Source organism: Centruroides vittatus, unplaced genomic scaffold, assembly GCF_030686945.1.
Source record: "Centruroides vittatus isolate TY-2023 unplaced genomic scaffold, ASM3068694v2 contig_7, whole genome shotgun sequence".
Lineage (NCBI taxonomy): Eukaryota > Metazoa > Arthropoda > Arachnida > Scorpiones > Buthidae > Centruroides > Centruroides vittatus.
In genome coordinates this window covers 2342211-2461043 of record NW_027122442.1, presented here as the reverse complement: position 1 = coordinate 2461043, position 118833 = coordinate 2342211, and the positions used below count along the sequence as shown (strand labels likewise).

At 28.8% G+C, this 118833-nt stretch overlaps 1 protein-coding gene across 4 annotated transcripts; it reads left to right on the top strand.

The window, feature by feature from the left end:
- The first annotated feature begins 3278 nt into the window (after positions 1-3278).
- Positions 3279-76788, top strand: Start1 (Steroidogenic acute regulatory protein-like). 4 transcript variants are annotated; one of them, XM_067276642.1, is made up of 14 exons: positions 3279-3488; positions 19753-20021; positions 26267-26341; positions 29096-29173; positions 31999-32052; positions 34442-34568; positions 38593-38679; positions 48475-48581; positions 70860-71009; positions 71104-71203; positions 71274-71349; positions 75671-75775; positions 75877-75970; positions 76091-76785. In XM_067276642.1, exons 2-14 carry the CDS (start codon positions 19782-19784, stop codon positions 76196-76198), a joined length of 1401 nt encoding a protein of 466 aa, XP_067132743.1. In that variant the 5' UTR covers positions 3279-3488; positions 19753-19781; the 3' UTR covers positions 76199-76785. The 4 variants fall into 4 exon arrangements, with proteins under 4 accessions (XP_067132743.1, XP_067132742.1, XP_067132741.1 ...); XM_067276641.1 differs by having other exon boundaries at positions 3279-3492; XM_067276640.1 differs by lacking the exon at positions 3279-3488 and adding an exon at positions 3575-3679 and having other exon boundaries at positions 71104-71199; positions 71270-71349; positions 76091-76788.
- The last annotated feature ends 42045 nt before the right edge of the window (positions 76789-118833 follow it).

Below are 118833 nucleotides of genomic sequence, written 5' to 3'. Positions count from 1 at the left end.
ATACATACCCCTTAACGACGGCCGGATGACCGAGAGATAAGGTTTGGGAACCCGAGATCGAATCCTGACATGTCGAAAAACCCCAAGAATTTTTGGGGGATAGTCTGTACCAGACATGTCGTGCGGCGTCTCTCATTACCTAGACCCTGTTGCATAAACGTTATAAGCTATATGACAGTTGTAGCGAGTACTTTAGCTTGTTACTAATTATAACTTTATTGATTGCATAAATTAATCAAAATTGCTCACACCTAGTAGGTAGTAAAAATCACGTAGCTTTCAATTTGTTACAAAGCTTTCTATTTAATATATTTTTGCTCGTAATCGGTAACTTGTAAAACTTGTAAAGCTTAGTGTCATATGGCGGAAAACATCAAAAATTAAAAAGATATTAAAACGTATAGAATGTGCAGATTAATATAGCATTTTTTAACCTTTGATTATATAAGAAAAATATATATTTACGTCAATAAAACATTTTAAATATAAATCTTACTGCTATTAATCTGATTATAACATTGACTAATCTAGAAATACATCGTAAATTTAGAGAACTAAAAACGTATTTTTCAAAACCCGACGTGAGCAGCCACATTTCTATTGACTGACAAGGACTAAGTAGATGAGAATATTATCCAAAATATTTTATTACCACTCTTAAAGGTCTTCCTTTTCTTTGCACACTTTTACACAATTTTTTTTTTTTTTTTTTTTAACTTTTTCTGCCTTGTGGGCACTAAGAGGGCCTCTTTTAGAAGGCCCATTATGGATTCGGCCAGGCCCACAATGGGGCGACCGGGTGGTGAGGGACGAGGCTCAACATATCCGAACGGACCACCCCCGAAAAATTCCTGGGGATTATTCGACCCGTTCGGATTCGATCCCGGGTTTCCCAGAGCGGTGATGGCGGACGTGTATTCAATTTTCTTTAAACATGACGTCGCTATAGCCACTCTATGGGTTCGTTTGGAGATTCTAACCGGTAATACCGAGATAGTGGTGATTGACGTCATCGGTCATAGCAAGTTATTCCGGGAGTTAGCACATTTTTAATCACGCTGGTTATTTTGGGTGTTTAACATGGCGGAAAGTCGACTATCATTAATTTTGTCATTGCTCTCGAATATCGATTCAGAATCATATGACGATCAAGATTCAATTAGTACATCAAAAGATGAAAATAAACTTGTAGAATTTTTTGGACAAGTATCGGAGAAATTTATCTTTGATTAGTTTATACTGTGAAAGCAATAATTTCGTAGCATTTGCTGGCCATTGACCATGTCGCCCCATCTGAAATTTGGGACGACAGGGCTTTCCTATCTTGGTCGCTTTGTACCACAGAAACAATATGTTTTATTTCCTCTAAATTTTTAAAATCACGGTCACATTCGTCACACGATACAATGTGTCCGTTATCTTGTAATTCAATAGAACAGCTGTAACCGCTTTGTCACCGTGGTTACATCGGTAAGTACCGCAGAACAACCGGTGACATCATAACCGTTTAATAATACAGAATATTTATGTTGTTATTTTTAAATAATAAAATTAAAGTATTATCATAAGAATTGCTAAAGTATAAAGAAATTAACAAAATATTATATATATATTTTACAGAATTTAAAGATTTAAGAGTGCATCGGATTATAGAAGTGAAATAAAAATGTTTACTTCAATGACATTCGTGTTGAAGAACTGGACATTGTGCTGACACAATTTATTTTAAAGGCAAGAAAACACATTTGCAAAGCCCGAAAGATATGTACCAGTTTATAAAAAATAACATTGCATCTTCTTTTCCTAATACCGAAATATTGTTAAGAATTTACTTAACTATGAATGTAAGTAATGCAACAGGAGAGAGATCTTTTCTCTGTTTTAAAACGAATTAAAAATTATTCAAGAAATTTAATAGGACAAAAAGGCTAAGGTCTTTAGCAATGCTTGCTATAGAAGATACTCTCAAATGGCTAGATTGCGAAGATATTATTGATCAATTTTCTGAAATGAAGATCTGAAAACGAAACGTTTAAATTTTTAAAGGCTATAATTATATTTCTTCTTCTTATATATTTTTCGTAATACCAGAAACTCTTTTATTATACAATACAATTGCATTAGTGTTTGTATTCTCTATTATTAATAAAACTTTTAAGTGACATTATTTAATATTTCTTAAGAAGCAATTTATTTAATTGGGGCCCAATTCTAATTTTGTCTAGGCCCCACTAGAAGCTTAATCTGGCACTGACTCTGAAGACCCTGAATCGAATCTGGATAGATTGAGGAATTTTAGGAATTTTTCGGGGGATATTCTGTCTGGGATATGTCGGGCACCATCCTTCACCACCCGGCGGACCTGGTTTGTTTAGTGACCACAAAGTAGAGAGAGTTAAAAAAAATCATTTAGGTATGAAACAAAAAAAAAAAAAAAAACAAAAATTAAATAATAAAATAGTGTGATATGTGAGGGAAAGAGAAAAAGAATCCATACCTAAATTATATATCACTATTTAATTTAATATTTTAGTAAACTGAATAAAGCATAGCTTAAAATTTTGCGCTCTTTCATGGCTTACGCCCTAGGCGGTTGCCTATTTTGACTAAATGATAGCGACAACCCTGTGTATAATACATTCTGGGAGATCAGAATTCGAGTCTGGTCGGATCCTCAGAAATTCTCGTGGGTTTTTAATCCAGATGTGTCCTGTTTCTCACCACTTACTTGTTAGTCGTCCCATAATAATCGAACTCATAACGAACGAGATAAAGTCCCTTTTAATGTCCGCAAGATGGAAAGAAAAAAAAAATGAAAATTTGATAGTATAATTTATTGGGCTGCAATTTGAAAACAATTGTAGATCTATAAATTCCCACTTCCGTCCGTCTTTCCTTAATCTCGAGAACGGAGTTAGATACATGAAAGTCAAGACCAGATATAGAAAGCTTAGTGGTAAGAGGCCTCGATTAACTATATAAGAATTTCCGATACATCGAAAGTCATGTTATTTTAATTCAAATCTTTCCCCATGGGAAGCGGTTAATAGATCACCGACACGACTGTATTGTTAAAAGTATGATGTACAGAGCCAAGACACTACTAATTTGAAGTGGAAAGCATATATTTTAAATGAAATAAATTAAAAATATAATTAAAATAGTAAATTAGTAAAGTAGTAAATTTAGTAAATTATATCCAGTAATGATATAAATTTTAAAACAAATTAAAATTTTATTTTTACTTCAAGACTGGCAACACTTCTCTTAGGAAAATGCAAATCTGCGGCGTGTTTATGAATGTTGACTTTTATCAGCGGAAGATTGTAATCTGATTACACTCATTTTGTCTACTAAAACGAAAATGATAAAAAATACGTTAAAGATACATATTTTAAATTAAAATATAATTGCTCAATATACGATGAATTCGTAAATCGAATAAAAGATAAAACAGTAGCAATTAATAAAGCAAGAAGGCAATAATTAATTGTAAGTTCTGTTTCATTATCAGTTTTGCTGTATGAGGTTTAATAATAACGAACTATTCGGAATAATACGCTTGTAGAATCAATTTAAATTATCTTAATTGATAAATACGTAACTCTTATCTGTTAATATTGCTGTATCTAATAAATATTAACTAAAATGCAATTTATTCGTGCTATAAAAAGTGCAGGTAAGTTAGTTATAGACAATAATTTTATTTAGTTGAATAAAAAAAACAGCATTAGTTTTTGTTAATAATAGTATTTAAAAAATTAATTTTGGCTGTTTTTTTCTTTTTTTAATTTTTCTCTGTTTTGTGGGTAGTAAGACAGCCTTTTAAATTATAGCTTACTCATAGGGCCTGTTCAGAAATGCTTGTCAGTAGCAATGAATGAATGATGTCGTTGATATCTGGTAACAACAGGGCCATGTTCAGTAACGCAGAATTCTTGCTAAGTCTAGTTATGCTGCAATGTTGAACTCATTTCTAACTACTGCTTGACTCCTCCCACCACTAGCTTCTTTATATCTATTCTTAGCTCTGCTCACTAAGCCATTCAGAATTCTAACTTAGATGTTCTGGGTTACTGAACACGGCCCTGGTATTTCACCAGAAACTTTATATGTAGTGTTTTCAAATGATGACTGATTTTGGAGATTGAATCGGGAAGCATTTCCGTATGGATTTGAAGTATATCGGTGGCAGTTTCGACTTGATTCCTAATGAGGACAGTGAAGGACAGGGTCCACAGATCTGAGATGAACCACCCATAAAAAATTCCTGGGGTTGCTTGCCTAGTTTTGATCTCTGGTCTCCCAGAGCAGTTAGTGATGCTTTAACCACTGTATCATCCAGCCAAAAATACTAGCCTAACTGGATGTGATTTTGTAGTTTTTGAAAATAACATGATTAGAAATTTTACATCCAAATATAGATTGGTGATTAACCACAATCCTTTTCTGGATGTCGGGATACAAGTGAACTTCCTAAGCTTCTGGTGGGGTGCATGCAATGTTTCTTATGGAATTGCGGGCTTTAAGCTTGCTGAGTACTGACATAATCTAGTAATATATAGTTTATTCTCATCTTTTTACTGGTCTAGTTTATTTTTAATGTTCTTTGTCATGAATATCAGTTTGAATAGAGTTGCATAATGGCATGAGATATAAAACAGGAAAATAAAATTACATTGCCAAACTCTAGAGCAGGGATGGCCAATCTGTGGCCTGCATTAATATTTTTTGCAGCTTGCATCACATAAAATATGAATAAATATATCAATTCCCAGCTTAAGGAAGTATTCAGCAAAAATTCAAATGTTATTTTCTACAATTTAATCTATGTGAATAGTTTTTTCCTGCAATGAATTTAATAAAAATTAAAACAAGAAATTGGCTATCAGACTCACATCAAACTAATTTAAAACTAGCAGTGATTAACATTTAACCAAATATTTCTGATATATTATGTTTTCATCAGTTCCAGAAGCTAAATTAAGTATACCTATGCTAATTTATAATTATATATGAATAAATGATTGCGATTTATGAGCTTTTTTTTTTCCTCTTGTATGCAGCCTGTGTCAGTTCAAAAGTTTTGATATGCAATGCTTACATAGAGAAAGGTTGCCCATCCTGCTCTAGAGCAGGGGTTCTCAAACTTTTTTGATCCACTGCCCCCTTTGTTCCATAAAGTTATACCCAACGTCCCCTAACCCGTCAGTGACCCCAACTTTTGCCTTTGGTCACTGTTCAGTACCCTGCCTCCAGCGCCCCCTAGATTTACTCACCGCCCACAGGGGGGTGGTAACGCCCACTTTGAGAACCCCTGCTCTAGAGGGTTGTATATTAGGACCTCAAAGGCTGCAGGTTGTTCAATGCTATAGATCAGGGGTGGCCAACTTTTGTGTACATAAGATCTACTTTTTATCTTAAAAATGTGTCGCGATCGACTTGTTGTCATAGGCATAGTCTAAGTGGAAAGGGGGAGGTGTGAAATACATACTATGTTTATACACTGTGTTTCAGTACGAGGTGCACTGCTTATGAGTCGAATCATAACTGCATGCATACTGTTGCGTTCGGTTAAAAATATAATACATTAAGTCACGACATCGTGAGCAATTGACCAAAATTGACTTATTGGCCACCCCTGCTATAGATGGTAGACAGAGAATATTATGAAATATCAAAAAAAAATGAAACTAAATGAATTACCATATTTTACGGACTATAAGATGCTATGGACTATAAGACGCATCTTAATTTTTAAACAATCTTTTAAAAAAATACCTATAAGATGCTACGGACTATAAGACGCATTTGAATTTTGGAGTCATTTTTTCGAAGAAAAAAGTGCGTCTTATAGTCCGTAAAATACGGTATTATTAAAAATGAGATTATTACTATCATAAATTATCTTACAATAGTACAGTGGAACCTCGGTATACGTCTGCTTTAGAATACGTCCAATTTGGAATACGTCCTGTTCGGATGAAACAAATTTTGCTCGGTATACGACTTAACTCAATTATACGCGCCATCTATGAACAAGTAGCACTATCGGTATACTAGACCAGACTAGACATTCCTGGTCCCGTGGTTTATAACTTTGTTAAATTTTTTCTAATTTTAATTTGTAAGTAAAATTTTATTATTTTTATTAATTATGAATTACAAAAAGGCAAATGAAAAGCAACAGAAAACTAAAAAAATGACTAGAACCACAATGGACTGAAAAAAGAGATTGTTGAGAAATATGAACGTGGCATGGGTGTTCGAGATTTAACTGTTGCATACCGTATTCCGAGAACAACGATATCGACAATCGTGAAAAATAAAGACGTTATTAAATCTGCTAACGTTGTGAAAGGGGTTTAATCAATTTCTAAACAGATTATTAGAATTAAGGAGAGTTTGGTTTGATTTGATTTTGATTTAATGATTTAAATAATATAATACAATATACTGTAATAACTTTAAAAATCTATAATAAAATTTATTTTTTTATTAATGTGCTCAAACAGTGTTTAAATTATTTTACAACCCCATTAATATATCATATCAAGAGGGTTTTTTCTTAGATGAGAACGGATTAATCATTTTTACATTACTTCTTATGGGAAAGGTTGGTTTGGTATACATCCTGTTCGGTATAAGTCCAAACATCAGGAACGGATTAAGGTTGTATACTGAAGTTCCATCGTAATAATTTAGAATAAAAGAAATTTGATTATTTTACTTTATCTGTTATTAACTAATTTTTTTAATTAAAATTTATTATTAAACTTTGTTTTATTATTGTTTATAGTTTAGCATCAGAAGACAGTTTATTTTGTTTACATTTGAATACATTGTTTGGTTTATTCTTAATACATTGTTTGGTTAACAAAATTAAATGATTGTTTTATGACAAAAGAATAATAATATGTTTTTTGTTTGTTAATGAACTAGCTAGTTGAAAGGCCGGTCACAATAGGAAAAAGATGCTAATATTTAGTTTGCATTTATAATTTTTTCATTGTATAGTAGTAACTCAGTAATAATCTTGTATTGATTAGCTCCACATGATTAAAATCATTATTGTAAGTTTTATCTAAGAAACAAAAATTAGCTAAAATATCTGAAATCTAAACCTGACCATTATTTTAAAAATGATTTTCTGATTATGTATTTTATTATACACAAGTATGTTTTTTTATTAAATACTTGAAATTATATGAAGGTAAGGCAAAGAGATTTTTTTTTATTAAAAAAATTGTGAAAAATTTCTAATTACAGATATATATCTTGTATCTATTCTCTGTATTGAAATTACTACTGCAATTAATCATAATCTTTAGTATTCATCATGATATCCAAATCAAATAGTAACAGTACTGTGAATTTCTTTAAAGTGCATTTGTGAAAAATTCAAAAGTAACACTAGTAAAGCCGTGGTCACACCATTCGATTTCTAGCTGCGTAGACAACTGCAACTCCTACAGCTGTTCTCGTTAACTAGTAAACCCCCTTCGGAAACTGGCGTGAGTAGAAATGAAAAGTTTGTTCTACTTGTGCCGATTGCAAACATGCATCCAATCATCAAATGTCTATGTGCCACGTCTTATGGTGGCAACATTGAAAATACTATAGTTCATCATCATGGTGGAAAGAAAGACAATGGATAGTTTAACAAAATTGAGATTATTAAAGCTAATTCGGTCTCACGAATGCTTGTGGGATTTTAATTCTTCGTTTTATCGAAGAAAGGATAAAAGAGCACAGGCATGGCATGAGATAAGTGAAAGTCTCAGCATTGATTGTAAGTACCATTTTTTGATTTCTCGATATAAAGTTTTGATTGTTTTTAGTTTGGTAACGACAATATTGTTTGAAATATAGCTGAAAAACTAGGTAAAAAGTTCCATCATCTGAGAACGATGTTTCTTCAAATAAAAAAAATAGTAAATAACAGCAGGCAAAGTGGATGTGGTGAAAACGAAATACAATTTTCATTTCGCCAAGATTTAACCCAGCATGAAAGTTTTCTCTTATTTTTCTCTTTGTGTATTCTCTCCAACTCTAACAAAATTATCGCCTTTTTTCTTTTATTCATTACAGAAAAGGAACTGCTTGCCATTTTAATAATAAAAGTGGCTAAAATTCCATAAATATTCTGAAGTAGAACATAAAATGTCGGTAAACTCACAAAAGTAGTCAAAAACAAGCTACTGTAATTTTATTGGTTTATTATAGGGTCACATGTTTCCGAGTTGCAATGCCAGCTAACAATGTGTGACCATGAGAAGATGCGTGTGATTCACTCTTGTTGCGGTTGCCTGCATGGCTGGAAATCACATGGTGTGACCATGGCTTAAAAGTGAAGAGAAGTTAAGAACACTTCCTACATCTGTTTTTGTTTGTTTCATTGGCATTGTATCGGTGTTGTATGTATACAGTAATTTTTATCATAAAATTTCAGTGCAATCTTATGAATTTATGAAAAACAGACTGTTTTATTTGACATGACGTTCCATAAAAAACTAATTTGTTTGTACTGTATTTTATGTAATACAGATACCGTACTTATCTGAAAGCATTGTACTAAACATATTTTATATTGCTATTTTTACAGGTTGTGTTCAATGGAAATGGAAGATAATTTTGCAAATCTTCAGTTAATTAAATCAATTTTATGCTTGTTAAAACATGTTTGATATTTTCGGAGATGGAGAGATTTTTTTATAGCCAAAAATATGACCAAAAATGTAAAGTTATTTTAATTAATTTCAAATTGTGTCAGTTGATTCTAATTGATATGTATAGGTGTTAAACAATGTTTGAAATTAACCATAGTATTTGAAATATTTGTAAAGTAATATTTAAAATTAAATGATTGAATAGATCTATAAGTGAACTGATTTCTTATTGACAAGTCCACTTCTATCCATTTTCACCATTTTGTATTATACAAATGTGCCAAATGATGTCAATTTATATTTTTATTAAAGTATGTAAAACATTGAAATTGAAAAAGAGTATCTAAAATTAATGCATTCTATTTTTTAAAGTGTAAACAAGACACAAAATAACACACCAAGCTTTAACTCTTTGCACACGCAATTAGCCAAAATCGGCCTTATCCATTAAAAATGAAATTGGTCGATTGTAAAGTTGTTAGGCTAGTTTTGCATACCAGTTCTCATAGCCTGAGGGGTAAAACAATTTAGGCATTAGCAACAGAGATGAAGTAAGTTTTCAGAGCTTAGAGTTAAATGAAGCAAAAAACAAAATAAATACTAATTCCCAAGCTTTTTTGCATGACTCTAGCCCATCATTAGAAGATAAGAGAATGCTTATGATTTATTTATATAATGAAACATATTACAACTACTGCAGGATTAAAATATGAAATAAAGCAAAAAAACTTCCAAGTCTTTTTACTAACTTTTTCTTTTCAAAAATCATTTTAAATGCTTAAAATTTTTTTATAATTTTTAAACTTTCATATTTAATATGTTCCTACACTCATTTCTTTTTAAAGTTTTAAATATAATTAGAACTAAATATTTTTATTTATATTCAAAATTTTAAAAAGTAAATGTTTGAAATTTGAAGTATTTTATGTAGACTTTGAAAAAAGGTAAAAATAAATTGATTGTCCTTGAAAACTTTCTACGTCATGAATTTTCTATTTAAATTTAATTTCCTATTATTATTGTTTTCTTATTTAATTTTTTAAAATTTTATTTAATTTAATTTTTATTTCATTTGGTTTATTTGAAGGTCTGGTGGTGATAAACTATGAAATTTTAAAGTATTTTGTTTAAAGAAATGTATGAGGCAAAGAAATAGTTAAATTTTTATATGAAAAACTGTTAGAGAGTATCTGATAACATAGCAAAAATGTCATTGAATAAATGAAATTACTAGAATTGTATCTAGTAATTTCATCTTCATGCAATATATATAATTGTCAGCTTTGATATATGGTTTTTTCTCCCCTCCCATGGATTCAATTACCACTGCAATCAGTATCTGTTTTGGACAAGTGACAGTTATCAAAAAAAAGATTTTATTTCTTATAGAACAGAAATAATGAATGCATATTCAGTAGTTTCAACTTGTTTCTCAATTAACCTATGAGATTTATTATCATGTGTCTTTTCCATTTTATCAATTGCATTAAATAGTATTATAATTGTTTTTTTATGAATGTTGACTCAAGCTTCAAGTTTTTAAATAGTTTCTTTTGAATTTTCTTTCACATGATATTTCAAAATTACAAAAATGTCGGGCCTACTTGAATTTAATTCTATACAGTAATACCCCGCTTAACGCAAGGGAGGCATTCTTAGACGACAAAGTGCTAAGCGAAACAGCATTAAATGAGGGGTCATTTTAACATAGAGTAAATAGGGATACGTGAACATGTGACCAAAACTAAACAGATTTTACTTTAATTTTAGGTTATTTTTATATTAATTTTCATAATATATATTAAATAACACATTAACATATTCACACAGAAATGTAAAGTTCATTTTTTGTGACGAAGGTCCTGACTCTTCTGAAATTCTTGAGATCGCATCCAAAACACCTGGTTTTTCTTTTGCACTCATTTCAAAATCCGAATCATTCACTACAATTTGATCAACGATTTCGGTTATCGTTACCAAACTTTACTAAGGAAATCTGCAGAGAAATTCTTTGGGTTCGTTGTTTTCAGAATCTCTGTTTTCCACTTCTACACTTTTTTGCCACCTTTTGCTGATTGGTTTGTGTTCGTAAATAATCGTATTATGTACAAATCAATGAAATGCTGCAAAAATTAAAATCAGCGTAAATTTTGAGCTTTTTTTTAGGTTTCGAGCAGACTGCATTATATCAAATCAGTGCTAAGCGAAGCAGCATTAAGCGGGGTCTTACGTATCTCTAAAATGAAATTTTGGAATTACTATTGTACTATTTGTTCATTTATAATAGTTTCTTCAAATATTGATTGATGCAAATAGTTGCAGTAGAACTATTTCTTAGTTCTAACTTGTACAAAAAGTAATTCTACTTTTAACTAGAGTTCAAGTTAAAGATTTTAAATACAAAATAAAAGGTGGAATGCAGTCATAACATCAAATATTCGAATATTATATAAAGTTTGAAAATTAAAATCAGTTTGAAAGAAATACCTTATTCATAGCATAAGTATTGATTGTACATATCATCATCCTACACACCGGGGTGTATAAAATATAAATCGAACTCACTTGTGCCTATTGACCGGTGTGAAATAAATAACTTCAATTCAACGAACGTTTTCTGGACGCCTTCCGTGTCCTTCTTCAGGTTAACTGCTGGATTCTATTATTTTTAAAAAACTGCGTTCCGATCTTTTAAGAACAAATTCAAATGAAGATAGTTCGAAAGCGCGATGACCATCGCGCATGCGCTATATCTGTCGTGCTCCTTGTCGTACTGTATCATATTCTTTTTAATCTTTGTATTCTTTTTTATCTTTGGGTCACATGATTTCATGTGTTATCGGACCCAAATAAATCTTTATGCATCCTCTTGTAATAAAGTTTGCCAAGCAAGCGAAAGAGTTATCTCGTCGCGTGAATTAATGCATGTTGTTTTAGTTTGCGCTTTATGTATCTCTATCGCTTCCAGCCATTTGAGGTGTTCCATCCGAGTCGTTTTAGTTATTAGCGTGGCCCCCGCGAAGTCCACATTAATGCCCGGTTCAGAAGCGTACACTGCAAGCGACGTGGTAGCTCTGTTGTATCTTATATCCGCCTCGTGTTCTTTAACCCTGACTTCCATAGAGCGTTTCGTTGATCCTATGTAGATCAGATCCCTATTAAATCTCTCGTCCTTTATCGGGATTCGGTATACGCCTGCCATTCTATTCGGGTCCGATGGGTCCTTTCCGTTACGTAACAAAGTGTAAATGGTTGGGCCTCTCCTATAAGCAACGGTGACCTTACGTCTCCTTGCGATAGACGCGTATACGGATTTCAAGGTCGGGTTATATGTGATGGGTATTCTCTCCACCTCCGTATTTTGGTTGTTACTTTGTGCCACTGCAGGTGCGTTTTGGCTCATTCGTGCTCTTTGGCGTTCCGCCATTCTTGGAATAATGTTGCGGTAGCCGTGTATATCCGCAATCTTCTCAATATGTTTCAACTCTTTCTTAAGCGCTTGTTGAGTGGAAGAGTGCGTGTATGCCCGTCTGACCAATGATCTAAATGCTGCTATTTTGTATTGGATCGGGTCGCATGAGTCACTCGGGATGTATGTGGGGCTTGCACATTGTTTGCGATACACAGAGGTATGGATGTTGTGCGAGTCAATCCTGATATCCACATCCAAAAAATGCACATTGGTATCACTATGTTGCTCAACTTCGATTGACAGACCATACGTGTTATCATTCATCTTTTCTACGAATTGCGCCAAGTTCGGTGTTGTCTTCCATACGATGATGACGTCATCTATATAACGTCTGTATAGTAGGATATCGTTGGTGAATCCCGGGAGTGTTTTGGATTCGAGTTGTCTCACCACCAACTCACACAAGTCCCCTGACAGTGGACTTCCCATCGGGACACCCCGCGATTGTGTGTATGTTACATTTTTTAAATTGAAACACCGACCCGTAACACATGAGGTGCGCTAATTCCAACACATTCTGGTGGAGGGCTGTGTCATTTACTTTCGTAAACAGGAAGTCTCGAAGTGCGCAAAAGCACGGTGGTATCTTGATGGAAGGATACAACGATTTAAAATCCAGCACCGTTATGTAAGCTGGGGAGGTGATCTGTTTCAACTGAATGATTAATTCTTCCGGATTAGAGATGGTGAACTGATATCCGCTCATGTGTGGAACAATTATGTTGTGAATCGCTTTTTCCAACTTACGGGTGGGAGCCTTGGTTTTATCCACAACCGGACGAAACTGTTGGCCTTCTTTGTGCGTTTTCGCGAACGCAAATAATTTGGGTACGTCCGGGGTATCCATTGTGATGTTCTTTAGTTCTAGCTTCTTGGCCAATTTCGAGCACGACAATCTCTTAACTCGTGAATGTAGTTTTTCTACCCAGTTACTTCCAACCTGATTGCATTGAGTTGCGTCTATGTATTCCTTTAGCCCTTTCTCGTATGTTTCCCTTTTCATGATTACTATGTTCTTGGTTTTGTCTGCTCTGGTGATCGTGACCTTGTTCAGACGTGCCCACCTAACCGTGCGTTTGATATTTTCTCTCAGAACTAGAAGTTCCTTGGAACTCCTGTTGTTTTTAATTTTGAGTGTGGCTACCCATCTGTAGTATTCTTTCTGCGTGTCGGTGAGGCCTCTTATCAATAGCTCTAAATCCGGTATCGTGGATGTGAAAGTTTCTGCATTAGGACGTGTCGGTGCGAATGTTGGCCCAAACTTGAGAATATCCTTGACAAATCCAGGGATTTGTAAATTATCCCACACAACGTACGGGCATTGATGTTGTCTTTGGTCTTTAGGGATTTGGAACCTTAAAATCCAATTCAGTTTCTTGCTGTACCGCTTTCTTAGATTCATTCGAAGTCTATCGGCCATGTTTATGATTCTATTATTTTCCATCTCCAAAAGGCGGGGGTCCTGTTGGAATAATATGTTTTCAACTTGTATTAGTTTCGCTAGACTGGAAAATACTAATTTTTTGGTCGTCTTTATGGCCCTGTTCAAACACATCCATCTGACTTTCTTCTTTATGCTCTCATTGCCTGGCGGTAGGTGGATGCGAAATATTGTCATTGGGAACACTCCGTTTCTCTTGCATGTGTTCAGGAAATCCAGCCTTTCTCTTGCCTTAGTTAGGCCTACTACTATCTTCCGGTAATCGTTAGTCGGCATCACGTGAGTTAACGATATCATCATCCTACACACCGGTGTGTAGGATGATGATATGTTAATCAGTGATGCCGACTAACGATTACCGGAAGATAGTAGTAGGCCTAACTAAGGCAAGAGAAAGGCTGGATTTCCTGAACACATGCAAGAGAAACGGAGTGTTCCCAATGACAATATTTCGCATCCACCTACCGCCAGGCAATGAGAGCATAAAGAAGAAAGTCAGATGGATGTGTTTGAACAGGGCCATAAAGACGACCAAAAAATTAGTATTTTCCAGTCTAGCGAAACTAATACAAGTTGAAAACATATTATTCCAACAGGACCCCCGCCTTTTGGAGATGGAAAATAATAGAATCATAAACATGGCCGATAGACTTCGAATGAATCTAAGAAAGCGGTACAGCAAGAAACTGAATTGGATTTTAAGGTTCCAAATCCCTAAAGACCAAAGACAACATCAATGCCCGTACGTTGTGTGGGATAATTTACAAATCCCTGGATTTGTCAAGGATATTCTCAAGTTTGGGCCAACATTCGCACCGACACGTCCTAATGCAGAAACTTTCACATCCACGATACCGGATTTAGAGCTATTGATAAGAGGCCTCACCGACACGCAGAAAGAATACTACAGATGGGTAGCCACACTCAAAATTAAAAACAACAGGAGTTCCAAGGAACTTCTAGTTCTGAGAGAAAATATCAAACGCACGGTTAGGTGGGCACGTCTGAACAAGGTCACGATCACCAGAGCAGACAAAACCAAGAACATAGTAATCATGAAAAGGGAAACATACGAGAAAGGGCTAAAGGAATACATAGACGCAACTCAATGCAATCAGGTTGGAAGTAACTGGGTAGAAAAACTACATTCACGAGTTAAGAGATTGTCGTGCTCGAAATTGGCCAAGAAGCTAGAACTAAAGAACATCACAATGGATACCCCGGACGTACCCAAATTATTTGCGTTCGCGAAAACGCACAAAGAAGGCCAACAGTTTCGTCCGGTTGTGGATAAAACCAAGGCTCCCACCCGTAAGTTGGAAAAAGCGATTCACAACATAATTGTTCCACACATGAGCGGATATCAGTTCACCATCTCTAATCCGGAAGAATTAATCATTCAGTTGAAACAGATCACCTCCCCAGCTTACATAACGGTGCTGGATTTTAAATCGTTGTATCCTTCCATCAAGATACCACCGTGCTTTTGCGCACTTCGAGACTTCCTGTTTACGAAAGTAAATGACACAGCCCTCCACCAGAATGTGTTGGAATTAGCGCACCTCATGTGTTACGGGTCGGTGTTTCAATTTAAAAATGTAACATACACACAATCGCGGGGTGTCCCGATGGGAAGTCCACTGTCAGGGGACTTGTGTGAGTTGGTGGTGAGACAACTCGAATCCAAAACACTCCCGGGATTCACCAACGATATCCTACTATACAGACGTTATATAGATGACGTCATCATCGTATGGAAGACAACACCGAACTTGGCGCAATTCGTAGAAAAGATGAATGATAACACGTATGGTCTGTCAATCGAAGTTGAGCAACATAGTGATACCAATGTGCATTTTTTGGATGTGGATATCAGGATTGACTCGCACAACATCCATACCTCTGTGTATCGCAAACAATGTGCAAGCCCCACATACATCCCGAGTGACTCATGCGACCCGATCCAATACAAAATAGCAGCATTTAGATCATTGGTCAGACGGGCATACACGCACTCTTCCACTCAACAAGCGCTTAAGAAAGAGTTGAAACATATTGAGAAGATTGCGGATATACACGGCTACCGCAACATTATTCCAAGAATGGCGGAACGCCAAAGAGCACGAATGAGCCAAAACGCACCTGCAGTGGCACAAAGTAACAACCAAAATACGGAGGTGGAGAGAATACCCATCACATATAACCCGACCTTGAAATCCGTATACGCGTCTATCGCAAGGAGACGTAAGGTCACCGTTGCTTATAGGAGAGGCCCAACCATTTACACTTTGTTACGTAACGGAAAGGACCCATCGGACCCGAATAGAATGGCAGGCGTATACCGAATCCCGATAAAGGACGAGAGATTTAATAGGGATCTGATCTACATAGGATCAACGAAACGCTCTATGGAAGTCAGGGTTAAAGAACACGAGGCGGATATAAGATACAACAGAGCTACCACGTCGCTTGCAGTGTACGCTTCTGAACCGGGCATTAATGTGGACTTCGCGGGGGCCACGCTAATAACTAAAACGACTCGGATGGAACACCTCAAATGGCTGGAAGCGATAGAGATACATAAAGCGCAAACTAAAACAACATGCATTAATTCACGCGACGAGATAACTCTTTCGCTTGCTTGGCAAACTTTATTACAAGAGGATGCATAAAGATTTATTTGGGTCCGATAACACATGAAATCATGTGACCCAAAGATAAAAAAGAATACAAAGATTAAAAAGAATATGATACAGTACGACAAGGAGCACGACAGATATAGCGCATGCGCGATGGTCATCGCGCTTTCGAACTATCTTCATTTGAATTTGTTCTTAAAAGATCGGAACGCAGTTTTTTAAAAATAATAGAATCCAGCAGTTAACCTGAAGAAGGACACGGAAGGCGTCCAGAAAACGTTCGTTGAATTGAAGTTATTTATTTCACACCGGTCAATAGGCACAAGTGAGTTCGATTTATATTTTATTGATTGTACAGTTGTCATAAATGGTAATAAAAGCAGAATTGTTTGCAGTTTTGTAAGAAAAACTTTTACTAGACATAATACTTCACTTCAGCTATGCTCTACAACAAGAACATCATTCCACTCAAAATATGAAGGTAGTAAATTTACACACACTCTCACTCTTAACCATTGCTTAGTTACACATGCTTAATTTTTGCTGCTTTGTATTAGATTCAGTCACCCTTATGCATATGAATGGCAGTATAAAGTTTGGTGCTGTCTCTGTGTTGTTCAGAACTCAAATAGTGGCAAGAAAGAAGTTAGGACTACTAGTAAGCATATCCACAAAAAATGCAATGCTACATAACTGATTTCTTAAGAATTGTTTGAATGAGTCTACCCTACTGTCAGAACATTCCTCAGATATTACAAGAAAACCATTCCACAGTGTCTTGACAGAGCAACAGTAAGCTGCCAATAATACAGCTATAAAAGATCAAATTTTATTCCATTTGTCATGAAATACAGTGTGCTAAGTTTGTTAAAATAGAAGTATTGTAGAATGGATGCATAGATCATCCTGTAACTTGACAAACTCTAGCAACAGGCTACATGACACCAGCTTACTCTTGTACAAGCCGTAATTTAAGCCCATGTTATGCCAGTTCAACATAGAAAGCGATTTTCTTGGGCCAGGGACCACTTGCCTGGATAGAAACTCAATGGCAAAGGGAAATTTGGTCTGACAAGTTGTCCTTCTTAGTCCTATGTAAAAATGTTGAATGGAGAGTTATCACACAGTCCAATGAAGGATCCACCCACCAAAACCGTCTGAAGCAAAAAGTCAGACTTTCAGCTGTAGTGCAAGTATGGGAATTTTTTTTGAATATTTTGGCATTAGTGATTTAAGTTAGTTCCATTTAATAGGACTGCTAATGTAAACACTAGCAAGTGATTTTGCATTAGTATTGTTTGTCCTCTGTCATCTGCATCATCTGCAGAAAGAGTCATTCTTCCAACATGATCTTGCTAAGCTGCATAATTTCATTCTATCACTATTTGGTTCAATAATATCTGAACCCAATCAAGGACCTGTGGCAAGTTCACAAGAAAGAAATGTGAAAACACAGACCCTGAAATAAATATCAGCTGAAGACAGTATTTAAAGATGTGAGGGACCAACATTTCACAAAATTTTTATTATGCCTTCATCACATTGATGTCTAGACAAATTGTTAATGTTTATATTAATAAGGAGGATCCATAAAATAGTAATTATATATGAATATAGGATGTGCATAAATTTACTGTTTCCATGTTTTGTGTTAAATGAGGCATACTTTAAAGTGTCTATTATAGTGTATGTACCAATTTTTGTTACAGACCATAGCTCAAGTGGAGTACTTTGTTTAGTAAAATGTTTTCTTACAAATTGTAAATAATTCTGCTTCTCTTGCTGTTCATGACAACTGTGCATCAAGTTCGTGTACATTTACTGCCCTGGGTAAGAAAATTGTCAATAATGAATACCGACAATCACCTTAAAAATGGGGCTATAAATTGGCTAATTAAATGATTGATATAAAGTAATTTGTTACTAGAGGTAGACGTTAGGCGCCATCTCTTATCTAAGTTAATAATTATAATTTAAATAAATATTAAATAAATTTAGAATCTTCTGGAATAAAAGAACTGACCTGGGTCGGGCTTGAACCCACAACCTCATTTGAGATTATTGATTTATTGGATTGGATGATAGATTTTGAGAGAGAGAATTTTTATGAATTAATATGGTGAGGGAGGAGAAAATGAAAATAGCAGTACATAGTATTAAAAAATTATTTAAAATAATTTGTAGTTTCTCCACATTATTTTCAGAGAATGATCAATTTGCATATTTATTCTATATATGTATAAAGAATAGACAATACATTCGTTAAATGATTCATAAAATATGACAATTTTGGAATTTATATCAGAATAATATAATGTACAGGATAAGATTTGTGATAATTTTAAACTTAACTATTTATTATCATATTTATGTAAGGTTATTATCTGACTCATTATCAGTTATTCTATTTAACAATAAACGTCTGTGATTTATTATTAGTCTTAATAATGCATTGTTTTTAGAATGTAAGTTTGCTACATTTAATTGTTAATGAAATGCCAACATTTAAGTTACTAAGTTATTTGAACTAAAAAATTTTAAATATCTTTTTTGAATTAATGAATTTTGTGTCATTATTTAAACAATTTTTAAAATTGAAAATTAAATTGTGTAAATATCTTTAATCAAAACACTGAAAAAATAGATTTTATATAATTTAAGCATTAAATATATTTTTGATCTATAAATATATTATTTTTTATTATACGTGGTACGATCCAAAAGTTCGGGGAATGCAGTAATCTACAACAAAAGCATGTATTTGAAGTTACAGCGTATGAAATGGATTCTACCAAACCATTTCTACGTGTTCAGGTTAATTTCACCCATGTCATGTGATTAAACCGCGAGCGCTGCTGTTTTTTTCCAGAGATAGTTACCTTTGTCCGGCGACGTAATCAAAGTGGAGTTTCAAGAACAACCTCCAACATTAAATTTTGTCAGCGTTTAGGTAAAACACCTACGGAGATTTTAAAATTGCTAAGAAAGGTGTACGGTTTGCATTTAACATTTACAAAAAATGTTCTGCATGTGATAGAATAAACCTTTATAAGATTTTTTTGAGAAAATCTGAAACCAGCATTATCGTGAATTGTAAATCAAACCGCCATAAAATGAAGACAACATATATTCTGAAATTATAAATATTTACTTTATTTGTATGTACTACAGATTTAGTGATATTAGACATGTCAGGATTCTGATGTTATGGAATGTATTTACTGACTTAAAAAGTTATATAAATAATAGTTAAACTACAGATTTATAGTTAAAACACTGTTTAAATTAGCAGTTTTTAATTTCAAGTGTATTTAGACTTTGGATCCGAAGATGAGATATTGTCTCAAAAAGTGTCTAATCTAATAATAAAAAAAAAAACAGGCTTCTTAAAACAAATAGTGTAGAATATTAAGAATTTGATTTAATTTTAAATATAGAATTTAATTAAATTTTATATATCTAGTTTTTCAAAATATAGATCAATTTTAAGATTAAATATGATTAAATCGTAATACAGTATTATTATTACAGGATCATCTATATTTTGTGTAAGAAAGAAAATGGGCAATTACGGTTCTAAGTCTTTGCAGAGTTTTCCACCTTTAAGACCTTCTATGAGAACAGACTATCAGTCTATCAATTCTGCCTATAGCACACTATATTTGAATCATTTTAATGATGAAGATTTAAAAGTAGGAACATCTTTAGCAGGACAGATGTCTCCAGTTCGAAGATTCTTTTGTTTGCTCACGACATTTGATCTACTATTTACTTTCCTTCTGTGGTTAATAAGTACAATGGTATATATTTTATTTGAATAATTATGAAATAGAATAAAATTATAAATTAAACTGATATTAGTATGTTATTAATATGTTAAAAACAGTTATGTATAAGTTATTGGCATATAAATTATATGGCATACTAAAATTTGTATAAATTTTAATATGTTGATAATTTATATGCCAATAACTTATTCATCACTTAATACATAGAATTAAATAATTTGGCTTTTAGCTGTAATAAATTTCATCTAATTTGGCTATTTAAGTGAAAACTAAATAATAAAATTTAAATTCTTGTAATTTGGCAAATAATGATCTTATGGATAGACCATTATTTAAATTATGTATACTATCAATATATTATAAAAAAAGAATAAAAGCAAAATTTAAGTTATTTCAATTTAAATGTCTTCAGTATAATCAGACACATTAATATTGAAAGTCCAAGTTTCACATATCCTGAAAAAAATAAAGCATAAAATTTCTAAATTATCCTTGTTAAAAGGCAATAATATATTGGGTTGAGTAATAAGTCATTGCAATTTTTATTGCTCAATTAAACATTTTTACAATAGCAGTCTATTTTCACAGAGAAGTGTGACTTTTGGAGTTTAAGTGTGGATATATGTTACCAGTTTGTTAAACTAATTTGAATAGTTTTAATTTTATGAACATTTTAGTTTTCAAATGGAAGCAAACAACATCCATCTGAGGCATGTTTTGCTTTTTTTGTTTTTGAAAAGGTTTAAATGCAACTAAGGTGACATCAGAAATTTGCAAAGTTTATGACACTGACACTTTAAAGGTGAGTAAAGCTCAGTTTTGGTTTGCTAAGTTTTGGAAGGGAGGTCTTAGCATGAAAGATGATGATTGCTCTAGTTGGCTGACCACTTTCAATAGTGATGATCTAAAGGCTCGGATTGAAGCCAATACAAGAACTTTGCAATAAAACTATATGTAAGCCAAAAAATTGTATACAATCATCTTAAAAGGTTTGGAAAAGTTCATAAGTTAGATGTGTGAGTTCTTTGCAAGTTAATGGAAACTGATCTCACACAACCATTAACTATTGCTAGATTATTATTCGATTGTCAAAAGAAAGATCCATTTTTGCATTGCGTAATTACTGGAGATGAAAAATGGATATTAAACATTAATATTCAATGGAAATGATTGTGGCTAAATCCAACAGAACCCTCAACATCCACACCAAAAAGTAGACTGCATCTGAAAAAGTAATGTTGTGCATATTGTGGGATATGAAGGGAATAGTATATTATGAACTATACATCCAAACCAAACCATAAATGCCAACATGTATTGTGAACAATTAGACTGTTTAAGCAAAGCATTAAGGGACAAAAGATCGGCGCAAGTAAACCACAAGGGCATTGTACTGCGGTGTTACAGTGCAAGACCATATATTGCCAAAGTAACCCTAGAAATAATAAGAGAATTGCAGTGGAAAGTTTTTTTACCTCATCCACCATATTGCGTTTCAGATTTGGTTCATGAACTATAGATGGCGCTTTAGATCTTTACAGAATTATTTAGATAGAAAAATGTTTGGTCAAACTGTTGGAGTCAAAAATGCTATTGCAGAATATATTTCCTCAAAACCTGAGGACATTTTCAGAAGAGGAATTGAGAAATTGCTAGAAAGATGACAACTAGTGATACAACTAAATGGATCATATATAATTGATTAATTGTTTGTATTTGTAAGTTAAAATGTTTAAAATGAACATAAAAAATGCAAACACTTATTACTAAACCCAGTATTATACATTACTTAGTAATAGTAGTAATAAATTAAATTTCAAATTAAAATTGAAATTCAAATAAATTTTCTTCAAAGTAAATCTTGAAACTAGATGAAATTATCCAATTAATTTGTCATTTAATATATTTTAAGATATTTATGAGAATTAATTTAAAATATATACTTTTAAAATCTGGATTAACTATTATTTAAACTAAAGTATGAAACTTTATATGAAGATCTTTTGATATTTTCTTCTTTTTATACATAAATGGCATTTAAACAGACTTGATGGATTTCTGTGATAAAATATAGGAGTAATTGATGAAAACATTCTGAATTATGCTTTCATTACAGTGGAACCTCGCTTAACGAGCACTTCTCATAACGAGTAATTTGCATAATAAGCAAAGCAAATTGTGAAAAACTGACTCGCTTAATGAGCGATGTTTTGCATAACGAGTGACAAGGATAGGGAAAGTTCCGGATTGTGTGCATGCTACAACAGTTTTTGTTTAGCACTCGTTCTGCTAGCATCTTAGTGTCGCTTATGATCACACATTTTTTCCAAACTTGTGTTCAGACATATAAACATCAACAACCATAGCCCATTATATAATAAACATGCAAAATGATCTGCCAAATTATTGGGCTATGTAAAAGCTATAATTAAATATTACAAATTACTGTACTGTATTTTGATTTTTTTTCTTGTTTGTTTTCTGCAAATCAAATTCACATTCCAGGTTGGTTCATTCTGTGCTAGAATAAAAGATGAAGATGACTTACACTTCTTAACAATGTATATTATATAATTTTCTTTGAATAAACATTATACATAAAATATTTGAGTATTTTTTTTTGGCATGGAACGCATCATCGTATTTTACATTACTTTATATGGGAAAAAATTGTTTTGCTTAACGAGTGTTTCACATGACAAGTAAGATTCTGGAACGAATTATGCTTGTTAAGCAAGGTTTCACTGTATTTCTGTAAATTGATTGATAGATAGATAAAATTTGGAACCAACTGGTAATTAATAATATACAAAACTCAATTGAAAGTAGTTGCACAACAACAATAGCAATTAGTATCAGGTTTGACTGATTATTAACTGAAATTTTACACAGGCATGATTCTGTAGAAAAACATGTTGAAAAATAGTGAATGATTTGACAAGTTTAATTAAGGAATTTGTTAAAGTAATACATTTCTAGAAATTAGGAATTTATATTTTATTTTCAAACTATTTTTAGAACTCAACAAAGTTTGTTTTAAATTATTTTTATTAAATTAAATAAAACTTTATATTACTGTTAATGCATTTAACTGATTCTTATTAATTGTAATATTTTTAAAAATAAAAAAAATAGGATATAGTCGTCTTCTGAAAGTCTTAACAGATACAGTAGTGAACCGAAAATCGGAATCAATTGGGGACTGGGGTTGTTCAGATTAGGGATTTGTTCCGATTACAGTTTATGTACGAAAAAATATATTAACCTGTCCGATGTTCAAATTTTTCTTCGTTGCGGGTCGCTTCGTGTTGAATTTTTGTCGATTTTAAGCCTAACGAAAATTTTTATAATAATAATCGAGGCTATCGTATCGTTAAAAATTATTTCTGCATTTTGTACAAACAAAATAAATATATTGAAGAATATAAAAAACATGAAAATTATACTTTAGAAGTAAATTTAGTATCAAAAACGTTCGATTCAGCACGACACAGTCCGACTGAAAATCGTTCCGATTACCGGGGCTCCGATTTACGAGTCTCTACTGTACTTTCAAGGATCCAAGCTTCTCATCTTCAGAATATAGTAAGTTTGTACAAAGTTAAGAAAGAAGAAAAACTTTTAATAATTTTATTAATTATAAGCTGATCTTTTTTATTTTTGTTTTTTTGTTTATATTTAATGTATTCTGAAGATAAAAAATTTGATTTAGATCCTTAAAAGTATTAAATAAATTAAAGTAAACCTTTTTAGAAGTGTTATTTCTTACCATTATACTTAAACTCTGGAATTATATTATTATATATATAATAACAAACTGTCATTTAGTGGCATTTTTTGATATTTTCTAACAATTTAAACTTTAATAAAATATTATTTAAGTAAAAACTTTTTAATTTGTTTTTGACAACTAAAACTAAAATCAGGCATATCATTAAAATGTGGGGTGATGAAAAAAATACAATGAATTTTGGCACACTTTGCCACCTGTCAGAAAATGGCAAAACTTCCATGCTGAATTCAAATTGTTGTTATACTCTTTGAATATCTATCAAGTATGAATTTGCTCTGCTCAATTACTGTGTTTGGCTGACAATTTGTGAAGTGTGTTGTAAACATTGCATGCAAACAACACATCATCAAATTTTGTTTTAAACTGAAGAAAAGTGTCAAACTCACAAAATGTTTGAGTTAGTTTACAAGATGTTGCAGTGACCTTGAAGATAGTTTACAAATGATTTTGAATGATTTTTCAAAAGATGTGTTGTTGAGGGTGAAGAAAGGATAAGATATAGCTCAACATCAAAGATTGTCAAAAACATTGAGAAAGTCAGTCAAATTATTCAAAGTTGATTGACTATTCAGGATATTTTTGATGACCTGGATATCTCATACAGTTTGGTTCAAAGCATTTTAACTTCAAATTTGAGCATGAGACAAATGACTGTAAAATTCATCCTATGTGTTTTGACTCCCAATAGAAGAAAAGGTGTCTTTCAATTTCAATAGTTGCATGATTGATTGCACCACTTCAGATGTGAACTTTTTGAGAAGAGTCATCACACAAGATGAGTTGTGGGTGTATGATTAGGCTCTTGAGACAAAGGTTCAGAGTTCTCTTTCAAAGTCACCCTCTTCTCCCAGGGAAATAAAGGCTTGCCAGCAAGGTCCAACATCAAAATGATATTGTTTTTTTTCAATATAAACTCTCACAAAAAAATTTTTTAAAATTGCAGCCGTATTTATTACCAGATTCAAACAGTTTTCGGTCATATTTAATGACCTTTATCAAGAATAACGAAAATCAAATTCTGCTAGATTTATATTAACGATACATTCATTTTGGAACGTTTTTAAACGCATTTATACAAAACTTTAGTGCACCATCTCTACTACTAGGTTATCAATATAATTAAATGAAACCCATAAATACTAGAACATTCAAACCTACAAAGAACAAAATAAAATAGCATGCTTATTATGAATGATATATGATATATGATGTGATGGCTCTACACATGCTTTAATGTTTTTTGCCTTACTATATTTATATATTATTTTTATTTTTATTTATTTATTTATTTTTTTGCTTTACTGTAACACTATTTTATTTTGTTCTTTGTAGGTTTGAATGTTCTAGTATTTATGAGTTTTATTTAATTATATTGATAGCTTAGTAGTAGAGATGGTGCACTAAAGTTTTGTATAAATGCATTTCAAAAGTTCCAAAATGAATTTATCGTTAATACAAATCTAGCAGAATTCAATTTTCATTATTCTTGATAAAGGTCATTAAATATGACCAAAAACATTTGAATTTGGTAATAAATACGGCTGCAATTTAAAAAAGGTTTTTTTGTGAGAGTTTATATTGTATATGAAATGCAGTCTACGGAGAGATTGTTTTTTCAATATGGAGTAAATTGTTTAAACAGAGTTTAAACAATTTATCTAAAGGAATGGTAGTGAACTCTGAAAACTGTGAGGGGTAATAGAACGTTTGTAAAATGATATATGCAGAAAATGACTGTTGAAATGGACAAAACGTTTCATTTTCTATCATGACAATGCTCCTTGTCACATATCGCTTGTTATGTGGCAATTTTTTGTCTGATAAAGAACATTACCATGTGCCTCCCATCCATTGTATTCACCAGGTTTTGCACCAAGTAACTTCTTGTTCTTTCTCAAAGTTAAGTGGATAATGAAGGGAAATTGTTTTCAGACAATTTCTGAAACCAAAGCAACCACATCAGCCCAATTAAAGGCACAGACAAACATTTTCAAGGGTGTTTTGAGAAGTAGCAAGCATACTGGAAAAAATATGTTGTAAACAGAGGAGACTACTATGAGGGGGATTAATTGCAAGTTTCATGTATTATTACTTTTTTCTTTTTCTTCTACCATTCACCATATCTTTTGATAACTCCTTGTACAAATACCAATGTATATTTATGTAGATATGAATATTTTGTTTAGAATGTTGATAAAATTTATCTTTTATAGCTAAATTAGGTTATATCAAACTTGTTGTTGTTTTTTTTTTTTTTTTTTTTTTTTTTGTGTAGTTGTTGAAATTGAACCTGTTAAGAATTTGAAAATTTTGTACTATTTTTTATTTTTAATTCTCTAATGAAATAATAACAGAATTGTTTTGTGAATTTTACTTTGTAAAAAGTCAAATCATATATTATAAAAGTATTTTTAATATGAAAATAATATTGTATAATGTTTTTATAGTATAAAAATTATTTCAGATGGAAGGACGAATTGCATCAGTTAGAGAAGAAGTTTTAAATTATACAATAAGAACTTCATATTTTGATATAGTTGTAAGTGATATTTTAACATTTTACTATAACATATTTTCAAAAGATTTTATAATTTTATTTGTGTTGCTAAAAAATATTTAAATTAAATCAATACTTAAAACAATGCTAATTATAAAAATTTAACTATGATAATTTATATGCAGTAGAATCCAGTTATTATAATTACTTCTGGACTATGTCTGTAAGTAATTAACATAAAATATAACAAATGATTGATAACATTAAGCAGAGTTAAGTAAATAAGGCTACAATAAATGGAAATTTTGGTTTTATTCAATCTTACATTAAAGCATGTGAAAACAATTTTAAAATGTGTAACTTATTAATGTATTAATTGGTTGGAAAATAATTGAAATAAGAAAAGCCATAATTTAGACTACTATATTTATTTCAAGTAAATAATAATTAAATTAAATTAATTCTTAAACATTAAGTGCTGATTAAGACTGAAAATGTGTGATCATTATTAATTGTCATTATCAACAGTCATACATTAAAGCTGACAGTACAAAAAGATAGCTTTACAATGCTGTTTACCTTAAGATAATGATAATTATAACAAAAACTCTGATTACAGCAAACAATATTTTGTTTTTGAACATGCTAATTCTGATAACATTTAACAACTGATGATAATATCTCTGGTTAAAATTAGCAGATTCTACTGTACATCAAAAATTTTATTATGAATGAACTAAGTATAAAATAATAATTGTGGTTTAAATAAAACAAAATAAATTATGAAATTTATTTTGGATTTAACTATTGTAGATTATTCTTTCTATTTTTTTAAGCATTAGAATATTTCAATATTTATTTTTAACAAATACAATAAAACCAATGTTCATTAAACTGTCTTTGATATATTATAGCAAAAAGTTTATTTATAAAGAATATTTTTATACATTTTTGTTTTGACTTTTTAAAATTTATATAAGTTTTGTAAACTACAGAAGAATTACTATTTGAATTTAATATTCCTTTCCATTATGGGATCCATACTCATGTAACTGGATTAAATATACAGGAGTTTGATGTATTGAAATGGAAGGATTTTCAAATTTGTTATCTAAATATTTAATTTAGATTATATCTTAGATGGATTAGATTTCTGCATTTCAGAAACTCTCTATCATTTGTGATAATTTTTGTAGATCTTATTCTGATGCATTTTCTCTTAGAGTTCAATTAATAGTTGATGATAATCAGTAGATGGTAAGACGATGTTTATAATTGTCTTAGAGCTGCTGCAAACTAGCACTTTGCGAGAGCAAATCAGTAGCAAACGTGTGCTAGTGCACCTGATGACATCAAAGGCCCTGCTCCTTTCTTTGTACCCACGCGGTTATCCCTTTGCTAGCACAGTGATATGAGCATACGATCATTGTTAAATTCTGTCAACAGCAAATGTACACTCGTATCACTTCACTAGCAAAGGGAAAACCACACAGGTGCGAAGAAAGGGGCAGGGCCTTTGATGTCATTGGATGTGCTAGTGCACATTTGCTAGCGTTAGAGCTGCCGAAAACTACAGGAAGTGGGAGCTAGTATATGCTCGGTTGCACTCCAAAGCCCCATCTTTTTTCCCCATGAGGCTATGAGCCATTTTTGCTAGGTAAGTTACATGGGCATAAAGCAGCCACAAACTACACAGTGTTTGCTCGCTTAAAAGAGCTGCATCGTGGGAGATTAGCAACTAATGTTGCCACCAGGCTGGTTTTCATTCAGACAAGCTTGTTTTTAAATTCATGGTCCAGATTAATTATTAATTTGTCCAGTTTTTATAGAAATTGTGAAATTATGATGAAAAAAATAAATTTATAAAAATATTTGCAAGTATTTTATTTTAATGGTTAAAGACTTTAACTTCACACCCCCACCCAAACTTATTCCCATCTTATTCCTAGGCTAAGAGTGACAGAAAATGTACTTTCAAAATTTTAACTTGTGAATATCTCTGGCAAATATTAGGTTTGTTTCAACACAAATCCCTAAATGGTTTAAAACTGGCATGTACTGTACTTTGTTCAGTTCTTGGCTGTAAAATGACATTGTGCATACTCTGCTCTCTCTTGCTAGTGTGACTGTTCTGTCTGTTGAATTCTGTCAACAGCAAGCGTCTGCTCATATCACTGCACTAGCAAAGGGATAACTGTACGGGCACAAAGAAATGGGCGGGGTCTTTGACATCATCAGGTGTGCTAGCGCACGTTTGCTAGCATTTTGCTCTCACAAAGCTGTAGTTTGCAGAGGTTTTTAAGCTACATCTTAAGTCCTAGAAACTTGTTTAAAAGCTGTTAACTAAGACTTAAAAGCAGCAACTTAAAGGTAACTATTAAAACCTCTGCTACTTATAATTTGATTTGATGAATTGTGTTTGTAACTTACGAATCATCAAATTCAAATCCAGTTTGACAAAATACTACTGTTACATTTTTATTATAATCTGAATATTGAATTCATAAATCTGAATAGCTGTTTCTTTCCATCTAAAATTTCTTATTGAATAAAATTAATAATAATGAAATTTTCTGACTAATATAGTTTTTTAAAATCTAATATTTGAAATTGAAATTTAAAATTTCAAATTGAGCATTATATTTTTGTAGAATTTATTATTTTATTCATGTTTGCAGACATCTTATTAAATATTTACAAATTTGAGAAATATACATTTGAACAGGAGTTGTTAATAAATTTTATTTTTAATGAAAAATAAATATATATTACATTTATAATTTCATTTAATTGTAGTTGTTATCTGTTTGGAGATTTATACTTCTGATATCCGCCTATGCCTTATTTAGAATATCTCATTGGTGGGTTGTTGCAGTAAGTAATTTAAATTATGTTCATAAATATAATATCTGTTAAGTTTTAAAGTAAAAATATTTCTACAAATGAAAATGTTAAGTGAAACATCTACTTTACAAAATAATGTTTGTTAGAATTTCTTTCTGGACGAAGAATATATTAAAGTCAAAATTATTTTTGGTTAATTATGAAACACAATATAAGTCTTCGTTTTTAAAATATCATGGCTACACTATCCTACATATTTGCAAATTATGTCGTGACCATTACATTATCCGGCATATTTGCCATGAACATACCTTAATTATTCTATGTTTTTTCATCCACAGCCAAATCACAGTAGAAGGGAATCTACTAAATGCAAGGCTTCCTGTTCTGTTTAAAATTTCCACTAAAATTTCAGTTATACAATCTTTGAACTGTCTAAATTATTTCTTCATATCCTGTCCGGTTCTTCCTCCTTCACATTACTTTCACTGTGGCGCTCATTAGCATATTCTCTCATCTGAGGTTAAATAATACGGAGTCGAATGTTCCGTATTTAATTTTCATAACTGTTATTGAAGATTTGGTGTATATTAATTTTTATAATATATTTTATAATATTTTAAAGCAATTGTCATTTATCTTTATACTTGGGTATTTGTTAATGCTATTCTGACTCTTAAAAATTTCCACACTTTCCTTAAACTTTCTATTGTATGTATGCTTTCGGTTCCTTATGTAGAATCTGTATGTTATTTTGATCAATGTTACAACCATTTATCGTGCAGTGATCGTGAAACACTGAATTAATTCTATGATATTTGAGGTCTGCTACGTGCTCTTTGAGTCTTATTTTCATTTGTCTTTTTGTTTCTCCAATACAAACTTTTTTGGCACTGCATGTACATGGTATTTGGTAAACTATATTTTGCATTTCCTCTATTGGTTGTGCTCTTTCTTTAACAGCTTGTCTAGCTTTGATTCTGGTTGATAACTTTTCATACTTGGGTGCTAATTTTATATTAATTTTTTGTGTTTCTTTGTTTATATCTTCATATAGCCCTCTAATGTATGGAAAACTAACATATTGGAGTTTTAAATTTTCCTTTTTACTTATAGTGATCTTCGGATTGTTAAGCCCTTTCTCCCATGTGTCAAGTAATCGTCTTGGGTAGCCACATAAGAGGAATTTTTTCTTTAGATCTGATATACTGTTTTGCACATTAGTTATTTTACTGGTTCTGCTTTCGATTTTTCTGTATTCCGTGATAAAAATGTTTCTTTTTATATGTAATGGGATATTTGAGCTGTATTTTATAGTTGTATTTATCGCGCACGATTTTTTATAAACCTCAAACTTGAGTTCAGTTTTTCTCCATTTTATAAAATATAAATCGAACTCACTTGTGCCTATTGACCGGTGTGAAATAAATAACTTCAATTCAACGAACGTTTTCTGGACGCCTTCCGTGTCCTTCTTCAGGTTAACTGCTGGATTCTATTATTTTTAAAAAATTCTATTATTCTATTAACTGCTGGATTCTATTATTTTTTAAAAATAATAGAATCCAGCAGTTAACCTGAAGAAGGACACGGAAGGCGTCCAGAAAACGTTCGTTGAATTGAAGTTATTTATTTCACACCGGTCAATAGGCACAAGTGAGTTCGATTTATATTTTATACACCCCGGTGTGTGGGATGATGATATCTCCATTTTATCGTAATAACTTAACTTGTGCTCTATGTTATCTTCTTCTTCTACTTTAAATTGTGTAGTTTCACTTATATTATTTACTAACATAATTATTTCTTCTATTTTTACCTGCGTTTCATTATATATAATCAGAATGTCGTCAACATATCTCCTGTAAAATTTTATCCCTTTTATATTATCAATCAGTTTGTCTATGTCTATCGTTATCAGCTCGGCCAGTTTAGGTCCTATAACAGACCCCATACTAATACCGACGGTTTGTGTGTAATATTTATCATTTATTTGAAAATAGTTACTACGGTAACAAAATTCTATTAAATCTATCTTTCTTTTTTTCATGTTAAGTTGTTTAAGTTTATTTTCAATTATATCCCATGTTGTCGACGAGTACATGTCCACTATATCTAAGCTGGCAATTTTGAATGCCTCTTCAATGTTCACTTTTTTCAATTCACGCAACAGTTCCTCTATGTTTTTGATGGAGTAATACGAATTTTGATATTTACAAAGCACTATATTGTGTTTCGTAATTAACCAGAATTAAGCGCGACACTGTTTCAAGTCATTAATTAATTCAAAATTATTTTTTCTAATTGCCACAGTATCAGATTTTTATCAGAAAAAATTATATTTATATTTTAATTACAGTAAGCAAGATTGTATAATTTAACAAAAGCTAATATTTAAATGACAAAATCTATATTTAATAGTTTAGATATTTTCTTATTGAAGCTTAAGTGAATAACAAACTGTGAACTTTTTAAAATTAAAATTGCTTTCTTTGTAACATTTTAATATAATTTCTATATTCTTTGCCTTATAAGACACTTTTTTGTATCTAAAATGTGATGTATCCAATATAATATTGCATGTTATAAGGTAAAAAATATAGTAATTAAAAAAATTTTTCTATAACAGTATATTTTGCTATTGAAAATATAGTATTTTTGGAGGATAGGGAGGACATGAAAGTTTTTGAGAAGAATATATTAACTTTTTAATGTAGTAAAAAAAACGTAAACTTTTTCTATTTCAAATAAGGGAAGTATTGTTAGTTCTTTAATTGATTTTAAATATCTATATTGTATTTTTTAATATTAATGAATATTTAATGCTTTATATGTATTATTATTAATAATTTCAGATAACAACTGCAGGAAGTGGTGCCTTTATTATTACTAAAGTGTTTTTATTTGATGTAAGTTTTTCATTTTTTATACGTAATAATAATAATTTTATAAAGTAAAAATTATAGATTAAATTTATTGGACTTTTGGAAATAGTCGAGTCCGCATAAGTCGACACCCCAAGGGGAAGTGGAAATGTGTCGAGTTATTCGATGTGACGACTAAAGCGAAGTCAGAGAAAAAAACCACAAAACTACAATTAGGAAAATACAGTAGTGCGTTATACAGTAGTGTAGGTTTACAATACATTGTGTCCTCCATTTACAATTACTCTGTAGATGAAAAACTGACAAATTTGTTTAGTGTTGTTTGTTTTGAGCACTTAACTGTCTCGACTTTTTTTTTCAACAATCATGAACGCCTTGAAAACATCATCTTTGCAATTGTCAATTGTTGGCAAGTAATGTCTAAGAATTCTTAATGCCTCCAGCGTGAGAAAATGCAAAATTGGATTCGGGTGTGACGTTGATGTAGGTTGTATATTTTCTTTTTGTTTATCTGTTATTATTTTATACATAAAAATACATAAAATGTTAAGGCATTTTTATTAATATATATATATATATATATATATATATATTAATAAATCAATTATTAATAAAGAAATCAACTCCCCCTCCTGAAAAAAATGAGTTTGCACCAAACATGCAGAGTGAATTCATTTTTTCAGGAGGGGGTGACAACTTATCAGAGTGTGTGGGACAGCAAAAGTATGTCGACTTATCCAGTGGTGACGAGTTTAACGTCACCACTGGATAAACCACTGTTGAGTAAACTGGAGTTTTTTAACATTAATGCCTATGTAAGTCGGCCGGGACCGTAGAAAACTGACTACTTAACCGATGATGTCGAGTTATCCGGGTGTCGACTTATGCAGACTCAACTGTATTTTATTATTTGTATTGTAAACTTGTTTGCGAATATATATATATATATATACATACAAAGAACACTTTAAAAGCAATGCATAAAATATTCTCAAAATCATTTATTTACACCTGTTTATTTTCTATATAGTCTCCTTTTCTTGTCTAAGTACAGTTGCCAGTGCTCAACTCACTTGTCATAACATGTTTTGTAGGATTTTTCAAATATATGTTATAATGACATTAAACTGAAGAAACCAAACTTAATTTTGATAAGAACTGTCTCCATTGAAAAGCTAGTTTCAATGTGTCAAACAATCAAAAGTCACTAGAAGGGAGATCAGGTGTATAGAAATGTCTAGCAGTCTTAATAACCTCGTCAATCAAAAATTCTAACAATTCATGCCTTTCTCAGTGGAGCATTTTCTTGATGGAGGGTGAAATTTCCCATCAATTCAGGTTACTTTTTCTGCAATTGTAAGCAAAAACATTTCTCTATGTTTTTATAAACTTTATCAATGATGGTAATGTCCTTTGGAGTAGCATAGAAAAGGATAACACTTTTCTGGATCCAGAAAATCATATTGAGAACTTTTAGCAGACACTGCAATTTGAAATTTTTTGGAAGGTAGTCATACTGCATGATTCCATTGTCTTTTCATTTTTGGATTGAATGTATTATCCATGTCTCATTTATCATGTTTAAATTTAAACTAACACAGCTGGAACTGAGTTCAATAAAGAAATTACTATATCTTTTTGCACTTTTCCAGCACAGTTATTCTTTTTGACAAATGTTTCCAGCTTTCTTTATAAGTTTTCTCAGATATCAGAAATTCACAACTTGAATATTCTAAATTGGAATGCTATCAGGCGTGATGGCATATGTTGAATATGTTACACTTTAAATTTAAAAAAAGATGAATACATAGTCTCGTGGAGCCTGATTACCCCATCTTTTTAAATTTAAATTTTAATATATTTGACATATGTCATCACACCTGATAGAATTTTGATTTAGAACATTCAAGTTGTGAATTCCTGACAGATCTGAGGAAAGCTGAAAACATTTGCCAAAAAGAGTAATTGTATTGGAAAAGTTCTGAAAAGTATAGTCATTCCTTTATCTATTCTGATCATCTTTTTCAAGAAGTATGTGTCTGAGTGGTGTCTTGTTAATATTTCTTCTATTCTGAGTTTTTATTCTAAACATTTATTCTTATGCTTTTTAAAATTTGTTTTTTTCTCTACTTTTCCTACATTATAAAGTAAAGTAACAAATATTGCCTTCAAAAATCAGAAATTACTTTACTAAACTGATGTTTCTTGATTTATTTATTTATTTTTAGTCTACTCAGTCTATAATTAAAATTAAATTTTATCATCATTAATTGAATTTTTGAATAACTTTAAATAAATTCTGCTGTAATTTTGTTTTTAAAAAATGTTTAATCATATTTTACATTTGATATTTCAGCTTTTGTATTATAAATTTTGATTATTTTATAATAATGAATGTTTTTAATTTTTTCAGCTATCACATTTAAATCACATAGCCTCCATTATCTTGTTAATTTGTTCTTTTATTATATCTTGGGGTGAAGCATGGTTTTTAGATTTTAAAGTTGTTCCAAGTGAAATGAATGCAAGGATTCTTTTAGGTGATTAAAAACTTTTTATTAATTCTATTAGTTTATTAATACAGGTATTACTTGTATAACACAGTAGTTACATTCCAAAAAAGTGCTGTGTTATGTGAATCCGTACTATACAAAACACAGGACTAAAACAAAACATAGTTAAATTCCAAAGTTAACAAAAGTATACTATTCTTTTTAAGAGATAATTTTTAAGTATACTGTTTTCTTTTATATCTATCTAAGAGAAATATGCTTATTAAAGAGGTCAGTAATTTAATTCTAATCAATAATTAACTAACAATCACAATTAAAAGTACTATATTATGATGTGTTAATATTAATTTTAGTTAAACAAGGGTGTTTCTTTTTACAATATAATTAGCTTTTTGTTGCTTTTGATCAGAAATATCATCATTTTTTTTTTTTTTACTTTTATTGCAAAATTTATCTGTATGACAAAATAAAATATGTTCTTAAACAAAAATTTGTTCCAGCAAGTTGCATTTGTTCATTCAAGTACTGAGTGATTTTTTTTCCAGAATTTGTGTTTGAATACTGAATTGTTTAAGTTAGGAACAGTTTGAGTACCACGATACCACTGTATTTCATCATTTTTACCAATGATTACTTACCTATGGTTAAGAAAAAAGTTTAATTACACTAACCTAAAAATGTTTAAATAAACTTTACTAAATATGAAAATTAATCTATAAAAACAAAACACAGTGATAGTCTTAAAGTCTTAAATTAATGATGATGACATTTGATTGTCAGAAAGGCTAGGTCAAGGAAGAAAAAATTGTATTATCAGTTTTCATTAAAGTAAACCTGATAAAAGACACAAAACAAATTGAAAATTTCAATATTCTAAAACCCATGGGCAAATTTGAGATAACATGCATGCTTACTTGAAGATAAACAAATTGAATAATGGGGAAGTTTTGTAAGGATTTCCCAAATTCTTGAACCACGTTAGAACAAAATTATGTTGTGGAAGTGCTGTGTTATACAATGGATACCTGTAATAGTCAATAGTCAATGAATAATATTTTATATTGTCATTACTATTATTATTATTATTATTTTTTCTTTAAATAATAAATAGATTACAAATAATTCAAACTTTTGCTGTAATTAATCAGGCTGCTATTATGCTATAATTAATAATCAGAAACTAGTAATTTGGTACTAAAGGTAGACATTAGGTGCCATCTCTTTAACCTTTAGTATCAAATTACTTAGTTTCTAATTATTAATTATAGCATAATAATAGCCCGATTAATTACAGCGAGAGTTTGGATTAGTATCAATATATTGGGCTTTGGGATATTAATGTGATTATAAATAAATACAGTATAGCTTCCGAATAGCAGACGCCATTGGGACTCAGATGTTTGTCTTTTATTTAGAGATGTTCGTTATTAGGAGGTACTATACATGCTGGTGGCTATATTGTATTTTAACATGATCATATAGTGAAGAATACAATGGATTACAAAAACATTAAATTTGCATTAGTAATGTGAATATATCTAAAAGTGTAAGTACGATATACAGTAAGTCCTCTACTTACGAACTTAATCTGTTCGTAATGGTCGTTCGCAAGTCGAAAAGTTCGTAACTCGAAGAGACTATTTTTGGCACAAAAACTCAAATACAATGTTGTTTTTACAATTATGCAATGTTTAGGCTACTTGAATAATGTTGAATTAAGATTGTTAAAGGGAAGTATAAATTCAAATCAATCACATGTACAGTACATTATTTATTAAAATTACTCATTTAAAACATCTATAAATGTAAATATGTATGTACTGTAAATGTTTTAATGTAAAACTTCAAAAATAAACTTGACTATACATAAAAAATAATCAACTGCACTTTAACCCGCCATCTGTCGGCTTTGTTCGTAACTTCGAAAGTTTGTAAGTCGAATGTTCGTAAGTAGAGGACTGCCTGTATAATTAAAATATATGTATTCATCTTTTCAGCTGTAGAAATTCATTTTAATTGAATTCTAAATAGCAAACAGATCAGACAATATACTTTAAATGGAATATAAAAATTATAACAAACAAAATATAAACGTTGATTAATTATTAATTTATCAACAATGACCTGGGTAGAAGTAATGAAAAAGAAAAACGAAACTGTTATGAACATTAGGGTGAATGAAGGTTTGTTTAGGCAGTGAGTTCAAATGTAGAGTTACAAAAGGCAGTTTGCTAGCCACTTTAATTAAGCGATGGAAATGTATTTGGTATTTTTTCATTTATAATATCATTTATGATCTAAGCCAGGAGTTTCCAATCTTTTTTATACTGCGACTCCCTTTACAAGCTGTAATTTTTTTGTGATGCCCTTCTAAAAGAAGATACTTACATGTAGCTCTAGCAGACATTAAAATTACTTTATTATTCAAAGAAAACTCCAAAGAATATAGAATCTTAATAATTATTATTTATTAGAAAACATAACAGTACAATTAATGAGAAGGATAAGCTTGCTTTTTTGAGCATAACTTCTCAAATTGGGGCTGAAGTTTTGAAATGGCTACTCTTCTTTGTACTCTTTCCTGAGTCTTCGACACGTTTTCTATTTATTTGAATAAAGTTATTCATTTTACGATGCATAAATTAAATACAACACACTTGAAATCAAAACACTGATTTATCAACACTTATAATCAACGAAAACAAAAGACTGAATGAAAGAACAAGAAAATGGAAGAGCGGGATGATGAGACGCATGCGCCGCGCACTCACTCATTATGTTACGTGCAAGCAACCTGTGGGTATCGTCTCGTGACTCCCCTAGGATAGTGCCATGACGCCCCAGGGCATTGCGATGCACAGTTTGGGAAGCCCTGATCTAAGCAACAAATAAAAGTTGATATAGTGATTTGTCTGCTTTGTAGTTAACAAGCAGATGTAACATTTTTGCTTTTTATTCAATAAATAATTTATTAAAAATTACATCCTAAGCCACCACAAAGCTGTTAAGATCATAAATATGAGAATACCAAATATTTTCCCACACTTTAAAGTGATGGCAAATCGTCTTTGTAATACGACCTTTGAACTTTTACCACAAATTCTGTTGTGGTAACTGTTTTAAGTTTATTTTCATTATTACTGTATTATGGTGTTTGTTGAATGAATGAATGAATAACTTAGGAAAAGTTATAGTTTCTACTATTTTAAAAACATTGTTTCAGAGGAAGAAGCTGTAACATTTTTTTACATCAAATTTGATTTGCTATCTTAATCATGGTAAATTTCTTAATGTTTTAGCTTTATTTAATATGGTAATGTTAAATAATTTTTGGTTATAGAAAAAAATATATGAAAATTTTTACGGTATTTTAACCTTTGCGCATTACTCATTTGAACAAATGTAGAAAAATTACTAGTACAGTAGAGTCCTGCAAACTTGACTTAATGTGGACTGAGAAGGTGATCAGTTATTGAAAATGACAATTTTTTATGGTGTAGCGATTATGCTACTCTAAGTGACTGAATTTTTGTAAAGATATTATATGTTCAAATTTGTATATATATTAACTACATACCAGACAATAATATACAATAGTGACTATTTCTATTTGTAGTTAAATTTTAATTTAAAAAATATTGACTATTCAGTTGCTACTTTAGAGTTAGTGACATTTGCATCATGGCATTTGCAGTGACATCTTGGTTAAAGGGTTAGGCTTTTTGTTAGCACATGGAATTGATGCTATTATCAAAGGAGTTGCCATTGAAGAATGATAACTTATTTTACCTAGTGTTAAATTAGAGGTAAAAATTAGGTTACGTGTATTTTTTATTTTTTTTTTCATTTTGAATGATACGAGTTTTATGGAATGTCGAGTTATCAAAAGTTGAATTTTCAGGACTCTACTGTATATGTCAATGTTTGATATTAAAATAGTTTTATATAAATAATTTATAACTGCATTAACTTACTTCTTAACTTAAAACTTAGCTAATGTTTATTAGGATGATGATAATGAACTTAATTATGTAAATTCTTTTATATTTAGCATATCATGTAAATGAAGGAATACCAAGAATACCAGACCAAAATGCTCAAAGTGATGCTGGTAGTACTTGCTTTTTTTCTCCTACAGGTAAATGAAACTTTCTAAAAGTAAATTTAAAAAACTTGTTGTTTTTTTCATATTTATAAAATACTACATATTAATAATAATACAGTAAGACCTTGCTTAACGCTGCCTCACTTAACGCTGATTCAATATAATTATAATGCAGTCTGTTTGATGCCCAAAAACCGCTCAAAATTTACACTGATTCAAAATAACTTGGTATTTCAATGATTCATATATAATATGATTATTCCCAAACACAAACCAATCAGCAAAAGGTGGCAATTCGTCGTAGCACTGTATTTCCCCTAAATATATGTTTGTTTTATGCAGTTTTGGAAAAAGTATAACATCATGGATACCATAGGAAATATCGACTTCACATGGCAAGAATTAACTGAGAAATACATGAACGAAATGTGGAAGAAGTTATGGCTGGAGGTATCCAAGAATTCTCATTGAGAAGAGCCTGTTGCTGTATCGTTAGGTTGACGAAATTGTCAACTTAATCAATACAGGAGATGTAGACGAGCAGGATGTTGGGGAGGTACTGCAGGTTTCTGGTAAGATCCTTACCAATGACGACTTTCAAGAACTGGCAGAACAAGGAATTCGTGTAGAACTGGAAAATAGAGATTCTGGAGACAAAGAACCCAAAAAATTTCTCTACAGTTTTCCTTAGTAAAAGGTTGGTAACGATAACCGAAATCGTTGATCAAATTGTAGCAAATTATTCAGAATTTGATAGGAGTGCCAAAGCAAAACAATGGGTTTTGGATGCAATCTTCTGCTGCTGACATTTGCTTAAGGAAAGAAAAAGAAAGCAACCAATGAAACTACACAACTTCATTGCAAAAAACAAGAATTTTAGAAAAGCCAGGACCTTCGTCACAAAAAATTAACTTTACATTTCTCTGCACATATGTTTATGTGTTATTTAACATATATTATTATTCAAAAATTTATATAGAAATAACTTAAAATTATAGTAAAATTGCTTATTTTTTGGTTGCGTATTTCCCTATCCCTATTTACTCAATGTTAAAATGGTCTCATTTTACACTGTTTCACTTAGCGCTTTGTCGTCTAGGAACGTATCCCCTGCGTTAGCAGGGTCTTACTGTATATAATAATAGGGTTTGTGATTATCATACAAGAGTAGATCATAAATACAAATACGGCATGTATATTTTGAAAGACACAATACTTTTTGATGATACTTTATGTACTAAACTATACAACACATCAGGTTGCAAGCTTCTATTACAGACTACTTACATCAACATAGCCAAATAGCAACTATAATAAATTAAAAGCTTGCACACCCAGGAATTGTTCTAGAAACACTCCTTAGTCAATCAATATACTGATCGATAATCTAATAAAACAGTCAGTCACAATACACTACACTTCATATTCATTGACAAAGAAAACTAAATCACATACCGTACATAGTTATAGCTGTTTCAAATACCCACAACATACAAAATGCATACACTGAAAAATTAATAAATACTCAAAACTTGCTATGAAATAAAGTGCCTATGGATAATGGATATAAGGTATTTATTGTGCTTGTGGTTTTTTCTTGCACAGGTATCATACCAGACCATATACCATATACACTACACATCTCTACATGTCTAGAAATATTAGGATTTACTTGAGCACATATTACAGAAAGCATCCATACTGAACACTTCACTTAGTCAGGAAAGTTTTAAACACAGATATGTACACAACAGTACAAAAACAAAACAGCTTTTTCTGTAGTTATTCCAGCTTTGGTGTAGTGTAACACTAGGCATTGGTTATAAAGTGAATAGGATATAATCAATAAATACCATAATATTAAGTACAGGTATCTCTTGTACAACATGATTTTGCTCTAACACTGATTGAAAATTGGAAATTCTCCCTGTACAACACAATTCAAGAATTTGGGTAATCCTTTGTACAAAATTTCACAATTTTTAAAATGCAAATTCTGTTGTTCAATATTTTTTTATTCCAGTAAACATACATGTTATTTCAAATTTTTCCATGGATTTTAGGATATTGAAATTTTCAATTTGTTTTGTGCCTTTTGTCAGGTTTACTTTAATGAAAAATGATAGTACAATTTTTTCATCCTTGTTCTAGCCTTCCTGTCAAATGTTGTCATCATTACTTTCGGACTTTGAGACTATCACTTTGTTTTATTTTTATAGATTAATCTTCATATTAAGTAAAGTTTATTTAACCTCTTAACAGTGAAGGACGAGAATAGTCGTCCAAGGCGATCGAGTGGCAGTGGTGAAGGACGACTATAGTCGTTAAAAAATTCTTATAAAATACCTGGACCATTTTGTGAAGTTGTAGAATTTTTACGAGTAGTTGGGTTCTCCAACTTTTTTAATATCCTTTAGTTCTCGAGAAATTACAATAAAAGAGAGAAAATTAAAATAAATATGAAATTTTAGACGGCCATCTATCGACATAAATCGAATTTAAATTTCCCGCTGTCATCTGATTGGTTAAAAAAATTAATATTCCTAATTGGCTCGCGTCAGAAAAAAGTAGATGTGACTTATGTAAATGACGCTATCGGGAGAGCACCGATGCAACCGGAAAAAGTAAACAGCCTACGTCATTAGTCTAACGGTCCTTGTCTGACCTACTTTTTGTAGAATCAACATTAGAGTAAGCTGTAGTAAAACGTAGTAGTTTATAGTAAAACGGTCTTCTCTAATATTCATAGTACTTTGTAAAGCTCGGATTTCAATTTAATAAGTATTATTTAGTTCAGAAACATTATAAATACATCATTAAGTAGGAGAATAACGAAAAACTTTATTTTTTAGTATAATACAATTTACAAAATCGAAAGCTCATATATCGTAATATTATAAAAAACTACATCGAAACATACGAAGTCAACTAATTTACTTAAATTTAGTTCATTATACAACTGTCGATACTCTTGCCTTCCTCAGTTTCCTCAAACAAAATTCGAAAACTTCAATTAATCCTATAAATATTTAAGCGCCATTACTATTCGAATGATATATTATTATATCAAGCTGAATTTTAGATAATTTGTAACTGTAATTACAAATATAACTGAAAAATATTTTCGACATAAACCCTAGGCCATAATTATCAAAACAAAATTCTTCAAGTATAAATTTTTCTGATCGAGTAATATGTAATAATAGTTTTATCTATTAGTCTTGCCAAATTCTACTTTCTATGTTCACATCCATTTAGTTTCATCTAATTACACTTTAAATGTAAAGAAATCTACCAACAAATTAGTTTTCTAATAAAGGGACTACTTGCTAATTAAAGTTTGTATTCTTCTTTGACGTAGTTCTACGTTTTAGCACTAAATTGGTAGACATGTCTAAATAACACGCTTATAAACACTAAATACCATAAATGTTTCGAAATTAGAACTAGATAATTATATGCAGAAATAAATTAGTAAACCTATAATACATGCCTTTATTTATATCCAAAGATCAGTTCTCGCTAATTGTCGAAAAAAAATTATTTTCAACTTTTCTTTTTGTAAAGTAGCATATTCTGAAAAACAAGCTCTAAATTCAGAGTAAAATCTCCACCTTTTATCTGTTAAAAAGAACGCAAAATGTTTGGATCCACGTAATAAAAATTTATCGCAGTGAACTTCGAAAAAATGAGAAACACAGAAACACCAAGCCGCACTGTACAAAATTCTGCTGATAACTGATTCATCCAACAAATTCTCCCGCGAAACATCAGATCACTGTTATGTCACGTGGTTTTGAAGCTTTTCTAAAAGCAAAACACTAAAAATTTTATATAATTATTTTACTAATTCAGTCAAATTTAAATAATATAAAATGTCTAGATCTGTTTAATAAAGATTAGTAATGTACTATCACTAATATGCAAATTAGATATGACAAAGATCAATGTGGGAAAATTCCCACCAGGATAAAAACAGCTTTCAGTCACGTGATCACCAAGAAATACGAAGAAATATGTCTAAAATTTAATGTTTCTGTAAAAATTAGTAAATTGTAACAAATTTCATCAAAGACAACAGAATAATTTTCAGCTTATAAAAACTCTACAATAAATGATTATTTCTTCGAAAGTAGTCGATATGCACGAATAAATAATAAATATGTAATAATGCTTTTATCCAGTTTAAGTGGATATTGTAAAAATTAAGCTATTTAATTTGTTTGGCTTTTATAATTTAGTTTCCGAATATTTTACTGTGAAATTCCATTTAGTAAACAGAAACAAAGACAAGCTATTAATTATAAACAGGGCAATAGAATAACTTTTACGTAAATTTGGTGTAAATGCAGAAAAAACGAATTATATCAAAGATGGGACGAATATGCTGACATCCCTCGAACAGAGCTCATGTACTCATTGCCATTCTCAGCCTGGTTCCCACTTCGACTGTTTTATCTTGGTAAAAAGTTAATTTTTTAAAATAAAAGTACATTGTTCTTAGTGAAGAAAGATAAAAGTATCGAAATATAATATTCAGAAATAAAAATATTGATGTATGTCCATATTAGAAATGTATATTTTTTTCGATATTTGAAATAATATCACGAGAAAAACATTAGATATATGAAATACGCCCATAAACAATTTCTTTCTGTCAAATTACGGATTAAACAGGTTTATTTAGAAAAATTCAATTGTGAATAACTGACATTAAATATACAGAGGGTACAGTATGCTTTTTATGTGATAGTATCTGCGTTTACAAATTAACAATTTTTAGTTTTTTTACACATTATTATGCTATAATCTAGGAAACTATGTTTAATACACAAGACACTACAGAAAGGGTAAGAAAGGAACGACAGTCATTGTAACTAATGTATTATTGAAAGTTTCATTCATGTAGATAATTAATTTTATCAAGATACATTTTTCCAGAAGAAAATTGCCGATATATCTCGTAAATATAAGTAAATTTTATTATAATTTAGATAAAAACACATTTTTTCCCACGCATGGCTTCTTTCCCCTCCCTCTTACTCTTATAATTGGAATATTCCATTTCATAATTTGATGTAATAATAACGTTTAAAATGATTCTAAATAAAATATTGACACTTAAACTAGGTTAATATATATTGTCATTAGTCTCAGATGTATTCATAAAAATGTAATAATCGATCCAATAACACTTTCTCACATGCTCCATGTATTAAAGTTTGCATCTGTAATTAAAGGTAATATATAACGAAACAAAATGTTTATATTATCAATAGTTCTAAAAGATATCTTATTTTCACGAAGAAAAACAAAATAAGACAGAAGAAACAGACAATCACACGATATGTCTATCCAGGACATTCTATAATTCATTTCAAATTTTTAATGTCAACATACATGAATAGTTTTGTGTGTGTGAATATTATATTTTGATACTTTTATCTTTCTTCACTAAGAACATCTTAAAATATTAACTTTTTACCAACATAAAACAGTCGAAGTAGGAACAGGCTGAAAGTAACAACGAATTATAAGCTTTGTTCTGGGGATGTAAGCTTGTTTGTCCCATCTTTGATATAATTCGTTTTTTTCTGTATTTACACTCAACTTACGTATAAATTATTGTATTGTGCTGTTTATACTTAGTAGCCTAACTTTGTTTCTGTTTACTAAATTGAATTTCACAGTAAAATACTCGGAAACTCTAAATTATAAAAGCCACACAGATTAAATGGCTTAATTTTTACAATATCAACTTAAAATGGATAAAAGCATTATTAAATAATAATTATTTATTTGTGTATATCGACTTCTTTCGAAGAAATACTCATTTATTGTACGGTTTATGTAAGCTGAAAAGTTAAATTTTAAACATATTTCTTCATATTTCTTGGTGTTAGCTTTCGGACACGTGATCAATTTGCCAGCATAATTCTTACAGTGATCTTTGTCATATCTAATTTGCGTATTAGTGATAGTACATTATTAATCTTTATTAAACAAATTTAGACATCTTATATTACTTAAATTTGACTGGATTAGTAAAATAATTATATAAAATTTTTAGTGTTTTGCTTTTAGAAAAGCTTCAAAGCCACATGACATAACAGTCATCCGATGTTTCGCGGGAGATTTTGCGCAATGATCTTTTTTATATCTAATTTGCATAATTATAATGGTAAATTATTAATCTTTATTAAACAGATTTAGTTATTGTGTATTAATTAAATTCATTGGTTTTTGTGGAAGAATTCTTTAAAACTTTTAGCGTTTATTTAGAAACTTTTTGTCACCTGATGACATTGGACAAGAGCATTTTCGTTTTGTCTATTGTATATGATCAGTTCGCGCCAGATTTCGTGGAGTGTGGTTTGATGTTTGTATTTTCTCGTTATCTTTTGAAGTTCACTGCGATAAATTTTTATTACGTGGATTGATAGATTTTGTATTGATTGTAATGGATATTCTAAGGCGTAAAGTTTACTGTGAATTAGTTCTAAGTTCAGAAAGAAAAGTTGAAAATAATTTATTTTTCGACAATTTACGAGAACTGATCTTTGGATATAATACTTGGATATAAGTGGAAGTATGTATTATTGGACTACTAATTTATTTGTGCATATAATTATGTAGTTCTAATTTCGAAACATTTGTTTTTTAGTATTTATAAGCGTGTTATTTAGACATGTGTACCAATTTAGTGCTAAAACATAGAACTACATCAAAGACCGATTAGAGGTTTTTAGAAAAACTTATCTTTTAACAATTTGATTTGAGTATTATGGTTAGTGTTCATGTGTATTGTTGTACTGTAAATTACTTCGTTTTACTATGTTAGAGAAAGTAGGTCGCACATTGGATTGAGGACTGTTCACTTTTCAGAGTGAAGCGGACCCTCTCAGTGAAGTGTGTTTTAGGGAAGTTATGCATTTTTTTTCTGATGCATGCCAATGATGAATATTGATTTCAAAATTAAATATTGGTCAATGACGATCTCATATGTAATAAATCTGAAGATGAATATAAAAATATTTCTACATTTTTTTCATTGTTTTGTTGTTTCTTAAAGTTTAATTTATTCAAATTTATTATACGTAAAGTAAGTTTATTTACCAAATGCTAATATTTTAAACTGCTTTAATATTTCAGTGTAAATTTGAACAACGAATTTTAAAATTTTAAATAAAAGATATACTGAAATTTTCTTTCATTTACAATGATTGCGTCACTTCTACAGAAAGTAGAACACGAGACGACCTTCACCCACATTTCAGTCTGGGGGGAAAGCTCGCCAGGCGTCGTAGTTGTAAACGTGACAACCTTTACGTCATCTATTGTTGTGGATGAAATTCGTTAACTGTCAATTACATTTTCTTGAATTTGATTCGCAGGTTGGAAAATATCGTCATGACTTAAATGCCTAAAACTTTAAAAAATTATATAAAATTGAAAATAAATTCAAAAGTTTTGAAAAAATCGTATCGCATGGAAAATCAAAAAAGAATTTAATATAAATTTGAAAAAAAAATTTTTAGCAAAAAATTACCATGAAAAAAATTCATATATAAAAAATTTATGTGACAATAAAGAACGATTTTTTCTTTACTAGACGTAACTAATTAAAATTTTTTTCCTAAACGGAAACGAGAAAAACGCGTGGGAAAATTCTTAAAAAATTTTCCACGCTTTAGCTCCACAACTAAGTGGTAGCGCTACGGCTGACTGTTCCACTGTTAAGAGGTTAAACATTTTGAAGACATTACTGATATTTCTGATCAAGATCAACAAAAAAGCTCATTAGAAGACAGTACTTTGTAAAAAAAAACACCCTTGTTTAACTAAATTAATATTAATGCATCATAATACAGTACTTTCAATTGTGATTTAGTTAATTATTGATTGCTTTGATAAACATATTTCTCTTAATAACAAAAAAGGATAGTATACTTTTGTTAACGTCGGGAGCCTAACTCTATGTTTTGCACTAGTCTTTTGTTTTGTTTAGCATTAATTTGCATTTTTCAGAACATAACTAGTGTTCCTTCCTCATGTACATGGGGGTGTGTATAATAGATAAATAAAACTCACTCACTCGAGCCTGTAACCGGTGTGAAAAATAAACAAACAAATTCGAAGCAACAGACGTTTTCCGAACACCTTCCGTGTCCTTCCTCAGGTAAAACGGCTGGATTCTTTCTTCTATAACACCGTTCTGAAATTTTCAAAACGAATTTGAACGATGATAGATCGATTGTGTAATGTCCATTGCGCAAGTGCTGTATCCGTCATGTTCCCTATCGTTCCGAATCGTATTTACTCTTCTCATATGTATTTAGTTATTCATACGTTGCACTCTTTTTACTTTTAACATTACATGTCCTCACGCATCATCCAACCCAAACAAATCCCTAAGAATCATCCTGCAATAAGGCTTGCCAAGCAAGCGAAAGAGCCATTTTCTCACTGGAATTAATGCATGTCATTGTAGTTTGTGCCTTATGTATCTCTATCGCTTCTAGCCACTTGAGGTGGTCCATCCGGGTTGTTTTGACTATTAGCGCTGCCCCTGCGAAGTCCACAGTAATGCCCGGGTCAGAAGCATATATCGCGAGTGACGTGGTGGCTCTGTTGTATTGTATATCTGCTTTGTGCTCTCTAATTCTGATTCACATTGAGTGTTTTGTTGATCCTATGTAGATCAAATCCCTATTGAACCTTTCATCTCTCACCGGGATTCGGTAGATGCCTGGCAATCTACTTGGGTCAGATGGATCCTTTCCATTACGTAACATGTCAAAAATAGTTGGGCCTCTCCTGTATGCAATGATGACCTTATGTCTTCTGGTGATAGCCGCGTACATGGATCTCAAGGCAGGGTTGTATGTGAGTGATATTCTCTCAACATCCATATCTTGATTGTAACCCTGTTCCCTGTAACCCTATTGTACGGAAGCATGACATTTTGCTGTTTTTCCGGAAGTGTGATTTATGATTCAATTTCACACTAAATGTTGAAACAAACGGACTAGGGTTTTTATTATCGGTTGTTATCGCCCGTATTATATTTTTATCGCCACTTTAATAAAAATATTGCCAAGTGACAATTTTGGCACTATGCAGTGCAACCCCTGCTTTATTAATACACTAATTCAATTATTCATACAGTAAACCTAATTCATTAAAAATACAGAACAGAACAACAGAATAAACTATTTTGTTGTTGTTATTGTTTTGTTCTATATTTTTAATTGATTTGATCAATAGATCAGAGTTATCTTGTTAGATAACTGTTTTTTAATACCAGTTATAAAAATTTTTAATTAGCACAAAAAATATCTATGGCATCCAGCACTTTTGCATCCTGTGTTTGCTATTTTTTTTCTCCATGTAATTGTAAATAATAATAATAATTCTGAAATTGTGCAAAGAATCATATCAAAAACTATTTTATGTCATGATATACCTATTACACACTTCGTTCTTAATACATGATGCATTTTACTCTAGTAATGATGATAGTTATTACTACCATCATTGAGTTTGAAAACAAGAATCATTTGAAATTTGTTTTTATGATCATTGTTAAAGCAATTGAAATACAAAAGAAAATTTTCAATATCATTCTTTTTGCAATTCTGCACAATTCTGAAGAAATTGGTCTGAAGTAACGAAAGTATCTGGAATATTAAATACTCATTTAATGACTTCTACTTTGATTTTTAACATTAGATGATTATTTTTGGGTGTTCTTTTTGATATTAAGTCAGTTTCAGATTAATTTTAATCATATACATATAAAATTAATGAACAATTTTTTTATGGCAGCATCAGAAATAGGAAATGATAATGAATATGAAAGGAGAAATGAAGATTTTAAAGTAGATTTAGAAGGTATTTTCCAGGATCAAACAAGACGAAATTTAACAACAGAAGTAAGAATTTTAAAATATATTTCTTAAAAATTCAGAATTTATTTATTTTTAAAACTGTGTATAAAATTTAGTTATATTTAACATAGTTTTAAATTTAGTTGAATGAAGTGTTGTGTATTGTCGTTGCTATAACTTTTTTCCCCAAAAAATAATTAAATAATTCCACTAAGTCTAGCAAACATTAACATTGTGCCCAAGTTGCATTTTCATTTATTTTACAAATAAAGAGCTGTATGTTAAACTCTGCTGCTAGATCAGTGACAGAATTTATTAAAGCCTTGTGTGTTAAATAAATACTAAAATTATATATTTAAAGTATTAGATTATTTTCAGATTTTTCCATAAAGGTAATATTTTTCATATAATAATAATGCATTTAGATTAAAATAGAAAAAATTTTGAACTAATTGTATAACCTTAATAAATTTAAAAATATTTGATAATTTTTTATGAATAATAACAACATTGAATATTTAAAATACTGAAAATTTACTGTTTCAAAATTGAACCTGAAGTTGTTTAAGTACAAATTATCAAATTTCATCCACATTTTTAGCAATAAATAAGAATATCATATAAGTTTTATTTAAATAAATGTGTTATTTTATATTGTTGGATTGAATACATTTAAATTCCATTACAAGTTATCATACTAAAAATATTCCATAAAAATAAATAATTCATATTTCTTATAAGGTAAACTTTTATTATCAAAATTTAATTGAAATTAACATTATTAATAATATAAAAATTATAATTTACCTATTGTTTGTTTATAATAGTATTTAAAAAAAAAAAGATTTCTTCTGTAAATTCAGCTGACTCTGATTTTGTTCAGTGACTGATCTTTTTTTATTCATGAAAATATTATAAAATTAATGCAGGATATTTCAAAATTGAAATTATAGAGAGAATGTAAAGTAATTAAAAATAAATGTGCTTTTTGCAGAATATGAAATTTATTTTAGTAAAAAATTTAAAAGTTGATTTCTAAACAACTTTTAAAACTCGCATCATATTTTGAAATACCTGATGTAATGAAAGCACTTACTGTATATTTCCACAGATAAGACAAGGTATAAATTTTCGTCAGAGTTTTATAGTTTTAGCATATATCTGTCCTATAAGACGACCCCAAACTATCAACGGCCTATGAATTTAGTTTATTTCAGCGATAATCATCTGGATAATAATCCTGTATAGCATATATGGAATTATGTCCTATTCGTAATTTTTCGAATAAACAAATTTTATTTTCTTGCATCTAGCAGCACTGCCTTGCGATTGTTGCAAACATTCGCACTGATTTGAGCATTCGGGTAATGACCTTGACTATTCACAAAAACATCCTATGGGCTATTCTATTTTGTGGACATACCCTACTCTCCACTAATAAATAATTACGGTTTATCCGTTTTTTAAAAATGGTTTTAATTTTTATAAATTTCAATCTGTTTTTTTTTTTTTTTTTTTAAATCTGTCCTATAAGACAACCCTGGATTTTAGGGGCATTTTTTTTATGATTCGACTATCATCTTATCTGTGGAAATATACGGTAGCTAAAATTTTCTTTCCCATATTATTGTAACGCTATTAGACAAATAATAATTATTTTCATTGTGATTACTTTTTTAGATGTCATTCTTAGAGGGGGGGAAATATATTGAAAAAGTATAATGCAAATTTTTATGTAAAACCTTTAAAATTGTTTGTTAGCATTTTGTAAATTTAATTTTATCTTTCATAAATATTCTTTTTTAGATGTTAATACAGACAGTACGTTCTTCCAGAAATTATGTCAGATAATTATCAAAACATAACAACTTGAAAACTTGTATAACTGAATTGTTTGCAATTCTAAAAGTTTTTCAAATTACAGGTATACCTTGAGTTACGTCGTTCTCGATTATACATCATTTGTCAAAAAAGTGTATGGAAAAATAAAAATTAAGTTTAAGTCAGTTTATTCGACTTTACATCCGTCCACCACAAATATTGAAGTCGTAATATCACTAGAAAAGCGTTAAAAGCACATAAAATCATATTAAAATATATACATTTACAGTAAATGTTAATATAATCATCATAAATCCTAGAGAACGAAACACTGAAAACATCTGTGTTTCTGTGTTGTTGTCTTATTTAGCGGTCTTTAAGTGCTCATTATTGGTATTTTCCACCATAGTTTCGACTTACGTCGTAACTACACAAGTAAATTTGACTTACATCGTTTTTCAACTTGCGTCACCTCTCCTGGAACCAATTACCGACATAAGGCAAGGTATACCTGTATCATCATTGAAAAAAGATTTATTGCCTAATCACAGGATAATCCTGAAATAAACTGCTAGTATCAATAAAAGTAAATATTAATAAAAATAAAATATTTATTTAAATATTTTATTTTTATTTTGAATTATATTTTAAATATTATTTCATCTATAAACATTTCAAAGCCCAATGTTTTAATAATAAACTAAACTATTTGTAATATTTATTCAATTATAGCAATTGTCAGGCTTATTGTTGTTGTTTCTTTATTTTAATGAAATCTTTTTAAAATCAAAAATTGTCAATGAAACTTTGTGCAATATTGTATCTTATATATCTGTTTTAATTAATTTATATGTTGTCAAACTCTCTAAAAAATATATGTATACATATACATATGTTACGGAAAAACCTACTTTTAGAAAATGAAAGATGTTGAAATACTTTTAGTATTGTCAAAAAACTGTTATATCAGTGTTTATCACTCAGTCTACTCTTAGTCATTGCAGATATTAAATATTTATCATTTATCCTCGTATAAATCTGTTGCTTAGACAAATCATTATTGTAACTATATAAATTTGTAAGGAATTAAATTAAAATCTAACTAGCTTTTACAGTTTGATTTAAAATACAAAATGGGAATTTAAACTATAATCAACACTAAATTGTACTCAAATTATATCAATAATACTTTATTAAAATGTGCACAATTACTGTCAAATTTATAATATAATGAGTCTAATAAATTAAAAAATCGCAAATATTTTTGAATTTTATGATTACACAGTATTATTACTACTAATATTTGTGAATTATTATGTACTAAAGAAGCTTTTCTCCCTGCTCACTTGCCCTTTGGACTTTGTTCATTTATTCAAATATTTTGTGATGATTTATCAATTCCTGGTGCTGCTGTTATTTATTTTTTTTTTTATAATGAAAAAATGTGATAATTTTAAGTTAAGTATTTTACATATGTAGAATAGATAAGTGTTATTTTCAGTGCTCAATTTATTATGATACTAATTTATAGAGAAGTGTCTTATACAAGATTATAATAACATTATAAAGAGATAGAAATAGTGATGGGATGATTAATCGGAATCAAGAATCAGAAAAATTGGATATTTTCTGGGAATTTAAATTGAGAAAATCTTATCACAATTTTTGATTCTTCAAAATGATTCTTTCACATTTTATAAGAAAATTAATTATTTGTTTCAGTCAAAGATTACAAATTTTTTAAATTATGATATTAACAATTAAATATTAGTTTATTGGATACTTTCATGTCAACAAGCAGAGAGTACACCCCTATATATGAGGTGACGTCTCTCATGGCAGACTTTTCTTTCGTGTAGTCAGAGCAATGAGCGATTGCACTTGGTCAGTACTAACTGTCCCTATTTTAGGGGAGATTGGGTGACTAGGGTTTCCATTTGACCAGCTTGATTAGCAATCTGTATTCTGCATCTACTGTATATTATGTCTGTATGTATGTATATAAATATTAAAAGCAAAATGTTCCATCACCACTGCATACAAATAATGTAAATTTAAAAAGTAATTTGATTTACAATTTGAAAATTTCAAAACAACACTTTAAACAGTTTTTAAAAACATTGTTTTAATTTTCGATTGGTTTAATTTTAATTACTTTGATTTTATTTTTTGTTTTGGTTTGATTGTAAAAGCCAGAGTTTTAATTATTTTTTTATTATTTTATTAGTTTCGATTTAATAATTATTTTATTTAATTTTGCCTGCATTTCTTGAATCCTTAATTACAATTTTTTTTAATTAATTGCAACTCACTCTTTCTTTTGTGATGTAAGTATAGAAATTGTTTTGGAGTTTTTTTACACAAAAGATTACTAAAAAATTAAAATAAATTTAAACTTGATTATTTCATTAATTATTGTTTCATAAATTTTCCAGTTTTTAAAAAATTTTAATTATAATCTAGTTAACATTGATTGAACTTTCGGGTTATCTAGTTTTAAATCAAGGCTGGTAGTTGGCAAGATAGTTTAAAATGTAAACAAAATTATATCAGAATTGAAAAATATAAAATTATTTTTAATATTTAGTATGTTTACTTATAATGATTAAATTACTAATAGTAATTAAGAAAGTTTTTGTTATGATTTCCAGATGATGCTGTAATACGTTAAATTTTTTAATGCTATTTGTGGGATTCTGAGTAAAAATACTTGATAAGTTTTTAATGCTGTTTCAAGTTTTAAAAATTTATTTTTTAAGATGAATCAGTCTAGATATTCGTGACTTGAATGAATTCAAAAATTGGTTAACTCGTGATAACAATATTTGTTCGGCTTGTTGCATCATTTGCTAAACCTCATTTAGTATTAAATATGATGGAGTTAAATCATTTACAAAATATACCCATTGCGAGAAATATGAAAAAAATGGATCTTATTGGGCTGCAATTTGAAAAAATTGTAGACCTATAAATTCCCACTGTTATTCAACTGTCTTTCCTTAGTCGTAGATAGGAGTTAGCTTTAGGAATTAACCTTAGGAGTTAGTTAGATGAAAGATGAAAGCAGATATGGAGACCTTGGAGCAGGAGGTGCTGATTAACTATATACAAACTTCCAATGAAAATCGGAAGTCACGGGGAATTTCAGGGAAAATTCAATTCAAAAATTTTTCCTGAAAGGTGTTAGATAGATGACCAGCACAACTCTATTGTTAAAGGAAAAGTATGATATACAGGGGCAAGCCACATTAATTTGAGATGGAGAGCATATATTTTAAATTAAATAAATTAAAAACATGATTAAAACTTGCAGCCTGGCATTGTGACGATGTCACAATAGATAATTGCTCCCTCCCCGTCATCGCATAGATCAATGAAACAGTTTATAAAGATGGTGACCCTACATGACACGATGAGATAGTTTGTTGATTAAAAGGGAATTAGCTGACTGGGAGTAGTGTTGCAATATTAACTTAATCTGAAATATGTATCCACACACAAATGGAGATTTTTCACATTTCTTTCAAAAGATTGATTCTGGATTTCCCAATCATTTTCCATTCTTAAGCTTGATATTTATTAATTAATGAATGCACCATGCTCATAATGTAAATCATTAATTTTTCTAAACTAACATAAACTTTAGAAAGTATTCAAAAGAATCAGAATCGGCAGAAGAAATTTTGGAATCACCCCATCACTAGATAGAAGAAACCAACACAGTTTGAATAATTAATTGTAGCAGTAGTTACTATAATTAATGGATTCTGATTCAGCAGATGTCAATCCAAATTTTTCAAGTATATAAATAATATATCCAATTAATATATTAATATACAGTGGAACCTTGCTTAACGAGCATCTCGCATAATGAGTATTTTTGCATAATGAGCAAAACAAATTGTAAAAAATGACTCGCTTAATGAGTGATATTTCGCTAACAAGTGACGAGAAGAGGGGAAGTCTCAGATTGTGCGCATGCTCCATCAGTCTGTGTTTATCACTTGTTCCGCTAGCATCTTAGTGTTGCTTATGATCAAACATTTTTCCAAACTTCTGTTTACATATATTATGTATAAACATCAACAATCACTGTCCATTATATAATAAACACACCAAACAATGTGCCAAATTCTTGGGCTATGTAGAAGCTATAATTAAATATTAGAAATTAATTAATTTGACAAGAGGTAGGCAGTTATGCTGCCATCTTGTACTAAATCTAATGACCAATACCCAAATTAAATTTTAAAACTGTTAAAAATTATTTATTTATAATTATTAAATTTAATACAAGATGGCAGCATAACTGCCTACATCTAGTCATATTAATTAATTTATAATATTTAACTATAGCCTTTACATAGCCCAAGAATTTGGCATATTGTTTGACGTGTTTATCAGACATATTATTTGTGATTTTTTTTGTTTTCTGCAAATCAAATTCACATTCCAGGTTGGTTCATTCCGTGCTAGAAGAAATGATGATGATGATTCACATTCCTTAACAATGTATATTATATAATTTTCTTTGAATAAATGTTATGCATAAAATATTTGAGTATTTTTTTCGGAAAGGAATGCATTATCGTATTTTATATTAATTTATAAGGAAAAAATTGTTCGCTTAATGAGTATTTTGCATGACAAGTAAGATTCTGGAATGAACTATGCTCGTTAAGCAAGGTTCTACTGTATTTGCTGCCTGTGACATAATTTTGCATTGTGTGACTTTTGTTGCGGGGTGCTAATGCTGCAATTTTGTGTCATCCATAAGCTGGAAAATTTTGGTAAATGGAGTGTGCGTTTTTTTTGGATGTTATTTATCACCATTTGTAAATGTGAGAAACATTTTTGACCAAGTATATTTTATTACTTGGTTTCTTAATTTTTCAGGAAATATTTAATTATTGTAATTTCTCAATATTTATCATAAATAATGCCAATAAATCAATTTTGTACTGTCACATATTTCATAAAGATTGCTGGAAATGAAAAAATAAATTGGCTTATTTGGTGCAATTTTAATAGGTGGCAGTGAACATGTTTAAGAAGTACTTTCATTATTTTCTGACAATATCCTTATGTTGACATTTTGAATAAATATGAAATCTGCATACAAGATATAAAGTTGTGTGTTTTTTTAGTGGGTTTCACAAAATGTGTTTAAGAGCTGCTAACTAACAGTATTTAATTTAATAAACTTTGTGAAAATTCATAGAGAGTTACTGTACATTATGGAAAAAGAAAAATCATGGTTTTTTTTTTTAAAGTTTAAATTATCAGAATGTACAAAGTTTTTGCATCATAATGTGAAAATGAAACAAAATGCTGTTTGATTAAGGACAGATAACTTTATTACCAAAGGAACATTTTTGACTTCTATGGGGCCATAATCAGCTTTTATGATAAAAGTTTGTTTAAAAAGTTATGTTTTTCTGTTGTTTTGATAATAGCTGTGGGAAAGATGAAAACATTTCTCTTGTAATAGTTATCTTTTCATTAATTAAACAGAATTTGGTTTTGGAAATTTAGTGGCTGATTTTGAAAGTATTCATATCAATGACACTTTAACACATTCTCTTCTCCAGTTTTATAAATATTTTATGAAAACATGGTTAATTTATCCAAAGTATTACTTTCCAATTTTTCTGGATGATGATTCTTTTCCAAATGATTTGACAAGGATTTTAGTTTTAATAAACTACTTTAGAAAAAATTTAAATATGCCAAATTTTATTTAATTTGGAGATTATTTAATGAATGTTTTTGGATTAAGAAACTGTTCGTTTTGCAACAAATGATTTTTATCATTAGGATGATAAAATATGTCATTGATAAGAGAGATGATGATTGTAAATATGTTAATTTATATATAATTAGCCTTATGTAAGATTTTTAAAATTTTCACATATGGCTAATTATTATAAATCATTTTGGTTTCTGCAGTGCAAAGCAAAGCCTACACTACCTTACACACTGTATATTATTTTTCGATGTTTTAAGAAATTAAAATATTTGCTTTTATAATCTATTATTATTTATTTCATTATATAAATAACTTTTAGTAACTCTTATTAGAAGTTTTATTTTGTATGTATAAATTATCAGTATTAATCACAGGTCAATGGAATTTGAATCATATATAAGTTAGCAGCAAAGGTTCTTTTGAGATAGAAAGCAAAAACTTTCCATAAGGTAATAGATAATTTATCTATCTGTATTTTAAAAATGACGATATATGTATGCAAACTGCTTCCAGATGTCATTATTTAATAATGCTTAAGATAAAATAATTAAATTCAAAATATTTATGGCATAATTAAATGTTTATATAACATGCATACATTACAGTCAAACCTGTTTTTATGCGGGGGATAGGGACCGCATTAAAAAAAACGCATAAAAAAAATCTCACGAAACTTCACGAATGGCTGTAAATAATAGTTTTCGCAACACAATTAAAAAATATTTTTTTTATGCGGTCAACAGGGACCGCATAAAAAAAAGTCTCACATAGAAAATAACTCAAAACCGTACGAAATAGAATTTATTGACAACAGATGTCAGCACTTGACTGCATCGTCTGGTCTATCGTCTGTTTTACATATTTTTGTCCAGGTGGTGTTTTGTTGACTTAAAAAGTAAATTATTTCATTTTTTGCATATTCATGCAATAATATTACTATAATAAGTGCATTTATGCTATAATAAGTTTATTTAGCTATAATAAGTCAACGTGAGACATGACGAATCGCACGAGACTAGTCGCCAACTATACCGCACAAATAAAAAATCGCACAAAAAATACCACACAAATTAAAAATTCGCATTAAAAAAATCGCACAAATAAAAATCGCACATAAAAAGAACGCATAAAAACAGGTTTGACTGTATATGTGTGTACTTACATACTAATCTGGTGCTGACTTAATGGAATTCTTTCTTGATTTCTCATCAAACTATCATTTATTTTAATTGTCATTTTGTGAATAAAATGATTTTAATTTATTAGAAATTATTTATTGATTTTTGTGTAGTTTCTGCACATTTTTTGGTAACTTGACAATTTCATTATGTTAACTTTTAATGAAAACTATAATAAACTGCTATGTTTTTAAAATCAATATTACAATTACAAAAATTAAAAGTGATTGTAAAATACAATTTAAAGTTTAGTATTATATAATACACAAAAAGTGTTCAAAATTAGTTCTAGTCAACTAGAACTAATTTTTAACACTAATCAACTAGTCTAACTTAGTTCTAGTCAAATGAGGAAAGTAGTCAGGTTCAAAGGTTTCATCAGGATTAACTTTTTTCATCTGAAGAAAGTATAAGAAAAACTTGTAATACCAATGGTCAAGTAGAACATTCATTGTATTTTGCACCAATAATAGATGTGTTCTGCTATGCTACTTAATGATCTCGTTTATTTAAATCAGTATAGAAACATCACTAAGCTCAATAAGTTATACTAAAGCCAAACAAATGCTGGATTAAGTTGGGCTATATTATTACTACTACTACTGAACTTATTTTGAACATTTAAAATGCATGTTTTGAGATATGATATGTAGCATTAAAAGAAAAATTGTTACACATATAGAAAAATGTGGAAACAGAGGTGATGAACATTACTTATTTCAGAACATTTGTATTGTGTTTCTGACTTTTGTTACTTAATGAAACTTAATAAAATTGCTTATTTAAGAAATTTTTATTCATAAGAATTGTTTAATTTTAATTTCAAAATTATGGTATGTCTTAGAATCAATGGAATACAGTATAAAATTTCTGAGTTATGAATTAAAAGTTTGTTCTTTTAGGATAAATCAGTTTTTAATCAACTGAATTCATATCTTGTGATATTGTATTATTCAAAACTTGGACATAAATTATGAATATTACACCTGTTTGAATTTGGACAGTTTATAGTTTATTCTGTAGACATGTAGGACAAGAAGTTGCAAGTTTGATTTCTCTAATATTTTTTTATATTTTATCCTATGTTCATGATTATTACTAAAAAAATGTCTTTTATATTAATTATTTTTGCCAGGAAAGAATTTGATATAAACATAGATATCAGTTATTTTTACTTATTGTAAATTACATCATCACTCATTTCTATAAATTATATTAAAGATACGTTTTTTCAAATTTTAAACTTGCATTAGGTAGTGAAGTAATATAGTTATTTTGGTTTGTTTAGTGAAATTATTTAGATGTTGATATTTACTTTTAGTGACGTTTTGATATTTAGATTTCTGGAAATTTAGTTTTGATGACCCAGTTTATTTTCTATGTTATCTTTTTTTGTTTACTTTTGTACTGTTACAATATTATTGATAACATATTAGACAGTAATAATTAATAAGATTTGGCAAGTTATGAATCTGGAGGAATTCTCTATTTCTCCAGATTCATAACAGATTTATCCTGATTCCCTAATTCTCAAATAAGGAAGGAAAGAAAAAACACTAGTTTTATAAAATAGAAAAAATTTCTAATACTTTTTGGCCTTTCATATAAATTTCTGATTTTCTTAAGAAAATATTGGTATTTATAATTAATTTTCTTCTTAAAATTATTTAAAAATTTTTATTTAGATACAGTTTTTAGATTAATTTTGTAACAATAAGATTTTAAATATTAAATTAAAGTAAACTGTTTAAAAATTTAACAGGTATATTAGAAACCAAAAATTTATTTGTAGATATATTTAAAATTGGAAATTCCTTCTATATGTCTATGACATTGTCTGAAAATCATTTCTGTACTTGAGATATAATGTTGCTTTAATCTGTTGAATTAAGTAATTGAATTTGCATTGTGTACTAATTTTTACATTGTGTGCCTTTTAAGAATATGAAGTTTTACAGATAATAATAATATTTCCCAAGTAAATTTACATTTTTAATAATATGCAATTTGTTTTGTTAGCTAGTTTATTTTTTTTGATGTGTGCTTAATACAAATGATATACTTACTATATAAATTTATTGTGTATTTTTCAGGCTTACATCAGGTTTTAAACAAAATTTAAATTATTTGTTTTAATAAACTACTTAATAAAATAGAATATTAAAAAGAACTTGTTAGTTAGTTTATTTAACCTTCTGTGAACCAAGTTAATAAAAGTCATGCCCTGAACTATGTGGGATTAAATTTACTCTGAACATTATCTATTCATAAATACTGTATATCATTGCATGAAAATGCACTTTAAAATGATGTTTTGTCAAATTTTTTATTAAAAATAGACCAAAATAAAACAAAAGATTTATTTTTTAAAACTGAATTATTTATTGTAAAAGATACAAACAAAAACTTACCTATTTCTGACTAACTGAAAATTAAACTGTCTGTAAAACCAATTTTTGAAAATATTCTTTTTTTTTGTAATAAAATTTCAATACTTATTAATAAAATAGAGACATATTAATACTTAAAAAGTAAAACAAAAATTAATTATTCTTATTATAGTCTGTTATGGTGAGATCATTTGTTGTATAATTCAATCCATTTGTCGCATATAAAATGAATGTTTTTGTCATACTGGTGAATTACATTTTATGCAATTTTTGTTATTTTATGTATTTTGAGTCTTATAAATACATATTTCTTGGACATTCATCTCTGAACAAGTTTAGCTCATTCCGAGATGTTTACAAAGTTATTTTTTAAATATTGGGGTAATCTCTGATTATTTTTTCTATTACTTGTGTGTTCTTTTACTAATGACAGTCTTAACTTTTAATAATCTCTTTGATTAGTTTTTCCCTTTTCTACTTCATTATTCATCATGTATATTACCATAGCATTGATGCCTGCATGATTTAGAAAACATTTGGAACCCAACATTTAGAATTGCATGACAAGTCATAGGTTCCTACAAGTTTATCCACATCATTTCCACTTCTTGTTTGATTGTGAAATGTTATAACAGATGTTTCCTTTTATCACCATTTTTTGTATCAAATTCCTGTTTATGATGTAAGGTGGCATCATATCTACAAACTTGCATGTTTTGGAACGAGTAACATCTTTTTGAAATTGAAATAGATATGATCTTTCTTTGCACTTTATCTTGAATTGTGGTAGAATGCAAAGTTTTGTTTGCTTAAATATAGCATGACAGCTGATTCAATATTTTTCGGTAACTGTTTGGCATCTGCTTCTCTATCAGAATCTGATTCATCACTCTCAGAAAGAAAAATGCCATCAACAGAGAAATTGCTATTTACCTCTGAAAGAGCTGAAGAAATATCACTAACCTGAATGTTAAGAGATATTTTATGGGTTTTCTTTGTTAAAAAAAAATATATAAATTGATATGAATAAGCAAAATTTTAGGTTTTAGAAACAAAAACTAGAAACATGGTATTTACTTATATTCACTACATCTGAACTACATGGGGTTAACCCCATCTGTTTCGTGAAAGGTTAAAATAAATTATAAAGAAATGATTTGTTTATAATTCTTTTATAAAACTGATAATGTTTGTATATGTATAAAAGTATCAAATGGATTATATTGGACCCGACGTAATCCAGATGATAATTAAATATGTCTGGAAGAAGAAATCAATCTGGAGGATTGGGTAGCATAACAATGCATCTGCAGTAAGCAGGAGTTGCAAGTTTGAGTTCCATTCTGGGTTTATTTTTTTTTTTCCAGAATATTCTAAATTATTTAATTTAATTATTGATATAATGATTAAATTTAATAAGAGATGGCATTTAACACCTCCCTGTAGACAAATTATTTAGAAATTAATTAAAAATAATCACAGATAAATAGGTTATTTTTGACAATATATTCTTTTAATTGGATATAATTTATAGAGAATTATATAACACATTTAATGTTAAGTAAATAATTTTTCTTAAACTAAACAGTTTCTTAGACATTTAAATTTAAAACAAAATACTAGATAAATTAAGTGTTTGAATGTTCTGTCCTTTAAATGTTAAGTTAAAATACGTTTGAATTTTGGTACATCTGAAGATGGCCCATTGTATTGGGTCAAAAACGTTAATGTTTGTTTAATAAACATTTCTCAGCATCAGGTGTTTGATGATTCATTAAATAACAATTTTATCTAAATTTTTTGACATTAGTCTTAGCATTGGCATGATCTTGCTGATAGTTATATGTTGCTCTGCAGAAATTTCATCATCTATTTTGTAAAATGGCTCTAAAATTTTAAACTTTCAGACTAAATATCCAATTGATGTCATGTCAGCATATCAGGAGAATCTTTAGTATCTTGCAACACAATTACAATGCAGTTTTTTAATTGCAAAAATCTATCATCATGTAACAAGATGTAGTGATATCGGACCTTCTCGTCCTCCCTCACTTGCGGTTTGGTCGGAAAGGGTGCAATCCACCTACACGCGGTAATAAAGGGTTGTAAAAGGAGATAATAAATATAGACAAAGAACCATAAAAAGGAAGGGAGAAAAAGGCGGGAAGAGGGACAGTGAGGGGAGTTCGGGACACGAGAGAGAGGAAGGACGAAGTGGTGGTCCCTGAGTGTGGATTAAAGTTTTTTTGTGTGGAATATCTGACTGTTTTGCTTTTGCGAGACGAACCGACAGGGTGGAATCCGCTGATTCAGAACGGGTTCCCTACACAAGAATTCCAACAGTCTCCATTTGATACTGCTCCACCATTGAAGATTATTTGTCCTTTTGCTTTTGCTAGATCTGCTGTTATATTATCGATTTTCAGTGAATGAGCCAAACAGCTATGCTCTCTTTGCCAACTGAAAGTTCTACACTTTTAACATTTTTAGCATTATCAGTCACGCATGCTGCTATTATGAATTTGTTTACTAGCCAGAAGATCAGGATATCATTCATTCTGTCACTTAAATACTCAGCAGTGTGGGATTCTTCTGATTCAATCCTGAAACATAAGGGATGTATTGAAAATTTCTAATGAAATGAATGGCAATACCAAGGTAACAATGATTATTCACAGTATCTTTCCAGATATCACAAGTCGAGGCACAATATGAAATCATTGAAAGCATTTGTTTTACATAGGATGTTCTAGCTTCAAACAGTTTTCAATATTTTTCTTAACTGTTGTACATTGGGTAGGATAAATAGTTTTCATAAAAAATTTAAATCCTTTTCTAGGCACTGTATTTAGCTGGTTGGGAATCCCTGATCAACCAACGAAGCAATGCTTTTCAAATTTGTTTGGTTCTATTGTCATCTGAAATATTCAAGGAAAAAATTAATTTTTATTAATAATTTTAATTATTTATTTGAAAGAAAAACTACCAAAAACAATTTACGTAGATGCTGTTAGATTCCAGAAATAAATCTTTCTACCAAAAACAGCAGGATAATTTTTGTAACATAATGCCAGCTGTTGGAGAAATAGTGAAATAAATTTAACAACAGAGATATTAAATGCATATAGAGATAAATGCATTTAATATGCAATTTAACAGAGATAAATGCATCAGAGATATTAAAATAAGTGTCTAGAGCATTTTTTACAATGAACGTATGACATGTCAAAGCCAAAAAAAAATTATCACTGTATATGAACATATGGGATGCAACAGTGACTGAAAAGGGTTTAAACCCACGATACTCAATCTGTGGCCCGCTGAGCTTTTGTGAGTGGCCCAGACGTGACCCGTAAATAATGCAGTCAAAATATAAATTTTGAAATTTTTGTGGCAAAAAATAGATTCAGTCACTTTGCCCACACTGCTAAGTCCCTTTTATCCTTTCTGTAAAAAAATGTGCTCAAATTTTACGTTGTTTACGTATCTGCATGAAACGTCATACTCAAAAATGAAATATGCAAAGAACATAAATATAGAAATTGGCTTACTGATTCACACCTGGATGCCATTTTACGAGTATCATGCAGCAGTTACAAGCCTAATTTAAAATAAATTGTGAAAAAAAGAAATTTCTAGGGTGAGTGAGAAATTGTATAAGTTTTTTATTATAATCGTTATATTGCGGCCTGCATGTAATAGCTATGATGTGTATGTGGCCCAAGAAAAAAAAAAGGTTGAGTATGGTGGGTTTCAACACAAGTTAGTAATAAAAAAAAAAAGTCTAGTATTTTTGTAATATGAAAAGTGAAAATGATTTCATTTCTGTAATTAGCAATTAATTTATATTCAATAATTTTTAATAAATTACAATGAAATTCATTTCTTTCCTTTATCTAGTGTGTGAATATTTCCAAAGACAGCTGTAATTGTAGTTTGGCAAGAAGTGCTTCTTCTTCAGAATGTTAAACAAGTATCTGTACATTCATGTGATATATTTGAAGTTTCTTCACATTCCTCATTTAAATTCATTTAAATTTTCACAATAATACCTGATTTTGATTGTGAACTTCTTCGTTGGTTTGCGAAGTATCATTGTTGTTTTGCTGTGTGTCTCCCCACCAAATTTCATGAACATTTTGAAGATGTTTGTGAAAATTTGCTGTTTTCACTGAACTGAAACCTCTTAAAACAAAAAGAACACTGTCCTTTATCATTTTCATGTGTAAATTATGTCCAAATTTCTGAATTTTCTCATAAACTCAAGAAGTGCCATTTTAGCTTTGAGAAAAAACTCAGTTACCATCTATTTGCCAGGTTTGATTACTATTCAGATTTGGCAGAAAAGAAAATTGCTTGCTCCTTGGCTATCATTAGGGCTACTTTAACTTTATTCAGTCACTTTTTAAAAAGTTATTAAAAAGCTGCAAAAAAAGTATTAATACTTCAATATTGTTTTGATGCGTCGCACAGCACTAATTTGAAGTTATTTGTTTGAAAAGTACGAGATAACGCTGTAGCTTCTATAGCTTCAATAAAATTTTGTTGATCACTAAGAATAGAAATATTAAATTTTGGTCTTGATATACTCCTCAATTTTAAAACTTCTGAAAATTTAACTTTTTTTGTTGATTATAATTCTGTTTGCAGCTTAAATTTCAACAAAATTTTTATTGATTCTTTAAACATTTTTTCAGAATTTAGTTAATATAGTTATTATGTGATGTAACATGACTTTCTTTTTAAATTGTTTTAACAATAAAATACGAATAGTAAAGAAAATGTGCAAGTAATATGATTAACGTCATTCCTAATCACTTAAAGTATATTGATTGCAATTATTTTCTTGAATCAAACTCACTTTATTTAAATTACTATATTTAATAGGGTTTTTATATTATAATTATTAATTATGCATTTATAATTAAAAAATTATATATCAAAATATCCTAAAGTTTTTGAAACAACTTGAAAAATATATTTATGATGTCAACATATTTAATTTAACAGTAAATATTTATTTATTTCTCTCATTACATCATAAGTCAATTTTTTTTTATTCTTAACGATTAAAATTTTACATGTTTAAAGGTCTCATCACTATTACAATCAAAATAATAATTATGGCATTGACTAAATATTTTTGACGTCATCTTATCAAAAATTTCCAAAGTATTTCATTGTGCTTATCATAAATGCACTTTAGAAATTGACGAGTACATTTGCACTTTGTTGTTTATTTTCTGATATGTTGTCAGTACTTTTTTTTTTTATAAACATGCTTTAAATGCTACAGGACGTAATAGTCCAAATGTTTAATCTGTAGATTAATATTTATAAACATAAATATTCTCTAATTTATTTTACCTTTTTGAAGTTTAAAATTCTAAAAGTTAGAAACAAAACGAAACTTAAGATGTACTGTTTACATTTATTTATTTATTTTATGAAAAATCCAAAGAATACATTAATTTGATCATCTTTATAAAAACGATACTAGATTTATTTAATTTTTATTAAAAGTTTTTATATTATAATAACAAGTTTTTCTTATGTCATTCTCACTTGAGTTACGTCTATGAACTATGAGTGTATATACATATGTTCTTAAATAGAATATAATTGTTTTCATTACAAATAGCATTGTTTGCAGATTTTATATTTATGAATGAAATTTTATATAATAATGATTATTTACGTTAAGTTTATTACACTTTAAAGTTATGTCAAATTTAAATTGCAGATACAAATTGCTGCTGTCCTAATTATAATATAGTATTTATAGTATATTTATTTATCTCTCATATAGTTTTATTATACTAAAAGTCTGATTCTTAATTAAATAAATATGTATTGTAACAGAAATTTAAAAAAATTTTTTAAATTCTAATTAAAATCGATTTTTTCATTAATTGATTTAAAAGTTAAGTACCCATAAACCAATTGCATATATGTTATTTTATTAATAAAAATCACTTCAGGAGCAAAAATAGTTTAAATAATTAATGTTCTCTCTCTCTTTTAATAGATCACATTCCTGTAGATGATCTATCAAAGAACATATTAAACATTTAAACTGCTTTCATTGTTTTGGTGTTCTTTTTTTTATTATTAAAAAATTAAGGTAATGAAAATTTTAAAATATAAAGATAAGTTAATTGTGATCTGTACACAACTGAAAAATAAAAAGTGATGATAAACTTTGTTTTACTTGTTTATAAATGATAAAATAACAATTGCAGCATTGCAAAATTTTATATATTGAAAATGTGTTTGCTGCATTTGAATTTGGCATTATGTATAATAATAAATGATTATGATTTTTGTCTAAATAAAATTTAATGTTAAAAGAAATTGATTAGAAAATAGTTAAGTATTTATTATGTAAGTATTTAGACTTTTTTTTTTAATGATCATTTCATCTATGGATCTGTAATGAATGCTGGACTGTTTTCATGCATTCAAAACTATTTATATACTGTGTATAATAGTAATGCATATCTCGACATTTCAAGGTGCCTCGAGTCCAAAAATGCAAAAATTTGGGGTGGGATCATTTTTTGACCGATAGCTACACTTTTCCACTGTTATATATAACAGCTAGAAAAGTAAAAATTATCCTATTGACTCATTACTTAGAGGAATATTCTAGCTTTGGAATAAAAAAGTTTATACGTTCTATCTTTATTAGAACTATATTTACTTATGCTAATATTCTGAGGTCACGTGACGACGTCAGAATTTTCGGGCCTACCTTGTTAACAAGTCCGCCCCTGGTCGGAGTCGAATCGTAAGAAAAAGTCAGAATTGAAGTTGTGTAAAAATCTATCAATTCCACAGCCCTGTTCAATAGTTTATAGCAGCATTTTTTCTCATGGCTTTGTAAATCTCTAACTGTTCTAATTTTAACAACTGCAAAGGTCAATTAGCCTGAAGATGTGTGTTTAACACAGCCAAAAATGTTTGCTTTCTAATAAATTTGTGCTGGCAATTGGTTTCATTCACTTTGTTTATTAAGTATATCCAGTTTTGAGTAGTTGATTGAAATTTAGATAATAGAAATTTTGAAAAATTTGAACTGTTGGGATAAAAAAAAAATACTCTCTTGTAATAATACTTGACAAAATATGTATGCATACTAAAAAATCCAGCAAAGAGTTGCTTAACTTTCCTGGCAACATTTAAAACTCTGTGTGTGGTGCCATTTGTTATGATATATTATTATTAAAAACTTTTAATATTTTTAATTCATATAAAAAGTTTGCTTAAATTTTATATGAATTTGAGCTTAATTTTGGGTAGGAATGGGTTTTATAAAAATTGTAAATGCTAATAATGAGTAAAATCTTCATTAAGTTCATGTATGGGTGTGCCATATACGCACACACACTAACGTCCATACATACAGAAAAACCCCTGAATTGCCTTTACATTTCTCAATGTTTCAAAGTCTCGAGTTCAAAAATTAAAATCTTGGAATGGTCCTTTTTTGACTGATTGCTATACTTTCCCTCTGTTATATATAACAGAACCAGGAAAGTAATACTATACAAAATTACATTATGAATACAATCATGGTACTGTATTTTTAACTGAAATATTAAAAGTAAAGAATGAATTAAGAATGAAATAAAAACTTAAAAACAACTATATTTAACATATAATGTATACTTCTGTTTCATAGAACATCATCTAATGTTGAATTTTAATTTGCTTTTATTAAATTTTATTTACATAGCATTATTGTACTGGATAAACTAGAATTACAGATAATCATAATTCAAATAAATTAGCTTCTGGTATATTTGTTAGCTTTACTCAACTACATTTTGATAAGTTTTATTTGTATATTATCTTGAATATTTGTTTTTTATATTGCTATTATACAAATATTTTCATACAAGTTTATTGTTTCTAGAATTATATATTGAATAAAAATATTGTAATTTTCATGACAGCATTAATAAATTTATAATACAAGTTTTGCATGACTTATATATGCATACTGTATATAAAAATATTTCAGTGTGTTAACTAATGATTTATGTGATTACATGAGTAATTTTTGAATATCGTAATGTTTCATGTTATCAGTTTAAAAACAGTTACATTTTTATAGTATGAAAATTATTTAGTATTAAAGTCATACTTAAGGTAAAAATATTTAATGTTATTGTGTACAGAACATTCAATAGGATGAGATTTATTACATGTGTACTTTTCTGAATTTTCTAAAAATTATATATACTTTAACAACAATTTAATGAAATTGGGTAAATCTGAGCTAATATAGTATGTAGCAATTTATTTGAATTAGTATAAATATTTGTAATAGTAGAGCATGTAACATATACTACATAAGTATATACTACAACAGCATTCAAAAGTTAATTTTTTGTTCAAAATACAATGTCATAAAGAAGAATTTTATGCAAAATCTATCTTTCTGATTCCATTTCTTCATCAGAAATCTCCAAAATTACAGAAACTCTAAACAGGTTAAGGAGTCAAAAGTCAGTTTATTTAGATAAAATATTCTTTTTTTAATACGTACTACGTATAACATCAAAAATGTTTAGTCTGAATAAACTTGAGTTTTGTCTCTCTAATCTATTCTAATATATTTAGGATTTCTGTGGTTTTGGAAATTTCAGATAGAGTTCCGATTCATAAATATTTTGTTCATTAGATGATTCTTTCAGATTTTCTGTATATATTTTTGCATTGTTCAATTTTTTTTTTTTTTTTTTTAATTTTTAAATATTTTAAAATTTATTATTGTATAATAGTGAGGTTGTGGCCGATGTTTTCATCTCTAAAACGTGAACATCAGATGTCGAGTGCTGCTTACAAGATAGCGATGTTTGCCATTCATGTTTTAGAGATGAAAACTTCAGCTGCAACCTCACTAATATATAATAATTATCAATCTGATAGTTTTTATATGTATATCTATTGTTTAATTTAGAATGAGAACACAATATCACAAGTGGTTGCAGTATGAAATCTCAAATCTTTTTTCTCTTGTAGTTCAAATTTGAAATTTGTTGAATTACAAACAATACCTTATACCAGGTGTGGCCAAACTTTTATCCCTTAGGGGCTACTTTTTCGGTAAAATATAGTCTGGTGGCAACTATGAATATGGGCAAACAATTTTAGGATTTTTCAAATTTTTCATAGATATTTTAATAAATAATTAATAATGATAAATAAATAATGATAAGATTTTATTTTTTTTCGGCCTGTACTTGGTTTATTTATTCTAAAATAACAGGGTTAAATATTAATAACATTTAAAACAATAATTAATAAACTAACATATCTGCTTCTGTTTGCTGTATGAATAAATAAAAAAAACTGAAATTGAAAGTAAATACAAGTGCACAAACAAGGAGTAACAAGTGGATTGAAGCCAGGGGCTGTCACGTTACTGTCTGACACATGATTTTGCGCCATTTTATGCAATTGCCATTTTTATGTGCATGCGTTGCAACTACAATTAATTTAAAAGTTAACATTCATTTGCATTGTTCATCGGGATAAATACAAACAGTATGGGTACGTTGCACAGACAGTCTATTATTGTAAGAATAAATTATCGAATTAAGATTTTTAAACATTAATTTAAGTGAAAGCAAATTGTTCAACTTTAGCTTCGCGGGCTACTTTCAAAACCTTTGCTGTCGACCGGTCGGCCATCCCTGCCTTATACACATTGATATTGAAGCTGAATGTTAAGATGTCTTAAATATTTATTTGTATATAATCACAAAAGATAATGTTCCATAAACTCTTGTTTCATAACAACAAGATCTGATTATTTAAATTTACAAATAATTAACATTTCAATTAATATAAATATTTTAAACATTGTTAAACTTCTCTGTGCACATAATTTTTGTTTCCTATTTTCAGATTATTAGTTTGAGAGATTTTATCAGAGATAATATAACATAAAAATTATAATAAAGCAACAATAATTCTTGAATATCAAAATCAAAAAAGTTTTTTGTTGTTAAAAAATAACAAATAATGCAAAAGAATGAACTATTTATTGATTGAAATTTGAATCTAAATATTATTTTTCATGCTTCATAGGTTACATTTTAACATAAAAAATAGTTTTTAATCAGCTTTAACCATTAATTTGTCTATATTATCAAATGAATAACATTTCCTTGTTCTGATGGTTATTTTTTTTAGGAAGTGTGATAAGTTTCTTTCATAATATATGGTAAATGTTGTGATGTTGCTTAAGAATATATCTGTTTTTTTTTTTTTAAATTTCCTGTATACATTATTAAAATATATAGCAGATATGATTTATATTTTGATTTACGTCATTCTTTGATTTTCTTATCAATTTTTTTTCTTTCTAATACAAAGAAATGAGATAAGCTGATAAAATGATTTTTTTTTAATTTTATTAAATAAAGTGTATATTGTCAAAAGAATGAAAAAAATTCAATAAATATTTAAATTTAAAAAATATTTTTATATATACAGTATATATATATATAAACATTCATCCATATGTACTACATATATACATTTTTAAGTTTTACAATGTATTATAATAGAAAAAATAAGATAATGATAAAAGAAATGATTCTTGAAACTTAAACAGCATTGTATTCAATTAATTAAAATGACATCAGTCGAATGCTTTGTAATTATTATTCATAAAATAAAATAATTTCTTTCTTTTATCTGAGTCTAGATAGGTGATAAATCTGTTGCAACATTTTTTCAAAATGACATCGGTTACAGATGATTGGTTCATTTATATTAACCAATCTTGAATAAAAATCATTAGAACTGCTCTCAATCTAACCATTTTACATCTGACTTAATACAGTGTTTACTCTGCATATCTTATGGGATAATGTTATTTCATTTAGACAATTTATTTAGATGGGATGTTAAATCATTTTATTATTATTTATCATCATCATTTAATAAATCAACTACTACTAATTTATCTCGAAGAATAGGAAATAAAGTAATAAATACTGTGATATTCAATTATTATAATAACTTATTGCAGTTTATTTAATTAAGTAATATATATATATATATATAATTAATTAATTATTATAAAAATAATTATTAGTTACTTTAATGTTATTTTTGAAAATCATTTAATTAAACATTAAGTTATTTAAGTATTTATTATTTTTAGGAATTAATACATAAAAAGAGGGCAGAAGAATGTCTAGAAAAAGCATTAAGTATTCTTACTTCCAGTTCTTGGAAAACGAACAAAGTAGTTGGAGAAGATATTATTCAAAGCCAAAACATTGATAAATATGGAAAAGTTTTTAAATTTGTTGTGAGTTTATCATCGATATTTTAGAAACAGTAATTAATTTTCATGTAATCAATTTTATTCGAGCAATGATCTTGAATTTTTAAATGTTTTTTAGGGTGTAATCGATGCATCGGTCAATAAATTAGCCGATGAGCTTCTTTTTAAACTTGATTCAATAACAGCATGGAATCCAGTTGTAAAACATTCAAAAGTAAGTGTTATTATTTGAGATTTATAAATGAATTTTCAAAAAATTATAAAATGAAATAACTTTTTTATAGCTAGTTCAGAAAATAGATAATCATACAGATGTTTGTTATTTTGTTGTGGCTGAAGCAGCTGGAGGATTAGTTAGTAGCAGGTATTGACTTTTAATGATATATTTCTAACTCATCTTTTATTGTATCATTCATAAACTATGATAAATTATAGTATTTTGTACTATATTTTTCAATAACATATACAGTCAAACCTGTTTTTATGCGGGGGATAGGGACCGCATTAAAAAAAACGCATTAAAAAAAATCTCACGAAACTTCACGAATGGCTGTAAATAATAGTTTTCGCAACACAATTAAAAAATAATTTTTTTATGCGGTCAACAGGGACCGCATAAAAAAAGTCTCACATAGAAAATAACTCAAAACCGTACGAAATAGAATTTATTGACAACAGATGTCAGCACTTGACTGCATCGTCTGGTCTATCGTCTGTTTTACATATTTTTGTCCAGGTGGTGTTTTGTTGACTTAAAAAGTAAATTATTTCATTTTTCGCATATTCATGCAATAATATTACTATAATAAGTGCATTTATGCTATAATAAGTTTATTTAGCTATAATAAGTCAACGTGAGACATGACGAATCGCACGAGACTAGTCGCCAACTATACCGCACAAATTAAAAATTCGCATTAATAAAAATCGCACATAAAAAGAGCGCATAAAAACAGGTTTGACTGTATATATATTATATTATAACTCTCTCTGCTTTGGGGCATTAAGAGGATGTTTCATGCACCTTATGGATCTAGCAAGCCCCACAATAAATGACAAAATTCAAACTCCAGACTCCCAAAGTGACAGACTTGCTTACTTGAACATCTGTGTATCTTAAGCTACCGTTGTAAAATTGTAATAATAATAGAATTTATGAACTTTGTCATATGATACATAAAAAAAATTGTTACTATATGACCCAAATTTTTATGTTGAATTTAAAAATAAATTAATTAGTTTATCACACATTTGGAATGAAGTTAACAACTTAGTTTTTAATAGTAATATATAAAATGCTTTCTGTAAAATATAACTGATATTTATGTTTGTTTTAACAATGAACAACCTTAATTAAGCTTTACTACAAATAGTAATACAGTAGAGCATCGATTATCGATTACAGTAGAGCAGTCGGATAATCGAATGGTTGGTCGGATAACCGAAAAGTTTGAAAAAATACATTATTAGTATAGTGTATTAGGCCTGGTTTAAATACTAGCCTCCCTTTCATGGTCGAGCCAGTGCTGCCAGCTAAAACATGCAAAAATTTAACAAAAATAATATTAAAGTAGCCAAGACATAACCAAATATTGTAGCGCCACATCACTAGCGGACATTTGAATTTGCCGACTAGAACGCTTTCGGTTAATCGGGGGTCAGATAATCGATGCTCTACTGTACTTCTATGAAAATACTAAATCTTTTATTAGTATTTTTGTTGAAGATACAGTAGTTGGTTATGAAAGCATACTTAATTAATTTTAAGAATATAAAATTTTTAATAAATTTCCAATTTATTTTGAGTTTTTCAGTATCGTCACTTTGGTACTGTTATCTTAATTACAATAGATTAATCAATAATTGTTCTCATTTTATGTACTGAAAATTTTTATTTAGTAAAATAACATGCATTTAGGATCTAGTTGTCGTTGCGTTTTCTTTTCAAGTCAACTGCAAAAAATGAGGAGGCGATATTAATAGGAAAATTTTGTGGAGAATTATGCATTCTTGAAGGGGAAATTGGGAATACATAATTTTTTATTTAACAATAATTTAACTCTCATTATTATTAAAAATTGTTTTAAACTGTTTATATTGCAGCCCCTATATTTTTAGCTGGGCAAAATGGAGAAAATTCCAATTAAGCTTGTTAAAATACCTACGGTTCTATCGGGATTCTATTATATGATTTTATAACATAATCATGATATAACTAAAGATATAAAAAAGTAAGAAGTGTGGTCAAATTGGCTTTGCCTTTAATCTCACATATTTCTTACTTCTGTTTATTTGTTACATATATTTGTTTGCTTTTTTATAAAATAAAAATTTTATTTATTGTAATAGAAAAATTTTTAACCAAAAGAATACTAAAATATTAAGATATGGTTAGTATTTCAGAAACACTAATACAGTAGAGCATCGATTATCCAACCCCTGATTAACCGACTTATCGGTTAACTGACCGCGTTCTAGTCGGCAAATTCAAATGTCCGCTAGTGATGTGGCACTACAATATTTGGTTATGTCTTGGCTACTTTAATATTATTTTTGTTAAATTTTTGCATGTTTTAGCTGGCAGCACTGGCTCGACCATGAAAGGGAGGCTAGTATTTAAACTAGGCCTAATACACTATACTAATAATGTATTTTTTCATACTTTTCGGTTATCCGACCAACCCCAGTCCTCAATTAAGTCGGATAATCGATGCTCTACTGTAATTGTTTTGTTAAATTCTTTGTTTTCAGTATTAGCGATTATTACGAATTTTTAAAATTAAGAACTAATTTATAAATAATAATGATTTTATTAAAATAAATAAATATATTAGAATTACTTCTTTGATTATTAGGCTGCAATTTGAAAAAATTGTAGACCTATAAATTTTCTCTATTATCTGTTTGTCTGTCCATCTATCCTTAATCTCAAGAATGGAGTTAGTTAGATGAAAGATGAGACCAGATATGGAAACCTTAGGGGCAGGAGGCCTGATTAACTATGTATGAACTCCTGATGAAAACCAGAAGACATGTTATTTCAATTCAAACATTTTTCCTTGAAAGCTGTTAGACAGATGACTGGCACAACTCTGTTGTTAAAGGAAAAGTATGATGTACAGGAGCAAGTCACTACTAATTTGAGCTGGAGAGAATATATTTTAATTTAAATAAGTTAAAATATGATTAAAAATTTCAACCTGGCATTGTTATGAAGTCACAATAAATAACTGCTTGCAAATAAATAAATAAAAAGTTGCCAAGACAAATTTTGTCTAATTTTAAGAATTTTTTTAAAATTTTGTAATAAAATTTGTCTTGGTTTATTATCATCAAATGCAACAAATGCAATTTCCTGTTGCTTAATTGCACATGTTGCAGTCAAGTTCTGGATATAAAAATGGCTACAACTGTTGAATGTCATTCTTATCAGCTATGATGGCCAGAAGTTTTTGTGAAGCTGTTTTATGAAAGGATGGCATGGCAGTACTGTGGATGCACTTTGGGAACTTTGCCATCAGAAGACACTACACTAAAGATTATTGACTCTGCAAGCTCTCAGGACAATGATCACTTGATTTGAGGAAGCTGTATGCTTTCTTTTAATTCTTCATGAATATATAGCTTATTATTTTAATTTTTATATAGACAGAGATGTATTTATTATATTATATGACTTAAACTTATTTACACAATTGTTTAAATAATGTATGTATACTGTATATTGCAACTGCACTGAATTGAGATTTCAGTTGATTCATGTTTGTATTTTAAAAATATATTTATGATATTTTTACGTAAATGGGAGTGATATTTATGTTCGGTGACCAATTGTCTACTTTTACTAAAAGTTCACTGTAACAAAAAAACTATTTTTACCTATTAAAATTTACATTATTTGTGATATAGACTTAATTTTTGCAATGTTCTGGTATTAGAAACTGAATTTAAAAGTTCTATTTCTAGTTTGTGCTGCATTCCTATTATATTTTCCATGTAATGTGATAATAGGATCAGTTAATGAATGATGAAACTATGTTGAAATCTTTGTCACATCCTATGATAATTTTAGAAATACACGTTTCTTTACTTTAGAAATTTAACGTTATAAAAGTATATTGTGAAGAAAGTCATAAGGAAATAATATTGCACGCGGTTTGTCTTTTTTAAAATGCTGTAGCTAAATATAGTTTTTATATCAAAATATTTTCTTATAAACTTTGTCAATGAAATTAAAAATGATTTAAGTAGTTGACATACACATCATTAAAAATATAAATGAATGAGCTGCATACTGCACATTAGACAGGTGTAAATAATAATAAAAAAAAACTTCAATTAAATGAAATTTAGTATTTAACAAGTACTTTCATACGAAATCAAATAGAGGATATTTCTGAATGTTTCTAGTTCATGATATATTATGTAATGTAAGCTGCATGCAGCTTTGTTCTATTTCTAATTCACCCTTTTTAGTAGATTAAGAATGTTTACTCTGTACTACTACATTTATGTTAATTTGAATAATCATGCAGGATGTACTAGTTTTAACTGTTACATTTGTTTCATTTAATTAAGTAATTTATTATATGGAAACATTTTTTACATTTTCTTTTAAATTAGTAACAAGTTTTATTATGTAACTTGACATATATAAATAATTAAATTATTAATTTTTTTTTCAGGGATTTTGTCAATGTAAGAATATGGCAAAAGAGAGACTCAACACTGGTTTGTGCTTCCATGGCAACAATTCATCCAGAATATCCACCTAATTCAAAATATATTAGGTATAAATATTAGTTTATTTTATTTTTAATTTTTTTGAAATTATTCATATGACAATGACATATTAATAATGCTAATTCTTAAACACTATTTAAAATTATAGAGGGGAACAAGGTCCTTCTGTATATGTGTTAACTCCGGTGGAAGGTGATTCAAACAAATGCCACATGCAATGGCTATCCACAGTCGACTTAAAGGTAATAATCCACATATGAATACTTTCATATTACAATTGAAATTACTTAAAAAAAAAAGACAAAAATTTACAAAAAGCTTATCCAATTTTGAAGGTATTAAAATATTTAAATTTTTTTTAGGGTTGGCTTCCTCAATATTTAATAGATCTTTCTATTGCTGGTAGCATGTTAGATTTTATACATCATCTCCGCAAATATCTGAATGACAGCAGGAATGTACAAACTTAAAATAGTTCAAATCTAAAAGCATTGTTCGTCTTGTTACTCATCCGCTGAGAAAGAGAGAGATTTACAAATGCGCTCGGCATGGTCGACGAAAATTTTCTGAACAATAAAATAATTAAAATGTGCCATAACTGTTTTACAAATCAGTAATGTTAAATATTTAAAGTGGTAGTATTTTTAAAATTTATTACTATTTCTATTGTTGTTTTGGTGAAATGGTTTGGTCATTTAAAACACTGTTTTGCATGTAAAAAAGGATATCTCTCTCAAGAAATTTGTAATATTTTAATATTTGAGAATTAAGATACAGATTTATTATATATACAAATATATACAAATAATTTTAAAAAAGCTAAATAGTAATAATAATAATTAATTAAAATTTTTATGAATTATATATTCTAAATGTGTTGTTGTGAATTTAATTGTGATAAGTTCCTGAGATTAATTTATTCTCTATCTTAGTATTATTTTAATCTAAAAAAAATTGTATTATGGACATAAATAATTTTGTTGTAGACGTCAACATTGTAAATATTGGTTTTTCTTCATTTATATACTCTATTATAAAAAATAAATTAATTTAATTAAATTTTAAAAATTCTCAAGAAAAAGGTGCTAATAATTATAAAGTAAGCTCTTTAACATCCAAGTAAATTATATATTTAAAATTATGTATCCAGTTTTTTAAAATTTCATTTACATATTTTATCTATAAAATATAAGTATCTTTTTGTAAAATTTTGTAGTGTGTTTTTTTATATATAATATTATATATATATATATATATATATATATATATAAAAATTGTTAATAAAAGTAATCTTTTCTTTTAATAATCTGAAAATCATTAAACTTTATTTATTGTTTTTGGTACAAAGATTTCAAGCTGAAAAAAGTAACAGAAAAACTATTTTATCATTAAAATATTTTAATATATATATAAGATTAAATAAGATTCTGTTTAAGTGATTCAGTAATGTCTGCTATTCATATTAATTTAATCTGCATTTCTCTCATACAGGTATGTATATACTAGGCACATTCAATAGAAAACCGAAAAAATGCCCTTAAAAGTTGGGAAGATGAGCAATAGCACAGTAATTTTGACACACAAAACTTCAAAGTCAGAGGCAATAGAAACTGCGACTGGCAATACTGTTGATGCGCGAGAACATAAAGCAATGGATTGATAAAATGGAGGAGTTTGTTCAGCAGTGCAGGAAGCAGGAGCAGTGTAGTGTCCTCTGATTTTTCACAAAAACCAATCGACATCCATTGGCGCATGTAGTCGTCTTTTTACTATACCTGCATGTGCCAATGGATGTCAATTGGTTTTGTCACTCCTCCTCCATTTTATCAATCCATTGCTTTATGTTCTCGCGCATCAACGGTGTTGCCAGTTGCAGTTTCTGTTGACTCTGACTTCGAAGTTGCGCGTGTTACTACACTACAGGTATACCTCGTCTTACGTCGGTAATTGGTTCCAGGAGAGGCGACGTAAGTCGAATTTATTTGTGTAGTTACGACATAAGTCGTAGTTTCGACTAACTAAACGCCAATAATGAGCACTTAAAGACCGCTAAATAAGACGACAACACATAAACACAGATGTTTTCATGTTTCGTTCTCTAAGATTTATGATGATTATATTAACATTTACTGTAAATGTACATATTTTAATATGATTTTTGTGCTTTTAATGCTTTTCTAGTGATATTACGACTTCAATGTTTGTGGCGGACGGATTTAAAGTCGAATAAACTGATTTAAAGTTGATTTTTATTTTTCCATATACTTTCTTGACAAACGATGTATAATCGGGAACGACGTAACTCGAGGTATACCTGTATTTGACTTTTAATGGCACTTTTCTAGTTTTTTATTGAATGTGCCTGTGTGTATGTTTTTGTGTATGTGAGTGGTATTTTCGATTTGAAAATGTATGCATAATAATTTTAAAACTATTTGCAAGAGTAATTTTGATAAGAAGTCGGACATGTTCATGAACTTATCAACTTCTGTTACAGTCCAATATTATAATTTAAATTTATATAATAGTTTTATCTTTATTGCAAATTGTTTAACTATTCTAAGTTTATATCTTAGAAATAAGTTGAGAAATTTGCCTTTTTTTTATTTTTTTTTTTTAGATATGCATTATATTCAATACATTTCAGATTTATAGTAATTTCTTTTTTGTCCATTTATTACAGTTAGTTATTAATAATTCTGTTAAAAAAAAAATACAGTATATAGATATATACTTGATTGAAAACCCATCAGCTAGCTATATGGAAACTATTCTCGTAATATCAGATTTATTATTCTTTTATATTATCAACTCATTTCTTCCTCAATCTTTTATTACTGTCATTGTTCCAATATCTTCTCTTCAACATGCCAATATTTTATCTTCAACTTCTCAATATCTTTCCAGCTTGCAACTATTCTTTTTATCTTCTGGTTAGTGCACGCTCTTGGGTATTAAAATATTTTAACTTTTTCTTTATGAACAGTGTTTCTGAAAAGCACTGTGGTTTTACTTGAATTTCGATGGGCTGATTAATTATTTTACATCTTTCTTTTTTCAGAATCACAACTATAAAACATTTCAGTTTCCTTCTTACCTTGGTTTTTGTTGTGTAATAGGCCTATTATTAGTTAATTTTATTTTAGATTTAACTATTTTCAAATCAAAACAAAATTTATATATATATTTAATAAGTATTTTGCAATAAAAGTTGAATGTATTGGTGAAACAATAAAACATTGTTTTACTGTTTCCACTGGGCCGTCCAGAGGGAACTGGAGATTTCTCCCCGGATCTGAAGAAAACTTAGGGCCCGTCGTGGTTCCTACCCGAATTAATGTTATTTTTACCAACAAAATGTGTAATCGTTAAGATTGTTTTTTTATTAATAAAGAAATATTCTACTTATTTCAGTTGTTCAAAAAATGAAAAAGGGGGACACGCCCTATCTACAGTTCCTGCATAACAAGCTCTTCAGATTGAAAAATAAGCTAAATTTTATTAAAAATATATTAAGAAATTTAATTGCGTAACTATTTCTGTATTATTTAAAATGTTTAAATAGGTTATTTTCGTAATTAAACATTTTGAAACGAGTCTTTCGTCACGTTCTGTTCATCGTGAGGCGGCACTTCCACTTCGCAAAGGGCGCATCATGGCGTCATCAATTCGCAATACGCCAATTACGGCGCCTCCGATGATCTATATTTTAAGGCTTCCGATATTTATCATGATAGAAATTATTTTAAATGGATTTTATCTCCTTTTCCTACAGTCTGAGTAACGTTCAGACATATCAATAAGACAATAAAAGTTTTAAACAGAATATAATTTAAAAAATTAATAATAAAAGATTGCTCTCTTGATTGTAATATGTGATGCATAACCGGAATCGTGATTGAATTGTTTTACTTTAAAGTTTGAAAGATTCGAGAGAAATAAAAAGCTTTAGAAAGAGGAAGTAGATTTGATTTCTTCGAATTTACTTCAATTATGGAGTCCGGAAGAATTGTTTTTGTCTCGTCGAAATGTAAATCTTATTCCGTGCACGGTAAATCGAATTGGTAGCGAAATTTTTGTTTCGTGTCATTTGTCACCCGCTTCGCACCATCTCCATAAAATCCTTTCAGCAATTTTCATAAAATATCTCGACTGGCAAGGCTGCTGCCTCTCTCTCCTGTTCTAACACATTTTTAGTGTTGCCAGCCTTTAAAACGATTTAAAGTTATAAATAAAATTTAATAAAGACCGAAAACTGAAAAGTTACGTTTTATTATTTTGTTTGTAAAGTTTTCTAACCAATAACAATTTTTTTTAAATAAATTTATTCGCGGACATCTTTATACTCGTCATACAATCTTACATAATGTACGTCTAGTCACTTAAATTTTTTTTCTTTTTCTTTTATCCGTTCTTGGATTCCATATCAATAACGTCCGCCATTACAGTTTAATATTGTCTCTGGACTTTTTTATGACTCGTTCTGATGAAGTTATAGGAAAAATGAGGATGAATTTTCGCAAAATAAATTATCAGATGATATGGATTCGTGGATGAATGACGATTTAATCGAAACATTACTATAAATATAAAAGTTCTTCAGCATTAATCTTTTATTACTTAGTTTGATAGTTCACACAAGACAATATAATAAAAGTGGTTAGATAAATTGAATTATTTAATCAAAAATTACGACTTCATCCTTGGATTTACTGTTGAAAAAACGTTTATATATATATAAGCTTAAATAATATCTATAAAAATTCTTTTTGATAATACCAAATGTTGGAATGAATTTATAAGTAATGAAATATTTATGGATTACGTACCGAAATCGAACGGATTATAGTTCTGCCCTTATTTAAAATTACATTTTTATAAAACAACGTTGCTCAAGTTATTTAGGTGCCCGAGTGGATAAAATCCCTGGACACTGGTCCATGGTTCGCGCATCAACGGGCTTGCCACGTGGAATTTTCCGGGTTTTCTTCATATCTTGCACCTTAATAGGGACCGGTTTCCCATAGGAAGTCCTCTCGTCTACGTATTCGTTGCCTTATCCCATCAATCCAATCAAGTTATTGCTTAAGCGTTGTTCTGGTTATCAAAGAAAGGGTTCTATTCTTGACGGTAACCGAATTCATGACTTCAAATCTATAGATAAAGTCATAATGCAGTACCTTAATTTCCGTAACATATAGTTATTTATAACAAAACTCCAATAAATAGATTAAAGTAATGCATCTTACATGAATAACTAATAAACGAATTGTTCTCAAATTTTAATTCTAAATGAATTCTAATCACGATAAATTATAAAATACCCGCATTTTAACGAAGTATTATCCAACTTGAACTAAGTAACACTTCGATGTATAGGAAGATAACAAAGTTACTCGACATAAAAGACTAAGTATAACCGATTGTGACGTTTAGTCACTGATCAGTTTATAGAGGTTGTTCACCTCTCGGCGGTTTTCTTTCCACACAACAAACAATAACTTGGATTAACTACCACTTTTATATATAAATGTTAATTAACTAGTTTGATCAGACTTTAATTACGTCTGAAAATTACAAAAAGCTGCAGACTAAATTACTCGGACTTGCCAAACAGTCGATCGCGATCACTGTAACACATTTTTGGGTAATTTTACAGTATTATAGATGGCTAAAAAGGGGTGGCCGAGTTAAAAAAAAAAAAAAAGTTAGAAAACCTTATTTAAAGTATTATAAGTGAAATTCTTGAAGAGAAAAATTCTAGGACGATAACATTGAGGCATTCTGGAGGGGTCTTTGATTGATTGCTTTCTTAATTCTGCATCAATGGATTCTATTTGTTGTTATTGACGTTTTGGAGTACTCTATCCGACCGTAACATGAATAATTTATGATTGATACTCCTTCTAACTAATGACATTGATTCTCACATTTTTAATGCCCGACAGGCTCGAGAATGCCTTATAACTGATTATTCGTCTGTCCTTCGTCATATATTTTTTATTATTAAACTTTTATCAGATTAATTTCTCGAAATAGATTTTTCGATATTTTGAAAGGTAAAAAATAAAAATAAAAAAAAATTTATTCGATCGATTTATTCAAACGAATGAAATTTTTGATCGAGTCAATACAAATTTAGCATTTCTGTGATTTTCTTTCTTAACAATCTTCACTTGATCAATACTTAATTTTGGAGAAGAGGTTGAATTCCTTCTCCTTTATAAATATTATGAATACGTGTTTTCTGGTAAGTATGAATAAGAAACAGGCGGAGAGAGAGAGAGAGGAGGAGATCTTTAATATTTATTTTTTGAAACAGAATTTTTTGTCCTTCTCCACTACTTAGCCAACGGAGTAATCTAAGTATTGAAATAGAAAACAGGTTGAAAAGAGATTCAGAAACTGAATATCCGGATTAATTGTCGGCTACAACTTTCCTACTTATACCTTCTTTTTTTTCGCAGAAAATTGATTTTGTATGATTAAAGAATTGTAAAACTGCAAAAGAATTCAATCTGATATAAAACTTTCACGCATACTTTTCCAGTTTCTCAGGCAACCAATTTGTTACTCTCAACTCGCGTCTTTACACAGGAAAAAAAAAACAAAAAAAAAAGAAAGATTTTCTCTTCAAATATTTAAAAATTATACAACTTTATTTGATAATAAAACTCGAAAAAGATGATAATTTTATAAAATAATACAATTTTTCTTTTAAATAAAGTAATATAACTTTTTTTTGGTGTCACGAAAGTTGTAGCTTCCCTCTTGATACTCCATTTATTCTATCGCAAATAAAACATTTAAAACTAAAAAAATATACACAGTAAATTAATTAGTTTTATTAATATAATCTTTGTAGTTAGTGTTTTTTGTATAGTTTACATCGAATTTATCGTATCCTACTGAAGGATAAATGAAACTAGCGCACTTATACGATTTTACATTATTTAGATACGACGATTTTTTAAATTTTTATGCAAAAGTTAAAGTGATTCTCTCTTCCTATATCTACATTTGCAGTTATTAAACATTAGTAAAAGATGTTCATAATGTATATGGTGTGGGATACGCAGTTCGTGGCAATTTGCAGTACGTGACGTCGTTTAGTAGTAGAGAACATTGATCAATGTTTCCTAAATTATAAGATATTGTTAAACTGTTTTATTACACCTAAAGCTAATTATCGAATTATCACGTTCGGTAATAAATAATGTGTTAGACGTAAACGATTTAAGTATTTGATATATATATATATATATATATATTTTTTTTTAACGTATTTATGATCGATCGGCCATTTTCCTGGAGTTTATGCCGCAATAAGTGCCGCATAGAAATAAGTGATAGTTTATCATTTTTTTTAAGGGTTAGAATGTTGTTTGAAACGAATACTCTCTTCTCCATCGACTCGGATCGACGAAAATAATCAATGCCATCTTGATTATAAAATCGAAATGTTACTTTTAAGATCGATACTCGATCGATATCAGGCGTTCGAGTGGAGTAGATCTTGATCGATTACTGATTTTTTCGATTCGATTTTTAGCTGATTATTTACGATCAATTCTGTAATTTAAACGCGTGCGACAATATTTAAGATTTTAATCGAGAATTTTTACTCCTGCGAGATAAAATTGGTAGCTAATTTTAGTACGTTCCTGTGGCGCCATCTATCGAGAAAGAATCGCACTATTATCCGAAATCTTTTTTTTTTTTAAATTACAAATAATCTGTCTATCGTCGATTATTGCTTATAACATTTGTAATGCTTAAATAATACGATTCGGGAATTTTCGTGTTGCATTTTTAATGCTTAAAATTTAAAATATGACACTAATTCTGTTTTATGCGATTTTTATGGACCATTTTAAGTGTTAAATAGTTCAATTTCGATCTATTTTGTCCGAGTTTAAGTTAGAGAATATCTGTTGTGACACTTCCGCCATCCTAAATGTCAGGTGATAAACAACTTCCTGTACACTTAGTTTATTCGCTAATGCACCCTTTGAAATTCTTCCAACATATAACATGCGAGAAATTAAATTTGAAATAAATTAGTCAATGTCCTCTTTACATTAATGAAAAATAATGCAGAACAATTCGAAATTCTGTAAAGCTGTAACAAAAGGATCGTTTACTTCCTTTACATTCACAATACAATTTTATATATATTAAGACTTGAATGTTCTAAAACAATGTTATCCAACGAATGCATCTGGAAGTTATTTACATTAAAGATAATGTACTTTAATCTTATATACCTGGAGATTTGGTATACCCGAAAATAATACACTATAATGAATGTACCTAAATAATTCATTTGATATGATTTCCCTCGAAAATATCGAACTTCAAAGCTATTCACTTGATGATAACGCATTTGAAGATAATGGATAAATGTAGATTCGAGTGTATTCGAGAAAAATATACCTTAATGGCACGTATCTTACGATAATATACTTTTATAATTTTATACTGCAAGATAATGTACATTAAAAGATGTTCAGGATGATAAGGTATTTCAATAATGTGTACTTGATGATGCTGATATGTTTTGAGATAATAAAGTGCTTTACTAATATATACCAGATGATGTACTGTACATTATTGACTTGTATGGTACAGTCAATTATTAGTGTACCGTCATCGTTAGCGTATCAGGTACACTAATCGGTGTAGTAATGATTTAATAACATGTACTGTATTTGAAAATAGCACGCATTAATGGCGATATATGATGATAATGTAGTTTAATAGACGACATATAACTGAAAAATGCATTTTAATGATATATAATTAAATATTTTGAGCATTTATAAGTACACTTTAATTAATACATGGGAAAGTTACACTTCAAGAGTTAGTTACGCATATTTGCATATAGAATAAAGTGTGGAAAGAAGTGTAAAACATACTAGGAGCATTAACACTTAAATAATGTGAAAATAACGGCAAATACAAATTATCCCGCAAATAAATCACATAATAATAACGAACGTGTTTTAATTACCATTCATACATCACATCAATAACTCCAAGTTATTAAAACTTAACTCGGCAGATAATGTTTGGTTTTATAGTAATTTATAGAGAAAAGTCTTATACGAGATTTAAAGATTATAATAATGTTATAAAGGGATAGAAGATGCGGAAAAAAGCAGATAAAAGAGGAAAAGAGAAAAGGTTAGATTTGATCTAAGTAGATTTTTAGAGTTAAATGTTTGATTTCCTTTGTTGGTTCAATATTGATCCGAACTCTTGCCTTAAGCTTACATCAGATTTTTCTTCAGTAAATGCAGTAGAAGAATTTTTCGTGTGTGTGTATATTTTTATATTAAAAATATTATTTTCCAGCGAATAAAAATTCATTATTTTTTATCCTAACTTAAAAAAAAAGAATCGATCGAATGAATTGTGTATAAGAATTCATGAAAAATGAATTTGGTTGAATTTCCTTAGCATTACTTGACTTGTTAGTAAACAACACAAAAAGTTAAAATTTAATGTATATAAAGTATACTTTTATTCAATGAGAGTCAAGGTCTTGATACATCATCAGTTGTTAAGGAAAGAACCAGGGCCTAATACAAATTATACCAGAAATGGGAATTTGTTCTTGGCCTGATATTCACGAATGGCTTCATATTTAGAATCGTTATAATTTTATTTTGGAATTTCTCGTATACTTTAATAAGCGAAGAATCTCAAAATGAAAATCTTCAAGAAGAACCTACGATATACGTTTCGGTACAATACAGCCGAAAATCGTGGGTTTGTAACAATCCGGAGCCGAACATATTATTGTGTTGAGTTATCCATTAAGAAATTTCACGAATAATTTATTTTTCCGATGATACATCATGGGAAAAAAGTAAATATCTATTTTAAAATAATTGAAAAAACTATGTAGAAAAATGGCCGAAGGCGATCGAATCTACTTCCAAGTATTGAATAATTCAATTAAATAAATTATTATTTATTAGTATTATTGGACTATTGGTATCCGGTTATTAGTCAGAATGTCGGAGGTATTATAAAAGGGCGCGGGTTCGTTCCCTGTACAACTTTCGATTTCTTATTCGAACGAATAGATTTTAATAACGGCATTATTGAAGTTATTTGTTTAGGTAAATTGGAATTTTATATTTTAATTTAAAATCGATGTCTACAATAAAAACATTAAAAATTAAAAGTTATAAAATTGAAAACATTACGTAAGTAGAGAAGAATTTTATGTATTTTTATATTAAAAAGTAAATCGATTACGTGAAAATAGCAAATAAAATTGCCTAACTTTCTCTGGAAATCTTTATTTTTATTGAAATTCATGCTTTCGTTTGTCTCTATAAATAATTTAAAATTATTATTATTATTATTATATATATATATATATATATATATTTTTTTTAAATAAAATTTACATCCTATTGTTTACTTATATTCGAAGACGACATTGCCCAATATTTTTTGAGGAAACAGTTTTAAGAGTATGTGCAACAAAATAACTTCTCGACTTTTTGTGATAAAATAATAATATCTTGGGGATTCGGCTGATTCTCTGCAATATTTTTATTCCCTTTTGAAATTTTACTCTTGTTTTCACTTATAATGAAAAAATATATTCTTATAAATATGATTTTAAAACCATTTTTTATTATTTATCTATCTATTTACATGGAAGAATCGATAATAAAAGTCTTTTCGACTGATTTTAATATATTGAATTTATTATTTTAAAATACTTTAATGCGTAAATTAATAAATTAAAATATTGATTTCGTTTTTAAACGTTTTGCACTTGAATATTATGTGTACTTGTGAATTGTGTTAATTAGAGCGCAAAGTCTGTAGAGATAATAAAGCGTATTCTTTTAAGTACCGTACATATAATTAAAGTGCATTAATCGTTGTGCACAATTATGCATGATTGCATTCGAAGATTTTGTGCTCTCATATGTCAATAGTTATAATACTTATACCAATAGTGCATTATTTTCAAGTGTATAAAAGATGCAAATGAATATTGCTAAGAGGTGATATCTTTAGAATACACAATATGAAGTATTCAAAATCTTAAATGCGTTTAAATAAAATTCCTACCTCAGACCTGTGCAAGATTTTCAAGTACACCAATTAAATACATTATTTTCAAAAACACATTAAGCTAATTTCACAACAGTTGAAAAGTACATATCTTCAGGTACACTAATGACCCTTCGTTTAGTGTTTAAAATAAACTTTATCCACCCGAATGTAACCTTTTATAAAGCTTACCTGACCAATGGTCTGACCACGTGGAGTTTTCCAGTTTTCTTCACGTGTCTAACACCTAAATAGGACCAGCTCCACGCTGAAGTCCTCTCTACTCTCTACTTGGCACATCTCCCAAGTGTTGCGTTGCCTTAAAACCATAATTTATTACAAAATATGTATATATCGCATTGTTGTGACTTAAGATAAAACGTAACATTAGCGTAAAATCAAAGATAAACACGTTTCGAGTAGAGAAAGAAGTGTAGGGGAGAGCGGGGCTAAAAGTTCCCGAAGTAAGTTGTTCCGATTGAAATAGCTCCACAAGGAAAATATATATATATAATTAGTAAATATGTCATGAAATCGAACGTTTTTGCGCACCGACGGCAGCTATCTTAATCAGGCCAGTGACGTCCGGTATATTGGAAAGAGAGCCTGTACGTCGCTGATCCACATAAGTAAATATTTTCGTGTTTGATATTTTTGGTATATCTGGCGAATTTAAATAATTAGCGATTAGTTGTTTGGTATTTTTATTTAAAAATATATCGAGTATCTCGATATACTACGCTAAAACTGTATATGTCTCGTAACCTAATCTAGTAGTTGCTGTTTTGAACCCATGTGTTATCGGGGCTAGATGTTCCCTTCTTTGGGGGCATGTTGTGACCTTGGAAAAACTTGCCCCAGTTCATCTGTACCGGTAATGCAGTAAAAATAATGGTTTTTTTTCCCCTTTGCAGTGTGCGGACTTATATTCGAAAAACAACACGGGGTTCTGTATCTCAGGAGTTGATGCAAAGAGCCGCAGATGTTATTAAAGATGGTTAAAAAATAAAAACTGTTGCCAGAGAATTAGATATTTGTCATATGACGTTATATAGATTTGTAAAAAAGTTGAAATCTGGAGTAGAAAACGCTGCGATTGGCTACAAAAAAGTAAGATTGGTCTTTATTGAAGAGCAGGAAAACAAGTTAACAGAGTATTTGTTAAATGTAAGCTTTACTGACGAAAGACAAATCTTGGATCAGCCATGGTCATCAGGAGTTGTAAATTTGCCTGCAACTTCTAGTGTTATACAAGAACTTGGAAAGGATGTTCCTTTCTCCCCTTTTCTTTAAGTAAAAGTTATAAATGTTAAAACGTAAAAATGTTTTCTTTATAATAAATTTAAGAAAAACAACTAATTATTGATAAGATATTATTGATTAGTCTTTAAATACATACTTAGTTAAATAAATTATTGTTTTTTTTTTTACATATTACACCTTCCATAGATCTTGTAACAACTTACCCCACCCTGTTAACAACTAGCCCCGAACCGGTGTAAGTTGTTACTTTCCGACTTTAGGTATTGTATTATTAATTATAAAAAAACTTACAAAAAGTCAACCCCAAAAACTGTATTTATAGCAAAGTTAGATATATTACTAAATTTTAATCTCTTAATACTTATGCTAGAATTATGTTTCCTTAACAAAATATAAGGTTGATTAAAAAACGGAACTTGTAGCCCCGCTCTCCCCTACTGTACATCAACTAAGTGACTACACATCATCATATTGCTGAACATCTTGGTCAATATATACAAGAAAGTAAAGAGTCATCAGGGTTATCCATATCTAAACTGTGAGTATCGAGTATCATCGTAAGAATTGAAGTGCATCCCTAGAAAAGTGACTCAGTTAATAGTATATAGATTCAATTTTAAGCAATTAATGGGATCTAAACAATGTAATCACTTTTGATATATATGTTTTTTTATTTTTTTTTTTATTTTCTAAAAATGTGTTGATGCCATAAAAACTCAATTTGCAGTAAAAGTTTGAAGAAATTCTATCGTTTATTGCTCCATTTATTGTTTTGGAGTTTGTGGAATTTTTCGAAGAGAAAAAGGAATTTACACCTTTGATCAAGAAAAACTCTTGCTACAAATCAATTTTGAGTGGGTATATTATTAAGTTATTATTTTTCTTTTATTTATTTATGTGGAAAATAAATAAAACATAATAATAATAATAAACTTATGTACAATTTAAAATATTTATTTTAATGTTTATGTATATATAAATAGCTTTGTATTTATTATATATGCAGAAATAAATTAATATTTTCTTTATTTAAAAAGTAAAATTAATAATTTAATTTGTTTAAAAATTTAATATTTAAAAATATCTACTAAAAATTAAATTCATTTTTTATGTATTTAAAAATGAATTGATCTGTTTTTAAATGCTTATATCGAGGTATTGAGGAATTCTCGTTTAACAGGAACGGCGTTAAAACGAGATATTTATGTCGCTCGGTTAAATGTCTCTAGCGCTATAATGAACGGTTAATGTTATAAACGAGATAACTATTTAGTTTCTTACAAATGAATAATACTTTATCTTTCATTATAATGAAGATTCTCCTATTGTAAAGAGGAGCAACGTTACCTCGGGGATAGTTTGAATGTAGTGTAATGCGTGTACTCTATTCTTCACTACGACAAGATATAGTGAAATAAGTTGAGATAACGTATTGTATTGACGGATCAGAATAGTAATGAAAGGCGGCGTAATATTGAGTGATAATGAATGGTATTGTAAGGAGGGCCAATAACTTGAAGAATGGAATAATGTTATAACCGGGTTTTTGATGTCATAATGAACTAGAAAACGTATTGTAATGAGTGGTATCGTTATAACGAGGTGTAGTACTAATAACAATATACAACATTATAGTAATGTAATAGATTTGTTACAAAAAGGTATGCATTATTACGCTTTAACGAGATCTGACGTTATATTTAATTCATTCTGATGGGTCCTATTGAATTCAAATAATGGGTTTAGCGCGTTCTATACCGAAAATTGATATTAATTAATTGATATTAACGATCAATATTTTAATAAATTACAATTAAGTAAATAAAATCTCTTTAAATTAAAAAAAAGGTAAAAAATTCAACAAAAAATTGTAAAAATTAAGATTTTAAAATTGAAAAATTTGTTTAAAGAATAAAAAATAAAATAAAATAAGTTTAAAATATATTTTTGAAATAATTTAAAGAATATAACTTAAAAAAATTAAATTTTTAATGCTTATTTTATAACAAAATAAGCATAAAAAATTTAATTTTTGTATTATTTTGTTTGATAGGCAAAATAAATATATAATATTCCTGTATATATATATATTTATTTCTTAAAAAATTTTAAAAAAATTGAATAAAAGTAAACTTAATCATATGTAAAAATATAAATTAAATAGAATTAAAATTCGATTTTAAAAAATATATATAAATAAGAAAATTACTAATCTGAACAAGAAATAAATTAACAAGTAAATAAATCTTTGTTTTTTTTATAATTTAATAAAATTTGATGAGTAATTTTTTAAATAAATTGTTTATTATTATTATTATTATTATTATTATTTAAGATATTAAATTAAAGCAGTTTCTTTTTGAAGCACGAGTATCTTTTAATTAAAATCGTCTTGCAGAACGAATGACCCAAACCTGATTTTTGCATTTTTCTTTTCTTTTTAATTTTATTTTTTTATTTTTTTCTTTCAGCTCAATTTGATAGCCGAAACAGAATCATTCATGAATTCTAATGATGTGTTTTTACCACAACAACCCAATTATCTGAATTGCATTCGTGTTTGTCAAACCCATCGTCGCACTATTTTATTCAACATTTTCTCAAAATTCACTCGTCTAGAAGATCAATTTTACTTTCCTTTTTCTTTTTTTTTTCCCTCCCCCTCTTGTTTTTCTCTGTTTCTTGCTACAGTTTGACCGAACAAAACTATTAAAAATCGTCGATTGAATTTATATTTACTCGCTTTAATTATCTCGACAAGCGGATAACAATACTGAGCTTTGGTATTGTGTGAAATATATCCCAACGGAGGATCCGGATAAAAATATGTGTATTCAGGATATTTTTATCCTGAATACACATATTTTTATCCTGAATACACATATGAATACGAACTCATGTTTTTTTCGATGATAACGTGGAGAAACGGTTTAAATAGTACAACTGTGATATATATATGTGTGTATATATATATATTTTTAATCTATTTGAATCGCTATGTAAGAACGTGAGTTCTGTTCTCGATTGCTTCAACGTGCGATTCCATATTCAGTGTTTTCTTTTTTTTTATTATTATAATGAATTAACTTTATAACAAAAAAGAATTTTAAATCTAATTCATTAAAATCATACTATAATTTAAATTAAGCTTTTCGTATCCGGTTTCGATTTTAGTACTTCTTGCTCCTGTAAATCATACTTCTCCTGAGAGCAATCGAGTCATGCCGGCATCTATCTAACTCCATTCTCGAGAAAATTTTTGAATAAAAATCACGTGACTTCCAGTTTGGCCCGGAAATTGATGTATAGTTAATTGCGGCTTCCGGTCTTTAAGCTTTCCGTATCTAGTCTCCATTTTCATCTATCTAAGTCCGTTCTTGAGATTAACAAAAGACAGACAGACAGTGGTAATGTATAGGTCTTCAGTTAGAAAATTGCAGCCCAATAATCTCTAAAATATTTCTTCATTTTCTATGAGAACCTACGACTCACATTGATACATCGAAATACATTTAAGCTCTACTTAATCAATTAGAATATTCAATATGTGATTTTTAGAACGAATATACTATATTATAATATAGTATACTAAAATATATATGTTTATATCCTTAGATACTGTACTGTACTTCGTATTAACAGCCTATCCACTCAGTTACTCGACGAGTAATTTTAATTACTTCTTCGCGAATATCGTCTTATCGATTATACATTATAATCGATATCTAAAATAAAAATAAAAAGAAATTAATATAAATGATAAATTTTTAAAAAATTAAATGTAGTAGGACATTTATCAAATTACATATTTTTTCTTCACGTAGATACAAACCATTACCGAGTTTCTTCACAATAACGTTAATGATGTCGATGGAGTACGCACCATATTTAATGTTAACAGTTGATCTAACACATGGCCACTATTAAAAATCGTCGGGATTCCATTATTTATTTTTTTCTCTTTCCTTTCTGCACGTTTCGATATTGTTCCATTATTACTTTTCTCGGGCATTTTATTAACTTTTCAACAATAAATAACGCGTTTGAATCACGTTCGTTTATAGTTTTATTCTCGATTGATTCTAATAGATACGTCGAGTCGCATTGTTATTATTGTCACGTTACTTTAAAAATAGGAAGTTTATATATATATATATATATATATATATATATATATATAAAAATGGCGTCGAAATCCATGTCGACCATTAACTACACATCTGTTTAACATCCCACGAGTCATAATTAGCATGAAGGATGATTTTTCTTACATCAATTTTTAGCGACGTACTTAGCTCGAAAGGTGATTGAATTTTAATAATAGATTTTATGCATTGTATGTATATAAATCGCTAGAATATTTTGGAAGTTCGTCTGTCGATACGTTACTTAATGGACCATTTTTAAAAAGTCAAAAAAAAAAAAAAAATTAATATTGCCATCTCTGGCTCGTTGAAAAATGATTGAACTACATTATTTTTTTCATTTTATCTTTTCATTTTTTTTATTTTATTTATTTTTCTATTTTCTTTTAGTCTTTTTTCTTTATTTGAAAATTTGCCAAATGCGTTCAACAAACGAAGAAATAACTGGATAAATTCCAAATTTTCTCTTAGGGGTCAACATACAGTATTTTTACCTGATAAGTTTTGAAACGTTGCCAAATTGTCTCTATTGGCTTACTACTTAAATTAGCATGTTTTATATCGAAATTTTGGCAATGGGCCAATTGCAATTTTATAAAAAAAAAATCCCTTAAAACGAAAAAATCGAAAGATAAAAGATTTGTTTCGGGGTAAAGGATCTAAAACGGAGTGTGAAAACAAATCGAATTAAGGGATTTTTAGAGACTGTTGAACGTTCATAAAGTTAATTTTTCTTTATATATTGGTAATTTTTATATATAAATTTAGTTTAAAAAAATAATATTTTAAAAAATACAGAAAAAAAATTTACTTCTTTATTAATATAAAATTTGAATCTTTTGAAAATTTTATTTGGTTTTAAAAATTCATGACGATGTAGAATATTAAATTTCCGAAAACAGCCACAAATTTTATCGAATGTATATAAGATTTTTTTTTTTTTTCCTTTTTATTTTTCATAATTTTGTAAGCAATTCTTTGTAATAACACACACGATGACTGCTGCTACAAAAACGAAGTATTACCCACCTTTACCTCAAATGATCTTTTGTCAGCTTGGGATAATATCGGCCCAACTTTCATATCTTCTCTCGTATCGCCATTTTTTTTTTCTTTTTTCTCCTCCTTTTTTTCTTATTGATTAACGTTAGCCATAAGTAGGTGATACTTTTACAAAAAGAAGAGATGGTTTCAGATAACGCCGGAACGACATCATTTTCGGATTACGACTCCTTTTCAGTAGAAAGATTAATAAAGACGGAAGTAGAAAATTCGAATTTTCTTAAGATTTTTAATAAAAATTAGTCCGTGGAAATAATAGAAACATATTTCAAAAAGTTTTCTCACAGGAACAAAAATATTTCTCGATGGCACAGACGTAATCAATCATTTTTAGCACGTTCGGAAATTTGGAAAGAATCTTATTTTTTTTTCCTTTTTTCTTTCCCCCCTTTTTTTTTGATAATAATCTCTTCATGAAATAGATCAGGGCACGAGATTTCATGTTTGAAATTACAAAGTTTTTGAATACTTTTGAAAATTCTCGGTTTACATTGGAAAAATATAATATAATAAGAAAAAAAAATTGGTGAAAATGTGATGGATTTCGTCTTATTATGGTAAATTATACGTTAAAATTGCTCTGGTATACGACTATTTATATATAAATGTCATTGGTAACGAGTATCTTCTTTTAGAAACCTGTTGAAAAGAAGAAAATTTGATTAATCTAGATTAAGGCGCTTGTCTATTAATGTGTTTGCGTGTTAGAAATATTATTCTTGTCTGCTGGAAGGGAATATTCTTTTTTTTCTTCTTCTTCTTTTTCCCCCACGTATCTGTAAATGATATCTTAATAATCTTATCTACGAGATTATTTGATAAATGTTTTTCATTTTTCTTCATTAACAAATTTTTTTTTTTTAAAGTTAAATTTTTATCAAATACGTTAATGAACATAACTCAAAAATTTGTCAAAATACCGTAAACCATTAACTGTCAGCTTGTAAATTCTCCCGTATAAACTATCTGTGGAAGGAAAAGAAAGAAATACTAAGACATATGTCGGATGGCAGATGGGAACCGAACCAATGGCTTCTGATAAGAGATTAAACACATGTTAAGTTATTGGATACATCCATTTTGCTGGAACATTAGAACATTCGATAAACGATAAACGATGTGGGTTCGGTCCCTATAATCACTTGGCACCTTTTTTTCTTTAAACAATTCTTAATAGATTTTCTTTTATATACCAGACCAAATATTTCTATACAAACTATAGTTTTTATTGGCATTAATTTCGTTAAAAATTAACGATTAAGTGAATAAAATGTTTAAATAATTGCTCCAGTAAAATTTTAAAATGTTTTTTCGAAATTTTTTAAATATCTTAGTTATATATTGTCAGAAAAATTTCATAAAAATGAACATAGTTTGACAAGAAAAGCGGGAAGTCGTTTTTACTTAGATAATCAATCAAGGGAAATTCTCATTACCAGAGTATTAGATCACTCAAAAATACATCAAGATCATTATACAAGTTTTAAATTTTGATTTTTAAAGTATCTTTGAATTTTTCTCTACAATAATTCAATGCTTATTTTCCTATTCTGTATCTGTTCTTAAATTTATGATTAACTATGAATAACCAGTCATGATCCATATCTATTCTGCTCTTGAGTGATGTCTGTACTCCTCATCAATATCGTGTTCGTATTTGATGACTGTATAAATGTCTCTATATTTTCGAGAAATCCTACATCTCTTCTGATTCCTATATCTATTATTGAACATTCCTACATTTATATTTGAGTAACTTTATCTATTTCGAATTTGCTTCTACAATTCTAGATCTTCGTATATGATTTAACTGATTGTATATAAAGAATTGTGGATTTAATGCTTTTTTTTTAAATATTCAGTTAATTTCTTATTCACTTTTACACTTTAATGATAAAGGAAAAAGATGGCTTCAATAAGCAAATAATTAAAAATGCAAGAATTAAAGAGAATGGCGTGTTAAATCCTCTACAAATAACCTATTCACAAGGCATGACAAGAGATTGAAGGCAGTTTTTTTTTTATCGAATAGCATTTAAACAAATTAAATTTTATGTATCTACAAAGAAATAAGCAATGAGAAGCATTTGCTAGATTTAAACTTTTCTCATTTCCTCAACTTTTCTCGAATGTAATATCTTTTTCTTGTCATGTTTAATTCCTTATCTGTGCTTATTTGACGAAAGATTAATTTCTCAGAATGATTTACTAGTTACTACACTGCACAAATCCTTAGTTAAATAATACTTTTTGATGGAGACGCATACAAAGAAATGCATTTTTCCCCCCGATTGTCTTGTAGAAAGACAAACTGCTTGGAGTGGAAAGAAGAAAATGCGCAAGGAATAAGATTTCTTTCTTGAACAGTCTCGTCACGTCTTGAACATGCTAGCAACTGTCATTTTACTTGCAGTGAAGTATGGGTAGACACTACATGAGTATGAATCACAGACATACTCATTTTTTTTTATACTTGGTTTTTTTTTCTATTTTCTTTCTTTGAAAATTTTGGTATGATATCATTCGTCCGTGTTGCATTTCAGCAGATGAAGTACGTTTTACCTTCGGTCACAACGGATATTCGGTTCTACTTTTGCTATTACACTAGTAAAATAGAGGAGAAAAACCACACGCCGAGTTCAATCGAATTTCTGGCATATAAAACTATCCTTCTACTTCCTTTAATGCATTCGAGATCTTAAGAGAGGAGAGCGCATACCGAAAAGAAAGGTCAACTTTGTTATCTTATCCGGGTTTGCTTTGAAATTTTGATAAAGAAGAAGAATTTTTAAGGCTGTTTATGTCGCAATGCGAATTGTTGTTATTATTTTTATACGTATTATTATTATTTTTTCCCCTATATTTATAAGTTTTTAACAAATACAATTTCTTCTTTTTAATGAAATATGTCTTTTCATTTGCTTGATAAACCTCATTTCTGAATGCAAATAAATTTAGCTTAATTATAATTATTTAAAGATTATCATTAATTTTATTTGGATGAACTAACTTAGGTAAATTATTCTATATACTTGGATAAGAATACTTAAAAATTGAAGGTAGAGTAGTACGGATGGATCTTCATTAATCTTATCTTTACAGGTGTAGGCTTTTTTCCCCCGTTTCTTTTTACGAAAATGTTAATTTAGAAAATCCCCCATTAAATAATGCTAAGTATAATTATTATTCTGTAATCATTTTAATTAATCATCACTAAATTTTGCGGATATTTTCAGGTGTAGCTGTTTGAAAGTTCTCCATTAAAGTAAAAACTTCTCTGTTGAAAATTATGATACAATGTATCTAAACATACAATCCTGTGGATAGAAGTATTTTTTTTATTAAAAAATTACAGGTTATTTGCTACGTCTCTATTAAAATTACATTTACAGATATGCTTTTTGATGTTTCTCATAAAAAAAAACAAAAAAAAACATTACCTGTACAGATAATAACTGTTTGAACAAGAGACTCGAGCAAACAGAAAGATAAATGAAAAATGTTTGCAGACTAATACATCATAATGAATGTGATTAACTGACGAAAAAATAAAAACAATTAATATTTTAAAAAATACAGTACATATTTTAAAAAAGAGAGAGATTCTCGTTGCCTCTTCTATTAAGAAATTTAGATCTTCCTTAATGAAGTTTTAATGGAAGTATGCACTTTATAAACGTTAATAAAAAATCAAACTGCATAAAAATTAATTAAAAAATAAATAATAAATATTATATTTCATTAAATAAGATAGCCAGCAGATGGTGGCTTTTTAATATTAATTACCGGATTAATTAAGATGCCACAATATTTGTTAGATAGATAGAAAAGTAAGAAAAGTTTAATTAATTTTTAGATTTATCCAAATAATAAAATAATTTTTCTTTTATTTAATTTGCATTTTAATTCCATTTCATATATAAATTAGTCTAAATGTATCGAAATCTGCAAATTTTTCCAGTGAAAAAACACAAAAAAAACAAAATAAAAGTGCTAACTTCTTTCGAGTGCTCTTCAAACAACAGTAAGTTGAATTGAAGTGCAACCAAAAGTAGTGCTAAGAACATAAGCTTCTTCTATTTTTTCTTACTTATCTTATCGAATTTCTATATTATTGTTTATTTTTTTTTATCTAGTATTTTATATATGCCATTGTCAGATATAAAAGTTTGTTTATTGATAAATATCGAAAGATGTATATCTTTTTTTTAATATAAATATATATATATATAGTTACATAAGACATGTTAGTTTAGTTTACTCCGATTTCAATTCTTTGCCTGTTGGACAATGCTTCTAAGTGAACATTGATTGATTGATCTCCAAGCTAAACTTTAAAGAGATTTATCGATTTTCGATTTTCTTGAAGGAAATCTGTCTGTTAGTGGTCGATGACCATACACTCTATTACATTTTCAATTAATTACAATTTGTGCTTCGTTCTTTCTGTTCGTTATGTTTACATTTACAAAAAAAGAAAAAAAAAATAAAGGAAATATTTAATTATCTAGAATTTTAATATATAAAATACAAACAAGGGCGTGAAAATTTATTGGTTTATTGCTTAAATTTACATGTCATAATCGGTTTTCAAACCGATTCTTTGGGGAAGAAAAGAGAAGATTGGTTCACATTCTTCCGTCTACTCAATACATTTTGGTCGATTGAATTGAGATTTTGGAGACTCGGATGTGTGATCTTGACATTCCAATCGTATTCTTCAACAGTTTTCCATCGGGAAAACAACTACCTGATGGTATATTATCATCCTGGAACATGCTATCGGTTTAGAGAAGGAAGATAGTTACTCTAACAAGGAGCACAGTACAATCACTAACATACAAACTAGCTGTAAAATTTTTCTTTTATTCTTATCTGTCTACAATATTTTTTTACAATATTTATTGATATTTTTAATTTCTAAAATGATATAAAATAATTTTTCATGTTAATAAGTGTTTTTTTTTTACACTTACTGCTCGCAAGAAAATATGCATATCGAAGAAACTGTAATTTTAATAATTAGAAAGAAATTTAATCTCGAGAATATCAAAATTTTTCTTTGGTTTTTTTTTTCTTTTTAACGAGAGCTTTATAAATTTTAATAATATTAAATTAATGCCATTAAAAAATTCTGTTAAACGCTAGACTTTAAACACTTTCGTGTAGAAGTTCGAAAAGATCACATTGAATATAAACGAGCCTCTCTGAAAATTTTATATAATTACAGTTAAATTTATATAAAACCTGGAAAATTTTTATTAAATTACAGATATAACAGTATTAAATCTATTTGATGATGTAGCAAACACGCTTAATGGAAGATGGAGCAAGTTTTAAAATATTTCTACAAATAATATTACGTGTCAGCTTAATAAAAATTAATATTTTCACTTACTAAAAAATAATACATTAAATCTATTGAGTATTTAATAAAAACGGGCATAAAAATTTATCAATATTTAAATTAATAAAATATTTAGCTGCCTTTTCTAATTGCCAATAAGAAAAAAAAAATATATCTAAGATTCTTTCATTACCGTCCGGAGAATTGTAGAGAGTCTCAAGAATTGTTTACAAAAACGCCATCTGGGATTCCTACTGTTACTAAAACAGTAAACAGTAGCGCCATCTAGAATTTCTAGAGCAGCTTACAAATTTCTAGATAGTAGCGCCATCTAGGATTCTCAGCGCCACCATTAAGAAAACTATAGATGGTAGCGCCATCTAGGATTTCTAGGACCGCTTTTAAAGCTCTAAATAATAGCGCCATCTAATGCTCTTAGTGCCATTACCTAGAATACAATAGGCATTAATGCCACCCGGTGTATTTGGCGTCGTATAGAATACGCCAAATTCAAACAATATATTTTATTATTTATAGAAAGAAAGCAATTTACTACTGAATTTTCTGGCAATGGAATCTATTCAATTAAGCGGAAAATCTCTCTATCGGTTTATACAAATTACGATTTAAATTAATTATATTTTAACTGGGTAATGTAACGTCCATTTTGGGTATAAAGTATCATTAAAAATATCCGTCAAGAACTATTTATTTTCTTATTAATTAAAATAGTTTTTATTTAATTTTATTTTTTGAATTTTTTCCGCATGAAATACTCTTTCGGTAGGTGAAATGATGTACTTAAAATACTTCGAACGTTTTTTTTTTAATTTTATTTTATACATAAATTTTACAAAATTTGGTCGCTGAACTGAAACGTAATTTCTTGAAAAAATGAAGCAATATTCGTTTACAAAAATTAATTTTTTTTTTCCTTTACTTTATTAATTTGCAAATATTAAAATGTATTAACAGTATTTTTCTAACATGTAAATCACGTTTTATTTTTCAACTTAATCGTTTTCCAATTTTCTTAATTATTTTCTATAGAAGAATTTCAATTATTGCTAGAGAAGGGGAAAATGTATTTCGCCGTGTTTTATTGCATACGTATTATTATTATTTCTTTCTTTCTTTTTTTTTTTAATGACATTTATTCAACAGTATCGAGTTTATAATGCTTTAATGCAATTTTCTTTCAATAAGAGCGTGTGAAAAGCTCGAAAAATAATAATAATATATAAAAAAAAAAAATCGATTGTCTTATCTACAAATGACATAATGACTTAACATATTTGGAACTTTATATAATGACTCCTTAAAGTACTTTCTAATGTGGGGGGATGAATATTAATTGATGACAAATCTGTCCGTTTAATGACCTAAATGGCTCCGTTTAATGAAATGTGATTGCAATGATAAAGCTGGAGCCTAGTTTTGTTGAAATTGTAACATTTACTAAAAAATTTACTGCTTAATTTTTGGATTTAAAAAATGAAAATGTAAAAAAAAAACACACACACACACACAAATAAAGACTCCGAGAACGAATTACAAATAACAAAATGGCCGATTATCGAACGGTTATAGATAATTGGACCTTCGAATAACCCGGTTAACCGAACGAGAGCGATTTGATGATCCCTTTTATTGTTAAAAAAGGAAGGATTTAATGAGGTTGTAGATATTTATTTTTACTCAATTATTTTTTATTTTGTCCTTGTTTTCTGACAGGGAACTTGACTTAAATTACATCAGATTCGAGTAGTGTTTTATCTTTTCAAATTCTTTGCCTTTAATCACATTTGGTCCTTTGTAAGTAGACCATTGAGACAAACTTGACAGCGAAACTCTATCCTATTCTGGAAGGAGAAAGAAATGCCCGGTTAACTTTTATTGACGTCTAACACCTTTTACACTTTTGGTTCGAGAAGCTCGACTTTGAACGTCAGAATATAATAGAGTTATCGCTCGACTTTGGGCGGAGTTGAAGCTAGTTACTAATGGAATGGTCAAATAGCCTGTTCAATCAATGACTAATCCGAGATGATTGGACAACCTTCGTTGACTTCTCTTGTAAAGTCTCCCCCCGTTTTCTAGCTAATGAATTTTATATATGCATTTAAAGATTCTCGTTTCTTCACTTTCGTTAATTTAAAAATTGTTATACATAAATAAAAATATTCTTCGCTTCTCTTTCTAAGGTTACAAAATGACAGAAGAAGTGGTTGGAGAAAGATGTAACTAGAAAAAACTCATTAAAAATGAATAAAAATTGAAAAATAAAAGTTGAAAATGCACACGATTTCTCTTAAAAATGACAAAGAAAACGAGGAAATATTTAAAAGACGATCGTGTTATTGGAAAAGTAAAATAATTGATATTAAAATTGGCTAAAACTTTAAAAATATTTGAAAATCAACACTAATACAAAGCTAAATAATAGTAAATTATGTTAAAATATATACAAAAATGTAAGTCAAAGATTGAAAAAATATATATATTATATATTATAATTTGCTGATTTTTGAATTCACTCAAGGAAAAACTTACAGAAACTACGAAATATCAAAAGACACACAGAATGCACTTAAAGAAATATTTAGAAAGGTTGGAATTTATATATAAGAATGCACTTAATTACTTATTCACAGCTGATACAAAAATTTACATTAAATATATATATTTTAAATAGAAAATTTAATGAAAAGATGGAGAAAAGCGTATTCTAAGTTAGAGAATTTTATATAAATCATTTAAACAAAACGAAATGAGAATATTTGACGTCGACCATATTGTTATATGACTGATTGAATTAAGTAGCGATAGATAAGGCGCACCTAATTAACTTCTTTCTTCGGTTCTTTCCCCTCTCTTACTGGATATCTAACAACAAATCGCAATTTTTATTGAGCTCATCTTTAATTAAAGAAAGAAAAATGGTGGAGGAATAACTTTTTTTTTTTTTTTTAAATTATTTACCGAAACGATTTTTTGGTTACCAAGTATAATTAGTCATAAAAGTTTTAAAAAGGAGTCTCATTTACGAAATTAAACTATTTTCTTAATATTCTCTCCATTACACCTTTTCGCTAAAAAATAATTATCTTCATTTTCTCTATTTTTTTTATTTTTATTTTTATGTATAAAAATTTTGGATTTTAACCATGCGAAAATAAATGATAAATGATCCTTCCATAAGAATTATTCCGCGTTAAGAAATACGCTCAACTATCGAAATTTACAGTTTACACTTTCGGAAATTATGCAAATATCTTTTCTTTCTAAAAGAAAAAATACAATTTATTTGTATTTTTATCAATGAATTTAACGAGATAAAGTCTTAATCGCGAGAAATAAACGAAAAAAAAACAATTTCGAAACTAGCAAATTGTTAGATAAGTTAGAAATTACAACACGATATACAGTAAAGAATTTTATATTTATATGCTCAAATTATTAGCGACATCTTTAAATAAAGAATTTAACTAAATTCTCCATTGTTTCCTGAATTTACTGATATATATATATTCAAATATTCTGACATTTTATGAAGATTTACAAAGCGAAACATCACGAAGTGTCACTGGAGAAAATTTGCAACGAGCAAGAGAAAACGAAAAAATTAGCATAAAGTTGAAATAAATTAAATAAATATCATTTATAATCTCCTTAAGTATTAATGACAGCTTTTATTCCGTTATGGCAGCCATATAATGTATTAATTTAGGGCATTCAACGTCGGAAATTGAATACCATTCTTATTGCAACATAACCATATTTGATTTTATTTATTAAAGATATTCGATTGGATTCATATCTTAGTATTGGGCAAGGCATATTATCAGTTAATATATATCATTTTCCATTTATTTTTCCGCTTCTTTTGCTACGATAGAGTTGTATTATTGAAGAGTTATACGAAAGTGAAGAACACGCATTTTACTCATTGCATTCGTGAATCATTGAATTATTATAAACCATTCAGAATATTTAGATAATACAATTAAAGGCATTCATAGAAACCTCCAAAAGAAATAATTTTTGGGGTTTTTTTTACAAGTAGATTATAGTATTTCATCAATACAAAAGGAGAGACAAAGTGGGCCATGGTCGAGGATGTAAGGTTAAATATCTCAATAACTTTTACGATTATATTTCTGAAATTTTTTACTATATCCAGGGAGGAAAGAGTGCTCCGTTTGTTCCCTTTTCCGATGCCCAGACAATTAAATATTATTTATTTCGATAAGAAGAAATAAAATAGATCAAAATCTTTAAAATAGTTGATAAAATCTCGCTTTCGACTGCTCTGAATATTGAAAAAATAGCATGGAAACACAATAAAAATTATTTTAGTATATTAAATTCAGGGTCAGCCATCTAGAGGGTGCAGTAGATGCAATCACCCGGGTCCCACGCTCGATGGGGGCACCGAAACGATCGTGAACTAAACGCTCTTATTTAAACTTTATTTAATTAATTTAAAAAAGAAATGTATATTTGAATTTGATTACTAAACAATATTTAAAATAACGTGATTATCACTGTATACCCCTCCACCTCACCACTTTACAAAGTAATTCTTGAGAATTCTACTAGACATACGAACGTTTAGTTTTCATTATTCGAATCGAGGAATTCCTAATTACGGTAATTTTAACTCAGTTGATAGATAAGAGTGAAACTGAAGTACTGAAGTAAACAAACAAAAAATAAACACCTCCCTTGAGTGTTGCTGAAATTTTCTAAAAGGTAAGTTACATATTTAACTTTTTTATATATTACGCTTAAACCATTATATGATACTCGATGGAAAGCCAATCAAAGCAATGTATACACAGTTTGAACAACCTTATAATGCCTTAGAAGAATTTATTGGTGCAAGTAACAATAAGGTACAGTAAAGTAGCTGTATCCGAAGCTAAAGGTTTACTGGATTCATTAAAAGAAATGCCATTTATTTTAAGCTTATCAATATGCCTTACAATATTGTCAAAAATTAATAGTATCAACAAACTATTTTAAGCAAAAACAACTGTTCTTGTGTCTGCTTTTAATTTACTAAATAAAATTAAACATGAAATCCAAAATTTAAGATCAAAATTTTTAGAAAAACATTAGAAAAAAAATAAACTAGAAAACCGCTCAAAGGATTTTTTAAAATCTTATAGTAAAGATATAACTGAAGACTTAATCCAGGAAATTCATTTGTTACGAGAATTAATCTAAGACCAAACGATGTGGTTAATGTAACCCTTGGTGCCAAGATGGCGACTCGTCTCTGATTCCAGCAAGGAAACAGTGGGACGCACGTTCTAACCTAAACCTATTCTAATAATTTGGTTGCTAATATTTATGGTAATTTATTAGAATAGGTTAGGTTAGGTTAGAACGTGCGTCCCGCTGTTTCCTTGCTGGAATCAGAGACGAGCCGCCATCTTGGCACCAAGGGTTACATTAACCGGCAATACATATTAAATAATAATTATAATGAATTATTTCCAAATGTGCTAACTGTATTAAAAATTTTCTATACGTTACCCGTTACTATACAAGTGCAGAACATTCTTTTAGCAAATTAAGATTAATAAAGAATTATCTTTGGTTAAGTATGTGTGAAGAACGCTTAAATGCACTTGCTATTAATTAAGCACCGAAAAGGAAACTGTCAAAAATTTGTAATTTTTATGAAATTATTAATGACATAGTGAAAAAAAAATCGCATATTTAAATATATACATATTACGCAAAATACGTTTATTTCGAATCCTTCTACTTTTAACTTTAAAAAAATATATTTTAGGGCCTCAAAAGGTTTCTTGCACCCGGGCCCCTTTATAGAGAAGGCCGGCCTTGAGTAAATTGGACGAAATTCTCTTAAAAACCTATAAAATAGAAAATCTTTTAGAAAATATTATTATTTTTAAATACTAAAAAATATTTTGAAATTGTTGAAAAATGCCCAAGAAAAGGTTTAAAAACCAGAAATATTTCGTTAAAAATGTCAAAAGTAAGCGAAGCGTTCGAAAAAAAAAGTCTGTATTGAGAATAGCTGAAATATCTGAAATAAAAACAATGTTTAACTAATAAAATATTCAAAAAGAATATTTGCGAGTCATTCCCATATCTTTAACATTAACGCATTGATTAGTTTAAGTAAGCCTATAAATAATGGCGATTAAAACTATTTAAAAAGCGAATATATATATATATATATATATACACTGTATTTTTCAAAACTTTTAAAGATTTGAACACACGCCGGTGACACAGTGACGAAGTGTATAGGCTGCAGTTGTCAGCAAAGATACTTCAAGAAACCAACCAAAAAAATGCCCACCGACATATCAAAACGGTCAATCATTTTGGACTCTTATGATTAGAACTTAAGTCGAGACAAATTTCGTTAGAAGCAGATAAAGAAACTTGGGTTTCCTTTGCACAACGGGAATAAAAAAAGAAAAAGAAAATGAAAAAAAAAAGAGAAGTAATTTTGCTGGACGAACTAAGTTCAACAATCGTAGCTAAATTTCATCACAGATCTGTGAAAGGCTTGCTGGATGTGAAATGGTCAGCAGTGGAGCGGACAATGACACAGTTTGGCATACTGCCAAGATGAAGCTGTCACACTGGCGAGCAATCGAAGGGTTAAGAAAGAAGAAAGAAAGAAAAAAAAGAGATATATTTGTAATCTCTTTAACTTACAAGCTAATTTTGCTTTCATAAATCAACAATCTCTCTTTCTCTCTCTCTCTTCGCTCAGGTTAAAATAAAGAATTAAAAAAGCCAGAGACTCTTCATTTGGAACTAATTTGAGCGATAACTCGCCGTTAAACACTTCTAAGTGATTTTATGCTACTTGCTTTATCTATTATGGGTGCTACAAACCCAATTTACATCGGATTTTAATGAGACGTGTCCATAAAACTGTGCTAAATCGATCCTTTAGGTTATGTCACAAGCTAAAATTCTCGTTTTTAAAAAATGATACGGAGGATCAGAAGTGTTTCTTTTTGTTTTATTTTACCTTTTCTTGAATTGGTTACGTTAGAGACGGATAAATGCTCTTCAAACAAATAAAAATCGTGAATGGACTATTGGAAGAGGAGCAAACAAAGGCCCAACGACCAAGTTAAATTTATTTAAATGTTACTCTATTGCCGTAAATAGGATCTAAGTTAAATTAAGTTAGGTAGGGTTTACTCAAAATAGGCTAGGTTAGATTATAGTAGTTTAAATATTCTGTTAGTGTAGGAGGAGTTAAATTAGTATAGATGAAGTTATATCGGTGTAAATTGGAGTTGTGATGATGACTGGTAGTGTTCGGATAGTGTAGGTAGAGTTAGATAAGAATAAATGAAATTAAAATTGACCTTGGCTAGATTTAGTTAGGCTAAGTGTGATTAAAATTATAATAGGTTACTCTATTTAATATAATTGATGATAAATTAGTATAGTGCAGAATAGTGTAACTGGAGTTAAGTTATTATTGATGTAGTTGTATTAGACTGGGTAGAATATGGAGTTAGATTAGTATAGGTTTTGTTAGATTGGGTTATATTAGATGCCATTATTTCTGTTGGAGTTGTTTTTTTTAATATATCAACTTAGATCAGGTTGCTGTGTAATTTATGTATGTAATTCTATTTGTCTCTCCCTTTCCATTATTTTATCATATTCTTTGTATTAAACTCACCTTGTGCTGGATTTGAATGGCATGCTTTCACGTAATTGCTTTATTTGATAAAATTACGTAAATTGGTGATTTGGATTATATTTTGATGTTCTGAACAGTAGCCTTATGCACTTTAATTCAATAGATTTAAAGTATGATTGTGATTAAGTTTTGTTGTTTAATTTTAGAATGTTTACGTGGATCATTTGTGTGTTTACTTGTAACGATTGAGAAAAGTCGATCAAAATATTATAGTTTAGAAGAATGGAGGAATTGAATGAATGAGACACGTTTAATGGTAAAAGTTTTAAAAAAGTGGGGGAGGAAGTAGAAAAAATGGAAGAAAAGATAGTTTTGAGCGACGTCATACGAAGAAAGAAACTATTTTTATTGTAGTTCTAAAATCGAACGTGACAATTTAATGATTTTGGAGTACCGAATGATATCCGAAGATCGAAGTGCAACTGCTTCTTCGGTTTGTAGCAACCTTCGAAAAATCGAACAATCTTTTTTTTTATATTCGAACTATTTTCCATGAAAAATTTAAAGAATTCAAAAGGTGGGGGAAGTGTAAGATAAACTGCTTGATAAAATTTACTGTATCAATTTAAAATTTTGTGTTCTCCCCCCTCCACTCAAAACAATAAAATATATATATATATATATATATAAAATTTATAACCCAAACTGTAAAATTGATTTAGTGTGAAAAAATCGTGATAAGTGTAGAGTAATGTTTGAAAAATGTATAATTTTTTCTCGAATTAATTGAGAAAGAGGGGGAGCAATACATAAAATTGTTAGTTAATAAAATTTACGAGGAATATATATATATGTATATCTTAGTTTTATGTTACGCGACAGTAAAAGGGATTTAAATTTTTCGTGTAGTGGAAAAACTGTCCTGTTTAATATTCTGCACCGTCCTAATCAAGCATAGTTGAATGTTCAGTGCTCCTTTGAGTATCGAGAAAACCGGATCAAAAGAAGAAAGAAGGATTAGAGATTGGTGTCTTGTTAGAATATTTTATGACTCAGGTTTCTACACATACAACGTCATAAGGGATCGGAAAATCTGAAGATGTTCTTCTTTTATGCATGCATTCTGTGTTAGCCGAATTTTCCAATTTACTTAAATTATATTTAACAAGATTTAAAACTTGGAATATTAAGTTATTAAACATTAAAAAGCATTTTTTTTTTTATTTTAAATATTGATTGAAAAGTAGCTAGTATGTTGCCGCCTCGCGTCTTTCTACTTAATATATATTATGCATAGATACGGATAAGTATTTAAAAGAAGAGAAGCCAAGCATTGTGAAATTGAATACGCCGCGATGCGATCGACGCGACGCGAACGTGAAATGTGAATATTACTTCCAGTTTCCGACATTTTGAATTAAATATTATAAAATACGGCAAAAGCTTAAAGAATTAATTACAATTTGTTTTTTAATTATGGTGATTTTCTTAATTAGAGAGCACGAGAAATAGAAATTAAAATAAATAAAGCAAGTACGAATAAGCAGATAATATAAACAAGATATCTAAAAACATAAATATAATAGAAATTCCATTAATGACGGGGTATTGTATCTTCGCCTGGATAATCGAAAATCACGGATAATAAAATTCACATTTACAGTGCCACATATAGCAAGAATTCAACAAAGTTTCTTAATGTTCTCATCTTTATCCACTTCACGATTCATTATAGACATTTTTTTTTTGCTCTAAGGATAATACATGTCCCAGTTTAGTAGCAATTCTTTCTATCTAAAAAGCACAACCCAAACTATAACTGGACAACACGAGTACATAATCTCTTCTACGAAACTACATTCAATCCATAAGAAAACTATAATAACTAAGCTTTTTTTAAATCCTGCATTACTGTATTGTTTAAGATTCATTTGTAGATAATCTGAAAATTTTTAACCATAGTATTGGGATACGGGGATATAGTAAAAACTCAGCTATAACTACAGATTCAAACGTGTTCAGAAGCATCGATAAGATTTAATTAAGATAAATAATTCACAGGTGTTTTTCTAGGAAACAATTTATATATATATAAATAACTAAAGGAAGTGTGATAAATGTAATTATCTACCCATAAACTTTTTATAAATACTGTTTCCTTACAAAATGAAATTCTATCTTTGCTTCAGTTGTACCAACATCATTTTTAAAGGTGATGCCGTCGGATTTCTATGATTCTTTTTTTTATCATTTTCTTATTTTTAGGAAATCTAATATTTGACTATAGAAAAATAAGATTCGAACATTAGATCACAGTGCAAACTTTCCAATCTTTTGAGTTAAGTAAAAAGAAGAACCTTTCAATAAAATAGAAACGTAGTTTGTTTGTTGGATCACATCACCTGTCAAACCACTAACTTAGTATCTTTTGTTAGACAGATCGAAATGTACTTTTTTGTGAGTGTCTGTATTTGTTGTATCCGGTGTACCGGTTGCTTGTCTTTACTAAACTTTTCATTTTACTACTATTATTTATTTTAAAGCCAACCACTCGCATTCCTTACGGGATTATAAATCTAATTCAATTTACTTCTAATTTATGATTTCTATCGTAAATAATGGCTACTGTTTGTTTATTTCGTTCTGTTGTTGTAATACGTACAGTTTTAAACAAAGCTGTCCGTCCGTCACGTTGTATATCTGGAAAGATATTCGCAATTGAAAACTGTATTGTGAGAATTGGGTTTCTAGGCGATAACTTTTTTTTTTTTTTTTAAAGAAATTATGTCTCTATTAAAAGCTATCTTTATGTGTTTTTTTCCTTTTTTTTTAATGAAAGTTAAGCGATCTGTTGCTTAACTTCATCTTTTAAATCCATTACCAAGATAAGCGCTGCGATGACGCTTCCCTTACTAAATTAAGTTGGGGAAAAAAAATCCTATTACTTTGATAATAACTAAAATATGATCATAAATTATATTTTCCAAAAAGTAAGTTACAATTTTAATTTTAAAAAATGTTATTAGGTTGATCACTTTCGCCCGTCGCGTCGCGTGCACGCGACGCGACGCGACGTTGTTGCGAAAATTTCACTTATCATTATTATTATTATTATAAAAATAACTATTTTATGAAGTTTTACTTAATTAAATGGTTATTATGCGTTTTCTAGATTTTAATATAATATACTTCTCATTTGTATACTATCCAATATATAACCTCGAAGCGTAGCGGCGCGAATGCATTTTATCGCGCTTCCATACTAAAAAGATATTCTGCTTTAAAAAGTGTACAAAACTTATAAAAATTAATAAATTTTGCACGAGAAATCTAATAATACGCAATTCTTCTACAATTAAACACAAGAAAGAAGCATGTTAAATGGGGGAAAAAGTTAACAATTTGAAAAATTTTTAAAGGAAATCCAGTGAAAAATATTGGCTCAAAAAGCATTTTTGATCCAACAAAACCGATACAAAGTACTGATTTGCAGCAAACAGAAAGGTTTAGCCATCTCTCACTTACCTCATTAAGCTACAGAATTGATCCACAAAGAAGAATCAAACTCGGCACCACTCATTCAGTACAAATGCTTATGGGAATTGTCGAATAGTCGAACGTTGATTTGTCGTTACAGAATTTCTTGATTTACTTCCCTAAACGACGTAAACATAATTAAGGGAAAAGATACGAGCGCATACTTTAAATGGTAGAGTTAATTTTGATGCTCACCTTGACCATATTTAAAAAACAAAAGAAAGATAAACTTAATTAAGACAACGTTTCAAAATAAGCTTCTCTACATTAATGGAAGAATAAATTTGTTTAGCAACTCGATTTCTTTTTTTCCTGTTGTATTCTCTACGATTAAGATTAATAGTCACACGATACGGACAGTGAAAATAATGATGTGCCATACGATACTATTTGGAGCTTTCTTAAACCGTAAATGTCTTCTTTGGATATAATAGAAGTCGAAAATAAACTATTCCTTAGATTAAAATGATATTTATTTTAAATATTAATATTTTATCCGCTTTACTCTTTCGCTCTATCACAATTTTTTTTAAAGAAAAATGATTTTTTTTTTCCTTTTCCCCGTTCTTTAGTAGCTATTTATTAAAAATGTCGAATGGTTGATTAAGTAGATGTATCTCTCGAGTGATAAATCGAATTCTTTCCTATAATTTTTCATTAGTTTGTTTAATAATACCCATTAACGATGCGGAAGTGATAAATAATACACTCGAGGAATAGAAAAATTGAAATTACTTCCCAACACGGCAATCGATGACTTGAACGCACTTCTTCATTTTCGAATTTGTAATATTGTAAACCAAACAACCTACAGAATAAGCCAACGAAACCTTTTATAAATTCTACTAATTATATATTCTATTAAATCAAATCGTTTTCTAAAAATTTTAAATTTCCAACACCACTCAATTCTTCACACCTTTAATACCTATTCAGTTCCATCCTTTGTCTTTCAGTTTTCTAAAATGTAAATTAAGAATATACAGAAGACAGGCTTAAAATTATTCTTTATATATTTTTATATCTTTTTTTAATTAAATTCTTTTTTAAATTATAAAAAAAGAAACAAATTTATAACTTGGCGTAATTCTTTTTCACCTTCACCTTCAGTTCTTTTTCACCTTCTTTTTCACTTTCAAAACAGTAAACTGGAAACATAAGTAGCTAGTTTACAGTCAGAATGTATGGAACTAATAAATTTATCAGTAGATTTATACACCCGTATATCTAAAAAAACACAAGAACAATCGTAAAAATTGAAAAATCTAGGAGAAGTAATGGACGATTTGGTACATATTTCTTCATATTTCGAATTAAACGACGTACACGTAAACTAAGGAAACTCCTTTCTGGATTTATATAACTCTATTAAATCAAGATTAAATTTCGTTAATAGTCAGATGCATTTATGAATGTAGCAAAGTTTATAACAATCCTAAATTGAACTTAAACATCGTGTACCTTTTCGTTAAACCAATTAAACTAATGTCGGTAAGTTTTGCGTAATTAAGAATTCGTTGGAAACCATAAGGTCATTTTCCTACGCTAAATCTAAACTTTTATATATCTAATATTGTACTTTAACGTGTATAAGAATTTTAATTTTAATTAAGTGACTTAAAAATCGGAAAAATTCTCTCTCGATTGTCTTATATCATTAAGATAAAAATATATATATATTTATTTTTAAAATTCTTAGACACGTGTGCATTCTTAACTTAATTAAGTCAACGATACACCTAATGTACTTTTAGAACTGGTGTATGTACGTTTGTCGGTTGTCGTTTAACTTAATCGTGTTGAATTTCTTCGAAAGGAAAAAAAAAATTACAGAAATTTCTTAAAATCACTCGACAGAAATTATCTTTATGAGTAATTTTATTTTTTTAACGTAAGAAAACGTACTTAAAAAATTAACTAATGAGCAATTTTGGTTTCAGTAACATTCTCTTACGTGTAATTTATATATTTATTAATAATTACGCCATGTTAAAATATATTTTTTTAACGCTGAAAGTCGAAATTATCCTCTTACGGCCCTCGAAATTAAGGGCCTCAAATATAAATGATGGAATATTAAGTAGAGAATTTGAAAGAGACGAAATTAATTGAGGTTTAGAGCTTCCAGATGTATTAATTCGTCATCGGCGCCAAGTCAAAACCAGCAGTGGATATATTTATAATAGTGATGAACATCGAAAATGAAGAATAGCGCCAAGTGAATATATATATATATTTATAATGTTTATAGTGATAAAAGTCGAAATTAAAGAGAAGAACCGAGCGAAAATCTGTATTAGAGTTTGGGTTGCATAATATTATAAAATTTTAAAAGTAGGAGGAAAAAAAAATGATGCGTTTAATGGAACCTTTCCAAAAGGTAAATTTTCTAGAATAAAAGATGTTTCGGAATATATTATATTTTTTAAAAAAGGGAATAATTTCATAGTCAACGAAGAGAATATTTATCGTCAATGTTAAGAAAATCGCAAGATCCAGTTGGCTTTCGGATTTCCTTTTGCATTATTCACCATCTGCCAAAATCTCTTGACAACCATCCGGATATTGTATAAAGTGACGTTTCCAGCAGTTCATTTCATTTTTATTTGACCTTAGATGAAAACGTTTCGTATGTTTTGCCTAAATTCTGTTTGGTGAAGCACATTTTCTCTATCCTTACCTATCTAATTCTATAATCGGAATAAATATTTATTATTAAAAAAAAATCCCCACTTCGCTATACTCGATGAATAATTAATACTTGGCGTTTTAATCGTATACAACGCTATAACCTTATATTCTGTGTACTTTACTCAACCCCCGAGTAACAATACAAATGTTTGCTGTTTATCTAAAAAGGAGGAAGGAAAGTATTACCTTAAAGTTAAAGTTAAATAATTCTGCAACTGTGCAGTTTAACGACTTGAATTTTTTAAAACAAAAGAGTACTTGGCCCACCTGACAGGAACTAAGTCCTAAATCTCTCTTACTGTTTAGACAAAAGTCGAGGCGACGCCAGAGTATCGACTGAATACACAACCAAAATAAGCTTTAAGAAGAAAAATTTCTGTAGTTAAAATAGCCCTTTTTTCTTTCTACTATTTTTGGAATTTAATTCTTTAAGAACGTCGTTTTACATCAAAGAAAATAGCCAGAAAATGCAAGAAGCACGAATATATATATATATATATATATAACAGTAAAGTTGTAAAGGAGATTATTTTATTATTATTTTTCATTACTTTATATGTAATTAAGACTTGTTTAGACAAGTTATTCTTTAAAATAAATAATTTAAGTTGTAATTTTTATTTGTTTTTCTGTAAAAATAAATTTGTTCTCTTATCAACTGACTAATGTGATATCGCCTATAGTAGAAGCTATGTCTTAATGTTTTTTTCCCCCGTTTAAAAACAATGTACAGCTTCCAAAATAGACGAATATTACGCATGATTTTATGATTTATAACGTATTTTTCAGTTCAGAATTTATGCAATTTAACAATAAAACTGTCAAATAATTCTTTCAATAAATCTTTACGTAGTGTAGGAACAATACAGCAATGAATGCTACCATAAAAATAACGTAGTAACTTACAATAGGTATACATTTAACGCTTTAATTCCACAGGAAAAAAGGATAAAACTCATCTAAACATTTACAATTTTATCTTTTATAACTTTATACGCATTAAAAAAATTTTTTGTAATAACTTAGAAAATTTCTTAATTAATTAAATTTTAAAGTATTTAGATGCAATAAAAATCTTAAAAAACTTTAAAAATCCGTAAGATAAACATTGCTTTAAATCCGGTATCGATTTCATTCGATAATAAAGAACTTATAGGAGTGAAGTAAGTTTATAGTTTTAAGTAGTTCCTTTGGGATTTTGATTAAAGGATTAGGAAACGTTACTTAAGAGTGTTTAGCACTTAACATTATATCAGAAGAGGTAATCGAAGTACTTTTTACGTCCTTTTTCTTTATTACAATCAAAGTTATTGATGTAATGACAAAGCTTCGATACTCTCGGGTATTTCTATTCGAGTTGTCAGCTCAAACTCGTTCTTAATTGTATACGTCAACCATTCACACCCTTTGTTAGTTGTGTAATATAAAACTCGTCGTTAACACGAACGTTTTTTTTTTAATTTATAAATTTATTAAAGTTTTTATTAGTTTCATTAATAAAAATTTGAATTGTCTTTCGTTTTATTATTGTCAAAATTTCTCAAAGTATTGTACATTTTAAATGATGAATTTATCTGTATTAGCCTTTTAAATACTTTTAAATAATTAATTTTATTATTATTTAATTTTGCCTACAGCTTATATATCTTGAATTGTACACAAATATTTAAAGTAATTTATTGTTTACAAAGGTTTATATTATTTATAAATTTTATTATTAAAATTTACGATAAAATTTCCAATTATTTAAGAATTTTCCTCGTTATTTTTTAAAGACGTTTGACGTTATATTTTTAATTCAAAACGTTGAATTTAATAATCGATTTTTATAAAATATAAATCCTAAATTACGTACACTTTTGTACAAATATTTATACTCTTATAGAATAAATATATAATGCCTTTACAAACGTTGACAATAGTGTACGCTGATCAGAAACGTTTCGTGATCTTCCTATTGTAATTATATAAGCAACTGTTTTACGTTTATTAATTTAAATAAATTAGTATTGTTTTAAATTTACGAATAATGATTTCAATTAGTATATTAAGTGTTAGGAAATTAATGAAGATATAATCCATTAATTAATGTTTAAAGTTTAAAACTTTAAACAGTAATTTATAAATGTTTTCAATGTTTAAAAAATTTCAATCTAATTTACAACACGGGGAATTATTTTTTAAAATTTCCATTGTGGAAATCGGAGCCATGACTAAATTTCTTTGTCACTTCTCCAAGCAAGCCAAGTTGTTTGCTTCCCTCGTGTACTTAAAAATTGACTGAGAGAAATACAATTATTTATTTATTTTAAATACACACACAAACGATATTTTAAAAGCTACATCTTTTAATTTTAATTATAATTTATTTATTTATTTAAATAATTATTTTCTTTGATTTGTCTCAAGCAGATGCTATCTTTAATGGATGCTCAGAGTCGGCCATGATGGAAACAAACGTTGAAAATATATAAATCTGTTTAGTTTTTCTAAGCTTTTGGCTCTATATAAACGTTTTAAATCAATTTATAACGTTTTGAATATTATAACAGCCAATCAGTAATTTCTTTTTTTAATTATTAAATAAAGACGATAACGTTTCATACAATCTACTGCATAACATTTTGTGTACATTTATTATAAGTTAAATTTTATGCAATTTTTTTATAAAAAAATTTATGTCGTTTTCTATCATTCTGTATTTTTAAATTTATTTCTTATTTTTATCTTTATTTTTATATTTTAAAATCTATTTTCGTTTTTTCCCCCATTGACCCAAGGTTTGCATTATTTATTTATTTATTTATTTATTTTTTTCTGTTATATTCGGATTTTAAAACTTTATAGAAATAAACTAAACTAAAATAGAATATAAATGGAAGTAATCAAAGTTTTTCTGTTATTTAAATTCTTTTTCTTTCTTTCTTTTTTATATAAGAAAATAAATGAAGGAAGATGTAAGATAAAGTAAGGATTTTTTAGTTCCTTAAGATCATAAACGAGAAACATAAATTATTATAATTAATAAAATTATTGTGAAAATATTTTAACGATAATTAAATTATGGCAATGTTTAAAAGATGTTATTATTCCTAAGGGAAATTTTGCAAAATTAAATTTAAACTTTATTCAAATAAAATTGTTTATATTTAACATATATATATTTAGAATTTTTTTCTAAATTTTTACTAAAATAAATTACAGATATATAAAAAATAATAAAAGTAAAAAGGAAAAAAAAAATGTTTTTTCATCTAGTGAAGAATGCTTTATATCCTTTATTTTTTCCCTTGTATTTTTGAAGGGATTTAGAGATAGAATAAAGTAATAGAAAGACGTATTATTGGTTAAATTATTTCTATTTTTTCTTGTACTTTAGAATAGAAAATTCGAAGATTGTATGAATTCTCTAGAGATGACACCAGCTGGTGAGTGTATGCTTCAGTTTGTATTTTGAGCTATACTAAACGTTCAATCCGGAGAAAATTGAAATATATTTATATAAATGATCCGCTTACTTCTGTCGCATTTTGAATATTATTATTATTATTATTATTGTTAATAAGTGAAGTTGAACGTCGAGAAGTCTGTCGAAGCATGAATATGCATAGCCATGATCTGGATTCAGTTCCCTGTCGAAGCGAAATTGATAAGTAGAATTCTCAAAAATGGCGGCCATAAATTTTATTCTAAGCTGTGTTTCATAATAAATGGCCACAAATGTTTATTTATAATCATATTTATTTATAAAATAAACTGTAATTAAAGAAAGTGAATTTTAATGTGAGCAAGATTTCTGGATTTTACATTCATTTTGTATAAGACAAATCGTTTCAAAAATGGCGGACATTATTCATTACATAAACTTTAATTTAAAAATGAAAAAAAAACTAGATGAATATAATTTCAAATAAAAAATTTTCTTCTGAATTAATTGATCAGAAAAAAGAATTTTAACAATTGTTAAAAATGACAGAGCAAACTTCGAAAATGGCAGTCGTAAATACCTTTCTATAGACTGCTACATAAACACAAATTAAAATAAAAGCATGTGATTCTAAGTAAATACGCCTTTAACTCAAGAAGAAAAAAAGGAATAAAGATAAAAGAAAAGAGGGCAATTTCTGTAAATAACTCAACGTTGGCTTTTACCAAAGTCCAGCAATTAAGTGATCAGAAAGGATGAAGTGAAACTTGGACCCAAACAACAAATCTCTAGATGTAATTTTTTTCCTCTGGATAGAGGGATCTTCTTGCCATTGTTTCAATTAAACTCCATCTATATACTTCCTAAAATCGGATAAAAGAGATTGCATCCACGATTTTGATTTAAAATACCGCTCGACTCATAAATCCAATTAAACAAAATAATAATAATAATAATAATAATAATTACCCATCAAATTACAAAGTGTCATTATATAAAATGAACCTCTTTTCCCACCTCTACATTAGCTTTTATTTTTCTTCATATTCTCGAGATATTATGCCACTCTCCATCCATGTTATCCTGGGCAAAGTAGCTTTTGGTGTTAACATGTCATCAATCTATCTCACCGCGTTAGGTAAGTCTTCTTACATAAGCTTATCTCAGTTGTTCATCAAATCTATCTCAGCAAGCAGTAAGACATCTATAAGAAGAATTGTATATATCCCTCTTATGAAATAAAGAATATAAGTATCATAAATGAAAATTTTAAGGGCGTTTCTTGTATCCGGGCCGATAAGTAACCGCTTCACCCTTTCTTCGCGCTTTTGAAACATCGAACATAAAAGGTAATTCAAAAGACGTCGAAAGCGGTATCTTCAATAAATTTCTCAAAAGTATTACGTTAAATTGCGACAATAAATATAAAACTGTCGTTAAGTCAAAGTATCGAAAGAAATTCTAAAGAATTTATAACACAAATAAGCTTATTTTAATGAATAATTTTAGTACACACTCGTAGATTAAGTATCGTTAATGTTATAAATAAGTATTGCCAACTCGGAAATTCCATTTTTATTGTATATACAATATATATATATATATATATTATAAAATTTTATTGAAATTACACCAAGGATAATACGTTTATTGATTTTAATCACGTTAAATTTATCGGTTTCTACGTAAGTTTTGTACAGTACTTCATGAAAGTTTTACAATTATAATAAATCTATTCGTAGGTCCTATTATAAATGAAGATATATGAAAAGAGTTTTGGACAATGACAAACAATCGTTTATAAAAATTTTAAGTTATTTCTATATATATATAAACAAGGAAAAAATCAAATTCGTAAATATTTATACTTAGTTTGTATCCGTCTTATATTGATATAAATGTGATATTGGATAATTCTAAATATTTATAATACGTTCCTCTTCAATTTTTAAGAATTTTGGAAGATGAAAAACGCATTTTTGAAGAATATTTATGGTAAATAAAATATATAATATGGTTCTATACGATTTTCTTTATCATTCGTTTTAATACGATGCTAAACTTTTGATTAAGGGCATTATAGACCGAATGCGTCACGAACGAAAACCGAACAGTTTTGAAAATTCAATGCGTGTGCCCGTTACACAAATATGCTAAATATTTAATATCAAAATTGTCTTTATTTAAGTCATTTTTTAGCTACGGTTTCTACTTAATCTGATGGTGTCACACACAAGAATATAAATGCATCTACCTCTACACATCTGTACATACAAAGAGACACAAAGACACGAGAAAACATAAGATATGCTTATATATCTGCCTCGCTTTTGTAAGCTTCGTATGTAAACGCTTTGGGTTTATGTATTTGTATATAAATCTAAGACACATATAAAATGACGTATGAAGATAGGTGGAGAAATAAATGTACAGACAGGCATACAAACGCTTCATTAAACTACTCGGATCTTTTCGGACGCTAGAGACATGTTTATTAAATGAACATTTCGTATGTTTATTTTTATTTATTTATTTATTTTCCCCCTAAATATTCCCTACATAAATTTCTCTTATTATGAATAAAATCAAGAAATGAAGATGTCTAGATATCATACTTAAAAAGTTATTTTCTTAATCAATAAATTTTACAAAGAAAATAAAGACTTAATTTTCTTTACATATCATCAAATTCTTGATAAAACTGTAAAAAGAAAGAAAAAAAAAATCCCATCACGTGTCTTTCAATAATATTTTCTCACGTGGGAATTGTATATTTTGTACCAGATGAAAACTTTCGTAGGGAAAGACGAAATTATAGAATTAATCAGTAAGAAAAATGAAAGTTTTTATCGAAAAAATTTTAATTTCATTCCTAAAGCTACGTT

Coding starts and splice junctions, on each gene's coding strand:
- Start1 (XM_067276640.1), top strand. CDS start 3,649: ATGCAATTTATTCGTGCTATAAAAAGTGCAG. Junction 71,010..71,103: donor GAAAAGTTTTTAAATTTGTT/GTGAGTTTATCA, acceptor AATGTTTTTTAG/GGTGTAATCGATGCATCGGT. Junction 71,350..75,670: donor GGAGGATTAGTTAGTAGCAG/GTATTGACTTTT, acceptor TTTTTTTTTCAG/GGATTTTGTCAATGTAAGAA.